This window comes from Lissotriton helveticus, chromosome 5_1 (genome assembly GCF_964261635.1).
Source record: "Lissotriton helveticus chromosome 5_1, aLisHel1.1, whole genome shotgun sequence".
Classification (NCBI taxonomy): domain Eukaryota; kingdom Metazoa; phylum Chordata; class Amphibia; order Caudata; family Salamandridae; genus Lissotriton; species Lissotriton helveticus.
In genome coordinates this window covers 141,265,725-141,392,401 of record NC_136065.1, presented here as the reverse complement: position 1 = coordinate 141,392,401, position 126,677 = coordinate 141,265,725, and the positions used below count along the sequence as shown (strand labels likewise).

General features: G+C 43.8%; 1 protein-coding gene and 1 pseudogene across 1 annotated transcript; one reads left to right on the top strand and one right to left on the bottom strand.

Moving 5' to 3' along the window:
- Positions 1-18,721: 18,721 nt before the first annotated feature.
- On the top strand, positions 18,722-97,192 carry LOC144753027 (uncharacterized). Its single transcript, XM_078640830.1, has 11 exons — positions 18,722-18,819; positions 31,688-31,778; positions 42,140-42,290; positions 51,981-52,145; positions 56,380-56,583; positions 68,762-68,888; positions 74,050-74,221; positions 76,435-76,539; positions 85,157-85,259; positions 91,004-91,146; positions 96,489-97,192. Exons 2-11 carry the CDS (start codon positions 31,725-31,727, stop codon positions 96,657-96,659), a joined length of 1,395 nt encoding a protein of 464 aa, XP_078496956.1. The 5' UTR covers positions 18,722-18,819; positions 31,688-31,724; the 3' UTR covers positions 96,660-97,192.
- On the bottom strand, positions 66,661-67,173 carry LOC144753026 (large ribosomal subunit protein P1 pseudogene; annotated as a pseudogene).
- Positions 97,193-126,677: the final 29,485 nt, after the last annotated feature.

The window sequence follows — 126,677 nt, the reverse complement described above, 5'->3', positions numbered from 1 at the left end:
TTAGAGTATTAGAACGCTGGTGGGGATGTTGATGGCGAGAGAGCCCTGGCTAGGGCCATTTCCTCTTTTCATAAAAGTGAGTTCTTAGATTTGTAATAATGTTCAGGTGGCATCTCTATTTGAGACAAGTCCGAGAGCTTTTACATGATCCTCCTGTGCTCACTCAATTGTGGCTTAATGAATCAGAAATGTGCCACCTAAAACTGGAGCGCTGGCAGGTATACCACTGGCATCCGTAGCCCAGTACAAAATAGATCATGATTTGCAAGAGTACGCTATCTATGATTTGGGTCGTCAGGGCAACTTTCACAGTGGGGACTTCTAACAAATTGTAAATATAGTCAGCATACAATCAGAAAGCACTTTCATAGTATTTTTTAAAATATATTATTTAACACCTGTAAGGTTGTTGACCAACCAATGAGATAGAAGTCAGGCTTTTAAGAGGGTGATTGGTTTATTGTGAATGTTCTGAGCCACGATCCAACGAGGGCTCATCCACCAAAGAGAACCATCTGGAGCCTTGGAGGGCCTTGGGGCATAAATCCCTGCTACAAATGTGGGCTTCCTTTGACTTGAGTATGTCTAATCTGCACCTTTTAAAGATTGCGTAGTTTCTGCTAAGGTGGACCTCCTTGATTTCTCCTTCACTCCCTTATCGTTCACTTGGTATATTTATTCAGCAGTAGGTAGTATTCTACTTTAAAAAATTGTGCATGCAGTGTCACTGATTCCAGTTCTTAACTATTTACTCTTTCAACACTATCCCTGCCTAGCACTTCTTGCCATATAGATTACTGGGCCTCACCCATCAGGGCGCCAGGCGCTGTGACCCATAACACGATAACCGCACCTCGATGATCATCAAACACGACATGAAAACACATCCCACTTAATCTCAAAAGAAAAACACACCCTTCCAACCACACACCCTACATGGTGTAGCTTCCTCTCTGGGTGGGTAAGTGCATCCTCGTCTCACATATAGAGGTTGGAATAGGGTGACCAGGCGTGCTGGAACTGTCCCGGTAGATTTCAGGAAATTTAGCTAATTTACCGGTTTTTAGAGAGGGTCGACTGAAAACGGCGGGAGGTGCTTTTTTTGTTTTAAAAAGCAGGGATAGTTAGCAGTTGTTTCAAGAGAGCAATTTAACTTACAGGCAAGCTACTGGGTTAAAAAAAATATGTATGTGCTAACTGCCTGTTCTGTAATTTTCTGTTGAGGAGCGCTGTCATTCTGTGCACTCGCTTGAAGTAAAATTGTAGTCCTTCTATTTTTGTAAAATGTACCGTTTTTTGGCTTTAAAATTCTGGTCACCCCAGGTAGGGAGGGCTATATAAATGATGAAATACAGAGGCACCAATTAGGCCAGCAAAGGCATTTTATTTGGCAGGGTAAACATCAGTGAAAAGAGGATGACACCCACCAAATGAGGACTTAGCCGCAAAGTTTGACAGGCCCGCATGCATGATGTGCTGCTCCAGTCCAGGGTTTACAAGTGTGAATTTTTAAAGCTGCTACCTAGTTGCCTTAAGCATGTACGACAACTTAAGTCAGTACTAGCTTTTTAATTAACATCTTTTTTATTGGAATTTTCAGCCAATGTTAAAAGCAAAAGTGTAATGCCCAGAATGCTCTGTACTATTTGTTAAATTCCAGGACAACGTTGTGTCTTTATGAGTTGCTATTTTTAGGTCGACCCTAAGGCATTGCTTTAGAAATGCTTGTTGGCGAGACTATAGTAAGGCTTTCAAAAGTGTACCCAAAACAGCGGATTAGGTACAGTGCATGTGAGCACAACCATGCGCATTGTGAACAGCTGCCATTTGCCACCAGACACTTCCACAGCCGGGCGCGTGCACATCGCACACCATTTGACTTCAAAGGAAGCCGCTCCCTCCACCCCCGCCTCGCAATGCCGCTACCCACCCCCACCACGCAATGCCGAGAGCTTGTTAGCTTTACTTTCTCTCTCCTTCCTTGATCCCTTTCTCCTTCTCATCTCTCCCCGTCCACACTGAGTCACACACCTTTGCAGTCCTTCTGTTTCCACCGACTGCTCGTCCCTGATTTCCCGATGCCTTACTTGCTCATTTCTTCTTTCTCCTCCATCTCCCCTCCTTCTGCCGCTGTGCCCTTGCATTTCTTGACCTGTGTTCGTCACCTCTCACGTACTGCGCCTTTGTGCCGTGCCATCTTCTTTGCTTCACATTTCTGCCTTCTCATGTCTGTCTAAAATCCCTTACTTTACCCTATTTTGCCGCCACCTTTTCTCACCCCTTGCTCTCTTTCTATATTTTCACTTTTTTCATGTATCGTACATCTCCTGCTGTCTCTGTCTCCTCCTCCGTTGTGTAATCTCCCGATCTTTCCTCTTTCCTTTCTTGGATGCATGTCACTGCTCTCTGCTTCTCTCCTATCATCCTGTCGAGAGTGTTGTGTTTGCCCTCTGTCTCTTTGTTCACTTCTCCCCTCTGGACGGTTTCCCATTTGCAGTGCATGAATATTTGTGACAATATATTAAATATGCCCACGTGTCGAAGGAATTCTCTGAGAATTGATAGAACCATTGTGGTGGGGTGCATATTTTACAAAATGTGCATTCCCACGATCCACAAAGGTAATTTTTTTGTGGGGGGAGGGGTTGTGACGGCATTGTGAATTATTCTACTGCAGCCTTCCCAAGGAACATGCAGGAGGTGTGATACGCTACAGCTGCTGCATTTTCATTATTATCTCCTTATCAGTCTCCCCACACACACAATGCCCCCCACACACAACCACAACCCCACACATACACAAGCCCACACCACACAACCCACCCACACACACAAGCACAACCCCCCCCACACACACACAACCCCCCACACACACACAACCCCCCAGACACCCCCCCACACCCACACACACGCAACCCCCCCCACACAGAACCCGACACACACACAACCATACACACACACACAACCCCACACACACAACCACACACATTCCCACATACAGACACAACCCCACATACACAACCCCACACACACAACCACACACCCACACACACACAACCACACACCAGGATAGCAAAGCATAGCATAGCAAAACAAAACATAGCATAGCATAACAAAACATAGTATAGCATAACAAAACACAACAAAACATGGCATGACAAAATATAGCATAACAAAACAAAGCATAGCATAGTATAACAAAACACAACAAAACATAGCATAGCATCACAAAACATAGCATAGCATAACAAAGCACAGCATAACAAAACAAAACATAGCACAACATAATACATAGCATAGCATAACAAAACACAATAAAACATAGCATAGCATAACAAAACATAGCATAGCATAACAAAACATAGCATAGCATACCAAAATAAAGCAAAGCATAGCATAACACAACAAAACATAGTATAGCATAACAAAACATGCCCCGATTACTTACCGGTAATCTTCATTACTCCGAGTTAGTCTTCCTCGCCACATGACTAACGAAGTGAGCTTCAGCTCCACATCAGAACCCTCCAAAGCAAAAGTTAGCCTCCCATGCCTCCCATCCCTTCCCAATATGGCCGACCCGTACACCCCATGACCACTATAAGAGGCGGGCTGGCCCAACGCCAAAGCCTGAAACTACCAAGCCCCAACAAGAAGCCGATAGCCAGACAGGGAGGGAGGGACAGGAACTCATGTGGCGAGGAAGACTAACTCGGAGTAATGAATATTACCGGTAAGTAACCGGGGCATTACCTCCTCGTTAGTCTTCCTCGCCACATGACTAAGGAAGTGAGCACATACCCAAGCCAGGAAGGCTTCCGGGTACACAAGAAACTACCACCAAGGCGGAAACAGGTAACCAAAACAACTTTTAATCCATTGTGAAAAGAAACAACAGAATCACAACGTAGTCCAAACAAGGGACAAATCAAGGGATGGCAAACCTAGCACTCAGAACGGCTCCCGCAAAATCCCCAGGAGGAGAGCCCCCCCAGGACCACCCATTAGTGTTCCATAAACATGTGGGGAGATGACCACGTTGCAGCCCGGCAGATCTCCTCAGTGGACACACCCTTAAAAGAGGCCCAAGACACAGAGACGCTCCGGGTGGAATGACCCTGGACCACGCCCGGGATATCAGAACCCTATGAATCGTATGCCAGCAGGATAGCCTGCTTCAGCCAGCGACTCAGAGTATACACAGAAGGCTTGTGACCAGAACGCACCAACCCAAAGGTCACAAACAGTCAGACCGCAGAAAGGGGACGTGCAGGCCAAGTAAATCTCCTCCGCACGACGGACATCCAACAAGGACAGGGAGACATCCCCGCCGGGGAGAAGGAAGGCAAGGACACCTCACGAGAAAGGTTAGCCAGGGAGGGAATGTTAGGCAGAAAACGGGGATCATGGCGCAGGACCAGCCGGTCCGGCAAAACACTCAAGAAGGGAGGAGTCCGTAGGAAGGACCCCAGCTCGCCCATGTGGCCAGCCGAGACAATGGCGACCAAGAAAACCACCTTGAAGGTGAGGAATTTTGGATCCACCGACTGAAGTGGCTCAAAGGGAGGACCCTGCAGAGCCCGCAGGACCAAGGGAAGATCCCAAGGAGGCGCCAGGCACACAGCACGAGGCCGCCGCAGAGAACAGCTCCGCAGTAAGCGAGCCACCAAGGGATCCAGCTGATCCAGATCCGGACTTCGGAAGACACGCAGGGCAGCCCACTGAGCCCTCAGAGTGGAGGTAGCCAACCCCAGAGAAAAACCCTCCGCCAGGAAATCTAGAACCCTCATGGGGTCCACAGACACTGGATCAGAACCCAGCAGGCCGCACCAACGGGAAAAGGAGGACCAGTGACGGGAATAGGACATCAAGGTCGAAGACCTCCGGGAACCCTGCAACAAAGCAACCACCCCCAGGGAACACTCCTGGGCCAACAAGGTCACCCGTTTAACAGCCAAGCCTGCAGAGGGAGCCGGCGCAACACCGCCCCTGGGAGAGGAGGACCCCGCAAGGGAAACAGGTGATCTGGAATCGGCCAACATTCCTGAACCGCCAGCTTGCACAGAGATGGAGGAACCGGCCGGATGGCCCCCTTCACGAGCAGGTCCTGGATGCCGGCGAGCAAGGCCTCCCGCTTGACCGGAGAGGAAGGCAGCGGGGTAGCGCGGAGGGTGCCCGGAGGAGGGGAATTGAAGGAGATGGAGAGACCCTCTCTTACGATCCGAAGAGCCCAAAGGTCTGAGACAGACGACTCCCACTCCGGAAGGAAGTGGCGAAGCCGGCCGCCCACCCGGCGGGGCCCGGAGATAGTCGGGACTTAGTGGCAGAGGTGGAAGCGGCAGGCTGAGACTGGGATTTGGAGAAGAAGGGGGCACCCCGGCCGCGACCCCTGCCTCGAAAGGGCGCCCCGCCCCTGGGAGCGGACGAGGTGGAAAACGCCCTCTTGTGACCTGGAAAGTGGGCCTTGGAAGACCTGAGGAGAGCCAGCAGCTTGCGATCCTCAGCCGATTTCTTAACCATGTCCTCAAGAGAAGACCCAAAGAGCCTCGGTCCAGAAAAGGGGATCTTCATCAGTAAGGCCTTCTGGGCAGCCTCCGCCTTCCAGTTGCACAACCAGATCTGCCTCCGGGCTTGATTAGCAGCGCCACCAGCTGCGGCCGAAGCGCCCAAGGTGTCGAAGGAGATGTCTGACATTGAACTGAGTCTGTTGCTCCATCAATGCTAGGGTAGGGACCACATCCCTACCCTAGTAGTAGTGTGGAGTAGTGTGGCTCACTGGTGTGGAGTAGTGTGGCTCACTGGTTAGAGGCGGCAGGCCTGAGAGCAGAAGTCAGCCTGGGACCAGGGTTCAATTCCCGACGCGGCAGGGTCGTGGACCTTGGTCAGCGGACTCGATAATTCTCGCTTCGGTGCTTACTCTAATCAGGGGTTCCACTCGGCAACTCTGGGCATTAGCTTGCCTAATCTCCACAACTGCCCCACCAATTCCGGGGATGCCTGGCTCCACCTTGGGGACTCCCAGCAAGGGACCATCCCACAGGGAAAGCCAGAACGGGTTCCCCAGAGTTATACAGCGCCGGGACGCCCCGTTGCTGGGGCAGCTGTGCGCTTTACAAGTATACTACATTTACATTTTTTACATTTACATCCGCCCCTCGGTCAAACAGCTCCGCCAAGGACTGGAAATCCTTCAACAAAGACTGCACCGTGTAAGACAGGTAGGCAGAGGCACGAATGGAAAAATTGGCCGCCGAGTAAGCCCGCTTGGCCGCGGCCTCCACCCGCCTGTCAACAGGGTCCGAGGGAGAGGCATCCTCGGAAATAATGGAACCCTGTGAGGAAAGCCCCGCCATCAGATAGTCCACCTTCACAGAGGGAGGGAAATCCTTGGCAAAGTCCTGGATGGAGTAGCACTTCGCCAGGTACCTCGGGAAGGCCTGCTTATCAACCTCCGTCCAATCCCCCTCCAACATATTTTTAATGGAGGAATGAAGAGGCAGAGACTCCGGCTCCTTACGCTGGTACTGTAAGAAGAAGTCCTCCGAGAGTTCCTCAGCAGCCGGAGCCAGAAAAGCCAAGTTCTGTTTAATGTGTAGAAGCACATCCCGCAATTCCTGACCCTGGATATAGCGCCCCCGGAGATCCTCCTCTTCCCCCTCAGTGTCAGAAATCGGAGCGGGGTCCAAGCGAGGACACTTCGGAGAAGAGTAACCTTGACCACCAGCGCGCTGCGCAAAGGCAGCAGCCACCGCAGCCTGAATCATGTCCTGAATGGATTGAAGGGAGACACTCAGCAGGAATCTGGGAGGTCGAGCCCTCCCCCACAGGGACATCCACCTGCTCCATGAGCCAGCAAATGCTTATGGACCACCACAAAACACAGTAGCTTCAAAAGATCCACGACCCACCACCACCCGCAACAGGTACCTCACAGAAATTGGAGCAAGATCACCGCAGACCAGCTCACCACCTCCCTCAGCCAGAGCCCACCCGCCAACACAACGGACCCCAACGAAGCAGCCCGCAACTTCACACAGTGGCTGACCGCCTGCGCCGACGACCTCGCGCCACTAAAGAACCCTCCCAGCAGACCCAGAAGCAAGAAGGCATCCTTGTTCACCGACGACCTCAAGGACTTCAAGAAGACCTGCCGCACCCTCGAGAAAGCCTGGCTCCTCGACCGGACACCCGACAACATGACCGCCCTCAAACACGCTACCCGCAAGCACCACCAGCTCATCCGCACCACCAAGAAGAAATCCCTGAAGGAACGACTGGACAACAACGCCCACGACAGCAAAGAGCTCTTCACTATCGTCAAGGAGTTCTCCAACCCCAGCACCAGCACCAACGACATCACTCCGTCACAAGACCTCTGCGACTCCCTCGCCTCGTTCTTCCACCGCAAGATCGCCAACATCCACAACAGCTTCGGCGCCCCACCCACGCACCCAACCGTCGAACCAACGCCCCCCACCACCACCCTTCGCACCTGGACCACGGTGACCACCGAAGACACAGCCCGCACGATGAACACCATCCACTCCGGATCACCGACCGACCCCAGCCCACACCACATCTTCAACAAGGCCGACTCCACCATCGCACCCCAACTCCGGAACATCATCAACGCCTCCTTCAACACCGCCACCTTCCCGGAGAGCTGGAAGCACGCCGAGATCAGCGCCCTCCTGAAGAAACCTACAGCGGACCCCACCGATCTCAAAACCTTCCGCCCCATCTCGCTCCTCCCTTTTCCTGCTAAAGTCATCGAGAAGATCGTCAACAGACAGCTGACCGCCTTCCTCGAGACTAACGGATCCCTCGACCCCTCGCAGTCCGGCTTCAGAGCCAACCACAGCACCGAGACCGCCCTCATCGCAGCCACCGACGACATCCGGACCCTGCTCGACAAGGGGGAAACAGTGGCCCTCATCCTCCTGGACCTCTCCGCTACGTTCGACACGGTCTGCCACCACACCCTAGTCCAGCGCCTCAGTACCATCGGTATCCAAGAGAAGGCACTGGAGTGGATCATCTCGTTCCTCGCCGGAAGAACACAAAGAGTCCGCCTCCCCCCGTTTCGCTCCGAGGCCACCGAAGTCATCTGCGGCGTCCCGCAAGGATCTTAACTCAGCCCCACCCTCTTCAACATCTACATGAAACCTCTCGCAGCCATCGCACACCAGCACAACCTCAACATCATCTCTTACGCCGACGACACCCAGCTGATCCTCTCCCTCACCAGAGACCCCGACACCGCCAGAACCTGCCTACACGAAGGGATGAAAGACGTCGCCGAGTGGATGAAGGACAGCCGCCTGAAACTGAACTCGGACAAGACGGAAGTCCTCATCCTGGGATCTTCGCCCTCCGCCTAGGACGACTCCTGGTGGCCCCCAGCCCTGGGCACCGCACCCAAGCCAACCGACCACGCACGCAACCTGGGCTTCATCCTGGACCCCTCCCTCTCGATGACCAGACAAGTCAACGCCGTCTCCTCATCATGCTTCAACACCCTGCGTATGCTTCGCAAGATCTTCCGCTGGATCCCGACCGAGACCAGGAAGACTGTCACCCAGGCACTCGTCACCAGCCGACTGGACTACGGAAACGCCCTCTACGCCGGAACCACAGCCAAGCTACCGAAAAGACTCCAGCGCATCCAGAACACATCCGCCCGACTCATCCTGGATGTCCCCCGACACAGCCACATCTCCAGCCACCTGAGGAACCTGCACTGGCTCCCCGTCGACAAGAGGATCACGTTCCGGCTCCTCACCCACGCACACAAGTCTCTCCACGACCTGGGCCCCAAGTACCTCAACGACCGCCTGACCTTCTACACGCCCACCCGCCAGCTACGGTCCACCAGCCTCGCCCTCGCAGCCGTACCACGCATCCGAAGAGCCACCGCCGGAGGAAGATCCTTCTCTTACCTGGCTGCCAAGACTTGGGACTCCCTCCCCATCCACCTTCGGCTGACCCAGGACCATCTCGCCTTCAGGAAACAACTCAAGACCTGGCTGTTCGAGCAGTAGCATACCCCTCCCCCCAAGCGCCTTGAGACCCTCCCGGGTGAGTAGTGCGCTATACAAATGGCATGATTGATTGATTGATTGATAGCAGCCCACCAGAGACCACAACGAAAAATGAAAACAGTGGCCCTTAAATGCAGGCAGGAAAAGGCGGGCCAACCATAAGAAACTGACCGGCAACACCTGTGCAGGTCAAGCACCGCCCGCCCCCGCCCCCGGGAGGATGAGATACACTCCCGTGAGAGTAGGGACTCCCAGAGAGAGCCCCAAACAGCGAAGGCTGCGAAGACGCATGAGACGTGCCGCCCCGCTGCAGCGCCTAAAGAGCCGGCGGGAGCAGCACCGCCGGTGGGAGACGGGAGACGGGATCCTGAGCGGGGAAGTAGAAGGTAGGACATACCCTGCCGCCACCTACCGCAGTGCTTCAATGCAGGCGGCGCTAGCGGGGACAAGACGTCAGCACAACGGCTGCCGCCCGCCAGGCACACAGGGAAGGCGGGCGGCGAGCCCGTACGACACCGAAGCCCCCAGCCCGCAGCAGACGGCCGTACTCCCCACTGAAAAGGGGGGGGAAAAAAGACCGAGCCACCGCCCGCCGCAGCGCCATGAGGGGCAGGGGGGCGGCGAAAACAAAACACAGGCATTTAAAGCCGCCTCCCGCCGCAACGCCATGAAAGGCAGGCGGGTGGCGAAAAAGTGAGCACAAGGCATAAGGGAAACCAGCAATAGCGACGCGATGTGGAAAGGCACAGTCGCAGGACCCCAACAGGAACAGCCTGAAAAACAGAGGAGGTAATCCAAAACATCACCCCGGCCACCCCCCACCCCTCCCCCCCCATGAAACCCTTGGCCCGCTAGAGCAGAGCCTAACCGGCTCAAACAGAACATACCGGGGGAAAAGGGGGGGAACAAAATAGATTCCAAGGTCCTAGGGTCCCCTATAACAGGACCGCGACCCGAAACCCATGTACCTGCTAAAGCAGGCACCACTTACCTGACACATCTGGAGAGACTTGCGCAGAACTTAAAAAACAGGCTTTGGGGTTGGGCCGGCCCGCCTCTTATAGTGGCCATGGGGTGTATGGGTCGGCCATATTGGGAAGGGATGGGAGGCTAACTTTTAGCATAACAAAACAAAGCATAGGATAGCAAAACCAAACATAGCATAGCATAACAAAACAAAACATAGCCTAGCAAAACACAACAAAACATAGCATAGCATAGCATAACAACGCAAAGTATAGCATAACCAAGCATAGGATAACAAAACAGCATATTGTAAAATTAACTACACAGAAGTTAGGTTCAGAATATATTTATTCCAGAAGAAAGGCAGCTTAACAACCACAAGTGGAAAGAGACGTTTCCCTCAGTAGGTCTTCTCCACAACTGATACAGAGAACAAACATAAACATTCTAAGTGACATCTAGTCATTCTAAATGACATGGAATACCACACACCTCCCCCCTTTTAATAAAAATTAAAAAAACAAAACATTTTTTTATTTTTGTAAAAAAAACAAAAAGAAAATAAGTAACAAAGGAAATTGAACATAGCAAGGTCTTCAAACTTTAACATAGTCTTTAAACTTTAAAGGAACACTTTTTACACGTTCACTACGTCTTAAAGAAATTTCATGACAATCCCCATGCAATGAATGATTGTCCACTTCAACATCTGCATCTGATCTCACATTGGAATTGATTATTCCGTCAGAATTATTTACATCTTTATTTCCTAAATTGTCATAAACTTCATGTGTGCCAGAAAAGCCATCAGAATTGTGATCACATACATTCTTCTCTGGCAAAGAAATCCTTTGAGGGAAAGGGACAACAGTGGTCCTACATAAAGAAATTCTTCTCAAATTCCATATTTTACCTCCTTCCACTCTACCAGCTTTGCTGAAAACTTCAATTACTTTAACAGGATCAGACCATTTTGATACCCTTCTGTGCAATAATCCACTCAATTTCACACGTACAAAATCACAAACTTTCAACCTGCAAACATTATACTTCCTTTTAGAAAAGTGTTGGACCATCCTACCAATTCTACCTTTCAACTCTTTAAAGTCCACTTCATAAGAAGAATTACTTTTCAACCACCAAGGCAAAAGTCGAGAACCTGGTTTCCTGCCACGTAGTAACTCGAAAGGAGACAAACCAGTCACAGAGTTGGGAGATAAACGGTAAGTCAATAAAGTCGACTGGAGAGCTTTTTTCCACTTCAAACCACTCTTCACAGCTAGTTGACAAGATTCCTTGATAACTCTGTTAAACCTCTCGACTTGGCCATTAGCTTGTGGAAAATAATTTGAGGTCCTCTTATGTACTATTCCACAATTACTAAGAAAGTCTTCAAATTCCTTACTGATGAACTGTGGACCATTGTCCGAAATAAGTTCCTCTGGCAATCCTTCCCTCGAAAATATTTCATCAAGAAATTCAATCACATTCTCAGAGGAAATTCTCTCTACAATTTTCAATTCCGGCCATTTCGAAAAGTAGTCAACTAAAACCAAACCAAACAACTCTCTACTGGATTGGTAATTGAAAGGTCTGATAATGTCAATTGCTACTCTCCGCCAAGGACCTTTGGCATATTCAATAGGGGTCATCTCAACAGTGACATTCTTTACAGACTTGTCACTTGACAAACAAGGAGAACAATTCCTTACCCAATTATCCACCATGGAATCAACCCCAGGCCACCAGTAATGTCCCCTGATCCTCCTTTTGGTTGTGGACATACCCATGTGTCCTTCATGTGCTAACTTACAAATAGTTTCTCTGAGCTTTAGTGGAGGAACGATTTTATCGGATCTCACAACAATATCCTGAGTCAACATTAATTCATCTCTGACTTTATAAAATGATGCTAACTCGCCAGAGAGTTTCCTCTCCTCAGGCCAGCCATTAGTTAAAAATTTCTTAACCAAGTTCAAAACGTCATCATTATTCGTGGCTTCTAACCAATCCTTCTCTGACAAAACCAAAGAACCTTCTCTACTCAAAATCACATTCACATCTGCTATGGAGTATGCAACGTCCCATTCAACACATCCACCAACAGCTACGCTCGCAGGAAAACGTGACATGCAATCTGCATGGACATTTAAGCGTCCTGGCACATACACGACTTCACAACGGTATTCCTGTAATTTTGCGGCCAGCCTTGCTAAACGAGCGGTAAGTACCCTTCCACCGCCTGCAGACAACATAGTAATTAAGGGTTTGTGGTCAGTTCTTAAGGAAAACTTAGTCCCCCACAAAAATTGTCTGAAATGTTGAGATGCCCATGTACAAGCAAGCAACTCTCTTTCAATAGTTGAGTAATTCTTTTCTGCGTCACGTCGAGCTCTAGAGGCATATGACACCACAAACTCACCAGAACTATCTTTCTGCATCAATACGGCGCCTAAACCAACGTTACTCGCGTCAACATAAACAATGCATTCTTTACCCACAGAGTATGGCCTCAAAAATGGAGCTTCAACAATTTTGCTTTTCAAAATTTCGAAAGATTCTTGTTGTTCTTTACCCCACTCAAATTTTACATTTTTTTTGTAGCAAAATCCTGAGTGGATGTACAATGTCTGAATAACTACGTACAAACTTTCCATAAAATTCAGTCAGACCTAAAAAGGAAAGTAATTGTTCTTTAGATTTAGGTGTAGGTGCATTAACAATACATTGTACATGGTTAACCTTAGGCTTGATACCATCTTTTGAAATTTCATGGCCTAAATACTCCACTTTCTCCTGCCTGAATTTGCATTTATTAAGTTTCAAGGTAAGACCTTTGGACCTTACTTTTTCTAAAACAGAAATTAAATTCTCATCATGTTCACAGTTATCTTTCCCAAATATCAATATATCATCCTGGAAGGCTATAGCCCCTTTACATTCCATCAATAATTCTTTCATTAAATGTTGGAACACGGAAGCTGCACTTGCTAAACCAAAAGGCATACGCAGATATTGAAACATGCCTTCTGGAGTAACGAATGCAGTTAATTTCCTGGAGTCATCGTGCAACTCCACTTGGTGGTAGGCGCTAGCTAGGTCGATAGTTGAAAATACAGTAGCTCCAGATAATGCGGCAATTAACTCATGAATATTAGGCAAGGGATGTTTATCTATCCAGATCTCCTTGTTAAGGCTGCGAAGATCCGCACACAAACGAAGATCACCTGAACTTTTAAGTGATAGCACAATAGGCGAAACCCAAGGGGATGATTCAATTGGCTCAATTATGTTCCTTTTGATCAAGTCATCCAACATTTCCTTTAATTTTGGTCTATAAGCTAGGGGAACATTTCTCACTCTGTGCCTAACAGGGACAGCATGATCATTCACTATGATTTTGTGTTTGAAATTAACATATTTCCCCAATTTTTCATTAAAGATTTCAGGAAACTTTTCTAAAACTTTCTCAGTGAACTTAGTATTACTAGGTGAATTCAGGGTTAAATTCACCATAGAATCAACATTTGATTCTGCACAAGAGGACTCATCAACGTAGACCGGAGGATTAGCATTAGGGTCTAATTTTATTCCTAAATCACGTTGATGAGGCCAACTAAGAATAGATACCCCTTTGGTAGCGACATAAACTTTAGCTTTAGTGTTCCTATTCTTAAAAGATATTTTCGCCCAGAAAAATCCTTCTAGAGCAATCTTTTGTCCGGTGTACCCACCAGGATATATGTCTGGGCTTAATAATTCTCTTTGACACCACAATTGTTCAAAGATGTTCTTGCCAATTATGGTGTACCACGCACATGAATCGACAAAGATTTCAACGGGTTTGTCATCCATTAAAATTGTACAAGAAGGAAATTTCTTTTGGACACATTCATCCACAGAAAGTATACAATTCAAACTGTTTAGAACTTCTTCTTCTTCAGGTGATATATAATTAATTCTCTGCCCTGACTTGCATACGTTACCAAAATGCCCTTTTCTTTTACATTTTACACAAATTTTGTCCCAAGCAGGACAACCTCTGTAATTGCCTACGTGGTTGGAACTTCTGCATCTATAACAAAGTATTGTACTTCTTTTCACAAAACTTCTGTTTTCATTAGCATTCCTTACATATTCTTTCTTGAAGTTATTTTTACTACTAGGAACACTCGAGGTGGGTTGACTTTTAACAATAGCTACTTCAGTTTCAGGTACATGTGTCTTCTGATTTTTCCCTCTAATTTCAGACACGACTAACTCAGAATGTTCTATGCCTTTTGCTATATTCACAACTGCAGCTAAGGTAGTTTCTGTTCCTAACCAGAGTCTTTCCTGGATCTTTTTACTCTTGGTCTTCATCATAATTTGATCCCTAAGAACTTGTTCGTAAGATATAGTCTCAAAAGAACATGAACAGGCAAGAGAACGTAATGCTGCGACATAATCCTCAATTGTTTCGTCGGCTTTCTGTTCACGAGAATAGAATTTGAACCTTTCCATTACTGTATTTATTCTCCTACCAAAACGAATTTTCATTTGTTTTGTGGCTTTGTCAAACACATTTAAATCACCAGCTTCCTCTAAAGGTGGTAAATTGTCAAATTCTTTGATCCCAGCACCCCCAAGACAATGTCTCAAAAGAGCTAATTTCCTTTTGGCAGAACAACCATCCTTTTCCAAAACATCTACGTATGCAATGAACATGGGATACCAAAGATCCCATTCTATATTGGGTTCGCCGGCAACTTGAAGGAAATGTGGAGGTGCAGCTATATTTGACATTTTGTAATAAAGTTGACAAAAGTGAATTTAATCTAAAATAACTGTACCACAAAAATGTAAATTTTGAAAGAAAATGACAGTATTGGAACAGTACTACAAAAATGTAAATTTTGAAAGAAATTAACAGTAGTGGTGTGCAAATCACCGTAGTTATTGACTTGCCAACGTGAGATTTTCTAAAATTTTATTTAAGATCTTGAATGGGTGTGCAAATCACCGTAGGTACTGATTTGCTGCAGTATAAATCCAAAGAAAGTCTAAACGAAATGTGTAAGATGAATATGCCTGTTCTTTCGTTATGTTTTCCTTATTCTTCAAGTAACACGAAGATTCCTCAGTTCGCGCTAGTAAAGCTTCAAGCTTAACCAAGATGGCGGCATTAGACGTGCGTAATGACGTCTAATTTCCCAGCATGCACTTCGCGAAACTCGGACAATGAGAAGATTCTAAGCACGGAGCGTGAAGGCTCGAGGTAATCCTCCACTTTTAAATGTAAACAGTTCCTTTTAAACATACGGATTGTTTCTTTAAATTCGTTCACTTTGGCCAAATAATCCCCAATTTTGTCAGATTCGAGTGAAGCACGACAAGCACCGCTCGATATATGCGGTCGAAACAATCACGTTATGATATTAGTGCTATTCAAAGAAAAGAAAAGTCTTTAACTCACGTTTTTGGAGTTGCGGATTCTTGAAAATGTACCGTTGGCAATCTTTCCTGTAGTTCTTTATGAATAGCAATCTAAAAAAATTACGATTTACTTGAATTGTTCAAGAATTGTAGGTTTTTCTTCGTATAGGGGCGTGTGAGCGCTGTCTTCTTTGAATCTTGAATTAGATACTCCCAATCGTCGCCAGTATTTGTGTAGTATTAATTAACTACACAGAAGTTAGGTTCAGAATAGATTTATTAAAGAAGAAAGGCAGCTTAACAACCACAAGTGGAAAGAGCCGTTTCTCTCAGTAGGTCTTCTCCACAACTGATACAGAGAACAAACATAAACATTCTAAGTGACATCTAGTCATTCTAAATGACATGGAATACCACACATATCATAACATAACAGCATAGCATAACAAAACAAAGCATAGCATAACAAAGCATAGCATAACAAAACATAGCATAGCATAACAAAACATAGCATAGCATAACAAAACATCGCATAGCATAGCGTAGCATACCATAACATAAGAAAACATAGCTTTAAGTTTGATAAACTCATAGTAGCGGGCCTGCTAGCTTTACTGGGCAGTGACTGTAAGCAACTCCATCTACCCAGAGGCAGTAACTCGGTCACCTTTGCTCGTGTATTGCAGTGGCTTCATTTATTAAACAGTGCCCATATTTATAATGTTTTTCAAAAAAGGGGAGAGTATGGCCCATGCGGACAGAAGTGGGGTGAGGGCCCAATAACTTTACACGAAAAACAAGAACCCACACTTCGATGAATTTCACACCATATGTTTTTTAGGGATGAAAAAAGATAAGCACTATTTAATGTGTTTACCTTGGCGATTAGTTGCGCCAGTTTTATTCATCAATATTCACAAAAAGAGAACATGTCACTATAGTCAAGAGAAATATCAAAGCCTTAAACGTAATGGCCATTTAGTGTCCAATATTTACAATGAAAGATTCAATATTTACAATGCAACGATGTGATTTAAACAAAAAATTAACAAAACATACATAAATTGTGAAAATGTGCAAAAGTAGTACACAACCGTCCTTATGTGATATCATTTCACAAATAAAACGAGGGGAAGAATTATCTACATGTTTTTTCTCAACATAACATTTTTTATGAACCAACAGTTTTTTTAAAGACTGAAATGTAATATTTGGCAAAAATGGAGATTTTTAGTGGTTCTCCAAAAACCAACACGACAACCTCTCGGTAGAAATGTTGATAGGCGTTTAAATCATAAACAAATTTAAATGTTTACAGGACTTGATCCTATCCGCCTACGCGTTTCGAGTTTGTGAGGATTCTTCTCAAACTCTCTTCAGGGCCAAATGAATTCCATTCCCCATTTGTTAAACCTCTAGGGACTCGAGGTAGGTTAACTCATCCAAATAACTTGCGGAATTTTGAAGGATTTCGAAGGATTCATGTCCGTTGACTGAAAGAGCCGCGGTGCCAGAGGAAGATTAATGGCGATGACACCGTGAGAGTGTTAAGCATACTGAGAGAACGTTGATAACTAATACACTGCACGAGGCAACATAATTGAACGCTGCATTTTGCAAATGATGGAAACTCTAAATTAGCAGTATGAGCAGATGGCCTTTTCAACCACAGCCAGAAATACGCACAAATCCTTCGAAATCCTTCAAAATTCCGCAAGTTATTTGGATGAGTTAACCTACCTCGAGTCCCTAGAGGTTTAACAAATGGGGAATGGAATTCATTTGGCCCTGAAGAGAGTTTGAGAAGAATCCTCACAAACTCGAAACGCGTAGGCGGATAGGATCAAGTCCTGTAAACATTTAAATTTGTTTATGATTTAAACGCCTATCAACATTTCTACCGAGAGGTTGTCGTGTTGGTTTTTGGAGAACCACTAAAAATCTCAATTTTTGCCAAATATTACATTTCAGTCTTTAAAAAAACTGTTGGTTCATAAAAAATGTTATGTTGAGAAAAAACATGTAGATAATTCTTCCCCTCGTTTTATTTGTGAAATGATATCACATAAGGACGGTTGTGTACTACTTTTGCACATTTTCACAATTTATGTATGTTTTGTTAATTTTTTGTTTAAATCACATCGTTGCATTGTAAATATTGAATCTTTCATTGTAAATATTGGACACTAAATGGCCATTACGTTTAAGGCTTTGATATTTCTCTTGACTATAGTGACATGTTCTCTTTTTGTGAATATTGATGAATAAAACTGGCGCAACTAATCGCCAAGGTAAACACATTAAATAGTGCTTATCTTTTTTCATCCCTAAAAAACATATGGTGTGAAATTCATCGAAGTGTGGGTTCTTGTTTTTCGTGTAAACATATTTATAATGTTAGCACTTTATTTGTGCACTTTGATGAATCGAAGTTCACAACTGAGGCTGTTAAGTTCGCGCTATATAAAACCCCAAGGATAAATAAAAAACATTGCCATTTACAATGTGAATAGCTCCAACAAATACAAGACCTATTGAAAAGTACAAAACATTGCCCTTTACAATGCCAATAGTTCCAGCTTCAACAAATGCGAGACCTATTTTAATGAACATTTTTTTTATTGGAATTTTCTGCCAATGTTAAAAGCAAAAGTATAATGCCCAGAATGCTATGTACTATTTGTTAAATTCCAGGACAACGTTGTGTCTTTTAGAGTTGCTATTTTCCCTGAGAGCCAAAGTTGTTCTGCAATGTTCACGGAGTCTGCAGGTCCCATCTGTGTACAGTCCCTGAGCCCCGACCCCTACTTAATGACAGTGCAGGGGCCAGGGGGCGGCGCAGCGTCTTAATACTCCCTAAAGTTCGTAGCGTAGAACAGTCTATACTCAACTGTGTGTACGCTACCCGGCCATCTTGGAAACAGCCTACTCAGTGCTTTGCAATCCATATCCAAAACTGATACGCAAGGTCATATATGTATATGAAAGGAACAGTACAAATATTTGTTTTAACATCAAAATAAATAAATCCACAAATAAATAATAAGATTATAACACACACTTGTTGGTAAAAGAAAAGGATAAAAAAAATGAACGCCTCTACTGAAAAATCCCAGCGTTTCTATTTTCTTATGAAACTTTTAAAGATTTTGAAGAAGGGGTTTATTTTCCAAGAGGATTTATGTGAAGTTTGTGGCTCCGGCGACCTTGAAGTCATGGCCGCCGTAATGACGCCCCCTCTTGAAGTTGAAGCCTGCGCCTCCTACCGGCCTCTCCAAGGGAGCAGCGTTGTAAGAGGAGAAGATGCGGCAGAGTTTTGTTGTCAGCTCCCTCTCTCCGCTTGTTTCGGAAGTATTGTGTCTCTTCCTTAAACAGATATTTTCTCCGTCACCCGCAGGCAAGTCTCCAGCTGTTGAACTCGTATTTTGTGTCACTTAAAGCGCATTATAACATTGTTTACAATCCTCTTTTTTGATCGAAATCCATTTTCTCCTGCACATAACTAGTAAGGTATTGTCCGCAGGGCTCTGGGAACTGGAAGTGATTGGCTAGGGTTTAATTGCGTAGCCAGAAGAAATTTAGGCGGGTGCACCCGTGGCTAAAATGGCTGGAAATGGAATAAACATAAAATAACATAAAACCTGTGGGAGGGGGTGGTAGCGCAGCAGCGAAGCGGAAAGAGGCCGTAGTCCTGGGTGCAAGTTATTTGAGGATAGGCGTAGACACATTGGGGCAGATTTACAAGCCCCTTACGACACTTTTACGCTGCTGTTGCGTCACTATTGTGATGCAGTGGCGGCGTAAACCATGCGCCACATTGCGCCTTATTTACAACGTGATGCATCTAGGGAGATGCGTCACGTAAAGCCCTGCGCCACCTGAAACCTGCGTCAGGTTTCATGTGGGTGTTCGGCGCAGGATGGGCGTTCCGGCGCTGGAACACCACATAAAAGTGAAGCAGTGCAATACAAGATTTCACTGAGTCAGTTTTACGGCCATGTTGCGTCAAAACCCTGCGCCTGCTTGAAGCAGGCGTAAGGCTTGACTCACCAGGTTGGACATTGGCAGGGTTGGAACAGTGCTGGAGTTGCGTCGCCCCACGACGCAACACCAGCACTGTGCCAATCTTACGCCGGCAGATGCGACATGCATCTGTGGATGTATGTTGGAACAACGAGTTCCACAACCACGACTTCCCGAACAACGAGGTCGCAACCACGACCTCGTCTAAACCACGACTTTTTTTCCACGCATTCTTTTACCACATTTTTTCGTGGTAAAGGAATGTGTGTTTTAAATAATTGCTTTACATCTACTACCCAGATCCCCAACCCCTTATAAAACTAATTGCACCCACCCTAAAAACCTATAAACACGATTACCCACACACACCTGAGGCAAATCTTGTGCTTTATTTTTTTTTCACCTCCTCGAATATCCCTCACCGCCCTTCCTTTCCTTCTGCGAGAGAGCTCTTGTTAAAGGGCTTAGTTCCGAAGCCTCACTCTCTTTTTTCTTAAACAAAGTAGATTTTGATTAACTTTGGCAATGGGAGAACAAAATATTGATTAATCCAAGGAGCCCTGCTATAGTGCGCCTTTTTAACTTACATCTCCGGATAACTGTGCTGTGCATTTCTTCTTGTTAATGGCACTCACAAATTTAAATATGTTAAACGCTTCGCCCGGTTGCTCTGCCCTCCTGCCAGGCACACTGCAATGCTGCTGAATTTCGAACAGAAACTAGCAGCACAAAAAACAGTTTAATGAAATTCTGCCATAGACGCATCCCATTTCCGTACACCATTATAATATTCCGCCTTCGCCTGCTCATTTGCACATGCCCTGGCATAGTTTACAGCTGATGAAATCCACAATCTGTGAGGAGTGTTAGGCGTGTTGCTGACGTCACGTTCCTAAGGAGAAACATGAAACATGATTGGAGAGTGTCTGCATGCACTCTGCAAACCTGCGCTCGTAGAGGATGTGACACGTTCCTTGCTTGGCTGATTAAATCATGTGACCCTGCCAGATCCGCAGGCATGGAGAGGGAGCGGGGGCGGGGGCGGGGGGTTTCCAAGTTAGAAGAGTGCATTGCAGTCCGGGAATCGTTGTTAAGAAGATTTGTGGTTTAATACTACGTTGTTCATGTCTTGTCGTTGTTCGGACTTCATTGTTCAGGTAAGTCGTCATTACAACTTCGTTGTTTAGAATGTTTCCCGCATCTGTTCATCCTTGCGCCATATTGTAAATGCGGCGCATCTGTGGTGGCGTAAGGGTAAACTTGTGTGACACATCTTTCCTGGCGCATCCCTGCTGATTAGCAGGGATGCGCCAGGAAACGTAAATCTGCCCCATTGTTTATCCCCCCAATTTAAGGAATAATACTTGTGAAATAGTTCAGGTGGTTAGTGAAGTTGCTAGAAGCAAACAGCTGTTTGTAATCTCTGGTCACAGGCTGACTCAAACAACAGTCTGGTTAGTGTGCCTGTTGCAGAGCAGTCTATGCAACGTGTAAGCAGGGTCATTGGAATTATGCGGCAGGGAAGTCCAAATTATACGGCAAGATTAATTTATGCAGCAAGAAAATGTAAATTATGAGGCGTAATGCTGCGAATTTTGTGATAGTCAACACCTCGTCAGGGGTAGTAAGTGCTATATAAATGCAATTACAATACAATAGTATTATTTCATGATTTTGTAATTTTTACACTTGTTAACATGGTTTGGGCATAGGATGAACCCTTATTGGTACCAGTTTAACACCTAAATATATGTATAAGCAACAGAAAGGTTAACAGTCAAATTTTGCATAGTTTTTTTTATCTTTATATCAACAAGAGAGATAGGGCTCGAGTAAACACTCCTGTACCCCATAAAGTATATCAGAAAGAACTGAGGAGTGATTATGTGAAACGTAACCTACGTGAAAAGCAAAAACAAAAACAGAGTGACAAGTTGTTCCAGGACCCCTACCTGGTTCAGGCAGAACTAGGATTTGGCATGTCCAATCCTAACAATCAGGAGGCAACAACCCTGTTGGCAAGAATGACTGCATCCAACAGGGAAAGGCAAGTAACCTCTTGTTTAGAAGGACCCTCACTCACCACTAGTTGGTGACATGCTTCATCATTGGGTCCCCGCTGGGGTGGCCGAATGCCGCCCCAGCGTGCTACAACGCCTGAGTTACAGCGGAGCGGGTTGATGGTGAGTGTAATAGTGATTAAACTCAAAAGAATATGCAAAATATGTGAGTGCAAGATTAAAAAATACAAGGTTGGAACCCAAACAAAATATTTAATGCGGGCCAACCCGTATTAGGGTTAAAAGCGTGAAAACCGGACAACCAAAGGTTCTTTATTAGGAGACCTGTGTCCTTAATTACAATATCTGGTCAACATGTTTCTGCTTTCAAAAAGCGGGATCGCACAGCATTCGTCAGGACCACACCTAAAAGGCACTCCGGTGGTATGTACGCGCTAAGGTACACCCTCCCGTGAGGCACTGAATGTGAAAAATGTAAAAATTAAAGAGTGAAAAAGTAGTTACTCACGGATATTACCCGTGCCGGCACACTGTGGAGTACAGTAGCCAAAGATACCTGTAGAGGAAAGAAAGAGAACAAACTGACACTTAAAACACACACAACAATAAACATGTAATCCATATGAGTCACATGTAGTGAGACAGCAATCAAGGCATGACAATGCCTCTGTGTCCTTAACCCCCTCGTGTAGTAGTCAGGTTATTGTACCTTTTGAGGGATTAGTTTCGTTTCATCAACTTTTATTCGATTATCAATTTGAATAATCATGAAAAGTACATACTAAAAATTTGAACACATGAGTAAGTTAGAAAGAGTCAGAAATAAAAGAGACATTTTAAGTAAAAAAAAATAGGTTTTACAGTTCTATATAGTACTAGTGTGACTAGAGACCTTACGACGTATTGTTAAGACTGCTTTAAGGAAAGTCACTATGAGTTTAGCTTCATGTAATGATTTTAGAGATTGCAAGTAAAGAAACACTGGAAAGGATTGTCTATATCCACTGGTTCGGTGAATCGGGATAATCCACGTTTTCCTTGGTAGTTTATAATATTTGCAAAAAAGGACTACGTGGATCGTAGATTGTGGGGAGATTCCGTCACAGGGACAGTTCATCAAGTTGCGCGACCAGTTATGCGTTTCCGGAAATGAAACTAAACGAAAGAAAATATTAAAGCGTAGTCTTGTTAATAAAAACCTTTCATGATTAGATAAGAAGTACGTCAGATAGGGCTGTATGCATTTTCCAGACTGTTGGGCACAGATTTTTTCGTTTAGTGGTTTAGTGATCTCTGCCTGATTCCGTAGATCCCTCAAATGGCCCATACACATTAACTTTAACTGTTTCCTAGAGATGTCTTCCACTGAGGGAGGTTCTTCGAAGTAGGACTCACAGTCCAGATCTTTAAAAAAGTTACATATATAGGTTAGCCACGGGATTTTTCGCCAGTTTGTAAGCGCTAAACAGTCAGTGATGAGGGAGCGAGTTAGGTGACATTCAGGGTTGCACCATATTCGATGCCACAGTAAGATAGGCTGGCATCGGACGGTGTCAATAATATATTCCATGCCGAGCTCTCGGTGTGAGGCTAGTATCGGGGAACTTTGAGGGAGGGCTAAAATGTATTTTATAAAAGCATTTTCAGTGACCTGTAGCTGGTCGATACGTCCGTGACCCCAGATTCCCGCTCCATAAGTGGCCACACTATGGTATTTTGCATAGTATATGGTCAGGAGTTCGGGTGGAGCTGGTTTCCCCAATTTCCTCGAGAAAGAGGTTAGTGCCGATGTTGCACGTCGGAAGTGAAGGTTCCTGGCTTCAATTGCCTTTCGCCAATTCATTGCATCGTCCACTAGGATTCCCAGGTATGGATAAACTGCGGTTTTTTCCAGTTTGTTGTTATCAACCATTATTGGTTTGGGGTTTTTAATCCTGGGACCGATATGCATTGTGAAAGTTTTCTTGATGTTTATTTTGAGACCAAGTGAGTCCATGAATGCTGCGTATTTATTGATTTGTGTCTGAAGTTGGTTTAAAGTCCGTGCTAAAATGACTGAGTCGTCAGCATACAACAGTGTGGGTATCGGGCGATGATTTATCTGGGGGAGGTCCTGGCTCCCTTCCAACATAGCCTGTTCAAGCCCATTTGTATATAGGTTGAACAGGAAGGGAGCCAGTACACATCCCTGTCTTACTCCTTTCATTATTTGGAATGGACGGGACAATTCGCCGCTGGTACCGAATCTTACTCGGCCTTCAGCATTTGAGTAGAGTTCTCGTAGAAAAGTTATTATCGGGGGATCCACGCCGAGGTCGCTTAGTATTTGCCAGAGTTTCGCATGCTGGACGCAGTCAAATGCCGCACTTAAGTCGACATAGACGAGGAAGATGTTTCCTCCTTTGGCGTGAACGTATTTACCAGCCAGGAGAACAAGATTGAGGGCCTGCTCCACGGTCCCGAGCCCCCTCTGGAAACCATATTGCAGGTCGGTTATGATGTTATTCTCCCGGGCCCAAGATTGTAATCGGTCCAGGAGTACTCGACCTGCAATCTTACCCATGGAGTCCAGAAGGGAGATTGGTCTGTAGCAAGCGGGATCGTTGCGATCGCCTTTTTTGAAAATGGGTAAGAGGATTGAAGTTGACCATGAGTGAAAGAGGCGGATCGAAGCTACTGCTGACATAACCCGGGTGATTATCTGCGACCAAAAGTCTACATCGTGGAGAAACAAGTCCATTGGAACACCGTCAGGGCCGGGGGCCTTGCCTGTTTTGGAAGCCCTGATTGCTTTTGTAATTTCATTAAGATGAAAGTGTATTTTAATCGGATAGATGTCATTACTCGTTGGCTGGACCACGTGTGTTGGGTTATCTGCTGCGGAATCTGAGGGTGTCCCAAAAATTTTTGCAAAGTGAGAAACCCAGTCTTCCTCGGTTATTGCCACATCAAGATGTTCGGTGTCTGCACTATTGGCCAAGAAGGGAGATCTTATGATTTGCCAGAATGCGGTGCTGTCTTTTCTTCGGGCACTATCGTGTAATCGTAGCCAAAGATCTTGCTTGATTTGTTTTTTGCGGTCTTGCCTTGCAGAGTTGTATATTTTTCTCAGGTAAGAGATTTCATGGGGATCTCTCATAGGTTTACGCAGGGCTTCTTTAAGAGATGAAAGTGCCTTCCGACAAGCGGTGTCGAACCATCTCGTGGTAGGGGACTTAATCTTATTTTTTAAATTGACAAATAGCTCATCCCTTATTGCTTCCTGAATTCTCTGGAAACATCTGACGATTATTTGCGGTGGTGCCTCCAGGGACGTACATTTGGATAGCCATTGTTCAGTTTTTCCAAGGACCCTCTGTGTCACCTCTTCCGGGTCGATCTTTGCCCATTTAACTGTATACCCATTCAGTTTATTGATGGACAGTGTTTGCTGGTTAAGGGAGGTCAGCTTTTCAGGGTGAGCTCTTGCCCGTTCGATGTTAATTTTTATACTGAGCGGGTAGTGGTCACTTATTGGGTTTGACCCGATTTCAAAGTTCGCTAGTTGCCCTTTGAGTGAATTAGAAGCTATTATATAGTCTATGGTTGTGGAGTAACCTCGCCCATGAAAGGTAGGTAAGAAATCCTGCTGCGGGTCAACCAGTTCGTTCACGTGATCCATATCTAAGGAGAATAGGATATCGTTAAGTTTGTTTCCACATATCGAGTGGGCAAAGTGAGGTATAGGGTTGCCAAGTTCGTTTTGGAGACCACAGTTTCCATTTTTGTGGTTTGGGCACAAAGGGAAGTTGAAATCGCCACCCCAGATGATATGAGTTGCAGATGTATTGTTGTCGTTTTGAAGCGAAGATAAAAATGTGGCGATCTCTTCTAGGTTTGACCAGCAGTCCGAGGTACCAGAGTTATTATAGTAATTTATGAATATATAGTTATTGTCTTTGGGTGCTGTTATCTGCATGATTTGCATGATTTGAAATGTTGGGGACTTCTTTAGTAATTTCACTCTGAGGGGGAGGGTATTAGCAACATAGGTCGTGAGCCCCCCCTTTGGTCTACCCATGTTTCCCTGCACTGCTGAGGTGAACAAGGTTTTATATCCCGCAAGGTGTAATGGGGTTGTGCACCAAGTTTCTTGTAGGCACAGTATCTGATGTTCCCTGGCTGTATCAAGCCATAACCCCAGTGTTATTTTTGAGGGCAAGCCTGCAATGTTCCAGTATGCAGTGGAAAAACTCAGGTTTGTGGAGTCAGCAGAGACGTGGGGTGTAACCAACAAAGTATTCGCAGTCTGGATTACTGGCGATTGAAGTATTTGGGCCTGTGGAGGGTTAGAAGAAGCTTTAGGAATTGTGATTTGCTGATGGTACAAGCCAGTGGTGGTTCTGTCTGGATCTATGGAGGTTGTGCGGGTAACATTGTTAAGAGTGTTAGGGGAGACAATTGACGTTTCTGGGTATAGGTTTTTATAGTTACAGGGAATGGGCTCCGAGGGTGCTCGGAGCTGAATTGGGTTTGTTAGTTGTGGGGTGATAATGGTGTTTATGTTCCTGGGTTCAACCCTGAGTGGTCAATCGACCATCTCAAGGCAGTCAAAGCGGTTTTGCGTTGGAAAGCTCTGCCAGCCTTCGTTGGATTGAAGGGGCCTATCTTGCCAGTATTGCCTTGGCCAATCTCTCGGGGCATTTCTGCTTCCGTGGTCGTAGGTATACTCCAACTGGTTCCATGGTTCTTTAGGAGTCTGGTGCCAGTTCCAGGGTGGGGTATAGCGAGGTTGTCTTGCTGGAGGATAAAAGAAAGAAAGATGCCGAGCATCAATTCCCCCCTTTTTTTCCAGCGAGGGCCACGCGCAGATGTGATCCACTACGGAGGGGTCTCTGCAAGTTACTATAATGCAGTCCCCGCGGGTCGTTTTTGTTGTTTTACCTACCCATACTACCCTGCGGGTTGTGGAGATCCCTCCCGAGTGATGGGGTTCTAAAGGCCTGTTAATGCTTAGCCATTGCATGACCTTGTTTTTGAGTGACCATGCAGTTTCAGGTGTATCATGGGTTAGTTCTGGTACACCGGTAAGCACTATTGTATACGGAGTGGCTTCTGGGGGCAAGTGAGCTGGACGTCTGATTGCTGGTGTTTTTTTTTTGGGGGAAATTTTTGGGAGAAGAGTGGGGGGACACTGATTTTGGTGGAAGAGGTACTGGCTTTTTTATAGAGTGAAAATTGCTGGGATTATTTGTCACAGGTCCTGGAGTGTCTAGGGTAGCCGGGCCTGTATTAGATGTTTGTTGGTTCGGCACCACGGTGGTTTTACTCTGCTGCAATCGGGGAGTTTTGATTTGTGGATTTTGGTTCGTAGTATTTTGTTTGTGATTTTTTGAGGGTAAGGCAGTCGGATTTGATCGTTTTGTTGCTTTAGGTGGTTGTAGTTGAGGATGGGTTTTTAAGGACTGCGGGGCATTTCGCTGGCCCTTTATTTCTATGCGTGTATTGGTATCAAGAATTGTTGCAGAAAGTATGGTCAGCTGGGCTTCCAGGTTTCTGATGCTGAGTTGGATGGGTTTCAGGTACTGAAACAAGAGATCTTTTGTTGTGGTCAAAACTTGTGAGGTAACTTTGCATGTTCTGCAGAGGTTGTCAGTGGCCTCATTAAGGGTGGTGAAATGAGGGAAATTAGCTGCAGGAGGGAGAAGTGTGTTTTGTTGCAGGGATTGTGTTGTGAGGTTTAGATGGTCTATAACGTGACCTGAACAAGGAGCCGTGGCTGCTGCATTGTCAATACATTTTGTGCTGCCTTGTTTTGGGATGGCTCCTTCCCTTTCTCCTTGAAGGTGCAAATTTGAGTTGGTCTGGAATTCTTCCTGAGTTTGACAGGCCGCCAAGTCAGGGGTTGCCTCTAAGTTGTCTAAAGTTAATGATAGGTCAGACTCAGACTGAGTTACGGAAAGATCTACTATAGATGGAACTGTATTAATGTCGGGTACAGACACAGACACGGGAAGGGAACAATTATGGGGGTTAAGATGAATGGGAGAAGGGGCAGTTGCTATGGTACCTAGAGACGATCGTTTCGCATTCATGAGGTCCAGTGACACTCTCTTTTCAAGAAGGGAGATACTCTGATTGATTACCTCGTGGGTTCGTGAGATGAATAAGTCAATGGGCCCGGTTATCTGTGCTACCTCCTGGGCGTTCTTGGATTTTGTCTTTGCGGTACTCCTGGTTTTCGGCGGCATAATTGTGGTCTACTGGCTGAGGTTTCTTGAATTATGGGGGGTGGCCCGGTCCGGTCTCTATCGGGCACTAACGGGCAACAACGGGCCCGCCCTTGGCCCGGGCTTCGCCCGGGCTGCGACCCGCGCGCGTCCCGCGTTGCGTGGTGTACTCTCTCTTTAGTAGCTATTGGGTCAGAGGGGGCGTGGCACTGGGAGGGGGCGCGGCTCCCTCGGGAAGAGGACTAGCTGTTGGTGTTGCTTGCTGGTCCTCGCAGTCCCGGGGCCGCACCTCTCACCTCCTCTGCGGCCTCGCTCACACGCTGCTCCTCGCGCTGGTGACTGTAGAGCCTGGAAAAGGGCTGGAAGGCAAGTAAGCTGCTCCTGCAGCGACGGACAAAGTTCAAAGATACAAAGACCTCTGTGCGAGCGGCTCCCGCGAAGCGGGGGCGGCGAGAGGTAATGAGCGCTGACTGGGGGCGTGGCACTGGGAGGGGGCGCGGCTCCCTCGGGAAGAGGACCAGCTGTTGGTGTTACTTGCTGGTCCTCGCAGTCCCGGGGCCGCACCTCTCACCTCCTCTGCGGCCTCGCTCACACGCTGCTCCTCGCGCTGGTGACTGTAGAGCCTGGAAAAGGGCTGGAAGGCAAGTAAGCTGCTCCTGCAGCGACGGACAGAGTTCAAAGATACAAAGACCTCTGTGCGAGTGGCACCCGCGAAGCGGGGGCCGCGAGAGGTAATGAGCGCTGACTGGGGGCGTGGCACTGGGAGGGGGCGCGGCTCCCTCGGGAAGAGGACCAGCTGTTGGTGTTGCTTGCTGGTCCTCGCAGTCCCGGGGCCGCACCTCTCACCTCCTCTGCTGCCTCGCTCACACGCTGCTCCTCGCGCTGGTGACTGTAGAGCCTGGAAAAGGGCTGGATGGCAAGTAAGCTGCTCCTGCAGCGACGGACAAAGTTCAAAGATACAAAGACCTCTGTGCGATTAGTACATAGTGCCCTGTTTAGATTAGTTACAAAGCAAGGACTATTGTGACATGAGTTCCCAAGGATGCAACTAACGTTATTATACCAGCGTATCCAAGCTTATACTAATTAAGTGGTTTGGGAACTCATTGCTGGTACCCAACCTGTATTAAAGCTGGGTAGGGCAAGGAAATCGTTTTACAAATTTAAGAGACTTACGAAAAATTACTAAAGACCTCAGTAAGGGAAAACACCTGTGGCAAACTGTATAAATACAGCAGAATTAACTGTGCCGAGCAGGGGGAGGGGCGCACTTACAGATTCGAGGAAGACTTCCTGGGTCAGAGCGGTATGGGAAATGTTCACACGGCGTCCTCTCTAAATGAGTCAGGAGGAAGGTGAAACTTTAGAAACTCCTCCGTGAAACTGTTGACTCACCAACAGAAACGAGTCGACAGGTCGAAACGCTGGATCCGTACTTACTTCTACGCTCGCGACTCCCCGCTCAGCACCTATATTCAAGGACTGCCGTCTGCCCGAAAATGGATAGGAAACAGAGCCGGGCTGTTTACATATTCTGTGTCAAGCCGGTCACGTGACCAACGTGACCGGACGTCGGTGACGTGGACCTGCCTTGGGCGCTATGAAAAGATTTAAATGGACCAAGTTAAAAATACGAGGATTCAGGGTTCGAGACCCCGTGGCTTCTCGGAGATAGTTCAGAGGTTTGGAATTGAATATCATGGGAGCGAAAAATTCAAAAACAATGAACTTATCAGCCAACAATGAGTAAGTCTTACTGCCTGTGCCAAAATAGTGTAAATCATTGTTGTCGAGATTAACTTGTCAGAATAACAGGATTAGCATCGTTTGAACCCATGTTGATCACAAGCAAGAACAATAGTCAATAAGTCTTGTTATATGTGCCAACAAAGTATAAATACTTGTTATGGAGAGACCTCCCGCAGCATAACAGGGTCAACAACGTTTGGATTCAATGGATCATAAAACAGTGTGGGCAATACACGGCTATTTGATTCACCAGGATTAGGTTTGAGCGATTAATGTGTGCACAAAAACTGTAATGCGGCCCAGCTTAATGGAAGCCACTGTTGTTGTCTAAGGTACACAGAGAGAACTCAACCACAGCAGTGTAAACTCCTATAATAGATTACATAAACCCATGATTGGGGTTTAATAAGTGGTAACGATGACCCACTCTCACGCACAGTAGGTGTAAAAATAGCAGCATGCAGGAATTAGTCTACCAGACTGGGAATATCAACTTGTGGTTACCATGACGAGGAAGAGACAGGGAAAATTGATGATAAATGAGTCAGTTCCGTCGCAACACTGATCCCCACGGGATCTCGTCATTGAGTCCAGACTTATTGGTGGACAGACGGTAAATCCATCGTTGTTCTTTTTCAAACAACTTCGCTTCAGAAAAGTAGCTCAGTTGTTAATGAGTTTGTGGTGGAAATCCTTGTGTAACATACTAATGACTCATAGGCTGAACATACCTAAAGACAACGCAGTGCTGAGATTGTTTACTGTGATATATGAGAGCTGCTCATAGCTGCACATAACTTGAACGGCATAAATTGGAATCCTCACGGTCATTAACTCAAATTTATGTTGTATGTTGGCTTATCCTAAAAGCGATAAAAATGGATCCATTGGGAAACAATTAACTCTTAGTGTTTTGTATACTATAAGTACATCTCGTTCTCTTGCTGCTGTGATGGAGCAAGAGTGGGAAACAACAGTTGTTGCCATGAAATAGTTCCAGGCTGCTCCGACTGGGCTCTCGGAGAGTCTGTCGCTGAATTTATAGCTTTTTGCTCCTCAGTCAAGCAGAGAGCACGACTTCGGGAGGGAAAGGATGGGGCGTTACAGCCAGAGCTGCTGACTTCGGTACTGCGCAACCAGGTTTGAATCTCAGCGTCTGCTCAACATCCTGTGATTTTTGCCTAAAAACATGATGCAATGTGACTGGTGCTCATGTAAAGCACTCGCAACAACTTCAGGTCGAGTTTTGGTTACATAAACTGCCAAAAAAAAGCACAGAAGGTGGTTGATGGGAAAAGGCCAGGTATTATTTTTTAATACATTTGAGACTGAAAGGAAAGTCCATCTTTTGTATGGTTCCCCCATTAGTCCTCTGCCAATGAGCAGTTGAAATCAGGGAAAGATAGTTTTGGAGGTCATGCATAGCATAAAATAATATATGGGATAAAGTACCCTCTACCATACTTTATAAGGATATTGTACGTCACTGGAGTTCCAAGACCTTATTGAGGCATGAGTCCGAAGGTCGAGTACCTTTATAATGTCGTGGAACTCTGAGGTTACTTGTAGAGCAGAGTGTATTTTATTCCTTAGAATAATGGATGGCCACACCATCACCTTCCTCATAAAGTACTTACATCCTTAGTGTCTTGCTCTTTCATGTTCATTGGAGACCAGAATAAAAGCAAAAATTGTAATGGGAAATTAAGTACAATAAAAACCAGCTAACTACTGAAGATGGTTGACTCGGTTGATAATCACGAGTTGGTGGAAATCGAGGGGGTGTACAGGGGAATCCTCCTTTACTCACGAAGTGAGGAGTAGTGATTAAGGAAAGAGAAGTGTGGGGGTGATGGGCGATCAGGAGTGAGAGTTGAGCAGGGAGGGTTGAGGAACAATAAGTCAGAAGTGCCAGGGTGATTGGCAGATGATGTCCATGGAATGAGGGTGGAAGGGCTACAGGAATTTGATAGGGTGGCCTAACCCTCTATGTCATGCAGAACACTGTTTTCATTCTTTTGGTTTGTTAGGCTAATTAGTTCAGTGGAAACAAAACAAGAATGCAACACCCAGAATGCACTAGTTTGTCATACGATAGCTGAGGACTGGCAGGGATGATATGGAGTTAGATGGCCCCCATAGGTGAGGGATAACGAGTTGGACGAACAACTGAAAAGGTTGGAGCATGTTTTAATAATATGTACATAAATGCGGGCAAGGATTGAGAAGAGACAGTAATGATGTTTTATTTTTCTCTATACAGTTAAAAGTGTCTGAACATAAACGTTCTTCGAATACACATGGACTCTCAAGAAGTACAAATCACTGGCCAGGGCTCTAACACCTTTGCCAGAGTAAGTTACATATACCTACTTTTTTCTCCTATTAAAATAATGGAACCCAAGAAATATCTTGTGTATATAGCCCGGTCCCATAGACATTGATAATAGGTCATGGAGCATTTTGTAGGTCACTTTGTTGAAAACATTGCAGATATCTATAGCCCACAAACCTTGAATATGCCGATTTATCAGAACCGCACAAAGTTTTAAATTTTGTTTTATTTAGGTACGTGATTTTTGTATGTTTGAATTGACAATTTCGAAAACCGTGCCTCTTCCAGGCCACCCTACGGATTTTGTTAGCAGTGGAAAGCATGATGTATGCGTAATGCAACTATGAATAACTTGCCTTATAAAAAAAATCCGTTTTTTTAAAAAGAGGGCATATTAAGATAGTTCCATAGGTTTAGACAGAGGGTTGCCCTCATATAAAAATAGTCACACGTCTTCCCAAGAATTAATGGTGAGAATGAAAGTTTGTGGAGAGCTACTTCAGGATGCCCCACACCTGTTGCCTGCTTGCAGTTTCCAGACATTACTATGTCACTGCTAACGCTGCCATTTGACACCATCATATACTCTATTCTTAGCAGCTGCTCCCACTCTTTCCTAATTACCATTCACACCATTATATCTCTCCAAACTATGACCTCCCCAAAAGCTCTTCCCTGTAGCAACGCCAAGAAGCACAAGTTTGGACTCAGTCACTCTGCCCAAGTACACTGATTTCTTTAGTAAGTTTCTGCAGTCTGTACCAGAAGCCCCAAATAACACCCACACTCAATACCTGCCTCCCATGCACCTATCTCATCCACACCATTATATGCCCTGTAACAGTCTGGAATTCATGCTTTAGCTAAATAAGTTATTGAGCCTACTTACAGAGATATCAAAGCTTCTACCACATGCAACCCTTCTTCAAGTACTAATTCCACACAATCCATCTTCAGCTGCTCCTCCCACACACTCTCCACAATCTTGCCTTAACTAGGCTTCTTCAAAGCTTTTGCTTCATCAGCAGGCACTCTAGTGAAATGTGATAATCCCTGGGACTAGTAAATAATTATTTGCCTAGTTGAAATGTGGTTTCAAAAGATATACGGGCCTCTCATTGACACTATGGTAACACAAACAAAAAAACACTAATATTAAAAACAAAAGCTGTTCATAGTCTATTCCTGTGAAAACCTAAGTTGCAAAACTTTTCTGAATTTCATCGTATGGAATTTTTTCTTGAGGTTCAGTGTGGCCATTTCCTGTAGATTGAGGCCTTACTTTATATGACTTGAGGGTGCCAAATGTAAGGTTACTACATGAATTTAGGGGGTCATTGGAAGTGTAGCATAAGAATGTCCTTGCTAGAATAGATGGTGCAGTGCCACTGAAAATTCTTTACAATAGACTCGTGCATTTAAAAAGTATCGTTTTTTGCATATAAACCCAGTTTAAGGACTGGTGTGGAGGACCACAGGGTTATATTTGAGAGGTCAGAGAGAGCATAGGTGCAGTATACTGTTCTGGATTGAAGCGAAGTCCGACGATAGCAGTAATTAAGGACCCCAGTATATGTTGTCACCATAATGAAGTCAATCTAGACAGGATGAAAGCGTTAGCAACAGTGACGATATGAGCAGGTGACCCAAAGACAAAGCTGGGTTGCAGAAGTTAGGAGAAATAGTTTTGTGAGACAATCCGAATTTGGGAGTCTAAGGACAGACTGTCAGTTTTGTATGACTGAACTATAATAAGTGTCTCAACATCCATCAAAGCTTTTTGTGTCTTTACTCTACCTGCTCACATCCGCATACATTAAAAAGTGAGTATTGTAAACACATCAACAGCTTCAGCAACGTTGTAGTTGAATTTAATGACCAAAAGAATTTTGGTTTCCACCTAATATAAAATGGGGCATTTATGAAAGCCTTCTGATTGTCGATCAAACCGTCATCCCTTTCTGCTACATGCAAAACAATAGCACACTTTATGGCAGTAGTGGTCTTATCCGCATACAGGTCTTATTCCCAAAAAAGTATCTATTAGCCCCCTCAGCCCCCTGAGGTTCCACTGGCAGATAACTGCTTGTTAACCACAAAGGTGTACTTAATAAAACCAAAAGAGAGACGCACGCCTAACAATTACACAGCATCTTCAGCATCCTTGAGCATCTTCAGCCTCCTGAATCCCTTGCATCAGGACCACTCCATAGAAGTCAATGGCAAGGAAACACTGACCCTGAAAATGGACTGAAGACCTCTTTTCTTAACCCCTTAACTGCTTCGAACGTTCCGCGCCAGTGCAGAACGTTCGCGGAACGTTCTATTGAGCGGGCGGGACCGCAACAGCCAACGGATGTGCAGAGCACTACAAAGGTAGTGCACATGACGGCTGTTAGCCGTCAGAAACAGCGATGAGGTTAGCAATGTAACTGTTCTGTTAGACCTTGCTGGTCCCATTGACTGACTCCCTGCCGGAGTTCAACGCCCAAAGTAATTCTAAGTAACCGCTTTCCACTAAGGTAAAGTTTTTCATGAAAAAGTTTCTCATTGTCAGATTCACTGGATTTGCAAATGCTTGTTTGCGATTAAGTGAAAAGCCTTAACTTATTCTTTCTTGTAAAATCTGTATCTCCGGAACCATCTATTGAGTCTCCTTCATTTTGGTGTGCTTAAATGTATAAAAATATACTCTATTTTTATAAATTGGTGTCTAGTTTCTTGTGTGTCGCGTTTCTTCTTATAGTTTTTCAATTGTTCTGGTGCTGTTAAAATGCTGTATTCTTGTTCCTTAGTGTAAGCGTGATTGCTCTACGCCACAGCTACCCAGGTTTGAGCGAAGCTTTAACCAGCGAAACCTTATTTGTCCTTAAGATGTTGGTAGTGTATTACATGGTGAGGTCACACAACACACCATATAAAACACCCAAATTGCTCAAAATCATCTATCCACAGGCATCATAAAGTTGATGTCCAGCAGAGTGCTTATTTTCACCAGAATAAAAGTACTTTAATCACACAGTTGTACCAAATACTACACACTATTCTACATGCATGATCCAGGGTGCTATGTTAAATGACACTCCTTAGCACATGTAACACTTTTAATTTAACATAAGTATGTAATGCGTTTCCACAAATTCACAATTAAATAATGCGCAAAAGATTAGTCTTCCTTCTTCTTTGTTGGTCACTTTATTTTGTGCAAGACTTCCCAGAAATTCTCTACAGCCAACACGTGTTTCGTCGCAAACGGGAGGGCGTACTGCGACTTTCTCAAGGCTATCTCCTGTATGCGAATTGATTTTATTATGCGGTGATAATTCCAAACCGCAATAGGTTTCAGGTGTGGTAGCGTCTGTGTCAGAGCACAGTGAAGAAATATATAAATAAACACACTGATTAAGTTGTGAGGTATGGCATTCTTCTCTTATGTGTATGAAAAATTGACATTTGCTCCTGAACTTTTGTCCTGTCCAGAATTTGCCCCATTGCCAGGTGGTCAGCCTGATTTAATCCAAACAACATTTATCATTAGACTCCTTACATTCCACCAGAGCAAGTTAAATCAATCAATACATTCTTTATTCGGCCTAAGTTGGCCAAAAAAGCACAAAAAGAAACAAAACATCTACAAATCATCTTGTATCTTATTTACACTCGCAGACATATGTAAATTAAAATAAATCAAACTTTTAAAGGGCAACCTTTGAGAAGATAAAAATGCATTGCTAAAAATACATACAGCAAACAAATCATAAAAAATACTGTATAAAAGGGCGCCAGGACCTATCCTCATAAAACCTAACTAACAACAAGCATTTACAATGCAACGGTTTCGCCTTTGGAAAAGTTAGAGCTATTGGCAATGTAAATGACAATGCCATTTATTTATCTGTTTTCAAAACCAACACATAAATACAAATTTTGTCATTTACAATGCCAATAGCTCAAACTTTTCCAAAGGCGAAACCGTTGCATTGTAAACATCTCGAGATCTGAGTGTCACCGACCTCCCTCTCTAGAGATGTGAGTGTCACCGGATCAGCATGCTCTAAAATATTTTCTTTTAAAAACTATTTTTAAACATGTTTTAGAGTGGATTACCATTCAGTTTTTCGCTTTGGGCATACTGAATATGGATTATTAGGGAAAAATAGCACACAATATGTAGATTCCAAGGGTAATAAGATCCGCATTTTCGATGTTGTTATAGTCTGAATTACGCCTGAAGCTGAGTACACTGATGTATTGTACGCACTGTATTAGAACTGCACACTTGTCCCCACTGTATGTGGCATGTTGGTCAGGATTCGTCTCTGTCTCAAACATCCCTCCGCGCTCCTGCAGTTTCCAAGGGAAGAATCGCGATTATTGTGGCGGGGGTTTGAATCTAGACTATTACTGCTATCTGCGTTTCTTGTATCTAATCCCCCGTGAGACTCCTGTCACTGTGAGCCGTGGGGATGTGTTTCCTCCTTTCTATTAATGATTGGAGGCTTTGTTTGTATTTTTTGTATTTTGTATTTTTTGTGACACTCTCTGGAGTTCCCACTCATAGTAAACAGTGGCTTGTGTTAAAGGGTCCACGCTCCAGGGCACTGTGGGGTGAGTGGGGCTTTCTTCAGATTTGAGGGAAGGGGGCGCTAAAGATTGCTTTTGAGGCAACATTTTAACAGCCGAACTGACAAAGAATGTGAGGCATTTAACGTCCAAATATCGGCTTTCTGTAACTAACACATCATGTAAATGCCCGTATCAAGGGCATGTTACATTTGTTTCATCAAAATGATATCAGGGCTTGAAACTTAAAGTCAGAGCTACGGCGAGAGGCTGGCAGGGCTGTGAGAGACTGGCAGGGCTGCGAGAGGTTGGCAGGGCTGCGAGAGGCTGGCAGGGCTGTGAGAGGCTGGCAGGGCTGGGGCAGAGTCATTATGAGTCATTATGGTCACACAGAGCAGGGTTTGTAATACACGACTCGGACAGAAGACCCGTTTAAAGGCACCGCCTAGCATGAAAGCCCCACATGTCCCCTGGCCTCTCCGGGTCTGTAGTGCTGAATTTTCAAATAAAACAATAAATAGATGAATAAGTTCCAAGGGTCAGAGTCAGGGCCCACTGCAGCTTGCGCCACACATGGCCCCTGCAGCGCTGCCAGTGACAGCACCAGTACAACACCCAACCGTGATGGCCGCTGCGAGGGGGAAAGGACGTCTTTCTAAACTGTTATCGGGATTAAACTGCGGGGTGCATCATGAACATATAGACATGCGTTTTACAAGGAAACCTCATCCTTAATCAGCCCAGTGATCGTGTTCGAATTAGGCGAAGTTGAAGCGAAAAAGCATGTGCCATCGGATAGATCGTGGTCTGTCCGTGATGGAGCAGAGTTAAATCGTCGACCGTGTAGTGCTCAAACAGAATCTCGCCGGGTATTATAGAGCGGGTTCGGGCTAGTGAAAAACCCGTTGTTGGTGTCCTGGGAATCGCAGATGTAACGGCGGACGCGACGCATGCGTGTTAAATCAAAGGGTAATAGAAACAAACGATGGGCAAATGTCCCTGGCAACCATCTTGGGCGTGTGTTGGGTGAAATGAGTTCACAAAAATGATGTGAACAAAAGGAATGGAAACCCGTGAATTAAAGCCAAATGTAACTACAAAAATCGCATGTGCATAAAATAGTAACCTAAGTGTTTTGCAGAGTAATGTGATATACATGAAATGTTGTTAAGGCAATTCAACACATTCATTAACTATGTACGATACAGTAAATGATAATATAAACCAACAAGCCTGGCCAACGACAAATCCTCCTGTTGTTGTTTTTTCCCCTCTCGGAACGCAGATAAGCTCCAGACGGCAACAAGTCAGGTCCCGGGCCGGCCAGCCAATCACAGGGCGGCCCGGGGAATGACATCACGGGGGTGTCCCGGGCCGGCAGCCAATGGCAGCGCGGCCCGGGACAAAGGGGCGGGGCTTAAAAAAAGCACCAGAAACGCCCCCGAATCGCGTTTTCGAGAGAAAACGCGATTGACAGCCTCTGCATCCCAATGGCTAGCCTCCATTTATGGAGCTAGCCAATTGGAAACAGAGGCTGTCCTAACCTCACTATTAGAAACAACAGATTTCGATCTGGGAGTGGCTTCGCCCCTCGCCAGGTTACGAAACCTAAAAACCTTTCCTAAAGGGGTCTGCTATGTAAGTAGGGAATAATAGGAACCACCTAAAACCATTAATCTAATCACATTTTAACCAAGTTACATGAACAGTACTTTTATAAAATTGCTCACTTTCATAGTTAATTTCTCAAGTTTTCAAATTACACCCCGCAAAAAACTGGGATAAAAAGCACCACATTTTTGGTGAATCCAGAAGTTGCAAGTGAAGTAAGAGCAAGTGATCTTTACTGATGTGCAAAGAGATTCACCCTTAGAGTTCAGTTTTATTGAGACTTTTTTATTATTTCAGATGCTAACTTTGTTAATTAGTTTGTGCTGATGAGTCGAATAGACTGATTTAGCCATTCAATTGAGTAAAATGTGGTGCAGACAACATGATATGAACATTTTGGTGGGGGAGATACTCAATTACTATGTTGATAGGGTAAATAATTGTATGCTATATATGATCTTTTACTCCTTTCTGCAACAAGTCATAAGAGTGCAGGGTGTACTTACATGTATTATCACACATCGCGGAGTAGTTTCTATCAGAGTTTTATTCGAGAATAGCACAATTACATTCCAGATTAGCAATCTCTGTGCACCTCCCTTCCAGTTGTCACCCACAATCCAGAGGAGAAACAGAACTAATCAGTAAATCGAGAGGTACCTTTTTAGTTATCCAGAGGAACAGGATGACTTGGTGGTTTTCCTCTGGCTGGTGGAATTTAGTTATATTAATGGTATTAAAGATTCTAGTGGCTTTTCCTGCTTTTATTTTCTATCGGGATTACATCCGCAGCTTCTTACCAGATGCCTATATCACACCCTTGTCAACTCCAGCCAATCTGGACAGCCTGAAAGAGTAGTTTTCTGTCTTATATTCAGGTACCTGCATGCTGTGTACACATATAGCCAGATACAAAGCACAGACAGAAAGCGCATGCTATTCGTCTCAGTCGTGTTCTCCTGGAGACTCACCTTGACCTGCCATGTGGTACCTGTAGCTCCGAAGAAGGTGAACGTTTCTGATCTTTCCAGCCTTTCATTTGTTCTTGGAACACCAGAAGTTCCAGGTACAGCACCAGTGTGCCAAGTACAAGGTATAGGCGTCCTTAATTCTAGGACTTTCTGCAGGTAGGTAAAATACCTTCTGGGCTGGAAGGGTTATGGACCTGAGGCTCATTTTTAGGAACTTGCTGATTTGGTGCATGGTTCTGTGCCGGTGTAACACTTCAGTCAGTAGCATCCAACACATCAGGTCCAGGTACCAGGCCTTGGTGGGTGGAGCAATGGGGTTTTAGTAGGGTTCCCAAGTGATCTTGGAGGGTAAAATTGCACTGCTACGGCTAACAAATGTTCACACAAGGCTGCACTGCTCCCAGTTTCTTGCACCATGAAGAAGATATACACAAGAACCCAAGCAACGGAACATGTGAAACTGTGTTCACTGGCTTTGTTAAATGTCATCCAAACAAGGGCAGTGGGGACGAGACATCCAGGGGACCAGGCACACCTGTGTAAGGCTGGGTATTACTCTCACAGTCAAATGAAGTATTGAAGAGAGCAGGGTTTCCATTTCTTGCTACAACTAGTGGTGGCCCATGTGGGGTTGATGGATAAATGCTGTACTTGATGGCTAGGACTCTTCCTTCCAATGAGGACTACAAATCCGAAGACAGCAGACAGAGGCTTAAGAGATCCAAGGCTGACCCCACTGTATGCCATTGGACATCACAATGAACATGTGACTTGATGGTTTCCAATACAGAAAGACATTGAATGTGAAAGTGCATGGGCTCACTTAACTTGGCACTCGTAAAGAGCGGAGTGCAGGACACAGAGGCACACTTGATCATGGCATCATAGCGCTTTGACATTGCACCAATGATTTCCTGCACATCACGGCAAGCAGAACTGGATATACCAGAGCAAAGATTCGGATTGCACCAAACTCCAACAGCTTTGGGTTTAGGGCTTGTATTGTTGCAGAGGGGAAGTGTCTAAAGCTTTTGTACAATCCTCACGAGTAACGCTGCCAAGTTTGTAAGCACAAAACCCCTTTCAGGTAATCCCAAAAGAGAATTACCTTTGTGTGGACTGCAGACTGTCCTTCCCCCTCTGATGCAATAAATCTGCATAATCCTCTACAAACAGACACAAACGCAGATAAGATAAGTTGCAAGATTAGGGTCAATTCGGGAGAAGGTGGGGGAAGGGAAATAAACTAATTTTGTCATTAGTAGCACCTGGAAAGTGAGATCCCATTGAATAACAGCCTCATGGGGATCTGAGGAGGACATGCTTGTACTGTGCTGCTTTTGTGTCTTGTTTCCCCTACCCTTTCCCCTGTGTTTATTACCTCCCTCCCTGTACTTCAGGTGAGGATCTGTGTTGAAGAGACTACAGGATTCTTGAACATCCAAGGTCAAATAATATAACTTAGACGGGACAAGGCCATTGAAAGCAAACTCCCTTGATGCAAGTCAGGGTCACCAAAGTCGGTCCTGGAGGGCCGGATCCATGCCAGATTTTAAGACAACCACATTTATCCAAATGGGGATATGCTGAGTATTGAAACTGAGCCTCATTGGAAATCAAAAAGTATTCCCCTATTCTATAGCGTAAAGATCTGGATTGCATCTTTCCTGTTGTGCGGTAGCACTTTAAAACTCTGATCTTCACAGTCGTTCGGAAAACTTGGAGTAGTAATGCATGAGTTAGATCTGTGATATGCACTTTGCCTCTGCTTCTGGAAATGATTTTCTCTGACAGCTATTTGCCACATTGGATACACTGGACCCTTGTCAGTATTTTGATCTTGTTCGCTTTCTTGTTTACACTGTAGTGGATGGGCCACCATTATGTGTATTTTTGTCCTAGTGTAGGGTAGTCCCTTTCATCATCTTTCCGAAGCCATCAGTGAGGCACACTCAACTATGTTTCTCCACAAACCTGAGGGTGAAGTGTAGGGCCTTGCACAAACTCCACTGGGTGCACCTAGACAAATCTAATACTGAGTACTATCGAAGTCAGGTCACCTACACTCAAAGGGTGTGTACTTCCAGCCAGGACTGCATGTAGACTTCTGTTTACCAGGTGACAACAACCATCTACTACGTCTCAAGCATCAGTTTTAGGCTCTCAGTAATAACCCTGGGCCCTTAGCCACTTTCGTAGTGACAAATCCTCAAACAAGAATGATACATCTTCTGTAGAGCCTAGAGACCAATGATGATAGTGCGCCTTGCAAATGCTGTATAACATATTACATATAACATAACATACCTTAACAATCTGACATGTACTTCACCCATCAGGTTGACACTCATATATATCTTCCCCATCACCCATCTTCAGCAAGAATAGCTTGATTCCAGTGGCACAGTGAGCCTAGGACCCACGTCAGGGCATACCTGCCGCACTTAGGGCGAGAAAACAAAAGACACACAATTGATGGACGGAATGCAGAACAAATCAAAACATTCACCCCCAGTCAAGAGATCTGGGTTAAATCCATCTTTCTTTTGCTCACCATGCCACCCCAGTTTAGACCTGGCCATATGCAAATCAGTCTTGACCCTGTGCCGCGGAATACACCACCTGTGTGCTTTGGATATTCTAAACCACACAGAAACCATGCAAGGTGGCTTTCAGTGACTTAGCACATCCCACTAAAGGGCTTGCATTGCCTGGCGTCACTTTGTGTGACGCAAGGGAAACGCACGGCCTTTGTAAATCTGCACTTAAGTGTCCTGATGACTGATCATTCAGATATGCTACTTCCCAGTTACATTTACTGAGCTCCTCATTTATGACCTACTTCAGAGGGCAAAATTCACATCTTCTCTGTTGCATCTTAGATTGATAGTAAAGACAATCTACAGACTGCCAACAGGTTCGCGAATAAGCAAGAAAATGCTCTGTCTGCTTCAAGAGTCTAAATACTGTCCCTTTCTCTTAGCTGCATTTACACTTGCTTCCCACTTACACTAATACCTAAGCCCTGGTAGTAAGGCCACCCTACCCATTTGATCTATCTGACTGGAACCCTCCTGCCTTCTATTGCACGACAGGGGAACCTGCAGGTACCACCATTTAAAAAAATGTTTATGCACTTTGAAACCATGATGACACCACACCACCCGTGTGCCTAATAGTGCTATACACCAGCAAATAAATGCATAAAGTAAAAAGACATTCCTTTCTTTCTGAGGTCTTTCAGGAATCTGGCATCATATCCAATACCAGAGGGAGCAGTAGAGTGAGAAAGAAGCGACGTGAGTCACCTGAAGCAATCCTTGCGCCCAGAAGGAGAGAACCAAGCACTGTAAGACGAGCAACGACAACACGCCAAGTGCCTGCAGGTGTGTTTGTGAAACTCTTTACCTGTTGTCCAGAATGGGAAGTGGCCTAACAGCCTAAGGGCCCGATTTAGAGTTTTAGAGACAGCGTACTCCATTGGCAAACCCTCAGCCCGCCTGCCTCACTTAGAGACGGGGAATCTTAAGTTTTCCGTTCATTAACCCCTTCCGTGCTGCGGACGGCCCTCGGCCATCCGACGTCACGGTGGGCGTGTGCGGAGGACGGCCCGGGGGCCGTCCGAACGCTGCCCACTCTTTATTTCGCGAAAATCTCGCAGCACGCAAGGGTGTTTAATGGAAGTTTTCTCTGACAGCCTGACGGAGTAGGGAACTATCAGGGGATGGACATTACACAGCTTACCCTTTTTAGATAGACGGTGTAATGTCTTTTTTCCCTGACTGCCACAGCCGGAAAAATCCTGGATGTGAGGAACAGGAAAAGGGATGGCCACACTCCCCATTCTCCCCCCCCCCCCACCCTGGGAGAAAACTCCTAGGGTGTAGAGGTCATTCTTTTTTTGTTATTATATAATAAACTCACACTATGAGTTTGTTTCAATGAAAGAAAAGCATTTTGTACATTGAAATAGTGGTTCCTTTTGATGTACAGAGAAGACCGCAGGGCCGGCAGTCCTCTCAAAATTTGACTGACTGTTGTCTGCCAGGTTTGTGGAGGTGCTGTCCTCCACCACCCGAACCAGACGGAGTAATGGCCATCAAATTCGAAATCAAGCCCTTTGAAGACAGATTACTTAAACACTTCTGGTTTGGTTTACAACAAGTACTCTACAGCAGTGGTTCTTCTGTGGACCTCCAATAAATTGTTGCTGGAACCCTCATCGAATCATTTTTGGAATCCGGGGAGTCCCACTGAGTGACTACTGGAATCCAGGGACCCCCATCCTATGCATTTTTTATGATTTGAACCACAAAACACACAACAAATACAGAAACGTATTCATCAAATAGATGCACAACATTTAATTCAATTTGGAAACAAATATTAAGAAAATCCAAATTTTGATAGGAAGTTTGTAACTTTTTCAAATTAAATTGAGGCCACTCATTGTCCATACTATATTTTGTTTGATGCACCTGCAATGCTCCCACAAGTCAATATGAGGATACTAATTTAATTTTTGAGCCTCCATTGTCCAATTCCAGCACATTACAGAACGTTTTAAAAATGTCAGTTGTACATTTTGCTACTTTGTTTAAAAACTTTATTGGGTTGTTAACATTATTTAATTTTCTGAGCAGTTGCGGACGCCTGCATAGGGTTCTCGGACCACCATGGATCCCCGGTCCACCGGAACCAGTGCTCTATAGAATCACTTACACTTGAATCAATTGTATGTAAAATCCTTCCTGAGTGGGCAATAAACATGCCACTTCCTCTCTCCTTCAGGAACTTCACTCGTGTGCCCTTTCTCTAAGCATACCTGCATTTTTCAGTTAAATCACACACAATATTTCTTTGAAGATCTTTTTGAAATATTCATTTGTTTACTAAATTATCTATTTTTAGATAATCGACTATATATTTTAAATCAGCCGTGGACCATGCATGGCATGAAAGAGCAAAATGTAATCCTATTAAAACATTGGTATAATCGACACTTCATTAAAGGCAAAGGAGTGATAGTGGATCAGTACTACCTGGTAAACACCTCCAGCTCCAATACTACATGTCTATCTTTATATTCCACCCCGTTTAATTTAGAACGTCTCTGACGATAGGTGGAATGTTCTTCAGGCTATACTGCTCGTTAAAGACCACCTACTTCACCTCTCGATCTGGCGTAGAACTCTGGGAGAGGACTCGTAAGGTCTTTAGTGTAGCGTCTTCCCCAGCCCGGTAGCATGCAGATGAACACTCCACACGCAGAGCTCCATAACAGACGTCTTTATTCCTCAGCATACAACCACCCATTGCACACATTGCGCCATAACTTTTATAACCACACCCTAACACCACCCAGCAGATTACGTAATTCCTGTTTAGAGTCCTCCCAGAACCACAAGGGTCCAAGAGCGCTTAATATCACAATACTACACTGGGTATCAGGCACTTATTTTATTTTATAAACTGCTGAACTTTGCAAAGAAAAAACATTAATCCAATAGCCTACGCACGCATAGCATTTTTCATCCAAAGAATCGTTCGATTCCCCGTTTTTGCCCAGAAGGGGAGGAGCTAAGGTTGCCTTGCTTCCTTAAGTCACATTTTTAGGTCGAGGACCAATGGCTGCGCTTGCGCAGTTCGGTCCGAAGATTTAATGTTTTTTAGATAGGGGGCCTGAACCCGACCCTCTTCTCCATTGGCTGGCCTCGTAAATGCCGGCCAGCCATTGGAGGAGAGGGGCGTCACTCCGTTTAAGCCCCGTCTTTTTAGGATTCGGGGGCGTGTTTTTTGCGTTCTTTCTCACCCTGACGTCATCCGTCACGCAACAAAAAATACGCCCCCCAGTCTGAAAAGGACGGGGCTTAGCTTAAAAAAATGGCAAGCACTTTTTCAGGGGTTTACTCAGTCTAGTAGTGAGACTCACGCACACTCCCTTGGCACCCCTTTCCACTTCCCTTGCCCTTCCATGTGTTGGTAACCCACATGCTAAGTTGCTGGACTGCCTGTGTCCCCGCCGCTGGAGCCGTCGCTGAATGCGCCTCGAAGACCTGCCCTTTTAAATCCGTGTGGCCCCGCTCCTCCTTGAGCCGGAGTCCGCACCGTAGCCTAATTGGGCGGTCTCGCACTGTGCTATCTCTTCCCCCATCAAGCCACATTGCCACTGCCTTCAAGCTGCCCCGGAACAGCCAGCTCCTACCCTGCAAAGTACGGCCCGCACTCTCCAGCCCCTGAAACCGCACTGTGCCGCCGTATGCCTCATACGCCTGAAGCGTATCAAACCGCACTGTGCCGCCGTACGCATCATACACCTGAAGCGTATCAAACCGCACTGTGCCGCCGTACGCCTCGTACACCGGAGCGTACCAACATCGCACCAACCTTCAAGGAGTGAGCCGAGGTCCTTGTCGTACGCCGCAGCGTACCCACATTGCACCAACCTTCAAGGAGTGAGCCGAGGTCCGTGTCGTACGCCGGAGCGTACCAACATCGCACCAACCTTCAAGGAGTGAGCCGAGGTCCGTGTCGTACGCCGGAGCGTACCAGCATCACACCAACCTTTGAGGAGTGAGCTAAGGTCCGTGCCGTACTCCTGAAGCGTACCCACTTCATTCCGCAGCTTGTCCCCGAGGCCGCCCCGCACAAGGGGGAGCAGCGCTGTACGCTGAGTACAGGCCGCCCCCGTGCCGCATTGCCAGCTAAAAGGGAGATCGAACCACTGCCCAGGACGCCAACGCCTCCTACGTTCAGCGTTGACTTCTGTGGTCCAATTGACCTCACCATTCCACTCTTTAACCACACGTCCCCAGGCCTATTGGAAGCGGCCTTAACAAATGTCCGAGATATGATGAAGACCGAGGCCTGTGTGTGTGTGGGGTGGGGGCTCTGTGTGTGTGTGGCTCTGTGTGTGTGTGTGTGTGGCTCTGTGTGTGTGTGGCTCTGTGTGTGTGTGGGGGGCTCTGTGTGTGTGTGTGGGGGGGCTCTGTGTGTGTGGGGGGGGGGCTCTGTGTGTGTGGGGGGGCTCTGCGTGTGTGTGTGGGGCTCTGTGTGTGTGTGGGGCTCTGTGTGTGTGAGGGGGCTCTGTGTGTGTGTGGCTGTATGTGTGTGGGGCTGTGTGTGTGTGTGTGGGGCTCTGTGTGTGGGGAGGCTCTGTGTGTGTGTGGGGGGGGCTCTGTGTGTGTAGGGGGGCTCTGTGTGTGTAGGGGGCTCTGTGTGTGTGGGGGGGGCTCTGTGTGTGTGTGTGTCTGTGTGTGTGTGGGGCTGTGTGTGTGTGGCTCTGTGTGTGTGGGGGGGCTCTGTGTGTGTGTGGCTCTGTGTGTGTGTGGGGCTGTGTGTATGGGGCTGTGTGTGTGTGTGTGGCTGTGTGTGTGGCTCTGTGTGTGTGTGGGGCTCTGTGTGTGAGGGGGGCTCTGTGTGTGTGTGTGGCTCTGTGTGTGTGTGGGGGGCTCTGTGTGTGTGTGTGTGGGGGGCTCTGTGTGTGTGTGGGGGGGCTCTGTGTGTGTGTGGGGGGGCTCTGCGTGTGTGTGTGGGGCTCTGTGTGTGTGTGTGTGTGTGGGGCTCTGTGTGTGTGAGGGGGCTCTGTGTGTGTGTGGCTGTATGTGTGTGGGGCTCTGTGTGTGTGTGGGGGGCTCTGTGTGTGGGGAGGCTCTGTGTGTGTGTGGGGGGGCTGTGTGTGTGTAGGGGGGCTGTGTGTGTGTAGGGGGGCTCTGTGTGTGTGGGGGGGCTCTGTGTGTGTGTGTGTGTGGGGCTGTGTGTGTGTGGCTCTGTGTGTGTGGGGGGGCTCTGTGTGTGTGTGGGGGGGGCTCTGTGTGTGTGTGTGGGGGGGGGCTGTGTGTGTGGGGCTGTGTGTGTGTGTGTGGCTGTGTGTGTGTGTGGCTCTGTGTGTGTGTGGGGCTCTGTGTGTGAGGGGGGCTCTGTGTGTGTGTGGCTCTGTGTGTGTGTGTGGGGCTCTGTGTGTGTGTGGGGGGGCTGTGTGTGTGTGGGGAGCTCTCTCTGTGTGTGTGTGGGGCTCTCTGTGTGTGTGTGTGGGGCTCTGTGTGTGTGTGTGTGTGTGTGTGGGTGCAAATGCAATAGGTCTCGCATATGCAAGCGATTAAGCTATTGGCAATATAAATGACAATGCAATTTATTTATGATTTAAAAAAAAAGAAATGTCATGAGCAATGCCAATAGCTCTACCTTTAATAATGCCGAGACCATTGCATTGTAAATGCTTGTTTGTATTTCTGTAGCCTTTTATTGTATTCCTAATGCCTGCCAGCACACTGTTTTTTCAGTGAATATCAAGGGATTTACTACCTATTTTTTTAATTTTAATTTTCTGTTCTTTTTTCATTGAATTCCAAGTTCTTTTTTTCAGTCATCTTCTTTAAGTTGTTTTTCTGTGAATTTCAAGGAACGTGCCATAACTTTGCTTTCGTAGAGCGGTTGTGCCATCTGCTGCTTACAGTTATTATTGCAAGTTGATAATTATTGATTTAATTAGCAGTTAAGGGCATAATTCCTGAGCTTAAAATATCCATACCAAATTTGGCCATATATTTTCGAATGGAACAAGATTAAGATGTACACGATCTTCCTTCCAAGTTCAGTTTTGAGATAGTTTTGCAGGTGTTGCTGTAGCCAGTGTCAAAAGGCACTGTTGGAAGTTTGGTTTGGAGAGGACACTTTTGGCCTTTACTTCCTCTCCCATCTCAATAACTTGCCCGTCCTTAGGTGAATGTTCACACAACTTGTCAAACCCCAAAGGGGCTAATTATGCGTTTTGCAAAGTTGTGTGTCGTTTTTTACAGAGCCCCAAATTACATCCATATATTTTCACTGAAAAAAATCACATTTAAAAATTGAGTTATGGTTTTAGCTCAAATGTGGCAAAGCACAGAAATGCACCAGTTATAGTTGGCTTTGTATGTGACTATCTAATAATCCCCGAAAATCCAATCTGACAGCAGAAACGTGATGCTTGGTGCTTATATGTTCAATTTTAAATTTAGTGCTTGGTGTCAATAGGGCAGATACAGCATGAGGCAGGCTCCAGGGATGCCCTGGCTGCTGACAATTGCGGAATAGAAAGAGGCGGCAGTGGTGGTGGGAGGGTGGGGGCAGAGCGAACTAAACAGCGAGGAATTGGGATAATTCCAGTTCATATCCACCATTGGAATGTTAGAAAAAAATAGGGTAAAATTCCTTTTTTATTTGGGGTTTGACTACACACACCTTAGGGGGCATCACAGCTAATATCAATCAGCATTATGTGTAGAGCAGTCACCCAAACTATCAAAGTGGCAAACAATACGTGCATGCATCAGGATGTTGAGGTTAGGGTGTTCACAAACTCCTGAAGGCCTTGCTTCCACAATCATTAAGACATTGCTGTGTAGGTAACTGAACTTCAAAGGTATCTGTTGAGATGGACAATCGGGAACCCCTGTTTTAAACCACAGACCACTATTTATTTTGTATTTATGGTTTAAATCTCTTTATTGAAATTTTCCAACATACATGACATTAACTATGTAGGTTTATGAGCACCATGGCTTAAATAGTATGTTGCTGCAGGCCAGCACTGCCCTCTGCCAACAATAATACTAACCTATTTTATGACCCTTTCTCAGAAATAGCTTCTATCTCAATTAATTGCAACGTACAGTGCTCCTCACATGAGCTATTGATGAAGCAATGTGTAAATATCAGTGTGTGTGTTACAATATGCCATATATTTCAGTGATAAATTTAACCTGCGTTGTACCATGTTTGCTTTAAATAGCTTGCTCTATGCCAATTTTTCCAATGTATTCCTGTATTTGGAGTCTAACATTTATAATAAAATAAAAATGTACCAGAATTGAATGTAACTACACCTGGACAGTTCTAATTATTTTTGAAAAGGTTTCTAAATGTGGTCACCTCAATTCTAAACCAACCAGCATGTCACCTACCTGGCACTGACTGATTGTGCAGGAGGTTGCAGAGGAGTGCTGGCATTGGTCTCTCTGGATCAAATCAGCCAATGGGAGGTAAAATCTAAGGCAAGCCAGAAGCTCTCTTTGCGTGTAGGTGAGGTGGAGGCTGGGAGATACTGTTTGTGATTTGCGGAGGTTTTTTGAGAGGTTTGTCTGTTGTGTTTGCTGAAGTATTCCTGCCCTTGTTGGCATTAGGTGCGTATGCCACTCACATTTAGCAATGTTGGGAACTGAGCCATTTATGCTAAAATATTAAATGAGTGCTCGAAAGTGAGCATAATGTGAAAGCCTGATTGCTTCACCTTAATTATCAGCTTTATGAAATATAAATGAAATGCCGAAAATGTGTAAAAGTAGTTACAAGACTTACATGTTTTATAAACTTTTTGTAAAACATATAGTTGAGATGAAAGCACTGCCACTCTGGACATAGCCACCATGGGCAGGAAACACTTGAGAGCCCTGCCCAATGCAGGAGAGAACCAGTTTTTGGGATAAGTCAATGGGTGCTTCTATGAGTTAACTGACTGATTGCTTCCGTGGAAGTTGTTTAGCTGTAACAGGATGCAATGTGTTTGTACAAGTAAGTTTAATATTCATGGGGTGTGTGGTATCATACGAGATACATACCTCCTCGGCCTACTTGCTAGTTTTGCTTTCCATGATCAGAAATGTGCAAATTTAAAGCCACTGACTTTTCATAATGGTGACAAATTAAATTACATTGCACACACTTTTGTCTGATGAGGATATAACAGTAACACTGAGTGAACCCTCCCCCTTCACCAGTTACCTCTTTCATTTCTCCAAGCCAAAATGCATTTACCCTGCCACCTCCAAAATGCATATGTGCTGGTGTTAAATCAAATAGAAAATCATATTGTTTTCTCTCGTCCTCTTTTAAAGCTTGAATCAGTGTCCTAGATTTTGGGGGTGAAAATCTTTTTCAACCGTCTCAGTGAGACTGAAGTCACAGAAGTGTATTTTAGGAGCACTTAAGAAATCTGCTGCAGTACCTTAAAATAACATCTGAGATATGTTGTGATATAGATGCATCTTTTGGGCATTTTTAAACAAAATTCCCTGTAGTAGAACCCTCTGTATCCCATTGGGACAGTTGTGCTTGCTGGCTACACTCACACCTGTAAATTCATGATTTAGTCTTACGCCTCACCACTTTGAAAGTTCACCAGCCGCCACTGTTGGTAGGTCAGCCTGGAATCTATCATTTACAGTGTGAAACCCTGTTTCAAAAAAGCGTTGATGAGTGCTTACTTTCTCCTTTTTGGCCCACTCGGATATCAGTGGGCCATCTGCCAAATTAAAACACATGTCCAGGAAATCGTTAGATGGGGGTTCTTTGCTGTATGGAGGGAAGAGATTTTTTTGGTAAGGTATTAGTTACTGCTCCCATTCCTGAAGCACTGGATAAATCATTGAGATCACTTAGGCTTGTAGTGATTTTATTTGGGTCATGAAGTTGTGGACGTGACTGAATGATGTTTGGGGTAGGGGGCACACATTAAATCCGGTAGCTCATCTAGTATTGCCAAACAGTCCAGGGAGCTGGCAAGACAAGTCTGTGCCAGTAGTAGAAAGTGATTCACATCCTTCCCTTCCTCGTCGGGTGATAGATCCAGTCCGTATAGCGGGTCTGATTTGGAAATTATGATTAAAGATTGTCAGAAATAAGATTGATTGAAGCCATCTAGTTATGAACCCCTTGCATGCGGCGCGAATTTTCGTGCTGTGCGGCCGTTTTGAAGAGTGGGCGGGATCATGACGGCCCCCAGCCGTCATTAGCACACGCCCTCCGTGATGCATGACGGCCGGGGGCCATCATCAACATGCAAGGGGTTAAGCCTGTCGTGGCCTGGAATATTGAAGGGTTAGAAACGGGAAAGGACCTCACTGTCGCGAGAGCGGAGGCATCACATTCAGTCAAAGTTGGTGAGTGATCCTGGGGAGTGGTTCCGATTGCTGATCTTTGAAGTTACAGTCAGGATGGAAACAGTCCTGAATTCCAATGTGGTTTGTTGACTTGAGCAATAGCATGCTGCTGTCCTAAATAGGGCTTTCGAGGGGCTGGGTAACCACTGTGTTGGTTGATGTTCCTTGTTGCTACTGGCATCTGGATTTACTCTCAAAGGATTTAGTATTTCATCTGATAAAGTGATTGGTTGGTTTGGAGTTTTTCCAGGGAATTTAAGGAATCAAACTGAATTCCTTCATAAGGAACCAAATAGAGGTTCCCAGCTGTGTACACTGAATGAAGTATCTGAGATCACTCAGCTGTAATGTACTTTCAAGAACCAAATTGAGGTTCCCAAACTGTTGTATACTCCGAATGAAGAATGTGAGCTCATTCAGCTGTTGTGAACACTGAAGAATCAAACTGATGTCTTTCAGCTGTTGTGCTCTGGAATGAAGAATCATCATGAGGGCTCCCAACTATAGCGTGTGCAGAATGAAGACATGAATTGAGGTGTTCCACGTGTTGTGTGTTGTGAAGGAAAAATCATAGTGAGTTTCCCAGCTGTTGTGTACTGTTAATGAAGAAACAAATTGAGGTCTTGCAGCTGTTGTATGTACAAAATGAAGAAACAATGTGAGGTCTCCAGCTGTTGAGTGTTATGGTTATGTATTTAAAATGATATTGAGATCTCCCAGCTGTTGTGTTGTCAGTGAAGAATGAACTTGAAGTTCCCTGCTGTTGTCTACTCTGCTTGAAGTATTCAATTGAGGTCTTGCAGCTGTTGTGTGTACAGAATGAAGAAACAATGTGAGGTCTCCAGCTGTTGAGTGTTATGGTTATGTATTTAAAATGATATTGATATCTCCCAGCTGTGTGTTGTCAGTGAAGAATGGACTTGAGGTTCCCTGCTGTTGTCTACTCTGCATGAAGTAATCAATTGAGGTCTTGCAAGCGTTGTGTGTGCAGAATAAAGAATCAAGATGAGGTCTCCACCTATTGTGTGTTATGAAAATCATATTGAGGTCTACCAGCTATTGTGTGTTGTGAGTGAAGAATCGAATTGAGGTCTTCCAGATGTTGTTTTTTAATTAGAAAGTAGATCAGTGGAAGAGTAATCAAGAATTTTGTTTCAGATATGCTGAAAGGAGCTACATTTTGCTGCCACCTCTGCAAGTCACCATATATTGTTAATCCAGGGCGTAGAGGGAATTGCGTCAAAACATCCAATTCCCAACCCTCTCCACGTCGCAGAAGGGACCCGACCACCGGCCAAGTGCTCCTCTTGTGCAATGCTTGTGGTAAGAGTTGACATTGTTGTGCCTTTCCTTTACTATAGCTATGCATTTCTAAATAATTATCTTTCGTGGTGTATACATTTAAATTGGTGATTTTCTGTCCATCCCTTTATCCCACTCTCCATCCCTCATATTTAGTGCTTCTTTCCTTGCTTCCCTCCTTTCTCTCTTCTTCCTTTTTCCCTTACCTCTTCATCTTCCATGCAGCCTACCTTTCCTTCCATCTTGATTCCACTTCCTCTTTATAACTTCCATCCTTGTGTAAATAAAAAGCAGACACATGGGATAGCTCATAGAAATCTAACATGTTTTATGTAAAATTGGCAACAAGCATGACAATGAGCTAAATGCATAGTGCTATATCAACGGACTAGAGCTTCGCCTCCTGGTCAGTTGTTGCATGTTATGCTAAAATCCATACATTTAGGTGCTACATTTATCAATGCAGACTAATGGGGGAAAGAACATCTGTGAGATAAAACCTACAGATTGCCACTAATGAGTGGGTCCTGGGCCCTTCTTGTGGCACGAATGTGAGACGGCCTTTAAAACTAGATTCAGCATTCTCAAGTAAAATTGCTGACTCCCCTAATTTGTGCTTCTTGCCAGGTTCAGAACGAGGCCATGATTACAATTTGGCTAAAATATGCCATGTACCCCATGGAAGAACAAAATGGAAGTGCATTTAAAATACATGCAAATGTGAAATAATGCTATGTCTCCAGTGTGCTTTAATGTCAATTGTTAATTCAAACAGAATGGCAAATGAAATTCTACCTTCTCACCTCCTTACTCTTTTTCACTTGAATTATTCCCTACTTCATCCCTTATGTACTCTTGTGTACTTTACCTTACCCTTCTTTGCATCCTCCTTTCTTTACTTTTCTTTGTAAAATCCTTTCTCGAGCCATCCTTCTCTACTCTTACTTCCTTTCATCCTTCATTGCCTTCCTCTTTCCGGACTCTTCCTTTCTTAAATCCTTTCAGTCTTCCATCATTCCTTAATGTTACGTACTTAAATCCTCGTGTACTTTCATAATTTTTTATATTTTCTTACTAAATTCTTCCTTACATCATATTTCCTTACTGTTCCTTCCAGTCTTCCTTGTCTTTCCTTTCATTCTTTTTACTTCCATCATTCCTTACACTTCCTCATTGAAATCTTCAGTGCTTCCATTATTCCATACTTTTAAAATCTTCAGTGCTTCCATTATTCCTTCTTTTTGTTGATGAGAACCTTTCTTCCTTTCATCCGTCTAATTTTTTCTTCCCTAAATCTTCCTTATTTCCATCTTTTGTACTTAAATCGTTCCTTATACCATACTTCCATACTCTTCCTTTCTTCTATTCTTCATTACTTCCATCTTTCCTAATTATTTCTTTTTTCCACCCTTCATTGCTTCCATTTTCACGTACTAGTTGGTACTTTAATACTCCCTTATTTTCATCTTCCCGTACTCCATTTTTACTAAAATCCTTCCATACAGAATTACTGTAGCAAAACTATTGCTACTTGGTGTGGATAATTATTCCAGCTGTAATCCTACCAGTAGCAGATTTACTACCTCTGGTAGAAATGGCATATGTTACGCTACCCCCGCCTCAAAATCATACAGCATATTTTACAGCACACCGTCTCTAAATTAGACATTTACTTAACAGTGCTGACTCTGGTATAAAAGTTGATTGGTGTTTGTTTTACGTCAACCAGTTATCGATAAAAATTTCTACTTTGGTACTCCATAGTCAAATCTCAGGTCTCAGGAACCTTTTACGAACACATTTTATTCTCCTTAGCTCTGTATTGGCATCCCTATTGGAATCCCTCAGGAATCAATTGCCATTTCACAACAGTGGAGACTGGTTCGGCCACTGAACAGGGGTCAAAGTCTTGAAGTGAATGAGTCAGGTGCTCCAACCACGAACAGAAAGTAAGCAGAGGTGTAAGAGCCTACATTCTGTTGTTTTCAGATCTTGCTCTTCTCCTAGACCATAAACCACTAATAGAATGTTAATGTGGGACCAAAGGGTGAGACAAGGCGTCTCATGGTGATAGAGGCCATATCATTCCTAGCACCACATGGTGTTTTGGTGTCTCAACATCCTGGGCTTCGATCATCCTGCGATCATGTGCTATATCAGTCCAAACTCACCTCTTTAGCTCTGATAAGTGAACTGAAAGTACAATACAAAGTGGTCACAGTGGTAACCAACTTAACGAAACACACAGTTTGATAGTTCAAAACGTTATATGTTCATTTCACCTGAATGTGAGTTTATTTGCACAGTCTCCATTTGGTAATCAAAGACCGCAAAGTTGTCAAAACATTTTAAAATGGTGCTCGGAAGGGGAGGATAGAGTGCTCGGAAGGAATTATGTGCTAGTGAGGGTAATGGGAAAGGAAAGGCAATGTGCAACAAACAGTAGCTGCATCAGACAACGCTGACACCTATCCAGCCTAGTAATGGCAATTTAATCACAGCAAACATAACAAAAAAATAGAAGAAAAAATGAAGAAGCTGTCGACGTTTCGACCCCTGATTGTTGTAAAGGTAATTAAATCCTTATTCTGGGGTCTTCATCAGGACTCAAGATAGTGAGGTGGTTGAGGGAGAAAAATCACCTAAGGATAGCAGCGTGAACAATCAGGCTGCAAAATGAAAGAAGGTGGGCTCTAGGGCTCTTGGAAATGAATCTATGGAAATGATGGGCTCCTATATCACATCATAAACCGATATGTGGGTAAAGACTCCACACCAGATAAAGCTTGAATAAATACTTCCACTTGGAAATCCAAGTTGGTGTCAATAAGGTATAAACCAAGTAGGTCACAATTTGCTTCTATTTGTGTTGGATCGAATTAATCTGACCCATCTGCTTGACTCTCAGCAAGTTAACTGGAAGAGCAGATAGTTTGAACGTTTGGCTCAGTGATAACGAATATATGACCTCAGTGGTGCCTGTGGAAATTTGATTCACAAATGTCATTTTTAAAAGCCTATGTGACACCTTGGTTGAAGTTTGTTTCCTGGGGGATTGTGGGTGATTAAGTTAGCATAATATAGTCTATGCCACGCATCAAAGGAAGAAATACAGAAGCCTCAGGGTCAACAAAATCAAGTAGGCAGACTCTGTCTAGGCCTTAAGCGCAATATCACGTAACTCAAGCCCTACACTACTCTACTGGCTCCTGCTGGATCAGAGGATCACATTCAAGTGCTTGTGCACATCTATAGGTTTACAGTAGCATTAGTCCTGAATACCTACTAAAGATCTTACACCCTTGGCCATAATTGAGGATAGGAGAAGATTAACCTGATATATCAATACACTTTCAATTTAAATAAACATTGGAGGTAAAATGTGTAGCTCAGAATTCACAGCACTGAAACAGCTTCAGCCCACAACTAAAAATCAAATCCAGACTTCAAAAGATAAGAGCAGTGGCATACCACAAAAGGATGGAGTCCTCTTGGAAGCGTTTCTGAGATAGACCCTAATATTTCACTGTTCACCTCACATATATATATATGGGAATGTGTCTGGAGCGGGTCTCCCTGAGAGGTAGAGGCATCGTGTTGGAGTGCAGAGTCTTTATCGGTGGCAGCTGGCACATATCAAGGGTAGCAGGGCGGAGGGCAAAAACGTATCTACTCGCTGGTTCCTCGCCACGTCTCTCCTCCGTAGTCCCTCACTCCGTTCTGGAACAGGAAGCACACCCAGGCTCCCCATAGCCAATCACAACGTTGCAATGCAAAGTGCATATGAATGTTTGGCTGGCCCGAGATGGCCGTCCAAACATTCATGCGCACTTACAAAGTGTGCTCACCACACCCTCTGCTCCTGTCGTCAGAGCAGCCCTGCCTTGCAAAGCTGCAGCAGCAGGAACAAATAAAATGATAATGACCCTTACAGCAACAGCAGTTTGGTTCTTTTAGGGCTTTATTCTCCCTCTATCTGTGCGTCTCTCAAAGCTTCCTCTCCAGACCACACAACAGCACTCTGCTACATCGTTCACTCGCAGCATTCCAGACATCAGTTCGGATATACAGGGAATGCAAACTCACAAGATATTACTCACCTCTTCATTACAGAGAGTATATGGGCCTTCTTTGAATGTCACATTTTAAGCTGTTCCTATTGGTTGACCACAGTTGACACATTACATCAGTCTCCCTTTAAAGAACCTTGGTCGATGTACATCTGTCTTTGGGACGTGTGTTTTTTCTCCTGTAGGTCTCTCATTTGGCAAGACCGTCAAAGCAAAGGGCACCGTCCACGATGCATTGCCTGATGAGCGGAAGGAGCACGATGCGCAGCTGCAGAGCTTTGCATTGGCCATGGTTCAGCTGCTTGGGGATCAGGATGCTGCCAACCTTTGCTGCCCTTCATATCACAAGAAGCCCTGCCTGTGCCTTCAGACCTATCTCAAATCTCCAGGTGGGCAACAAGCTATATACTTGTAAATAAAATTGCTTATATTGTTTAACCGCTTCCGTGCGTCAGATGGCCCCCGGCCATCTGACGTCACGGTGGGCATGTGCGGGGGATAGCCGTGGGCCGTCCGGACTGCGCACGCCTGGAATTCTCCAGCACCGCGGGGGAATGCCGGTCGCAGCGAAGCAGCTAAAAGAAACAAGCATTTACAATGCAATGGTCTCGGCATTGTTAAAGTTCGAGCCATTGGCTTTGCTCATGACATTATTTTTATTTATGTTTTAGTTTTGAAAACATAAGTAAATGACATTGTCATTTACAATGCCAATAGCTTAATAGCTCGCAAATGCGACACCTATTGCATTTGCACCCACACAGACCCACCCACACAAAGCCACCCACACACAGCCACCCACACACACCTACAGAGCCGCCCACAGAGCCATTCACATACAGCCACCCACACACACAGAGCCACCCACACAGAGCCACCTACACAGACAGAGCCACCCATGCACACAGACAGAGCCACCCACGCGCACACAGACAGACAGAGCCGCCCACGCGCACACAGACAGAGCCACCCACGCGCACACAGACAGACAGAGCCACCCACATGCACACAGACAGACAGAGCCACCCACACGCACACAGACAGACAGAGCCACCCACGCGCACACAGACAGAGCCACCCACGCGCACACAGACAGAGCCACCCACGCGCACACAGACAGAGCCACCCACGCGCACACAGACAGACAGAGCCACCCACACGCACACAGAGCCACCCACGCGCACACAGACAGAGCCACACACGCGCACACAGACAGACAGAGCCACGCACAGACAGAGCCACACACACACGCACACAGACAGACAGAGCCACACACACGCCTGCCCAAGTTATGTGATCAGTTGTTACTATTACTGCATCCAGATATCAGAGTACTTGTTTGTGATTGAATATCAGTATCATCATGAGATACTAAACACAGTTTTGAGTCGGAAATGGAAAGTAGCACCAAAAGATTCTAGAATAACACACACACAAAGTGGAGACCACATCGACCTCAAGTCCTAACTTTCACCACAATAACATATGCATTCAAAATCTTCATCCATTTAAAATGTCGTGCCAATCCACTTAGAAAAGATAGCTTCACAGTGAGGATGAGACTCAACGCTGCCCCGCCATACAACGCCCTAGGTCCGCCTGTTTGATTAGTTCGTACTTGTCTCATTTCTTTACCAAAATCACTCTTATACATTTTAGGGGCAATGAGCCTCCGATGCTGTGCTGATATTACTAACAGGTGTTTGAGAGGCAGACAGAAATGGGACGCTAACCTCTCCTCTCAACAGCTGGGTTTCCGTTTCTGAAAACCTTAAAGAGAGAGGTATATTGCTAACACATTTCTACTTGCCTTGAGCCTGGCACTAAAATCTGTGTGGAGTTCCCAAATAAACACAAATTCAGATAAACCACATTTAAGTGTTTCCCAAAAATTCAGTAAAATCGATTCTTGGAGCATGACCTTGCCTGTTTTCAGGCACTCACACTTTGGAACACTCTACCAGCAGCATTTCTGCAGCACATGCTTGCAGTAATAAAACAGTTAACCATCACACCAGCTTCCCAAATTCCAGAGTATTGGCTTCGCCAGTGTTGCTTGTTTTTTGCTGTTGTTGTTTTAAAGGGCACCGACTTTGGTGTTATTTTCTACCGCCCGAGGAAACAGGGCAGGTTAACTCTAAAGAGGAGAGAAAGGCTGAAGGTGTCAATCATCGGATCGCCGAGCACACCATTTTAAGATACAATATTCAGGCTACAAAGGGTAGCCCCTGGCTGCAGCCTAGAAAACTGCACACAAGGGCCCCTCAGATGTGTGCACGAGATAGGAATTCAATCACAGAGACAAAGAAGAGGCACTACAATCTTCAGGCTACAAAGTGCAGCCCCAGAAAACTGCACATAAGGTATCCCTTCAGATGTGTGCACGAGATAGGAATTCAATCAATTGACAAAGACGAGGCGCTTTTCAATGAGCTCAGAAATCGGGGTCTTAAGTAAATACATAACAAAGCCAGAGCTCAGCTCCCAGGGAGGGCGGAGTCTGTGACGAACCCCATTAATACACACGGGTCTGGATCTTTAACTGTCCGCTTCTGGAAAAGGCCAGCATCTCCCCTCTGAAGCAGAGGCTGCCAGAGCTGTGTAATACCCCAGTAAATACTACACCTGCACGCGCTCAGATGCTGCAGTAACAAAGGTAACCTCGCGAAAGCCAGTGCACTATTCTAGCGGGTGGCCAAAGGACCATAGCACCAGTCTGCCTAATGTCCACTACTGCAAGTCTGGCAATGGCCAAACTGGTAATGGCATGTTTGACTGTCCCTTCACTGCCAAACAAGATTGCTGAAAAAGACGATATGTGTCTGGCTGACGTGTACTTTGTGATACTAGTACAGACACTGAAGGGGCGCGTGCACGTATGCATGAGACAAGCATCGGACGTAAACAAACGTGACATATGTAATGACAGGCACATTGCTGCATCACCTGCACTGACGGGGATGGGTGTGGGGGGGGGTGCAAGAGCTTTACAATGGTGCGTCCGCGAAGGCTTTGCTGACAAAGACCCCATTCACCTAACTCAAGCGGCATCTGCTGTGACACCCTGCATGCAGTGACATGCATAGCTGCACGTGACCGCTGTCAGTGTCGTAAGTGATGCAACCTATGAAAACGTCGGAAGCAAGGCTGCACCGTAAGTTACTGGAACCCGTTTAGGCGCTACACCTTACGCTATGTGCAGCCTCCGACCCTTCCTGTCCGTGTCTCGCTCCCGGCACAGCCATAATCTTGGGCTTGAGACTGGTTGCTTTCATGCCTTCTCCTGTGAACACCTCTAGTCCCAAGGAGGCTGAAGGTGGGAGGGCGGGTGAGAGAAGAGGCAGCCAGCTTGTTCGTGAACAGCGCCGCGCGCCCCTCTGCAGACTCCCCCTGCATTCCAGAGAGGCGCGCGACGCGATCCTGTCTGCCCTGCGATGCTGTGGAGACAAGACCTGGCCGCGCGCACAACGTTATCCTATGGGGAAACGCTGCGCGCGGCCAGCTCTTGTCTCACTTCGGCGTCTTAGACTGCTGAGACGCCGACAATAGTTCTCTGGCGAGAACGCGCTTTCAGCGCGTTATAACCGAGACCTAAAAACTAGTCTGCTATGTGGACTCCCAAAAGAAGTTGCAAGTACAAGAAGCCTTGACAAAGACAATTTGTTTGCAAATATATTCAAAGCTCATTAAAACTTTTAAAGTAACAAAAAGTAAGAAGCATTGTCGAAACCAACAAGTCTCACTATTGAGACCTGTTGGCTTTTCTAAAGATTTATTGGGATGCTTCCAGCTGTAATATGGCTGCCGGCCTTATTTTTGTAGTCCTGGGCGACACACTTGCATGCGCCTTCAAAATGATGAAGGCACTTTTTTCCATTTTATTTAGCAATCTAAGTTGGATCGGTAAATTAAAAAGTAGAAGTAGATAAACTTTTTTTCAGTTTTTGTTTTAGGATCAGGTGTGGGGGAATGGCACGGAGCGCTCAGGTGAGGGGAAGCAAAATGGAGGGCACTGATGGGTAAGAAAGCAATATGGTGGCGGGAAAAAGCACTGTGGAGGTCAGGACCGGAAGCAACACAGAGGGCCTGGATGGGCAAGGAAACAATAATGGTGGGTGAAACAACACAGGGGGACATTAGAGAAGAAGCAACACAGAGGGTGTGGGTTGGGTAAGCAGTTCGGGGGCAAAGCAGTACAGGTGCGAGAGGAACATGGAGCATGGTGGGGTAGAAAAGCACACGGGCTACATAGAGGGAAGTGGAACCTCAGAGGCGAGAAAGCTACATGGGCGAGAAGGAAACTAGTGTGAGCTCAAGAAAGAGCGGGAGGAGAAGAAGTGCACAGTGCAATACGGAGCTTGGCAGAGGGAGGAAGAGCAGTACTTGGAGACAGCCGGAAAAGACATGCACTCTTGTCCAGTGCTAAATCAGTAAGGAAAAAGAAGTGCTTCAAAAGTAATGCGTCCATGCTCCAGTGGCGGGAGAACCACAAGAAGAGGAATTAATGCCCACACAAGCTGATGAATAAAATGCGAGCAAATGAGTGACAATAAAGCCAACCAATGGTAAGCAGTCCACTGGCTCTACAACCACTATAAGCAGACAATAGATCTTTTCTCCAACAGAAGGCATGTGCTGTCTGGTAGGCGAGACCTAAAAATAGCACCATCTAAAGGTGGTGAGGATATATTTGCAAAAGAAACAAGCTTAAATGACTCATCACAAAAATAAATGTTAAAAATACATGAAATGAAAGTAGAAATTAAAGCAGAGAACAGCCCATCAGTCCTGGAACTGAAGTGAACTATTTTTTTGATGGATGTGCATGAGCAAATGCTGTCACTCACAGTGAAGAGAGCCAAAGGCTGAAGTGTGGTGAGTCATTACCCTATACTCTGTGCAGTGGTGGGCAGATGCAAAATCTGTATGAAACTTGAACAGGCCAATGTATGAAGAGGGCTGATTGAAAGTGTCCTTATGTAAGTAGACATGTATACACACTTAAACCTGTCTCTGCACATGAGCTAAAAATGAACACAACTATGGCCAACTACATACTCTGGTTCTAACATAATCCTATTTGCATAACAAAATGTATTTCAATTGGTTTACAATCTAAATTAGAAAATGTTACTTCCATTGTGTATGGTGCAAGGTAAGATCGATCGATCACCTACACACCAGATTAGATTTCTTTTTCTTTTTATTCAATGATAAGCCGGGGCGAAAAACTTAAACACTTAGGCCCTGATTACGAGATTGCAGTAAAAGGGTGGGGGTTTTAAAAGGAAAATGTAGCATAACTCTCCAGAATCTGCATGGTTTGCCTTTTTTCTAGGCCTTCCCCCCCATAACCTTTGGCAGGTTTGACCTGCCGGAATTAATCAGGGGAAAACTGTGAGAGTGTGATAAATATCACATAACTCCTATGTTTACACGGTGTTCGGCATTTAGCCCTCAACTCATAACGAGAGCAAAAATATTTAGGTTGCACAATAGCTGACCAAATCCAACTTAAGATCATAAAGTTGTGGGGCAGATTGCCTGCTCAGATCCCCACCTGGAAGCTGTATTCTGAATTACTTAATGATGCCTCACTTGTAACCACCATTAGTGAAACTGTCACACATTAATTAAATGAGAATGTGGGGTCTGCAACAGACAGGACATTAGAATGGGATGCATTTAAAGTGGTAACGCGGGGACTCTGAGTCAAGACCACATAAGTTCACGCTGACAAACTGAATCTGAGCAATGTATTTCGGAGGCAGAAACTCTATCTGGAAATGATCCAGAAGCACTACAGCATCTCCATAGAATTGAGAAAGAAACATACTGATCTAGTAGACAGACTGGAGAAAATGTTGTTTCAGGTCTGAAACTGGACTTAGGTTTGCCTATTCCCTGTTAGACACATGACATAGGCAGAACATTGGGCAGTTCCAACTTCCAGATTGGAAAGGAAGTTTGATAGTTTCACGTACCTGGGAGTGAACATTTATTACCAAGATACAGATCTTATAAAAGGTAATCTGGGTAAATTATTTGCCGTGACGTGGCAGTCCATCATGTTTTGGATCACATCACCTCTTTCACCAATTGGAAGGATTGCCATAGCCAAAATGCGGCCACTTGTCAACGGACCTGAGAAGCCCTGTGTGGCTCGAGCACTTACTTCCTACTTTAGCAGGACCCTGCCAGCCGTCTCCCCCCGCCGCTGCAGCCCCTGACATCGCGCTGCGGCAGCCGGGCGGGGGAGACTACAATCCCCAGCCTGCTTTGCGGCAGGAAGCCGCGGGATACCACTTCCGCGCCAGGAGGCGCTACAAAGTCCCCCAGCAGTCCCAGGGGAGCGGGCGGCCACTTGTCAACGGACCTGAGAAGCCCTGTGTGGCTCGAGCACTTACTTTCTACTTTAGCGGGACCCTGCCAGCCGTCTCCCCCCGCCGCTGCAGCCCCTGACATCGCGCTGCGGCAGCCGGGCGGGGGAGACTACAATCCCCAGCCTGCTTTGCGGCAGGAAGCCGCGGGATACCACTTCCGCGCCAGGAGGCGCTACAAAGTCCCCCAGCAGTCCCGCGTCGCGGGAGCGCCGGGCTAGCCCGGGCAAAGGGCGGGCCCTCTGTGGCCCTCAGAGGCACGAGGAGGACGGGACGGGCCACGTTTCCTGGCCCTATAGCAATAGAAGGTACAGTTATATATACCATGTACATGACTATTCGCGGACATTCCTGGCTTTTTTTTTAATATAGTCACTATTCTGATTAATCTGCATTATCAGTGACACATAAGGGGGCATACTAAACTCCCATATCACAGCCAGAGAATGGAACATCTTTTCCAGAGTTATGCATCACCCACCAATATCTGTGAAATTGATATTGATGACCGTTCCCAATTGCTATCCCCGTCACACACCCCGGCTAGTTTGCCAATCTTGTCCTACTGGGAGGAATTAAATGCTCTGTGTGGGACTAAGTTCATCCCAATAACATCCCCCCCCGTAAAAGGCCTTACTACTAACGCTCCCTCTGACAGAACTTGTGAACCTCCCCTACCACCCAATGAGGATAACATTCAGGCCACTGTGCTGTTGCCGGCCCAAAGTATGAAAAGGAAACATGACGGGACAAATGATTGCGAACTCCAACCTAAAAATCAAAAACTTTGTATCGATCCCCCAACGCCTGCCAAAAACTCCATCATATCCAGGGGGGTCGCCGAACGCTTGGATGATTCTCTATTGCAATTACTGCCTCAGCTTGAACAATTGTTAAATTCTGTAATGGCACCCCTGCTAGAACGAATTACTTCTTTAGGGGATAGGCTGACAAGTATAGAGATGGCTATTAAGACTAACTCTTCATCTGTTATAAATATGGCAATACCCAATTGTACCACTTCACCTACTGTACCTGAAGGCCCTATGCTGACGGACATTACAAAAACTGTTTCCGTTGAAAGACAACTTCCCAGCATGCTACCCCTAATTGATACTAGAACTGCCCATAAACCTTTGTACAACTCAAAAATAAATGTCCGGACTACTAAACAGCCTCCTAAGTGCCAACCACCACTGGTCACTAAAATTGTCCCCAAACCCTTATTAACAAACTACTCCGCTGCTAGAGCAGAGCCAAACAGAGCAGCACGTATAGACCTGCCTCCGGAAGCCGCCCCCTTTGTGCTAGTTCTCTCTGGAGTACCAGCTCCTTCACGCAGGAAACCCGAGAGATACCAGGACCTATTACACAAGGTCACCTTCTGGCTAGATAAAAATAGACCCCTGCTACCCAATAAGGATGGAGGTATCCTGAGTGCCAGAAGGGTGGGCTGGTTAGGGTCTCTACCTAAGGACATTCCCGGGGACCTAATCCTTGTTAAATTTAGGAATAGGAACATTGTCCCCTATTTACGATCCTGCCAGCCCCACGAAGGTGATGGCCCCATCTCCATTTGGGATTTGTATGATTTTTATCCGTGTACCTCATACTGCTCCCCTCCAAGACCCACAGTATAAACACTGTAATGCTTGAGTAATGAAGTTTACTCTTCAAACTAGTAAGCAATGCGGACTTTATGTGGTATATTCCTTAATGAGGAATAGGCTCCTATAGGTTGGGCACATGATTCTGATAACTTGCACGAAGAGCCAGTAGCTGAGTGACAATCTTACTAACATATATTTTCTGGGTAGCATTCTTGAATTGACACTTATTAATTGTATTAACATGTACATAAACGTCTTTCACTGTCATTTATTTGTTTTTAAACAAGACTCTTGAAAATTTTAACTGGTTGTATAAATTTGTATATATTAGAAAAGGGTTTTGTGTATGTATTTTATATGCTTGTCTTTTATGAAGGAAAACTTCGAAATAAAGACGTTAAAAACTGAAACTGCTATCTTGCCCAGATTGCTGAACTTCTTTGTAGCACTACCTATAAAGTTAACTAAGGGGTTCTTGGAGAGGTTTCACAGTGCACCGCCCAATCTAGTAAGGGGAACAGGCAGGAAAAGGGTCCCACTCCATAAAACACAAAAACCACCTACACGAGGGTGGCCGTGGTGCATAGAGAAATGAATTATACTGTGCAGTAGCTCAGTTGCAATGGCCCAATATAGAGAGGAACATTGTCTTACAGGGTCTACAGGGACTCAACCCATAGACTGTTCGATGAGCGCATCAGTTGCTTCAACCAAACTGAATAAACTAGCAGAGGTGACCAAATAGTGTTGGCATAAATATTTGCAGTTAAGGAGGCAGCTTCCCACATATTCCTCAGATATGCCAGTACGGGAGCATCATAACATAAAGCACATGTGCCACACATGATAGGAGACTATGGGCAAAGGCTGACTTAACAACGATGGAGGATATGTTTGAAAATTGCACTCTATGAATGTGCAAGAGCCATGTATGGTATACAACAGTGTCAGTTCTGGACATACTGTGTATTTGCCAGGCTAGTAAGGGATGTATGTAGCCTAGATAAAAATTAACCACGGAAATCCGAGGTACTGCATCTTCTACTAAAACATGGGTGTGGTGGAAATCAGTTACTTTACTATGCAATGTACTGTTATTGCAATTTTCTACGTAATTGTCTGCACCCAGAACTAGGTGGGAAGATGTACTGGCCAGGCAATGTTGGATATACAATGGGTGCAGTCATTGGAATATGCAGAGAGAATGTCCATAAAACCTAGACTGAAATATATGCAGTTTTATTATCTTTACTAATCTTATCTTGTCCCAGAAAGCATAGGCTTAATATTTAGGTGTGCCTCATGGAAATGCCATAGATGTACGCAATCAGAGGTGGACGTTTACCATATGGTATGGTTATGTCCAATAATACAGTTTTGGGCACAGGCTGTGGCTGAAGCATAAGACTTGCTTATGAAGGTAATATGCCATGAACCCATGAAATGCCTTTTGGATATAATGCATAGAACACACAAAAATAAGTATGCATCCAAAGTCATAGACTTAATTTTTATTCTGACCAAAAGACGTACTGATATGGACGGAAATCTTCTAGAGCTCTGGTTATGCATACCCGGCTTGGAAATGGGAAAATGTGGAAGTGTAAATTCAAAAATTGGGTTACTGTTCCTATAGGGACACAATTAATGTCCACACAGAAAAGGAAGGGAGGAGAACAGAGGTCTAGGTTCTGATCTCACAGAAAGAGACAATCACAGATTTTGTCTCTTGTTGCCCTCACATACATCACAAAGGATGTCATGCTTCATACTTAGGCGTTGCTCCTCATCGGGTCAGCGATGCCATGCCCTACGGGTACCCCGAAGGTTCACTTTGGCGGAGATCTTTTAATTACACCGTATGATGAGTGAGGGTGTGAGATTTATCAGTGAGAAAAGGGTACGTGAAAAAGGGTGAGTGAGTGAATGACTAAAACTTGCTAGCGGATATCGTAAAGATTTTTTAATATGTTGGTTCCCCAGACAGGCTAAAAAAAAACGTAGGTTATGTGTTACTGACTGTGTAATGATGTATCCCAGTAACTATCAGGTCAACATGTTTTGCGCCCTCTTGTGGTCAAAAAAGATCCTCGGCGCTTCATCAGGATCAAAACGGGTAATTTTAAGATGTGAAAATCAAATAAATAAAGAACCCCTATATTAAAAGAAGAGTGGTCCCCCATGTGAAATCTACAGGGTGGCCTCACCTTATTATAACCGCTCTTGTTGCAACCTAGAAAAATCAGGGGAAGATAAAAAGCACATTGACAATACATAGACAGACATGAAAACATAGTTATTGTATAGTTCTCAATGGTGAGATGGTGGATGGCTTCTCATCCCAATCATTTACTCTCTTGCTAGGCAGGAGAGAGGTGCTGTGAGTGCCCAAATAGGGTGTCAAATAAGAGCGCTAAATACATTCACTCTGTGCACACACTCACTGTTGTGGGTCAGCGCTGGGTCTCCAAACGGCCTTTGTTTTTTTAACTTTATTAAAAGTCTGATTAATGTCCATTTAGTCAAAAAGACCAAAGCCCATGTCATCATCAGATTCTTCAGATTCTTCCTTCTTTTCCTCCTCTTTCTTCTTGTCCTCAGCAGGAGCAGCAGCAGTTGTTGCAGCAACTGCAGCACCAGCAGCAGGGGCACCACCACCGCCGGCTCCTACATTGCAGACCAGGCTTCCGATGTCAATGTTAGCAAGAGCCTTTGCAAAGAGACCAGGCCAGAAAGGTTCCACCGACACTCCTGCCGCCTTAATCAGGGCATTGATTTTGTCCTCCGTGACAGGCACATCGTCGTCGTGGAGGATAAGAGCAGCGTAGATACAAGACAGCTCGGATACTGAGGCCATGGCGTTAAAAGTCTGGGTCGCTCTGGGGGGCGGATGGGTGGATTAGAGGGTGCTAGTCGCCGGATTGAAGTAGGCTCCAAAACGGCCTTAGCTTCCGAAGAAGAACCGAGCACCTTGTAATCCTACAGGAAAGAGCAAACGGAGTTCACACTCATTAGATAAGTTGGTGATAAGTATAATCATAATGACAGGTTGCCATTACGGGGTAATGCACATAACCTAAACCACTACATTCCATGCATTCATACCTATTTGTAAAGTTCCGATCGCTTCATAGGCTATCGTATGTCCGCCCGCACCGAAACGGACTATAGATGGCAGAAGGGAACAGAAAAAAGAACAAATGGAATTGAAGGGGCTGTGCAGGGGGCCCTACTTTAGTGGCTGTTCGGACAGACTTGCAGGTATTTGGAAGGGACTGATGCGTGTTCCTTTGTAGTTTATTGTGTTTCGCATGGTGCGTGGACAGGAAGACCTTATATGGTGTAAGTCGCTTAGCATGAGCGACCTGAGGCGGAAGACACTCAATCAACTATTATAGTGTCTAGAATGCTGGTTTGTAAGGGGCCATAGTCCCAGTGTCCATAGTTTAGTGGATCAGAGTTCTATCCACGGGATGTCGTCATTTAGTCCCTTTTTATGAGTTTGAAGGCAATGGACCCATCGCAGTTCACGTCTTGTTAAGACTCTGGTGCTCCAAGTTGGATTGGCTTCTATTATAGTCCACTTGATGTCATCAATGCCCAATGATGAAGCATGACATCCTATGGGATGTGCGAGAGCAACAAGATACACAATCTGTGATTGTCTCTTTCTGTGAGATCAGAACCTAGTTCTCTTCTCTTCCTTTTCTGTGTGGACATTAATGTGTCCCTATAGGAACAGTAACCCACTTTTTGGATTTAGACTACTACTTGAAGCCCGGGTACTGAACCTTATCTAGCTCCTAGTCCCCCCCCCCCCCTCCTTTGATTAACAGACTAATGTGGAAGCGGACATGTTAACTAAGCTGTACAAATTGAGTACGATATAGGACCCATAGATATAGCGTTGGAGTCCAAGCCTGATACGAGACCTCATTGAACAGGGCATGTGGCTCTTGCTGGATTTCTGTTGGCCGTGCAAGCTCCCAGGAAGGATATCCCCTTGTGCACCATGTAACCCCAAGGGGCCTGATAGTTGGTGAGGAATATGTAACTGAGATCAGTTATCTGGATGCCCACTTACATTAAAGTGATATGCATTACTTAAAAATTGAACACTGTAAGCTTGTGGCTTGGGCAATCCAAATGGACATTGTTTAGAATGGTGTCACAGAGTAAACAAACAGATTGTTCTATAATAATGCTTTTAACATGACCTTGATGTCCAGATGTTTAATTTTTGTGCCTTTGGTACATTTTCTTTATTCTGGACTATTTACTATTATTACTTTCATCCACCCAGGACCCTTGGCCAATTAAAACAGCTCTATGTGGTTTGTGAGGACTCTTGGATATTCTCAGTGGTGCAATAATGACACAGTCAAAATCCCCTTGTCCAATGAGGACATCACATTGGGGGTTTTGGTTCTCAACAAATGTGAACATAGGAATAATGTGACCTTGAGTTGGCAGAAGGGTCACTAGTTTACACATCATGTGTTTTGTTTGCTGAGAATAAGTCTAATGAGGTTGATGCTTTGATTGATAATGCCACTGAATCTCTACCTGTGTTTTAGGGTTCACTGATGAGGAGTGTTCAGGCCGAGCGGTAGCACTCCTGCACCTTTTCAAGGAGGCCAGACGACTGAAAGCGCAGAAGTTCAGCTGTGAAGCTGCAGATCAGCCACCTGAGTGTGCCAAAAGGCAAGGGTTTTGGCTTACTTTATCTTCTGATGTAAGTCCTAATCTATACATTTTAGGAGCTAAAGCTCTCCTTTAACCCCATCTCCCAGGGCTCACATACTAACTCTAGGTGTAGTCTTTTTAGGTCTGGAATTAGACAATACCTTTTGATTCTTCTAAAATATACTTGCTTATCCTGCCATCTGCCGGCATTTTACATTCATTGATCTGCTGTTTTGCCATTCATAGTTTGCTTTTGCCCACCACAATTTATACAGTGCATAGGTCCATTTGAGCCATAGGCTCTTTGTACTCTGGGTGACCTCATTCTGCTTGTGCACAGAATGCATATTCGCCAAACATTAACCCCTTAAGTGCCTAGGACTGCTTTATTTATATAATATATAATACTATATTATATATTATAGTACATAATATAACATTTAATATATTATACATTATACCCTGTGAGGGCATGGCAGCTCTCCAGGTACCAGTCCCTTGCTGCCACTTGCAGAGTGGCTGCTTTCGCATTCGCATGCATTCTATTTGTTTGTAACAAAGATTTACAAAAACATTTTTAAAAAAGTTTAAAAACACAAACATGTCCAAAGATGTTTGCACACCATACAGTCATGAGTGCAGGGTTACTTCAAGATAATCAGGCTCAAAACTGGGTTTGGAAGGACAGCGAGCACAGTCAGCCTACCCCTAAGCTGCTGTTACACAATTAGGCCGCTTTACTCTGTGCGTTTAAGTTACACAACTCTCGCCGTGCACAAAACGGTTGAAAAGGACAACATCACCAAACTTAGGTACCAGGGGAGAAACGGGGAAGGCAATGAGACAGAGTCAACTTCAGGGTTGGATTGGGATCAAACATAGGCCCGGGCACCCTAAAAAACGTGGCCCACATTTGCGGTCTGTGCCTTTTCACAAAAAACTGCTTCAGTGTTTTCAGTATTATGAAAAGAAGGAGGGGGTATATTATTAAAAAAAGGATGGGGCTGTCTCTAAAAAAGGCACGTTTTCTTATCTTCATGGAAATTTAAAAAAAATTCAGGACTCTGTGTGCTTGGATTAGTTCACGATGGTGAACCATACCTGAATATAAGTGAGGCCACTTCTGCTCAGCCCCCCTGCCCAATTTGCATACATTAATGTGCCGGCCCAGCGAGAGACTGGGAATGAGATCTACACCCTGTTGGTAAAAGGGAGGTAATAGAGGCCCATCTGCCTCCGGAAAGGCCTCTCAAGCCCCTACTGGGCCACAAGTGGGATCTGAACAGCACAGACACAGCCCAAATCGGCCACCAAGCTGGGCAAAAAAGCGTCCCACAGCTGCAACTCAGATACCGGCCCATTGCCCGCGTGTCTGCCTTACCAATCCTACCCTGGTATACTCTAACATGTTTCATCTGTTTCATGGGACGGCACCACTCTGGATGTCATGATAAGATGAGATGCGCTGGAAGACAGAACGTATTAAGAACCAGCCAAACAGCAAGAACAAATGAGAAGTAAAACAAAGCTTACCGGTTTCCGCAGTGGATTTTGCTATGACAAGTCGGGAGCCACGCTGAATTACGGGCCCTTTTCCTGTACACTTCTGAACACACACACACAGAACTCTACAAGATATAGGAAAAGAGACCGCACAACTAACAATACTAGGTGGGTAAGAGATATGCATCCATTCTTATATAAACATATCAGGAGAATAAATATATCCATCTATAGAAATGTGAAATTAAAAGTGTGTTAGATATCAGGAATAACACATACATGTCTAACCTACAAATGTACTTATCCTAGACTCGCATTAATTTAAGTGCTGAAAGAGAAATGGCAGTCCGTGCATAGCTAAAGTGCAGTGGACTAAAAAGGCAGACGTTGCCATACTAAGCCCAACTAACGGACTGCTATCATAGTGGCCTGCATCCACTAGGATCAAATTTAATTTTCCCGTAAATCCATAGGTGCTCTTTCACTTACGCTTTAAATAATAGCGCTCATGGAATAACTCCTAAGACAGCATGTTATTGCACCAGCCCAACTATGTAGGGAAGCCTGTTCTTCAATTTTTAAGCGATTAGTCTTCTAGCCACCAAAGTTCTGACAAATATTAAATTGATCCTAGATTAATTGCACACTTTCTTGTGACTGTTCCTGAAATCTAATCTCAGCAAAGTCAATTCTAAGTGAGGGTGGGATACTGGAGCCTATATCAAGGAACACCTGCAACCAGAACTGTTCTAAACTGGGATAAAAGAACAACATATACTCCCAGTCCCTGTTCTTAATTCGATATCTAGGACACCTATCATCAGACTGCGGGAACACTTTGAATTCTTAACATAGTTCATTAAATATAGCATATGCAGATACGCATAGAAAAGCGGACTCTATTTTAGGATTTAATAGATTACTGCTTTATGGATTAATTGACAAATAAACTTCTACTCTTCCAAAGAGATTTTTAAAGCAGCTTTTCCCTCCATGTGTCCTGGATATCTTCCAGCCTACTAAATGTATAGTGATCACCCATTTATACATGTTACATATAACTCCACCAGTGCTAGCATTTGAGCAAACTATCAAGAAATACTGCTTCGGCCTAGTCATTAGTCATCATCTCTCTTAAGATATCAAATTGTAAATACTTTTAAAAAAAGTGTCTCTCTGAGGCTAGTCGATCTCTGGAGAGAAAGGCTTACGTTTATTTCCCTTCATAAGATGTCTTCAGCACACGTTATCCTTCACCACCCAAAGGTGTCTAAAATCCATTGAGATAAGACCAGGAAGTGGGGATTATTCCAAGCGGTATATATACATGTCAGCATTGAATCTTCCCACATTTCTGGAATGTGGGCCAGATTTGCTATAAAGATTATATAGCCTTAATTTTTTTTAATTAGGGTGCTGAAGGGTGAATAAATTAAAAATAATATCCTGGCTCTTTATCTCCCACCTTTAATATTAACCAACAATTATTAAAAGAAGCTGCTAGGCTAGTATCCAAAAGGCCACTGCAAATACATAGCAGCTGTTGCATCATAATAATTTTCAAAATCTGAGTGTGCTCACCACTTTATTCCAAAGGACGAAAAAAGTCTACATACTAACCTGAGATGTTTGCCCACTTAAATTTCATAATCGTAGGGTTTAGATGGGTCTAGTTACATTTTTTGATTGAGAGACAGGAACAGTGAATTGATAGGTATTACAACAGAATTATCAGTATTGAATGCAATATTAACATTTCATAGCATAACAATAAAAAGCTAAACATGTTTTAAAATTCTAGTTTATAGTTCGGGCCGTGTTCTTGGGTGATTTATAAAAATGCTCTCCAAAGAAATAATGAATGAAAAATTATAACATTTTAATGTCTTTTGAAAAGTATACAGCATTTTTGGCCTGTTTATGGTCTTGTGGTATTAATAATACATTCAATAGGGTTACAGTCTTTAGAGATTTGAAACAATTAACTGCAATAATACCATTTTAATATAAAGACTACAAACTGATAAGAAAAAGGGGGCTAAATAGAAAAATTTTTTTTTCATAATGTTTGATTATTTATTAAGCTTGCAGAATTCAAATGTCTTTTAACAGTAAGCTTTAGAAAATGAAAGTGTAACAATGTTTCAGACCCAGCACCAGAGTAGTTAATACAGACACAGAGAACAGTTGCTCCTTTTTCCAATAGATGTGTTTTATTTTAGAATAATATTAGAAATATAAATTTTATTTCACATATATAAGGTATATATATGAGATATATGTGTAGTATGGTCCTATCTTGCCATCAAATCTGTCTGCCATAATAAACCATGCGAGCAAATACATGAGTGTTTCTAAATGTCAACATAACCCAGAAATGGAGAAACACCTTGCACACAGTCCCTGTTTTTACATATGTATACTTGCTCCCCAGAACACAGATTCTAGCCATATAAATAACAGATCACCAATGCCACTTCTAGCCATGCAGAGCTAGTATGGACCCTGATTTTCAGTAATAATGTTCAGCTGTCATGAACAGAAATGTTCATCACACAATATGGAGCAGTTATGTTTATAGATTTTCCAAGCTGATCCTACATAGTTTAGGTATCAACTGACAACTTATGGGCTTTCCGTTGTAATTTTTTTATGTCTTCAGTCTCATGGGGTTCTGCTTGGAATTCTTTTTTGTTTTGGGGGGATTCCTTTTGTGTATGGATCTCATCAGTCCTGCTTTCACCATTCCTACTTCTGTTGATTTTTTAAATTGACTTTACCTTGGTGTTAACCCTGAGTAGGTACGTTAACGCTTCTACATAAATATAACAGAAGAGTAGTAGCATTCTGAGTACTTTTCAAAGAGGCGGTCACCGTAGCCAGAGGTACTTGTATAATAGATCATTCACACTTTTCTTTGCCAATTGTTCACTCATGTTATCCTTCAGCCCTTCCGAGGATGGTACGATTAAGATGGAGATTCTGGTTTCTGACTATCCTGCTGAGATTCTGAGCAAGTTGGCCAAGTAATGTCAACCTGCCTCTTGTTAAGTGGATTTGGATTGCATATCCAGATGTTGCTCAACATTGATTACTACCAACTTGGGACACATGGGAACTAGTGTCCTCGAGGGGGAACGGCTTTGAATACCTCTGTTAAAACTTTGCTCTCTCGACAATGACACAAGCTACAGTGTAATTTGCTCTCTGTTGGTGCGAAGCTTGGAAAGCTATATACACTTTTACAAATACATTGGGCTTCATTCGAATGGGAGTCCAGGCCCCTGGTCTCAGCTAGTTTACAATGACGATTGTTAACACAAATCAGATTTCACATTAAGGCATTGAGACATTGTAATTTGTTTTTCTGATGGAACAGGGTTTGCTATTTTTTCCTTTGCAACATTTTAAAGGTTTGGCGAGTGTGGTGCATGGCATCTTAAATTGCTCATCTTATTGAAAAATACATTGACATACATTTTCTGTTCATATGGCTCCATTTACCAAAGATCCTTTGGCCTTTGAATCTGTTAACAGCTTTATAAAAAAATCCCTCCTCTTGATTTTGACAACTCTCAAGCACCTTCTTATTGATCTACTTGTTGTCTTGAACCAAAAAGACTCCTTTACTTGCACAGCTTTAAAATTGATCATACTCTGTTGTTTATCTCCACAGAAAGGGTTGTGGGTTAGGAAGTGGGCCCAGGCGATCCAAGGCTTATGAGGAATTTGTGCTGAAGAACCGTAAAGAGTTGCGCCAAGGACCAAAATTATGTGAGAAAGCTGTGCAGAGGATCCTGGGATATTCCAATAACTTCCTCCACAAAAAGCCAAAGACCAATCCTCAGGTACATAGAATGCTGGACGATGGAAGTGCTGTCTGACCTTGGTGTGTAAGGGTGCAAGATGACAACACTAGTCTTATTACTGTCATCACTGTACTAGGGCTTCATAAATGTAAACATGAAGTGTGTATTGAACCAATGCCTATGGCCGACCTACGGTTGCATTACACAGGCTGTGCTTACCTTGATTGGCATTTGATCTGTCTGCATTCTCATCAGAGGATTTCATGGCTGTCAGACTCTCAGGATCCTGGCTGCAGTTTCACTTTCTCCTTATATCTGACAAACCAAGCGTTGCCATTGCTAAAAAAAAAAACATATGGATGCCTTTAGTTCCTTGAGTTACCCCACTTCAAAGGTTTACTCAATCGACAATCCATTTGCAAATGCACTGTGTCACAATGCCATTGTGTATATTTTTGGGTTCTCATCCCAAGTCCCTTCCGTCACAAACCTGGGGCAGGGTAACACCTCAGTGAGCTTGGACTTAAAGAATTCTGTTAGTTCACCATACCCTGTGTCAGGTCTTTGATCAGTGCAGATGTTGATCTACATTCAGATTATACCAGATATATTGTTATAAAAGCTGTGGAAAAACCCTGCAGTATAATTGAAACAGCCATATGCCCAAACACTTGCCTTTCCCATAGTTTCTCAGCCTGCTCTGTGTGCTCAATACTCTGATGAAGGTTACTGGCAATGCAAATACAACAAAAGCACTGAAACTCACAAGTTATAGCTATTTCAAGTAACTTGTGCCCTAATGTAACTATAACTCCCACCCTTGCCATGCACTGCTCATACCCTCACATATTGCATCATTCATGACCTGTTAAATGACTGCATTGATAACATCCCTAATCACATCTGAAATACCTTATAATTGATAACAGTGTGAATGGTGAGGGCATGAGTTATAGTTAGTTTATGGCAGGAGTTATAGTTACTTGAGATAACTATGGGCCAGATGTAGGTAAAACTTATTTACCGATTCTTAATTACCGAATTTTACCGATTCGGTAATTAAGAATCGGTAAATAAGAAGGGGGGGTATGTAGGAACATCCAGATGTTCCATTTACCGAATCGGTAAATATCTGTATTTACCGATTCGGTAAATACCGACCGGTAATGCTCCATTCATTCCTATGGGCTTTGAAGCCCATAGGAATGAATGGGGCATTACCGGTCGGTATTTACCGAATCGGTAAATACCGATTTTGACAAGGGTGCAGGGGGTGTCACTTTGACACCCTCTAGCACCCCCAAAAAAGGTTCGGGGGCCATGTGGCAGGCATACCTGCCCTAAGGGCAGGTCTGCCTGTCATATGGCACAGGTGTGCATGCACACATGTGCATGCACACCTGAATCGGTATTTTACCATCAAATTGAATTTGATGGTAAAATACCGAATTTGTAGGGCTTGTGGGACTCAGAAGAGTCCCACCTACATCTCAATTTTACCGAATCTGTAAAAATACCGGTCGGTAAATTTACCGACCGGTATATTTACAGAATCGGTAAAATTACCGATTTGCCCTGTTTCCTTGCCCCTACATCTCAAATGCCAAATACCGGTCGGTAACGGCCGAATTCGGCCGTTACCGACCGGTATTTGGCTACCTACATCTGGCCCTATAACTGTTGGATTTGATTGGTTTTGTTAGTTTGAAACATATGTTTTAACTGACATTTTTACCTAACTATTATGTTCCTTTAGCCTTTGTTTTTTCAGTGTCTGTGTATGTCTATACATGTGTATATACATACACACACCCACACATATTTATATAGATTAACTGAAAAAGGTCAAAGTCATGTTAAAGTTCAGTGCTGAAATTAGATAAAAGCTATTGTTGAAAACTAAAACAAAAATTAAATTCACAAGTTATAGTTTATGGAGTAAACTATACCTTGTACCTCCACCATGCACTGTTTATGACTTAACATATTACATCACTCATGACATGTTAAAGTTTATCATTGATGACATCACTGGTGTGATCCCAGATCAGGATAGAGATATAGGGAAGGTGATTTAAAAGCATAATAATGTAAAACCATGCTTGTGAAAGTATCACCAGTCCGATATACCATCCAACATTAACCCCATTATTCTTACAATCTCCAAAATCCACCATCAGCAAAACATAATATGCCAAGGTGAAAGCATGTACCCTTTACCAACAATAATGAATAAATTTTTTCTTCTGCAGAAACGTGAGAGAGTTGAGCGGACCAAGGGTAGAGGTGCCATGGGTCTCCTGAAGCCCATTGCAGAATTGAGTACATTGAAGTGCTGCATGGATCACTGCTCAGTGGTAAGAGCTCAGCTCCCTTTGTCAACTCTATATAGTAAGTGTAGCTATTACTGTAAAACTGATATTCCCTTTTGCCACGGTATATGTTATAGTATTGTAAAAAATAAATTTAACAGTGATACCTCACTTGCAGACTTCATGCCTGTGATATTCCTCCCTAAATTTTGAGTCCACTGTTTTATGTTACCAGACTTGGGACCTTCCAACTTTTTGGATTCCCTTATTTTGAATGATAAAAAGTCAGACATTTAAGTATGTAGGTAGGGTATTAGGATGGCAGTCGCCACTGTGTGGTTAAACGTTAGGTCACAGTTTCGATAGGAAGAACGTTTTTTGTTTTGCTAATAACGTTGGCTTCATTTGTTGAATGGTTAGGAAATGGAATTTAAAAAAACAGAATTTTACAGAAAAACAAAGGTTACCGGGCCGTTATAGGTTAGCTCACATTTTCCTCGTCCAAAACCAGTGAAATTCAGCAGTTATAGTTAGCTAAGCTAACTATAACTTACTCAGATATTACATCACTCATGACATGGTCAGTAACATGTGTTTAAAGTGAGTATGCAGTTGCTATGTGATGGGGGGTTTGGGGTGAAGGGGAAAGACAGGTCTTTCAACGTGCTGGGCTCTTTATCGGGGATCTTTTGAGTATGACGCCGTTTGGTTCATGTGGGTATGGGGCTGGGTAGTGTACAGTGGGATAAGATAAAATGGGTCTAGGGCAGTCCTTTGCAGTACATTTTAATGAAAGAGATAGCTCTAGCCTAGGTAAAAACAAGTGTGTGCCCCTGTTGGGATTTATGATGTTCCTAAGTGGCAATCTAAGTATGTGAGGTCGACATGTTTCGTGCCTGTGTTAGCCCCTAACTGGTCGATTTGCACTTCTTCAGGACCGTGAATAAGTGAAGTAAATGGGTGCACTACCACCTGGTATTTGAAAATTGGAAATGAATTACCAGGGGTGGTTGGAACCCTAGTTAACGTTCACTGGGGTAAAAAGTAGACCCCTAGAAGAACCGTAATGAGCCGACGGGGGTGGCCGGAGCAAACGTTACTCCGGAAGTAAGCTCTCATAAGCAACTTGCCGATATCCTACCCAAGCTCCAGGGCCCCGTCAATGGCCAGTAACATCCCTGATTACATCATCCAGTAAGTGGCTGTATGAGTGGGTGAGTGAGTGAGTGGCTGTTTGAATGGATGTTTGGTTCTGTGAGTTTGTGTGCGAGTGTCTGTGTATATATACTCACACACAAACTCACGGAACCAAACATCCATTCATACAGCCACTCACTCTATATATATATATATATATATATATATATATATATTTATATATATATATATATATATATATATATATATATATATATATATATATATATACATTTTAAAAACATTAAATGGCTCAAAATTAATGCGTTTAGCAGGCAAGTATAATTTTAATCCATAATAAATTATTGCAATTAGGGAGTTTGAAATAGTAGCCTTGCCCATGATCTTTATATCCGGATAGGGTTGTAATCAGTTACACGTCACCTTTTCATATCCACCTCATGCCCCTCCCTGTTAAAAGCTGCTATTAAAAGTAAAGATGAACTTGAGGAAAGTTGGCTATCACAGCTTGTTTTACAGGCAGTGGCTGTCCACTTTACTGAGGCCATCTTAACTATCGAGGGAATTCGTTTAAGCAAAATTTAACACTTTCAATGTAACTTGCAAGGATGAATTAATAATCCCCATAAGAATTCAATTCAACTACATAAGTTTAAATCAAACATACATGACTACATAAATGACAAACATAAACACAAGCCAGGTGTATAGAGAAAGGATTTTATCAAAAATTTAAAACAATTCATTTGATATACAGAACATGAAATAGGGCTGCAGGTTGACACTCAATGTATTCATAAGCAACTCAACAGAACCTATTGACACCTATCCAAAAGCATAATGAAAAAACAAAAGGGATGAGGCGGAGGTCGACGTTTCGGTCTCCTACAGGATGCTTAGCGAGACCATATTCAGGACTGATGACAATTGGAATCTGTCTATTAAAAAGAGTGTATTATAAAGTATGTCAATTTCAAATTCAATTTGAGCATCGACGTCACACGTCATAAAGTTGTGAACATGGGTCTTCCGGAGAGTTAAGTATCGCCCAATCTTTAGATATAGTTAGGGTCGTGAACGCAGTGCACCAATCTTACTGCCACGTCCGTCAAGCGGCGATTTAAAGGATTTAATCGAATAGGGTTCTTAGTCAAAAGTTAACGTTGTTCGACTTCAGATAGCTTCTGCAGATTCAATAGCGTTCTCTCGGAGATCTACAAGGCGGGGGTCCTGTCCATATCGCAAGTACGGATATGCGTTAACTTTTGACTAAGAACCCTAAAGGGTGACGTGTAACTGATTGTGACGTCGATGCTCAAATTGAATTTGAAATTGACATACTTTATAATACACTCTTTTTAATATACAGATTCCAATTGTCATCAGTCCTGAAGATGGTCTCGCTAAGCATCCTGTAGGAGACCGAAACGTCGACCTCCGCCTCATCCCTTTTGTTTTTTCATTATGCTTTTGGATAGGTGTCAATAGGTTCTGTTGAGTTGCTTATGAATACATTGAGTGTCAACCTACAGCCCTATTTCATGTTCTGTATATCAAATGAATTGTTTTAAATTTTTGATAAAATCCTTTCTCTATACACCTGGCTTGTGTTTATGTTTGTCATTTATGTAGTCATGTATGTTTGATTTAAACTTATGTAGTTGAATTGAATTCTTATGGGGATTATTAATTCATCCTTGCAAGTTACATTGAAAGTGTTAAATTTTGCTTAAACGAATTCCCTTGAAGGCACCTTTACCCCTCTACTTAATTACCCAAGCCCTCAAGGGTAGTCTGGGTCGCTCACTTTTTGAAAATCCATCTTAACTATCGGACATTAGTCTTGGCTGCACTTGAATTCGAAATGTTGGTCTTGGACACACATTTATGTTGTACTCGGCTACGCTTTCCACTTGGCTCTGTATGAACAATGAAAATTTTTAACATGAATTAGTACCAAATCGACCTTGTGCAAATAAAGATTATTTTCATGCTTGGCCATATACTGAGGCCTTCCAGGAAACAACCTCGCCATATTCCAAACGGTGGTGAACCATGCTGTCTGGTTCATTGTTAACATTTGAAGCTGGAACCATATCACACTTACCTTGAAGACCCCAAACTGGCTTCCCATCAAGATTATAATGCAATTTTAAGTATCCATGCCAAATTCACGTCCCTTCTCTAGACTACAACTCCTGCTCTGCCTGTTATTGCAGAAAAAAGGTCGTCGGCCACTGTGGTATCCTGGTTTGGATGCCACGTGCCTTTCTTATTATCCTGTCTTGCTGCTCAGCCCTATCTGGGTGAATGGTAGAATGTTGAGTGTGTGAGGTAATATGGAATGTGTGGTGTGCCTGGTGGATGTATGACAGTTGGAAGAGGGGGCTGAGTAGCAAGAGAGCTGCTCCTGTTACTGAGTAAAAACAGGAGAAGGAAATTGAAAGCGATAAAAGGATTGTTTTCCAGTTCATTCATTTCTATTTTAGTGAAACCGGAGATCAAACCTTCACGGAAACTAGTGGTTATGTACTGCCACCTGGTGGGTGATTATTTGACTTTTGTTGTCTACATCTTCGTGAAGAAAGATTTAAAAGGAAACATGATTTTGTACTCGTTTTCGGCTGACACTTTTTGTACATTGTATTGGGACAATTCAGGAATTTTTCATTACATTGGCAGTTTATTTAGTTAAAAGTGGTGACAGTTGGTCATTACCTGCCTCTTCTTTTCCGCCTTTGTCACAAGCTGATTTCATCACACGCACCCTTACGTGCGTATCCTTTTGCTCCCTCTTGCATTTCAGCTTGGTGACGCCGAGAGCCATCCGGCGCGGCGTCACCCTACGTGCCTCCATTTTGGGAATGTCATGCTGTCATTGAGCCATACAGCGTGAGGTATTGTCATCTGACACTGGCAGAAGGAGGATTTATACGCCATGGTTCTGAAGTAACTCCCAAGCATGAAGAAGATTAAGAACAATTTTTTTAACATGTACAGAGGAACTAACACGGAAGGGTGAGACATGCAGGTTCTATCTTGTTTCAAGAACTAACCTTCACTTTCCGACGTGGGAAAAACTTGTTAATTTCTCACAATCTACTTTCTGATGTGGTACATCACAATACAACAACGCACACGCTGATTATTGATTATTTAAATACAGCGCGTTTTACTTCAGCGACGCGCACGCTATTCTATAATCAATTAATTATAACTCTCTTCATTTCAGTGCGTCAAGATTCCAACTAGTTGTATACATTAATTTTTAGGCTGCTCGAGGTTGTAGTTACCCGATTTCCTCCATCTGGTATACGGTGAGCAACATCTTCTAGTTAGTGATTCCACAGTTATGGATAAGTTCCACCTCAATTTAATAACCTACATTATTTACATGGAATTGAATTGTCTCCTGTTTTCTCAGTCCTTCATCACGACAATGGTATCTACTTTATTTTTAGCTTAATTTTTATAAAGGGACTGTATTTGGACTCTTCTATATATCTACAGCATTAAGTAGCTAAATGTTTTTATACCAAATTAGTCATGTGATTAACAATTTATAAGGAGTAAGAGAGTAGCAGTTGATAGGTAATTGATTTGCTAATATATATTCAAGTACTAGCCTGTGTTCCACTGTAGGTTATTTTCATGAGTTTAAAGAATAGCATACTAAAGTTAATTTACTATTCCAGAAGTTATAAATATAGCATACTAAAGTTAATTTGCTATCCTAGAAAGTTATAAATATAGCATACTAAAGTTAATTTGCTATTCTAGAATATTATTACATGAATTAAAAAAAAAAATAGCATTCTGAAGTTAATTTGCTGTTTTGTATAGTAAGTTAAATACTATACACATGTATAATATTTATAGTTAAATGCTACACGTTAGCATATATGGTCATGACTGTCACAAATTTGTTCATACAAATTTATATTTATTTCTATTCTATGCACGTGACTGTCATCTAAATATTTATACAAATTGCATACATTACATATGACTATAATGTTTAATATCTACATATTCCTATTTAGTGTACGTTGTGCACACGTCACTTTATAGAAATATAATTTAATTAAGCACTTTTTGGTGATTTACTCGTTCGCATATTTTAATTGTTGATTTTCCGTTTCTTTCACTTTGCTAGTCTGGCCAACTAGCATGTTGTGTAGGTTACGGTGAATTCTATTTGTTACTTCTGGTGAAATTCAATGCGAAAATATGTTTTATCAATTTATTCCTGTTTTATATGTAAAGGGGAAGGGGTGGTCGTTATAAATACTTTTATGTATTTATTCATAATCTCTATTCTACAATGTAAGATCCAATTTTAGAATGACCATTCTCATGTTCTACACTATTCCTTTTGTTTGTTCATTTGTAAGGGGGAAGGTGGTGTGGTATCCTGGTTTGGATGCCACGTGCCTTTCTTATTATCCTGTCTTGCTGCTCAGCCCTATCTGGGTGAATGGTAGAATGTTGAGTGTGTGAGGTAATATGGAATGTGTGGTGTGCCTGGTGGATGTATGACAGTTGGAAGAGGGGGCTGAGTAGCAAGAGAGCTGCTCCTGGTGGGGCTTAGAAGAAGCTTAGAAGAGACTTGAATGATACTTAAATGATTATATGATCTAACCTTGAAATACAACAATAAACTATCATCTATCAATACCACTCGGCTACAGATCATCTTATTACAGCCACGTGAAACCAACGCAGCGCCTGCCCATTCAGGTACAAAACATTGTGAGATCAGATGTATTTGCATAGAGTATTCCTCACTCTGGAACTCCCTCCCTTCACTCAAAAGACTACAGGGGGAAATTAGAACTTTTTGTAAGGTTATGAAGAACTATTTTTTATTTGATTATAACAAATGGCAACTACTAGCCACTGTAGCCTCCTGCTTCATGAACTTTACTCATTCCCTTTTAATACTGTTTGTCGGCCGGGTACGCACCTACCGCCGACCCACCTTTCAGTCTATGCAAACACAAAAAAAGAGGAAAAAATACTATATCACAGAATGACAATATCATGATGATTTAGCCTCTTAACTTGTATCATCATATGCAATTGCTAACTGTCAGATGTCCCCGCCTCCTTTGGATGGCAATGGGCCTTTTATGTCTGAATTTCCGCCCATGACTCTTGTCAATTCTTTAGATCTTCTGTCCAGTCTGAAATCGGGTTCGCCGCTGGACCCTTGTCCGGCGAAGTGTCTGGGGAGAGTGGCGTCAGTTGTTAACACCTTACTGAATCCACTTCTTAATTCCTCTCTGTCCACCGGCGTGGTCCCTCAGCCATGGAAATGTGCCTTGATCCTACCGTTGATCAAGAAGCCAAACCTTGACGCTCTCATTCATGACAACTACAGGCCGATCTCTCTCCTCCCCGCGTTGGCAAAAGTAACCGAGAAGCATGTACATCGGTCGATCTCCAATTTCATCGAGGAGAATGACCTTCTTCACATGTCGCAATCTGGTTTCCGTGCGAGTTTCAGCACGGAGACTGCCCTTCTCGAGGTTACCGACGCCATTAGGGAGGTTTTAGACTCTGGTGGTAAAGCCGTGTTGGTCATGCTTGATTTGTCGGCGGCTTTCGACACCGTCCCCCATGATGGCCTCCTGACAAGACTCTGGGAAATTGGCCTTCGGGGGACGGTGCTGAGTTGGTTTAAATCTTTTCTGTCCGGCCGCCGGCAAATGATCTGGGCGCCCCCTTTTTCCGCTGATATGCCGCCGCTAGAAGTGGGGGTACCTCAGGGCTCCATTCTCAGCCCCATGCTGTTTAACATCTTCTTGACCCCTCTGGCGGCGGTTGCGGAATCCTTTGGCGCCCAGATCATATCCTATGCTGACGATACCCAGCTTCTGTTCACTTGCGACAGAGGCGGGACTTTCGATGGCATACGGATCAGGGACTGTCTTGAGGCTGTTTTCGAGTGGTTCCGATGTCAGGGTCTTAAATGCAACTCCGACAAATCGGAGCTGCTTTTCTTTGGCTGCACTCCTGATTCCAACTGGAAGGCCTGGTGGCCACAGGACATGTTTCCACCGGACACTGCCTCCGTGAAGGCAAAGAACCTTGGAATTCTGATCGATTGTGACCTATCCTTCCGGCCCCATGTCATCGGGCTCTCAGGGAAATGCTTTGGCATTCTCAGGATGCTTAGGAAATTTCTTCCTTTGCTGTCACTTCACCACAAAAGAACCATTGCGCAGGCGTTAATAGGGGCGCGTTTAGACTATGCGAACGCCCTCTATTTGGGTCTACCTAAATATCTTTTGACCCGCCTGCAAGTGGTGCAGAACTCTGCGGCTCAAGCCATTTTTGGACTCCCAAGGCGGGCTAATGCTGCTGAATTACTAAAAGCTTTGCATTGGCTGCCCATCTCGAAGAGGAGTCTTTTTAAAAGCCTTACTTTGGTTTTTAAAGCCCTTCACGGCATCGGACCCAAGTACATCGGGAAACGTTTTTCTTTTTACCAGCCTAGCAGGGCTTTACGATCTGCCTCATTGGCCAAAGTGGCTGTGCCCATCATTAAGCGCTCTAGAACTGGAGGTCGGGCTTTTCGTTACCTGGCTTCGCGGGGCTGGAATGAGCTCCCTTTGGATTTAAGAAGGGCAAGTAATCTTCTTGTTTTCCGGAAGGAATTAAAGACTTGGCTCTTTTCTGTATAGGGTTTTCCTTTTCGGTTTCTTTTTTTCTTTCCAGCTTTTAGTTGTTATGTTTGTTACTCTGCATAAGTTCTCTTCGCTAAAGCGCCGGGATGCTCCTTTGGAGTAGCCGTGCGCTATAGAAGAAAATAAATAACATAACATAACAATTATGCCTTACTTATTGTAAAATGTGAAAATGTATTGTGACTGCATAAATACAAAAAGGAATGAATATATATTTTTAGCTGTGAACAAAAAGATAAAGTATAAAAAATAAAATAAAAATATATTTTTGTATAAAATCTAAGCATTATGTTGATTGTTTCAATATAAGATGTCCGATATAGTTTGTTAACACATGTACTTGTTATTAGCTTGTGCTTTCTCCCACTACACACCTATGACTGAGCCTTCTCTCTAACAAACCTCATGGATAGTGTTATTATTCTGTGGCTTTCATCTTAGTATTTAAAAATAAATATAAAAAAGACTAAATAGAAAGGTAGAAAAATAAGGTTTCTATCAGACAAGAGAAGGAGGAAGACAAATATCCAGTAGGCAGCACTGAGGCGGAGGGAGCTGGTTGTGTTCAAGACCCTTTTGTTGGGAATTATTTCTAAGTACCAGTCAAACACAAGCCTACTCCCCCTTGTTTTCTGAGGATATCATTATTTGCTAAACATTGCAAGGCTTTGGAATGTTATTCACTGCTGTTGGCAGGTGTATCACCCTGATATTACCAACTGCTCTGTGTGATGTGTGTCAGACCCTACCAGGGATCTAAAGAAGCGGCTATCCTCAGTCCGTGTCTTCTTTCATTGATCTCGTCCTCTTAGATGGCTCATTCGTACAGTCGGCTGATCCAGCAGTGGAGGGAGAGGGCGTCCACAGGGCAGGCAGAGACGCGCAGAGTCCTGGCGGAAATGCTGACCCCTTCAGGTGATTATAATTTTTTTTTAATTAATATTTGAATTCCAAAGTCACACACTTGGATCACATGGTAATAATTCCTTTCAGCCATGGTGCCTGGCTTGGCGCAGAGTGGCCATAACTTGGATGGTACAAAGGAGCCCAGATATAGCAATGTGGCTTAGGGACATAGGGGAGTCGGCCCTAGCGGAGAAAATCCATATGAAACTGCATCGAAAAGATACGCGCCAGACAGACCTAACTGAATGGCGGGAACTTTGTAACAAAGTCCTCAATCTTGGTGTCTCTGGGAGTGATCAGCATGAAACTGAGCAGTGAGTGAGTGGAACGGATGGAGATAAGAGCAGACTGGGGCTGTAGTGGGTGGTGCGGAAGGGTTGTGTGCCCCCCTCTTGCATACATGTGAGGATTGTAAGGTTTTTTAGCACGCCGCATTGTTGTTTGAAATATTATATCTGGCAGAATGTTGGTCTTCGGACGTCAAGTGTTGTGCAGGTGTTGTTTATGTATTAATGAATGCTGCATTGTTTGTTAAAAACATTTCTTGTTTAGAATAAACCCTTTTCTGGCCTCTCAGGACATGTGCCAACAGGTATCTGCCATATTATTTCAGTTTCGCACTGATACTAAACAATTATTCGGTTCTTTCTCTAGTATGCCCATTGGTTCATCATATCTGCATATTATCATATACACACACACATATTTTATATATATAATCATAAATATATATATATATATATATACACACACACATCATGTGTGTATATATAATCATGTACACATACACACACATATATATATATGAGGTGAGCAGATTCAGAGTGTTGCTGGTGTTGTAGGGTGCTCTAAACAGGAGCTACCTTGCACCTAAACTTGGGAATTACCCAGAGTTCTCTGCTTCTCTTTTATATAACTTATGCACCACTCTAAGCCTCAAAGAGTTTTGTTTTAACGTATACTGGGTGCTCCTTTGTGTCTGGCCAAAGCTAAACCGCTCTGAAGAGCTATACTGATAACAAAACTTCTGTCAGGCTTTGCTTGTATTAATTTCAGGTTGGCTTGGATGGTATTTTATCAATCCTAGGTTATAACACTGTGTCTGGAGCGGTAAATGGCTTTTGCCATTTTACCACTCGCCGTGGATGGCACTGTGCTAATCCTATCCACACAAAGGGAGCTGAGGGGCCATCACCGGACTGATGGGCCTTCCTGAGCTAGAGTGGTGGAAGGAGTTTTCACTGACACCTGAATAAGGCTGTGCCTGTCCTCACCCAAAGCTGTCTCCAACCCCCTGTAGTGTGTCTGGAGCCAGGTCAGGGAAAGGCAGGGCCTTGTGCTCTACAAAGAATTTCCTTTGACGTTTGCATTCTTCAACAGCAGAAAGGGGTATACGTATTGGACCCCTAACACTCTCGAATCAGAACAGTTCTGCACTAAAGAACATTCTGCCAGGAAGAAGAGCTGGATGCTCTAGGAGAAACTGACACTGCCTGTTGCTTTGTTGTGCTGGCCTGCTGCTTGCTGCTTCTGTCCTGGGAGTGAAAGGACTGGACTTTTCTTTCTATATCCTGCTTCCAAGGTTCTCCAAGGGCTTGTCTGTTTTCCTCCAGTTAAGAAGTCTCAGGGCTATCAATACTTCACTTACCAGTGCCTGGGCTCTTCTGCTTGGAATTAGAATCTGGTGAACGGAAGGAGAAAATCCACGCATCGACTTCCAGCGTCTGTTTTTATCGACGCATTGTTACAAACTTCGAGGTATCACACTGCCAGCACCGGAGCTCGGTTCCCGATCGGCGCATCAACTACGGCTTTCACTGCAGGTCCCAGCTATCCATCTCAGTGCGTTAGACAAACCGCTGCAGCATTAGTTTCAAGCAGAACATCACGGAAGTCCGTGATACGCCACTCCAACTTTTAAGCAGCGCCGGCTTCATCTCTGTGGAATTGACGCAGCGCATCTGGATTTTCGACGCATCGTACCTGCGCGCCGATTTCTTCATCGACGTTGCCTAGCAATAAGGAACCGAGGCCACATGCTTGAAGATCGACTCTTCACCTCCCATTCCAGTAAGGAACCTATGTGTCGCCTTCCCTGACAGTAAGGAACCGACGCATCACCTCCCCTGCCTAGCAGAAAGAAACCGAAGCCTCACCTCCCCTGGCAGTAAGGAACAGATGCATCACCTCCCCTGAGAGTAAGGAACTGATGCATCGCTTTGCTTTTCCGGCACCTCACCTCCCCTGCACCTTGCACAGCCTTTGATTTTGACGCATCTAAGGTATATTGTGCTAAAAGTAACTTATTTATTGATTTTTATAGACTAAACTTGCTTATTCTTTAAAAAGTGATATCTTTACATGTGTTTGTTGGATTTTGTCATTTTGGGCTTGTTTTATTCAGATATTTTTCTAAACTGGTGTGGACTCTTTTGTAGTGTTTTCACTGTGTTATTATATGTACAAATGCTTTCCACATTGCCTCTGAGATGAGCCTGACTGCTCGTGCCAAGCTACCAAGGGGGTGAGCAGGGGTTATCTTAGCTGTGTGACTCCCTTATCTTGACTAGAGTGAGGGTCCCTACTTGGACAGGGTGTAAACCACTGCCAGCTAGAGACCCCATTTCAATCTATCTATCTATCTATCTATCTATCTATCTATCTATCTATCTATCTATCTATCTATCTATCTATCTATCTATCTATCTATCTATCTATCTATCTATCTCCAGGGGTAATCAAGGCTGAACGCACCATAAAGATGTTATTTTGCCACCAATAAACCTCTGATTTTGCACTTCTACTGCCTTGTGTGAACGGTGTTCCCTTTCTGGATTTGTCTACTGCGTTTGCTCCCTTTGGCTTTACCCGTGCACCTCAATGGGACGGAGGTTCTCTTTTTAGGAGAAGCTGGTTTGTTTGTCACTTTAACCGTTGTTCTTTTTCAGTGGAAATATATATATTTCTTTACCATAGCAATAAAAAGGGTGCAATTAAAAAAGGTGTGTATGTATTTATACAACAAAATGAAGTTATAAGTTGCAATTGCAGGTATAAATTAAAATTAGTAGGGTTTTAAAATATTGAATGGAATATAAAATAACATGAGTTAACAAAGATTAATAGACTTCAGACTAAAACAAATGAAATTTCAAAGTTTAAATTAAAAATGAATTTCAATAATATACACAATTTATATAAAAAAAGTGTATTTATATATGTGTAGATAGATAGATTTTCCGAAATGTTCATTCACTGTAAAATTTAAAAACAGTTAGAAATTTAAAAACTGAGCTATTGTTCTGTCTGAAACATCAAAACCCACTGAAATTCGCCAGTTATGATTAGCAACTATTTCTCCGCACACCATAAGTCACACCAACAGCTATGCTCAGATAGAAACAAGCAAAAAGCTACTAAGAGAACAACATTGCGGACGGCGTGAGTTAAAGTGTGCTGCCAGCACCTTTGACCATGCACAGTGGGGGTAGGCTAGGCCTTGTGTCTAACTGGCCAATCTCCAGAGCAGGGTTGGCGGCAAGCAGACAACTCCTACTGTCGAAGTTGACTGGAGGGCATGTTACTGGGCCCTGCACCCAATACACTGAGGGTGGGAAACCCCCGCTGTGCACCCAACCCACAACAGTGGTGTACAGTGCTGTACACAAGTAAAGGCAATGTGCAGTAAGGATTGGCCAAGTCCTGCGCCGAACTCACCGCAGACAGCCAACCCTGCAGCAGAGATTGCTTTACTTTGTTTTGACATTTGGGATTTTTTTTCCGTTTTTTTTTTTAATGTTTTTTACTGAAAAATTGCCTTTTGTCACCAACTATTCACAAAATTGCAGCAAAATTGTGATTTTCAATAACATTCCGATTTTAGCTCCAAGAACCCTTTTTGGGTGACCTTTTCCAAGCCTCTCAGAGGCACAACCCTCTCCTTGGGTCTGAGACCTTTCAAGGTGCACCACTCCCAATGGCTGGGGAAATGTTTTTTTCCCACTTAGGAAAATCGTGATTTTCTTTAAAGTCGCGATTTTCAAGATGGCTAAGAAATGATAAATCCCTTTAATCAGTCAATCACGTTTGAGAAAAAAAATAAATGTGATTGGAAAGATTCTTTTCTTGTTAGTGAACGACAAGGATATACATGAGTCTTAACCCTTTCTAGCCTACCTGATCACTTTCTGAAAGGTTTATATCACAAAACCCTACTGAATGGATTTACAGCAAGTCACTGAACGTGCACTTTGAGCAATATTCTACTTTCATGCCTATTTAGGTGTAAATCTGTTCTGCATTTTATTTTCTACAAGTAAAATTTCCTGTGGGAGCTAACATGGGAAAACACAAACTCCTATTAACTTTATTTCCCCCGCATGGATCTTCCCCAAAATTGGCATGTCTGATATTACCTATGTCAATCGATTTTGATTTTCAGTGCTGATCTGTGCACAAGTCAAAAGGTATCGGCAAATCAAAAAAATAAATTTTTCATGGAAAGTGACTGAAACATAACTACACAGTGGCAACCGCCACCGCGTAATATATTAAGACGCACATACCATCAAAGGTGTGAATTAAAGGTACTCTGGATATAATAACTGCTGATGTAAAGGTACTCCAGATGCACTTACCACAACTTAATGACTCCTGATGTAAAGACATACAAAGTAAACACTGACATTAGCTGGCAGCTACTACACTTCCCAGGTATACATAAAATATCAGTTTTCAGAGCTGCAGTCGTGCATGTGTGCTGTTTCCATATTGCATCAATGAGGCACACATTTGCGCAATATCCTCCATGCTAGACCAAAACAAAGGTTTTATCTCATTTCTAAAATGCCACAATAATACACAGAATTGTTCAGATCCTGCACTACTGTATCAATTTGCTAATTTCCATTAATGTCCAACACACTCAGATCTGTGTTGCTGACTGTGTGTTTGAGTGGACTCCTGCGTGCTTCTACTGTATTGAATCACTTTGCCCAGTCCAGACAATGAAAAGGGGCACCTTGTCCGCTCTTGTGCTCACCTCGGTATGTGGCGGTTCAGTATTTATGTGGTATTGGCATAGGGTGAACCTAACCAAAAAGCAGTGGAGTGCTGCTCTGGGCCAAAGGCAGAGACAGGGTCAACCTGAGATTGGAAAGGTGGGTGGATTGTTGTTGCATTATGATGTAAGGCTCTTTAAAGAGGCTGCCTTGGAGAGGTGGTGGTGGTAGCTGCTGCAACTGCTCTCAGCAACTCTCTTAGTACCAAAACTGATGGATCTGACAATCATGTTTCCAGAACTGTTGACTTGGTTGGGTGTTGAGTCGTCTCCCGAATGGTCCAAAACTGCTCAGGCAAACTCAGCTGTAGGCTTATCTGGGCCTTCCTACTGCAGCAGCGATAGCCGATGGAGGTATGAATGGTGCAGAACAATCCAAATGGTTAAAATAACCCAAGAACCTGTTCCAGCAAGGAAGCAACCCATCAGTGCAGATGACCGGCTCTGGAAGCCCCAAGTTTCAAAGACATATACACAGATTATGGTAACCCTCTAGTAAAACAGCACTGAGTCTTTGCAAGTTCTTGGGCCAATGGTTTGCACCAGGTGTTTCTCTCGAACTAGGTGTGTGCTGTACATGTTCCAGAAGATGCAATAGATACAATGCAGTCATTGCCACTGAAAAGTATGTGTGACACAAAGATGGTAACACCTCCCAGTATGATAACCAAGCACTGTACTCTCCACTGCACAGGGGGCTCCCGGTGCAACTGCTACCGCTTCATCTCTTGGGTGACGGGCTGCAGCCACACAACCATCAGCAGAGTGAGCCAACAGATGAAGAGGACCGGTGGACTCAGGGAGCCGCCACCACACAAACTGAAGCAGCGCACAAAGGTAAGTCCAGGACTGCCTGGAAATATAGCAAAGATAACTGATGTCACTGTGTGTGGTTCTTAAGTAGCAGTTGGCACTAAAAGAGATCTCATCCCTGCAGGGATAGTGTTAGGTGCACCGAACTCCCAGTAGGAAAGGGGGAAGCGGACCTTGTCTGGGGGGGTTTGGTATCACTTAAATATGAAATACATAAAAAGGGGATTAAGGATTGGTGGGAGAGCTCTGATCAGGGACTGGACTTCTGATACCAATAGTACTGGACAGGCGAAAAGGAAGATGAGGACTTTGCAAACACGGGGAAAGACCAACACACTTTTAAGACCAGCCTCTACGCCCTTGATGCTCCTCAGACATCTACAGTCGAAAAGGAATAGGAACGCAGCAATGAAAACACCTATTATAACCAATACCAATAAACCGGTGCTAAGCAAATATCCTGTATTGGAGAATGCAGTGGGTCTGGAAGAACATGTGCATCTACAAAGACTGGATTCAAACCTAAATGAATGAAAATCACAAACTCACACATGAAAAGTGCTAGGTCTGCCCCCCCTTAGACAGGTGCAGGTCATGGCTGTAGAGTGCCAGTTCAAACTATGCTATTGTCTTTCACATCAGTTGGATCTAGCCATGCCCCTAAAGGCAGGCGTGTGGGCAAACAACCGTACGGCCTGAACCACCGCTCTGTCCATAACTGCTGCGCTCTTTCCAGCTTTTTGGAAGTTTGCAAATTGTTTGCGTAACCTAGTGCATGGTTCTGGTATGCACCAGGCACACCCAGTGAGTATTGCACAATGTGACTGTACATCAGGCTCTTGATGTCCGCTGGAGTCATACCTTGCATGACTGGTACTCATCTGGTTGGTTACTAGGAAAGGAAGTATCTGTTTTTTAACTTGTATCTCACCTGCGTGGCTGTGAAGTCAGGAGTATACAGACCACACTCCAATCAAACTAAACTAGTTGGGGGCAGTAAAATCCTGTTAGAGGCAATGAAAGCAGTTACCTACAGCTCCCTTGGAAAGGGTAATGTGCTCTTTAGTCCTACAGAGAAAGTCAACTCACCAAAATGAAGTTTTGGGGGCAATACGTGCCGCTCTTCACATAACTCGCAGGTAGAAATGCTAGACCTGGGATCTCAAACCTCAACTCTGAATTTGCAACTTATATTCAATGGAAAGCATCCCATGCCATTAATAGCGTTAGTGTTGTGATAATAACCACAGAGGTCAAGATTGCATTAGTGGCTAACATATGCATGATCAATAGCAGTGATCATCTTGGTGCATCAGGCAAGGTCACCAGCAGTCATGTAAACTGTTAACTTGGAATGAGTCTACAAGGGCAATGCATGGCAGCCATAGCTGCAATCCCTTGGCACCAAGGTAATAATATTACTAATATGTCCCCAAGGCCACATGATGTATCACTCAAATATTAGCTTTACATACAATTTGGAAATTATTACAGCCATTTTTCTCCAAATATTAGCACGTTCTGAAAATAGTACACACATTGTTGTCTCAAATATACACAATATAGCACAAAGAGGGTGTTAAGCCTATAAAATTCAACAACCTTGTTAGAATTATTCCTGTTGTTCACATTACTTAGATAATTATTTTTGCTGCATTTCGGGTTGTTTTCTGGGTGGGTATTATTAATATCATATGCACTTGGTGAGGATTTTAAACTTAACATTTTAAATACATATTCTGTCTCCTAGTGCTTTTAAAGTTTATTATTCTGTCACAAAAAAAGGATTGGTTGTCCACTACTTATCCCACACACATCTTATGGGACTGATCGTTACCAGGAACACTTCACATGTAGTCATCTCTCAGTGGGTTGTGTTTGTGTATTTGGTTGTTATCCACTTGGAGTTCTGATTCAGTTTGGCACATTGACTAATTCCTTAGTGCTGATGGGTAAAAAAATTCAAACCCTGTGACTCTAGAAGGTCTTAATGCCCCAGGTGTAATGTATGCAGGGTGGGCGTTCTGACGCAAGTAAGCCCCGTAGAAGTGACACAGTGTGATCTATGAGATTGCACTGCGTCACATCTGTGGAGTGAGCTCTGTTAGCCGTCCACCCGAGGCTTCCTGCCTGCCTCCAGACAGTTAAAAACCTGGGCGTATGGGTCGACTCTGCATTGACATTCCAGGCTCAAACAAAGGCAGTAGCTGGAGTTTGCTTCGGGCTCCTATGCGGTCTTAAACATCTGCTGTTTTTTTTCGATGCTAACACCGACAGGTTATTATCCAGGCCACTGTACTATCTAGGCTGGACTACGCAAGCTCTTTGTACCTAGGGGCCAATAGAGCACAGATGCATCACCTTCAAAGGGCACAAAACGCTGCCGTCCAGATGTTCTTCGGCCTGCCGAGAACCTGCTCTATTTCAAACTTAATTAGCAGACTACACTGGCTTCTGGTGGAGAAACAAATCAACTTCAAAGCTCTCTGTATTTTACATAGAATCCTGAACGCCCAATCACCCAATATTTTAGCCGATCTTCTCATGCCCTACGCACCCACCCGCCAGCTGTGCTCTACTGGTCTGCACCTGGCGTGTGTTCCTCGGGTTAAGAGAGCCAGGGCAGGATGGCGCTCGTATCGTGTTCTTGCTCCTAAACTCTGGAATTCCCTCCCTGTTAGCATCAGAAGCATCCAAAATCATGTGTCATTCCGAAAGGCTATAAAGACATATCTCTTTCCTAAGTAATCTGCTTCCCTTTTCTGCAACTCTCCCTGATCCTCTGTCTGTTTGAGATCAGTGCTTGGAAGCCCCTTTGCTAGGGCAGTCATGCGCTATACAAAAACAATAACATAACACTTTCACTGTGCAGATCTTCCTGCAGTTGTAGGTGTCAAGCAGAGGAGGGGAATGTCTGTGGACTGTGGAATGCGAATACTGTAAACACCAATACTAGACTCTTGTGGGCATTTACAAACACTAGTAATACCTTTCCCACAGCTCCGTGTACTTCAAGAGTAGCACTGTGTGGCCTGCACTGAATTGGTGATGAAAATGTGGGAAAGACTTGGCAATGGTATGTGCCACAAAGGAAATTAATTTCAATGTGAATTACATTTGAAGTTTGACATTTATCTGAGCTCTGGGCCTCAGAATGTCTGCACTGTGGAGGTTCTGCATGTGTAGAGTTAGAATAAACTGGTGCTCTTTAGGAAATGTAGGTAGATTTAACTTACACCTGGAGAAAAACAGAGTAGATCTAAATGGGTATTGATAGACACATTAGACATTTAGGCAGTGAACACCCTCTCCTCATGGGAAGTAACCTCCAGTCATGAGCCAAGGCAGGATACCCAGCCTGGACGGATGTGAGGCATCTCCTGGCTGGCAAGAAGTATCAAAACACTTGACTGAGAGCAAGTCTCCTTCCTCTATGAGGTAGACTAGACACAACAGTGGTCTCGACAGCTCTTTGGATCAGGGCCGGACCATCATGTGGTCCATCATTTGGGGACAGCCACCCAAACATTCCTGCCCCAGCATGTAACTCCACTCTTTTTGTATTAATATCCTTTCAAACCAATGCAAACTTGTTCTATCTTGCAGAAGGGCATACGTCATGCCTCATTCAGTTGACATCACAGAATTAGGAGAGCTTCTCAAAGTTGGCTTCATCTTTCTTTCACAGCTAAGCCCTCCTTCTTCTCCCCATGCTGGAGGTTCAACGCCACTGTGATGCTTTGGACTTTTACAGTTTGAACAAGTACTTGTCCTGTTGTTAGGATCTGCCCTAGATTAGCTGGTGGCAACTGCCACATTAGGTGGACAAACGGTCCAGTTTGTGAGGACGGTCTGGCTGGCACTTCCTGTTGCCTGTCAAATGGCAGACAGGGCGCTTTCACACTGCTTCTTTGCCTTGGTCGCGCAGCAGTAGTTCTTAACCTTTTGACTCCGGTGGACCCCCACTTATTTATAACTGAAATTTGGGGATCCCATTGAATCAGTATTGGAACCCGGGGAACCCCACTGAGTCATTACTGGAAGCCGGCGGCCCTGGCTTAAGCAATTTCGATTAATTGAAACTTAAACACAATACACAAAAATACAAAAACAAGCATTCATCAAACAAATCAACAAATAATGAAATATTTTAATTTGCAAACAAATATTTTTAAAAAAATCACAATTTTAATTTTAATGGGCACTTTGAGGCATTCTAAGCTCAAGTGAGGTCACCCATCTCTGTACTATAGCCTGATGCATTTACACCACTCTCAAAAATCAATCTGAAGACACCAACTTTGGGGCAGATTTACAATAACTGGCGCATCCCTGCATAGAAGCAGAGATGCGCCAGTTATTGTGTGCCACGCCTCCACCACCATAGATGCGCCGCATTTACAATGCGGTGCACCATGGGGCAATAACGGCACAGATGCGTGATGCATCTGTGCTGGAAAGGCGGCGCATTGCTGGAGTTGCGTTGCAAGCGCGATGCAGCTCCAGGCATGCTCTGGTGGGCCCTGTTTTTACAATCCTTACGACTGCTTCAAGCAGGCGCAGGGTTTTGACGCAGCATGGGCTCAAAAGGGACTGAGTGAAATCTTGTAGATTTCACTTAGCCACTTTTAGGAGGCGTTCCTGCTCTGGAACGCCCCCCACCGCACAGGAACGCCTCATTCTGGCACAGGGCTTTATAATGTGATGCATCTCCCAGATGCGTCACGTTGTAAATACCCCGCAGCATGGCGCATCTTTTGCACCACCGCATCACAAAAGTGACACAACAGCGGTATAAAAGAGGCGCAAGGGGCTTGTAAATCTGCCCCTTAATTTTTTGCCTCAATATTCAAATTCCTTAAAATTGACAGAACGTTTTAACATTTTCACCTTACATTTTGTTTCCATTTTTGTATTCACTTTATTAGTCTTTTAATATTTAATTTTTGTAGTAGTCGCGGACCTCCTGTGGTCCCCGGACCTCAGTTTAAGTGCCGCACCAGGTCTTCAGAAGGTTTACAACATGCAACTGCTTTTACAGCACTGCCGACTTTTCATTATTCAGAACATGGATTGAGGTTCTCGCTTCTCATGTTAGTTAGACCGCTCATGTCTCATCCTCTCGCTTACATCAACCTATAGACTCCAGACATGCCACATAGATGCCACTCTTGCTTTCTATTCGCAGTCGTGGCATGGCTTACCTTCTAGCACGCCTGCAAAGTTAGGAATCACATTGAAAGCAGATTGTTCTACGGTCTTACATTATGTTGTTGTCCCATGTCTGACCAGCAGAAATTTCAGATGTTTTCAGTAGATGTTGTGGGCACAATGTGGATTACAACTTATCTTTCCCTTTCGAATAGACCATCCAGGAAGACTCAGCAGATCTGCAGCTGCACCCAGGTGAACCTCCCAGCCCACCAGATCAGGCTGTTCCTCAGAGTGTTTCAGTGTCTCTGCCTCATCATATCTGTTCAGACTCCTCCCCACTCACCAGCCAACCGGCACGAGGGGCTGAGCTGTTGGAGACATGAGGCTGTTCATGCGTTGGTTCTGCACAAGGGTCCACTACAACTCACCGCGATGAAAGGTTTCCCTGAAGCAGCTGCCAATGAGTGGAGACTGTTGCGACCAAAGGCAATTTAACGAAGGAATATTGGTTTTAACTTATCTTAGGGTCTACTGCAACAAATAACAAGGTGATGGATGGAATGCTTAATTAATCTCCACCTCTGATAATAACTTGAGGTCACTTCCTAGTTTGGCGTTTTTCGTCCTTTATGCTGCTCAAGATGGAAACCAGCCGTATGCAAATCAGTCTAGGTCCCGATCCAGTAGGAACAACCCAGCCCGAACCGCCAGCTCAGGGACCCACCGAACGAGAACACGCGGAGCAACGGACTGATTCCAGACTACATAGGACTCATCACTGAGGTGTAGCTTGAGCCCTGTTGCACGGTGAGCCGGGGACCCACATCTGGTCATAGTGTTGCACTTACGGTGTCTACTGCAAAAAAAAAAAATACGGTGATGGATGGAATTGTTGTATATATCGTGTTTTTTTCTAGTACAGAGATCTTTCATTTCAAAATTAAATGTGTGTTTTCACATAATTGCACAAGTGAATAATTGTGATTCTCTTCAATATAACTTCATAGTATGTTCTTCCATGTTACAAATGTGTCATACAATGGTAATGATCAAGCGTATGCAAATACATTTGCTGAGGTTAAACATCTTTGCTTGAGCATATAAAAATATAAGCATTACAAAGGCACATACTTTCTAGACGATTAGTGGCCCTTGTTATCTTTCAGAAAAGAATATTGCAAAACAATTCAGCAGTGTCTGCAAGTGCATTTTAGTATAATATTTATTCTAAGAATTTTCAACAAACTCTCTGCCTAAACCATGTTTATTGTTAATCTAATAATGTTCAATAAGTTCTCTGGTCAAGCCATGTTTATCTTCAACACCCTCTCCAGCTAAACTTGGTTTAATGCTCATTTAAATGGTTTTCAAAAAGTTCTTTGACAAAACCTTATAGAAACCTCACATACAGCATACGAGTTTGTGAAGGAGCTTCGCTCCAGGGATATCGGACAAGCGAGACACGATTTCTGCACTGACTCCACTTGAAGGTGACTGTGTGATGGGTAGCATTAACAGTCGACTCATGGGCTTTGTGTTTATTCACAACTTTTGACCACAATAGCGGACTTGCTCTGCAGACAGAACAATAAAGATTTATTTTTCTGAAACCAGGTATGCCAAGGTGCACCCCCTCTGAAACTCAAAAATGAAAAGCTTATTTACTAATATGCTAGAACTAGCATATCGCCCAGAAATAGCACAAAGAGGGTGTTAAGCCTATAAAATTCAACAACCTTGTTAGAATTTTTGTCGTTGTTCACATTACTTATACAATTATTTTGCTGCATTTCTGTGGTGGTTACAATTAATATCATATGCACTTGGTGAGGATTTTAAAATTAACATTTTAAATACATATTCTACCTCCTAGTGCTTTTTAAGTGTGTTACTCTGTCACAAAAAAGGGTTTGGTTGTCCACTACTTATCCCACACACATCTTATGGGATTGATCGTTACCAGGAACACTTCACATGTAGTCATCTCTCAGTGGGTTGTGTTTGTGTATTTGGTTGCTATCCACCTGGAGTTCTGATTCAGTTTGGCACATTGACTAATTCCTTAGTGCTGATGGGTAAGAAATCCAAACCCTGTGACTCTAGAAGGTCCTAATGCACCAGGTATAATATATGCAGGGTGGGCGTTCTGACGCAAGTAAGCCTTGTAGAAGTGACGCAGTGTAATCTATGAGATTGCACTGCATCACTTCTAGGACGCAAATGCGTCAATATCTTACGCCTGCCTCATGGCAGATGTAAGACTGACGCAAGCACATTTCACATGAGACTTGCCCATGTGTAATGTCAGATCAGTTCACAAACATAAATTAGACATTACCGAGCTAATTGATGCTCAGTGCCTGGAACTGAAACTTGGGCTAATCAGGCATCAGGGCCAGACTTTTGCTCAGCGGTGCCTCCAGGCTATTCCGTCTTCAGACATGACAGAAAGCATAAAAAGGGTGGCATTTGAGGCTATTCCCTCGACAAACTGTGAGCTATTGTCTTCTAGTTTTAAAATTGCCAATTGTATCTCTTTTAAAGGAATACTAATCTATCGTCCTCCAGGGGAAAAGAAAAATCTGTTCCTTGCCTCTTTTAATACACTGCTGGAAACCTGTGCACTGGAAAATAACTTCACTATACTTGGTGATTTTAATTATCATCTTGAAGCAGATACAGATGTCAATACCACTGCACTGATTGATACTGTGACACTTGCTGTACTAAATCAAAGGGTCAAAGGCCCTACTCACCAGGCCGGCCATATGCTGGATGGGATTTTCTCTAACCATAATGCATTTGGGATTAAGCAAATTCAACCACAGTGCTGGACCGATCATAGTGCTATCATATGTGAGCTTGGGAACCCAGTCAAGGTCCAACCCAGCCAACCTAACAAATCAACAGGATTATATCAAAACTGGAAGCAGGTCGACAGCAACCAGCTTAACGATCAGTTTACCAAACATCTACGAAGGGACCACAAGAACCTGAACTAGCATCTGTTCATTTTAATGAATGTCTCACAAATACGGCCAATCTGTTAGCTCCACTCAAAAAAGTCCGCAGGTTATAAGAATACTCCATCCGCTCCCTGGTTCACCGACACTCTTAGGCAAAAAAAACAAGAGTGTCGAAGACATGAGCGTTGTTGAATTAACTATAGTGAACAAGAACTGTGGAAATACAAACTACTAATAGCAGGCTATAAAAAGTTGATACTATCGGAAAAAGCTACTTACTTCTCAAAGGAAATTAAGGAGGCAGAAAACTCCTCCAAAGAACTCTTTTGAGTGGTAACCAAACTGTCTATGCCCCCAATTAGAGAAAGGAGCAACCACTCGCAGGCTTTTTGCAACCATCTAATCCAGCATTTTCAAAATAAAGTTGAGCTAATTTTCACCACCTTTGATAATGGCGCGCACTCAAATTTGGATAAACATAATAAGTCAAAGGTATCATGTCCTAATGACCCCATTTTTGCGGAATTTAGAGAAGTAACAGTAGCTGAAATAACAACTCTTATCTCTAAAATAAGATCAGGTTCCCCTTATGATCCGCTTCCACCCTTGTTATTAAAAAAAAGCCCTGGAGGTACTTGGGTTGAGGTTAACTTCCATTTTTAACTCGTATGTTTACAGAAGGCACTTTCCCTTCGATTTGGAAGAGAGCCTGAATTCTGCCTCTTTTAAAAAAAGCTAATCTTGATGCTCTGGATCCACGGAATTACAGACCTATCTCGCGTTTCCCAGTGCCAGCTAAACTGGTAGAAAAGGTTATGACTAACCAACTGACCACGTATCTACGAGAGCATGACTTACTGGATGAGGTGCAGTTTGGGTTCAGATCAGAGCACAGCACCGAAACTGCACTGATTAAGGCCACCGACAAAATTAGAACAGTCATGGACACAGGGGGTGCTGCCGCCCTGGTGCTGCTTGACTTGTCGGTGGCCTTCGATACGGTTGATCATTAAACCCTGCTAAAAAATTTGAATGCACTGGGCATCTCCGGAAAGGCCTTGACATGTTATCTTCCTTTCTTGAGGGTAGGATACAATCGGTGGCCCTGGAGAAATTGACCTCTTCATCGTTCACACTTCCCTGTGGAGTTCCTCCGGGCTCTTCCTTAAGTCCCATTCTTTTCAATGTTTATGTTTTGGACCTGGCATCCCTTATTTGATCCTTTGGGATGGCACTAACATCATACGCAGATGATACCCAAATTGTGGTTACCATTGCTAAAAACACTTCACCAACAGTAAACAGGTTTAGGGACTGCATGACAGCAGTTAGCTCCTGGATGAGCTCCCACTGTCTTAAGTTAAACTCTGGGAAAACTGAGGTGCTTTTATTTGGTAAAGTCTCTCCATCATGTTCACAAATCTGGTGGCCAAATGATCTAGGGTCAGCACCTACCCCGGTTCCCAAAGTGAAAAACCTGGGTGTGTTTACAGATCAGAAACTTGACTTTGAAGCTCAAGTCAAAGCCGTGTCATCTTCCAGTTTTTTCATCCTTAAAGCTATAAAAAAATAGTTCCACTGATTCCCTCAGAAACCAGGACTACAGTGGTCACATCTCTAATCCTTTCTAGATTAGATTACTGTAACGGGCTCTATCTTGGCACACCTACTAAACAACTTCAAAGGCTCCAAATAATCGAAAATTCGGCCGCCAGACTACTTTTGGGGCTTCCCAAATTCTAGTCTGTGGGTATTCTTCTCCATAGATTTCATTGACTGCCAAAAATAAAATGGATCACGTTTAAAACCCTCTGCATTCGTACTAGGCACTGCTAGGGGCCGGCCCTCAGTTCCTCAGACGTTCGCTGCACTGGTACTCCCCAAACAGATGCTTGAGATCACAAGGAGCAAAAGTGATACTTTCCCAGAGAGTTTTTAAGTCCCACTGGGGCGGCAGAAGATTCATGATGGGAGCTACCATGCTTTGGAACTCCCTCCCGCTTAGCATCAGAAGTCTACCCTCTCTGACACTATTCAGGAAAGCTATTAAAACCTGGCTATTCACTGTTTAATCCCTCACGCCTGCTTCCCTGTTTGCTAGCGCCAAGACACCTTTGGGTAATCGTGCGCTGTATAAATTTATAACGTAACACATTTATAACATAATGACCCATTGCTGGAGTTGTGTCACTTATGTGACACACTCCAGCAATGCGTCATTTTTGCGCCTACAGTTACGTCAGAAATATTGACGTATCTGTAACTCCTTGCGACATGATGCGTCATACTGTAAATATGACGCATCATTGGTGTCGCAAGGAAGGTGCAATGAAAAGTGACGCATCGCTGTTTTCTCGCAGCGATGCTATGTAGGCTACTGGCTGAAACCCAACATGCTCTTGTAGTGTAGTTCCTATTATCCCAATAGGCTCTGCGCATTGGAATAATACCTTCAATAGTATAGGCCTAGACCAGACGTTAACTAGGTCTACTACTGTCGATATTAGACTTAAAGTTTTGGGTTTGCCAGCTAGCTCAGAGTTCACTAGAAACTTTCTCGAATAGGCAAGGAGGAGTTGAACCTCCCTGGATAGACAAGAAGGGATTTAGTTTCTGACAACCATAGAACATGACAACTTTGCTCTCCCCTAATCAAGAGTGTATCTCTAGAGTCGTGTGAAAACAAAAGACGACTTATTTTACTCAGCCAGTACGTGCATTCTTAGTCTCACCAGATTGTAGAGAAAAGGAAGAGACGGGCGTGTTCAATAAAAAGATGGTATTTATTGATCAGTCTCTTTTCTCATACAAGAGAAATGGATCGATATTATTGCAATACTTATGGTTAAGTAAAGTGCATACAATAAAAGCAGAAGTATAAAATAATACTGTAAAAACATTGATATGGTTTCTAAGCCATATGAAGGTCTAAAATGAATAAAATAGATACATACACATATACATTTGACTAATCGTACTCAACTGGTGTTTCTAACTGCGTCTACCCCAATGTACCTGACCTAAGCCTAATACGTGGGCGGGAATAGAAAGTAGCAGTTTAAGTTAAGTTTGTGTTGCCAAGTGACTGACTAAAGAATTCTCTGCGAGGGGTTATTCAGTTCTGTACCTGGAATCTAGGATGAATGAGGGATGGTATCTCTCGTCTCTGGTCTCGATATTCCAGGCTGCCTGCGAGGGCTACCCGGAAGCGCCGGAGCTGGATTTCTCGGCAGGAGAAAGCAGCGTCTCGTTCTCAGCGCGTCAGGAAGGTGGGGCTGCGCCAGCGGGGTCTGCTCTGCTCTGGGCTTCGGCAAGTCTGGCTGCTCCGATCTCGTCACCACCGCGTGTTTTTGCATAGGGCAATATCGGTAATATTTATACCTTTAAGGTGCCGAGATTGACGTAAGGATGGACATAGGTACGTCAATAAGGATGTCATACGACTTGGTCGTTAGCACATTCTTTTGCTGAAGTTCTCGATGAAATCAAAACAATGGCCGCAGGGTTTTTCCCAGGTTGTCATAGGTTTGATTTGTTTTGAGAACTCCGTATGCCTTATCAGGGGCTGGAGGAATATCGCTTGTCTAATTAAATGGCAAGCGTTATGACCTAATCAGATAACACGTTCCTGTGCCGTAGTGTGGCTTAATCAGATAACGGTTTCTGCATCATGGGGGTTTTCTGCCTCATGGGATGGCTGCTAGTTAACTTTTTAACCAGAATAGGGTCAGGAATAGGGGGATCGATACAGAACCTATAGGAATACATCACACCCACTCCACGCTAACTATGGACATATTTACTAATCTAGGCATAGTAAAACATACTGTAGAGTATAGTGTATACCTTACCACCCCAAAATACATAAATGCATTTTGAAATAATCTAATATACGGAAAAAGTCACATGTATTATATGCACTCAAGCTGTAGAATAATGCTAAAGTAATCACGCATATGTATACATTATTGCTAATTGGTATATGAGAATTTACACATGAAATGGCTCTTAATACAGAAAAAAAAAGGTTCGAGACCATTTCATCACAGAATAAAATAATTATGAACATACCAGCGGGCAGCTAATGTCTATAAAGTATCTAAAAATAGAAATTTTAGTTCTCTAAGAATAGTTCTTACTTTAAGCAGAAGATAAGTGTCCCGAAAAAATGTAAAAATACTTTTGGGGCTGCTGAAAAAATTGCTGTCCGTGAACTGGAGGGAAAATTGTTCATGGTATTTTGCTATTCTAGTTGAAGGCCAAATTCAGGGAACGCCGTGTGCGAGCTTGCTCAAAAGTCTCTATTTCTGCTCTGGTGAGAACATCATATCATTTAGACTGTCGAAAAAGCTGTCAACAGCTTCCTGGGAGAGTTCCACTAACTCGGAAAAAGGTGTAACCATGCATTCGTGCGCATGATTGTCTCCATTGACGTTATGATTTGGATTGCTGACAGAAGGTCGTACCTGATCGATGCTGCTTTCATCTTGAACTTCACTACCCCTTAATCGTAGTGGTGAAGCTTCCACGAATGCCGTCATCAGGATTGGTAGCCGTTGAGGGCAGCACAAAGCATGAGCTTTTATTGGGCTCAACAATGTTTCTGCATCCATTGGCGCATCCGATTGTAGCATCAGACAGGTGTCTAACACGCATTCTTCTCCGCATAGCAGGCACCTTAATACAGGTAAAACACATCGATGCCACATTGGTCGAAATGAAAGAAACCAAGTCATGTTCAGGTCTCTAAGCCGGGATAGTCCCAGGATTTTTGATATCCGGTCCCGGTATCCAATGGCTCGGATTGTTTCTTCCCTGGTCGCAGGTGTTTTGTCTGTGACACGGTTTGCCATAACGAAATATTAGGACCAAGAATAGGATTCCTGCAATTAGTCCTAAAATGAGGGGAAGTCCGCCAAAAATCGAATGGACGAAATCTGGAAAAATACCCAGTATGGCTTTGAATGGTGTTAATGCCATCGAAAATACTGTCTTAAATACCTTTGAGACTGACACTGGTATCAGAAATATTTAAGATTTCATTCAGGATTTCTGCGAAATGTATGGGGGAATTAGTTGATAACAAAGAGTGAATCTCTGCAGTCGTCCTTGCGACTAGGAGATCATACGTTTCTTTTGATGACGTGAGCCTGGTCGGCGTCTGAAGAAGCACTGTTTTCATTCTGCTTAAAGTATCTATTCGAATAGAAGTAATTTTCAAGTTGGGCCATGCCCTTGCCTCCCTGTCTGGAAAGGAGCTGGGGAACAATGAGTGTCCACAGCACTTGACCTTCGCAGTCGTAGTTACAAGATAAGGAGTCCCGGGCATAAGACTACAACATCTGCGATCTACAATTAGAATGTAACTCCCATTGTAGAGTCTTTGAAAGAATGGTTCTATCTCTGTTGCAGGTGCGCCTTGCTGGTGACATGAAAGGTTATTTGAGTTCCCTTCACAGGCTCCATGCAAACTAATTCCATTACACAGAAGTGTACCGCTTAGTAACATTGCACAATTATTGCCACTAAGAAACACTTTCTGTCCTTTATTACTGACACATGCATGTGAATAGGGCAAGTTCCATGTTGTCTTAATGTACCCTTTTCCTAATTTTTCGTACATGCCAGGCTGTATATATTTTTGGCAGTATTGAAACCTGAAGGTTGATATTGGAATATTAATTATCCCATGTATTATCCATTCACTGACAGGTCGTTCTGACATTGTCACTGGTAATCTCTCGAGTTTCTCAATGCTCAGGATTGTATAATCAGCTCCCTTTTGTGCCATACTGATTTGTTTATCAGTAAGGTTAAAGATATTGAATAGTGGCGTTGTGTTGATTAAACGCCAAGGCACATAGCCTGAACGCAGATTTTGTAACGTCCAGCCAAGCTGTACAATAGAACGCAATTGAGACTGACCGTGTTGTAACAACAGTAAGTCTTGCGATATTATGTCGATTGCTGAAGACACAATGCTGTCCAAAGAAAAAATTCTGGAGGACAGAGTCATTAACCCATTATCCACTACAGAAAGTGATTTTTCCAAATTAATACGGTCAATTTCCCGTATTCTTTCTGCTGTTTCAATTTGAGTCACCTTCCAGGCCTCGTTGTATGCTGCATATACAGAGGCTGCTATGAAACGTTTTTGACGCTGTTTGCGTGGTCCCATAATGAAATCACGCAAGTCAGCACCATCAGTAAGTAAAGTTAGGTGTTGCTTAATTTCTGCCAGTGTGGAAGTTTGTAGCCATTGAAGGCATAATTTGCCCACACTGTAGGTGGTTATTATCCCTGGGTGTTGTCTTTGGGAATATCTAGGGTCTGGCCTGGTCAATTTGAACCCCTGTGTTTTGTTCAGGAATCTGTCTTGACAGTTATTAGTATCTGTGGGCCAGATCAACCACTGTTTCCAATCAGGATGTGTTCTGTTTTGGTTTAATACATAGTTTACGTCTATCTCCTCATCTGTAGAGTTATTGCTGTACATTGTTGGTTTTGGAATAGACGGTTTATTTAAGTCTTTGATTTTGGCTAGGCCAAGACAGGTAGTTTGTTGAACAGTGTCATTAAAAAATATATTTTGTTCTGGGATCATGCAGGCTCTAAACAAAGATTCTATACCTTGTACTTGCCATTCTTTTGTACCCCAAACACTTTTTACTTCAACATTTTTGTCCCAATAATCAAAACCAAAAGTATTCATTTGTTCAAAAAATGAGTCTGAATATATCAATTTCGTGTTTGTTATCATGGTCTTTGTCCCTGTCTTATTTGACAATTTGAAATAAAATGTTTCAGCATTACTTGTGTTAAAACCTGAAAAGTATGAATATTTGTCATAAAAGGTTCTTGAGCTTCCTTTTGGAGGGGTTGCACAATGTTCCCATTGATTATAATTTAAAACATTTCTAGGTTGTGCAGTTTTATGTAGAAAATGGTTACCATAGTGGTTGTAACAGTACATACTATCATAATTTGTAGAACCCTGCAAATAATCATGTTTGGTAAATTTAGCAGACATCACTAGGTCAGACATCATATTATTTATACTTTCGAAGTCCCAATCATCAGCAAATGAGCTTGATTTTACAAAGTCACTCAATGAGATCTTAATTTGGTGTGGATATTTCAGGATTTCAACCGGACCATAAATTTCGTAGTCAGTGTTGTCCCATGCTACCCCACCCGGTATAGGATTGGCTGTGAAGTTGATTGAAGAAAGTTCTCTTTTCTCGACGTGTGAAGATGTGTGTGGTTTGAGGATCAAGTTGATTTTCTGACTTGCTGTGTCCATTTTAGCATAATTTCCCTCAATGAAGCGTCCCAAAGTTAGTACCATGATGAGCCAAAGTATGAGGATAAATGCACCAAAACCCACCCAAAATTCGATCCATGGAGAAATTAGATATGTTTCTTTCAGTTGTTTCAAAAGTTCTTTAGCTTTATCTTTAAAGGTTTTTGTTGATGGCTGTGTTTTTGATTCACTGAAGCCTTCAGAGGAATCATCGAAGTTTATGAAGTAACCGGATGCAGTTCTGTCAATTGTCCCAATTGCTTCAGGATTACTGTTTCTTGCATATTCTTTTGTTACTTCATTGTAGATTGGTGTGTCTCTGCTAAATGTTTTTATTTGGGTTTTCAGAGGTTTAAGTTCCATTGCATTGTTGCATAGTCCTTGTTGTTCTTGTGTAGGCGTTTCGAATGTGATTAGCCTCTTAGTTAGGACCTCTGTATTGGTAGCAAACCTTGGTGTTCTGCTACTTATTGGGAGTCCACTTGGCCTACTATTTGTTATCGGCCACATGATTGTGGTTTTACCAGGTCGATTGATACAACTCGGTTCTCCTTTTTACCAGCAAGCGGCGGTAGTACAACTGATCTTGTCCCGTTGATAGACAAGACAGGAACTGCTTTTCTGTAAGAAGGCCCAAATTCCTTCTTTACCGCGATCTTTTCTCTGACTAGATCCCCGACTTTTGGAATCCAGACAGGTCTTGCTGGGACAGGTGGTGGTTCTTCAGTGGTTGTTGGCTGTTGTTTCAACTTTATGTTGCTCAGGTCTTTTCTTGTTTCGTTTAAGTCCTGTAAAATAGCCAAACGATCTTTGATATCAAAGCTTTTTTCCTTCACCACTGAAGTCTGACTGTCGAGATCTAAGACTAACATCCTAGTTCCAAATAATAATTCGTACGGACTGAATCCCTTCAGAGAATTTCTTGGCAGGTTATTTAGACTACGTTGGACACTTATTAGATGTTTGACCCACCCAGCTCCCGAACCTAATACCCTTTCCGTTATAGATTGCTTTCTGCCTTGGTTTTTTCTTTACACCATCCCGTATCCCTCAGGAAGGAAGTGAGAAGAATCCCGCTGTGCTATGCACATTTGGCCATGTTTCCCCACAGGCTTGAGGGCTAATGTGAAAACATTGGTCAACCGTAGCATGTTCCTAGCGTATATGCCATTTAGACTCGCTAATCTTTGTATAACAGTCCAGACGTCAGCCGAGTGCTGAGGATCTACATTATAAGTGGAAACTAGCCTGTATATGTTAATCGGACGCTTTGCTTTTTACTGTTGATTTTTTCTGGAGTGAAACGCCACGGTAGTATACCGTTTCTCTCGCCACTGCGATCTCTGTTGCAGTTTGGGCATTTTTTTACAAAAATGTCATGCTGCAGGCTCCTGCCTGGCCACCAGTACACTGATTGTAGTTCTTCCAGAGAATCTTTTAGTTTGAGGTGTCTGAGACCCTCGCCCATATGTGCGTCTGCAATTAACAAGGTTCTCCTGTCCATGTTTGGAATCACTCTATCCCCCACTCTAGGGATTCGAGCAAAAGGGACGGAGTTTGCATCGATTATGTATGTATAATTGAGTGGATAGTTGATCGGTAGCGCTGAGCAGTCGCCTTTTGATGACGTTTTCACCGCCAGCACTGTTTCACCGTCAATGTATTTTACTGTACGCTTTTTTCTAGCTACGGAAGCCGATTTAGTTGCTACCGCTGTGGCTGTCTCAGCCAATGAATTCCCTGCAACGTGAACGCCATCACGCTGATGGCTCAGTGAGTGTGTCACGTGAGTCTTTGGTAGTTCTTTTTGTAACAGAACTATTTGTTCCCAAAGCAGTTTTTGCTTTATTGTTGCACCTGTGTCATCTTTGTAACCGTTTTGAATCCATGTCTGCAAATCCTTGTTATATGATTTGACGCAGTAATATGAATCGGACACTATAAGTGTCGGGAATTCGCGATCCGCATTATCTAGCGCCATTTTCAATGCTAATATTTCAGTTTGTTGTTCTGAATTAGTTTCTACTGAGTGTGTTTTTGTTAATAGAGGTCTTAGTTTACCTCCGCGCCACACTTCTTTTGTAATCTCACATGTGGGGTTGTATGCTTGTTCTCCCCAAACGGAGGGTTGAGCATGTCCGTCTGTATAGATTACACAGGCGTACTGTCGTAAGGGCAGAATGTCGATTGGCAGAGGGAATGTTCTTTCATATTCTAGATTTTTTAATTCTTTTAATTCTGGATCAAAATAGTAGTATACTTTGTCCGTTGTAATTGAATTCACCCATTGTATCCATTCCGGATTCAATGTTGTTGTTGGTAAATTACACGGTGTTGTTAGTGTCTCAAAAGCTGATTCCGCTGTTCTGACTGTGATACGTCTACCGTCAGCTTTATCTTTTTCTCTAGCTATTGCGGTTTGAACTGCATGAACAATGTTTTCTTTAATACTGAACTTCTTTTCAGCTTCTGTGTACAAGTGTGACTTGAATGCAATTGGTACCTTTTCTCCCTCATTAGAGGTCAGGTATGTGAATCCGCATCTTCCTGGGATGACTCGAATCACAAGATTGCGTGTGTTATCACGTGTTTCTAATTTTGTTTTAATTAACATGTCTGTTTGTAAAGATCTCAGAATTTCTGTGTGTATTTGAGTCCAATTGGTTCTTTTAAAATCTGGTTTTATTAGATCATAAAGGGGTTTGACCCTTTCTGCGTAATTTGTAATGTATGTTCTTCCGAAATTTAGGAAGCCTAGGATTGACTGTAGGTTTTTTAGTGTTCTAGGTGCTTGGAGTACGGCACATTTCTCTAGGAAATTGTCAGCCAGGCTTTTGCCTTCACTTGATAATTCATATCCTAAGAACAGGACTGTCAGATGGGCAATTCTGGATTTTTTAAAGTTGAATTTGTAACCCTCTGCTGCGAACCCAAGTATTATGGTGTTCACTCTCTTCAAGTGAGTATCCAAGTCATCATCTGTTAGGTATATGTCGTCGACATAAGATAATGCTTCGTCATCATATGTTTGTAGTAATTCTGTTACTCTCGCTGAGAATACTCCCGGGCTGTTCTTGTACCCCTGGGCTAATCGACAGAATTGTTTTTGAGTGCCATTTATTGAGAACGCAGACAAATATCTGCTCTCTGGTGCTATGTTTTGACAAAAGAATCCATAAGAGATGTCTAATGTTGTTTTGTATTTTTTGCGCACTATGTTATTCATTAGTGCAGCACTATGCGAGTTTTGCACTGCAAAAGTTTTGCAACATGAGTTAAGGTGTCGGTAATCCAAAACTAGACGGTATGAATTGTCTGGTTTGGAGACCGGAAACAAAGGGTTGTTCATTTGTGAGGTGCAAGTTTCAATCACCCCCTGGTATTCTAGCTGATCTAGGATTTCTTTTACCTGTTTTTTTGCTTCTTGCTTAATTGGGTACTGTCTTTGTGCAGTAGGTTGTGATTTTAACTGGATTTTGTGAGGAGGAGAGTCCTCGTCCCATCCTACATGATTTTTATATAAAGCAGGAGCTTGAGCTACTGCCCACTTTCTGGCAAGTGTGTATTTTTTATGAATTGGGATATGATTTGAGAAGGCAGGCATAATTATTTCTTCGCCATGAGGGCAATCCCTGACAAACTCTGGTGGCCAGTCTTTTTCAGCTAGAAGGATGTCATAGCCCTTGGAGAGATTATCCCAAAATAGTCCCCTTATTTTTCTAGTCTTATCCCCTTCTATACGTAAAGTTATTTCATATATTTTGTGAGGTTTGCTAACTCTGGTGTCTGCAGTTTCCACTTGAAGATATTCATTCGTGTCCACTGTCTCCAGATGATTCATAAGGACTTTGCGAGCTATGCTCACTTCTGCTGCGCTGTCTAGCATTGTCTGAGCCCATTCTCCGTTTTTCAGTTGTGTCCTCAGTATTCTCGGCATTGTTAACTATTTTAATGCTGGCTACCTTCTTTTTTGGAAATTGTAATTTCTTTTTTAGATGAGCAGGTTCCTTGTCTTTGGACTTGGCGTGCTCTTCTCTTTGTTCTGATCGTCCTCTTCTTTCCGATTTCTGCGAGGAAGTCTGAAAAGATTGAGAGGGACGTGTATCAATGTCTTGATATCTTTCAGGTTTTTAGGTCTTGCCTGTCGATGCGCATGCGCATCGAGCTTGCGAGACTATTGGGGCTTAAACAGTCTTTAACCAACTTGCAAGGAATCGTGGCGATTCCTTGCAGTGCCCGTGACTTTTAAGCTCAATGCGCATGCGCATTGAGCTTAAAAGCGCGTGCACATCAGTTCCCTCAGCCGCACTCCAGGCCCCTGCTGCTTTCACACCCTCTCCCCTGCCCGCCGTGTCGCATTTCTCCTCCCCCCTCCCCTTATTTTTTTTACCCGCTCCGCCCCCTCCCCTGCCCGCCGTGTCGCATTTCTTTTCTCCTCTTTGCTCCTCCAGCAGTTCTCTGTCACCTTTCCTTCTCTCCTCCCTTGTCCACCTTTTCATTGTTTTTGCCCTGTTTTTTGCATTTGCAATTCAGGCTCCGCCAGCTCGTCGATTTATTTTAGTACCAAACAATTGACATGTTCCTGTAACTTATTTAAAACTACCATATTTTTAAAAACACAATTACGCCCAAATTATTTACTCATCACTTTTGCGGTGGCAAGTTTGCAATTCATGAAAGGGGGAATGGGAAGTCACCAAACATATGCTTTACTTGAAGTTTGACTTATTTTACTTAGCTTGGGGCTGTCGATTATTTGACAGTGAGCGCGACACGCATGAAAGGGTCTCCTTGAAGGAAATTCAGTTTCTTCAACAGGCACTCTGCTCAGCACACCACCCTTCCCCCACACGTGACTGCTGCCTTCTTTTAAGCTACAAATGAAGCTTACTTACTCCCCTCACGACGCTCCTCCCGCTCCGCCCCCTCCCCACTCTCTCTCCCAGCACACCTCCCCCTCCAGCATACAACACGAAATTCAGGCTCCGCCAGCTCGTCGATTTATTTTACTACCAACCAATTGAAAAGTCGCCAAACATATGCTTTACTTGAAGTTTGAATTATTTTACTTAGCTTGGGGCTGACGATTATTTGACAGTGAGCGCGACACGCATGAAAGGGTCTCCTTGAAGGAAATTCAGTTCCTTCAACAGGCACTCTGCTCCGCCCGCCCTCCCCTGCCTGCCGTGTCGCATTTCTTCAGGGCACCTCCCCTCATCACTTCCCCAGCAGCATCTGTTCCCCAGCCTGCCTAGAGCAGCTCTTCCTGCTCCGCCCTCTCCCCACTCTCTCTCCCCTCACGATGCTCCTCCCGCTCCGCCCCCTCCCCACTCTCTCTCCCAGCACACCTCCCCCTCCAGCATACAACACGGAATTCAGGCTCCGCCAGCTCGTCGATTTATTTTAGTACCAACCAATTGACATGTTCCTGTAACTTATTTAAAACTACCATATTTTATAAAACACAATTACGCCCAAATTATTTACTCATCACTTTCGCGGTGGCAAGTTTGCAATTCATGAAAGGGGGAATGGGAAGTCACCAAACATATGCTTTACTTGAAGTTTGACTTATTTTACTTAGCTTGGGGCTGTCGATTATTTGACAGTGAGCGCGACACGCATGAAAGGGTCTCCTTGAAGGAAATTCAGTTTCTTCAACAGGCACTCTGCTCAGCACCCCACCCTTCCCCCACACGTGACTGCTGCCTTCTTTTAAGCTACAAATGAAGCGTACTTACTCCCCTCACGACGCTCCTCCCGCTCCGCCCCCTCCCCACTCTCTCTCCCAGCACACCTCCCCCTCCAGCATACAACACGAAATTCAGGCTCCGCCAGCTCGTCGATTTATTTTAGTACCAACCAATTGACATGTTCCTGTAACTTATTTAAAACTACCATATTTTATAAAACACAATTACGCCCAAATTATTTACTCATCACTTTCGCGGTGGCAAGTTTGCAATTCATGAAAGGGGGAATGGGAAGTCACCAAACATATGCTTTACTTGAAGTTTGACTTATTTTACTTAGCTTGGGGCTGTCGATTATTTGACAGTGAGCGCGACACGCATGAAAGGGTCTCCTTGAAGGAAATTCAGTTTCTTCAACAGGCACTCTGCTCAGCACCCCACCCTTCCCCCACACGTGACTGCTGCCTTCTTTTAAGCTACAAATGAAGCGTACTTACTCCCCTCACGACGCTCCTCCCGCTCCGCCCCCTCCCCACTCTCTCTCCCAGCACACCTCCCCCTCCAGCATACAACACGAAATTCAGGCTCCGCCAGCTCGTCGATTTATTTTAGTACCAACCAATTGACATGTTCCTGTAACTTATTTAAAACTACCATATTTTATAAAACACAATTACGCCCAAATTATTTACTCATCACTTTCGCGGTGGCAAGTTTGCAATTCATGAAAGGGGGAATGGGAAGTCACCAAACATATGCTTTACTTGAAGTTTGACTTATTTTACTTAGCTTGGGGCTGTCGATTATTTGACAGTGAGCGCGACACGCATGAGAGGGTCTCCTTGAAGGAAATTCAGTTTCTTCAACAGGCACTCTGCTCAGCACCCCACCCTTCCCACACACGTGACTGCTGCCTTCTTTTAAGCTACAAATGAAGCGTACTTACTAACACTCAAACCTTCCTGCCTGAACAATTACCTTAACCGGCATATTACACCAGGCTCCAGCACGTGTGACGTGTGGAGTTCAATCTCTTACCTAAATGTCATTTCAAAGTCACATCTGAAAAGAGCTTGCTTATAATGTATAATGGCGCTGACGCATGGCTGATATAGTTCACGTGATAAATAATGATAAACTTGTAAGTTTCATTGTTTTACGCACAATTTCCGCAGGAGCATGATAAAAATTAAAACGTAGGAATTTTTTTTAGGCTAACTGATCTATTTCACCCTCCCACCTCCAATTGATGGGCCAATAAATGACTATTAAAACACGGACTGAATTATCTCATTTTGTATAATTATAGTCACAATCCAAATGCTGGATTTAATGCGAGCAGCTTAACAAATCTACAAGAACCGCATTTTCGAATTGGAGTAGTGGGTCTCAATTTCGCATATGCACTAAAGGCACAGTGCTCACAAACTCTCAAAGGTTATCACGAACAGTAATAATCAATTTTTTTTAGGCTAACTGATCTATTTCACCCTCCCACCTCCAATTGATGGGCCAACAAATGACTATTAAAACACGGACTGAATTATCTCATTTTGTATAATTATAGTCACAATCCAAATGCTGGATTTAATGCGAGCAGCTTAACAAATCTACAAGAACCGCATTTTCGAATTGGAGTAGTGGGTCTCAATTTCGCATATGCACTAAAGGCACAGTGCTCACAAACTCTCAAAGGTTATCACGAACAGTAATAATCCTAATAAATATGAGGTCACAAGGGGAAATAGGAAATGGGGTCCTTTTCGTTCAGTCATTTCTTTCTGGCTGGCTGGCCTGCACTACAACAGTACCCAGTTCTTTTTAAGTCCTGCTAATAATCGTTTCCACGTGCTAACTTTAACTGATGTGCAACTTCACATGAGTAAATGGAACACAGCTGTGCAATTGCTCATTAAACATCCACCACCACCACATCCACCATCAACTCCAAATCCACCTCCACATGCACCACCACATCCACCATCACATTCACCGCCACATCCACCGCCACATCCACCGCCACATCCACCACACCCACCACCACCACATCCACCACACCCACCACCACTTTATCCACCACCCCATCCACCACCACCACATCCACCACACATCCACAAACACATCCACCAACACTTCCAACACCACCGCATCCACCACCACTGCATTCACCAACACCACATCCATGACCACCACCGCATCCACCACCACATCCACCAACACATCCACCAACACCATATGCCCCAGATCCACCACATCTATATGTGTGTGTGTGTGTGTGTGTGTGTGGCTCTGTGTGTGTGTAGGTGCAAATGCAATGTGCTTGGATTTTCGTCACGATAAAATACACTGAACATAATCTTCACAAAACTTATTTACAAACGTTTAAGGTATTGCCATTATAAATTAAAATAACTTTTAATTAAGTATTAATCATTTACAAAAATAAAAGCCATTGTGATTTGTAATATCAATACATCTAAGTCACGTAAATACAACACACATTGCATTACAAATGCTATAGGTGTCACATTTGCGAAAGTTAAAACTATTGACATTGTAACTGACAAAGCTATTAATTTTGCTATTTTAAAAACCAACACATAAATAAAAAAGTGTCATTTACAATAACAATCGCTCAAACTTTCCTAATGCGAGACCTATTGCATTTCCAATGCTTGTTTAATATTATCCCTATTTCTAAGGTTATATCTTTTCCCAGAGGGATCACTTTGGGGTGACCTATGTCTTTGGTTCGGAGATTTTTCTCTCCGCCGAGGTGACCTTCCTCTGGACTGGAATCTCTTTTCTTTAGGATTGGATTGTTTGTTTCCATCCCAGCTCTTTTTTTGTGATGTTGAATTATTATTAAAAAATATTTTTTCAGGACTTTCAATCAGTTGCGGTTTTACTGGTATTCCACCTAAACTATCTCTTCCTAGTTCCTCATAGGATTTTTCTATGATTCTGGCAATTTCAGCTGGTTGGTCTGCTATATCTGTTTCTTTTAACCTCTGGCGGATCGCCACGTTTGCTGCTTCTCCCTTTATGTTGGCTAATAATATAGCCGAGACCTGCTTGAAGTCTTTTAGTAATTTCATACCAAGAGTTAAAGCGGGTTCTGGACCGTATTCATCTTGAATTTGTTTCAGCACATCTGGTATTACCGAGATGGATGGAACACCATGTGTTTTTGTGTAAATGGAAGCAAAGACTGTACCCCAAGTGTCACAGTCCTCCACGTGTGGTGCGATTCCCATTGGAAGACAGATAGTCAGAATCCTGTGTTTTTCTAACGGGGTGGTGTCTGGAAACACCGCCTCTATTTGGGTGATTTTTTGTGCTAGCCAGAATGGTATTTGTTCCCGTTTAGCTGGTACTTTACCTAGGCAGGACTGTATGTTCTGTGGTGTAATTTTATTTGTGTTCCCCTGGTGAGGGGTCAGCTGTGGAATTTTAATTGCTGGTTGTATTGTTGAAGTCCGCATCACATATTGGACTAATTGTCTATGTACTTTTATTAATTGTTTTAGCTGTGTTAAAAGCTCTGGTGCAGGCATTCTTTCGATGTCTGGATGTGGTGTGTATCCGGCTAGGACCGGCCACGTTGCTCCTGGTCTACCTAAGGGACCGAGCCTGGTGATGTGATTATTGTGTTTTAGGGCGCCATTAAATAAGAGCAGGTGCTCTTGAAATTTAAGTGGTACTTCCACCTCCTCGAAAGGAGTGTACGTATCAGGAGGTTCCTCTGTTTTGTAATAGTGGAAGTACTTTGTTACAGCATTTGCTGCTGGAAAGTTTATCCATGTGTAGAATACCTCTGTCTGCCGATATTCGTGTGCCTCAATTACGAATATGACTGTGCCACCTCTAGGTGTCAGTCCATTTTCTATAAGTTTTACGGTTATAGATTTCCTTGTGTTGACCGGGATGATTATTATACCCGGGTCTGCTTCCTGCATAGCAGTATCAGCTTCTGCGAGTTCAGTTGCTATTCTAACTGTCTCTCTTTCATCATCACTGTCTACCATTCTACCGACAGGAAGGTTATTACTTTTGTTTGCAGATCAGGTTTCTTATGGAAACAAAGATTAGATGCACAATATTTTGGAACAGTGTATCCTTCAACGTTGATTAAACCAAAAACCATACATAGGAGTTCCCTCCTGCGAGGTCTGGCGGATATGACCTTTCGCCCACTCCAGACGTCTTTGGAGTATTATGGGGAAAAGGGGTCTGAGTGAAAAAGCACGACTGAGTTACTCTAAATGTCTTACGTTAGTTTTATCGCCTTATCCAAATGCATGGGCGCCATGTAGTGTAGTTCCTATTATCCCAATAGGCTCTGCGCATTGGAATAATACCTTCAATAGTATAGGCCTAGACCAGACGTTAACTAGGTCTACTACTGTCGATATTAGACTTAAAGTTTTGGGTTTGCCAGCTAGCTCAGAGTTCACTAGAAACTTTCTCGAATAGGCAAGGAGGAGTTGAACCTCCCTGGATAGACAAGAAGGGATTTAGTTTCTGACAACCATAGAACATGACAACTTTGCTCTCCCCTAATCAAGAGTGTATCTCTAGAGTCGTGTGAAAACAAAAGACGACTTATTTTACTCAGTCAGTACGTGCATTCTTAGTCTCACCAGATTGTAGAGAAAAGGAAGAGACGGGCGTGTTCAACAAAAAGATGGTATTTATTGATCAGTCTCTTTTCTCATACAAGAGAAATGGATCGATATTATTGCAATACTTATGGTTAAGTAAAGTGCATACAATAAAAGCAGAAGTATAAAATAATACTGTAAAAACATTGATATGGTTTCCAAGCCATATGAAGGTCTAAAATGAATAAAATAGATACATACACATATACATTTGACTAAACGTACTCAACTGGTGTTTCTAACTGCGTCTACCCCAATGTACCTGACCTAAGCCTAATACGTGGGCGGGAATAGAAAGTAGCAGTTTAAGTTAAGTTTGTGTTGCCAAGTGACTGACTAAAGAATTCTCTGCGAGGGGTTATTCAGTTCTGTACCTGGAATCTAGGATGAATGAGGGATGGTATCTCTCGTCTCTGGTCTCGATATTCCAGGCTGCCTGCGAGGGCTACCCGGAAGCGCCGGAGCTGGATTTCTCGGCAGGAGAAAGCAGCGTCTCGTTCTCAGCGCGTCAGGAAGGCGGGGCTGCGCCAGCGGGGTCTGCTCTGCTCTGGGCTTCGGCAAGTCTGGCTGCTCCGATCTCGTCACCACCGCGTGTGTTTGCATAGGGCAATATCGGTAATATTTATACCTTTAAGGTGCCGAGATTGACGTAAGGATGGACATAGATACGTCAATAAGGATGTCATACGACTTGGTCGTTAGCACATTCTTTTGCTGAAGTTCTCGATGAAATCAAAACAATGGCCGCAGGGTTTTTCCCAGGTTGTCATAGGTTTGATTTGTTTTGAGAACTCCATATGCCTTATCAGGGGCTGGAGGAATATCGCTTGTCTAATTAAATGGCAAGCGTTATGACCTAATCAGATAACACGTTCCTGTGCCGTAGTGTGGCTTAATCAGATAACGGTTTCTGCATCATGGGGGTTTTCTGCCTCATGGGATGGCTGCTAGTTAACTTTTTAACCAGAATAGGGTCAGGAATAGGGGGATCGATACAGAACCTATAGGAATACATCACACTCTAACCTCCTGTTGCCCCTCGCACCACAGGTGAAAGAAATGGGTAGGAAAAGAGTGCTTGTTTATTTCCATTAAATGTGAGAAGAAAATGTAAAATTGTGTGCAGTATTCCCAAGTCCATGTGTCTTTCCCCACTGTGGAAAAATACCTTGTAATCCTTGGATTTAGGTCCTGGGGATATTGTCTGGCATCTGAGATTCCCTCACCCCTGAAATCTTTGGAACTATATCAAGGCAACTCGTAAAGAGGTCCACAGTTTCAAAAGATTCATTGGTTAGGGCGCTGTGTGAGACCAAGATCACCAAAAAATTAAAAAGTTCAATATGTGCGTATCTGATGAATCTGAAATAATGCCACTGTACTTAAATATTATTCTGAAAAAAGGCAAAAAAATGTAATTGATCGAATGACTTGCAATCTTTTACATACAACTACACATACCGCTCCGCTCATTTTAAATGTATAATGAATAGCATATTATTCCACATAAAGGCTGTATTGTACCCACAAAACTTATATGGAGCCTGAGATCTAAATACTTGATAAGAAGTTGGCTCCATATGGTTTGAGCGTGCCCATTATTATATATCAGATCATTTTCAAGAAATATTTCCCACTTCTTAATAGTTGAACTACTGCAAAAATTGATAATTCTGTTTTCATCTTTGTGATCGCCATCAGGCGTGCTGAAGGCAGTGTCTTGCGAGGCCTGAGGGCATGCGACCTGGTCCCCTGAAGTCCTTGCTTGGTGGGCTTTAGCGAAGGTGGACCAGATACGTGAGTGGCAAAGGACACTCCTTTCACCCCAAAGCTCACATAGCATGGAAGCAGGCCATGTTCTATGAATACTGGGGACTAGTGGCTTGCGCAAAGGGTGTGGGGGAAATGCAGATGTCCACATGTGGATGTCCATTGAGGTGGCATTCTGAGTCGAACGATTCAGACCCGCCCCTTCCGTCGAGTTCCATGAAAGGATACAGGGTGGGTGCAATAATCATGGTAAATTCTCTTTTTCTTGTGGAAAACCAGGTTGAAGCATGGTGGACCATGTATAAACCTTGCATTAACAAGTTGCCTGTGCATGCAGAGCTTCACCTCCTGTTGCCCTTGGCCTAGTTACCCTCCTTGGCCTAGTTTCCCTCCTTAGTCTAGGCTCCCTTCTATTTTAGTAGAGGTGACAATCTGTCTTCTCCAGAATAGAGGGCAGAGGTATTTGTCACATTAATTAATTGTCTCAGCCTTACCTCCACAGCTGACTGGTACAGTAAGAACAAATTCAGTGGAGGGAATAAAATAAATGTGGCACGCCTGGCTGATGCATGAGAACTAGTATTGCCGCTGTAGGAAGGAAAGGTTGGCTTGACCTCTCCTGTAGTTCGAAACTGTTTGCTGTGAATTTCCAGGCGCTATCAGCTGCTTCAGGCATACTGCAAAGTCAGCTTTCAAACTGAGGGTTCTCTCCCTGATAGGGGCCAAATGGTATTTTGGTTTTCGGTTTTAGTTATTTCTCAAATTCTACTGATCAGGGTGGAGGCATGTAATTTGTCTTTACCTTACAGAAAATTAACTAAGGCCACTAATTCGTTACCCGCACTGTTAAGGGTTTCCACTTCACAGAGGTAGCATCAAACACCTCGCTGAAAATAAACGTTACCGTTCTGTGGGGTCTCCAGTAAATATGAACAATGCCAGAGTGAAAAATGTTTTTGAGTGCAAAGCAGAGAACCCACATGTAGTATAAAGTTGTGTTTCTGTCTTCATAGATGGCAACATTGCAAAAGGCAATGAGAGTCATTTCTCCAGGGAAACAATACAACAGAGGAATGAAGGACCTTAAATAAAACACCCACACTAACTTCCACAAAATCATCCAAATGCCTAAACTAACTTGGTCTGTAGGATGGACGAGCCCAACTCTGAGCACCAGACAATCCGAAAATGTCCAAACTCCCCCCACCCCAAAAAAAGAATATATATATATATATATATGTTTGAGCAAGTGCGCACCAGCGCTTTCAGCAGGCACTCGCAGCGCTTCTGGCCATCCAGCTTCAATGCCTCTCATGCCCTGGAACTCTCGTTACTCCTTTTCATTCCTCATGTGCCCGACGGGTTTCGAGCGTTGCCGCCTCTTCTTGGATTTCGATAAGTTCTCCCCCTACTCAAGGGAATACAGAATATGGCAAAAATGATTCAACATACCAGGCGACCTACTCAAGGTTAATACTGACACTCTCACTGTGGACTACGATAACCATCATCCTTGATGGTAACAGACGGTTAAGCCACGCCCACTTAGGGCAGTTCCCTCCCAATAAAATGAAGTTGGTAAGAGGAAGTTGAGAGCATTGCCTGTTATTTGAATGAAGCCCCATGAAGAAGAGGCGGCAAGCCTCGAAACGCGTCGGGCACATGATGAATGAAAAGGAGTAACGAGAATTCCAGGGCATGAGAGGCATTGAAGCTGGATGGCCAGAAGCGCTGCGAGTGCCTGCTGAAAGCGCAGGTGCGCACTTGCTCAAACATATATATGTATATATATATATATATATATATATATATATATATATATATATATATATATATATATACACATATATATGCATAACGCTGCACAATTTGTGAATCAATGGCTCCCGAAAGAATCCCCGCTGTGTCCTTCGGTCATTCCGTAATAAGTGGTCTTCTTTGTGGTATTTTCCACGTAAGCCAGAAATGCAGTACAAGGACCCGTCCTGCCAAGAGTCCCGGATGTTACTGGCATTGAACTTTGAGACTACCAAGGGATTGGTGATTACCGGGACCGCCACAAGAACGGACCAAGCCTGAGGCTGCTGTCAGATGGCAGACCGTGACTGAACGGGAGAGAGGGTTCACTGTAGCGCTCTCTACGGCCCGATTTGTTCTGAACTTGTGGCTGGGGCGTTGGGGACCCGAGGGAGCCCTGACACTTTAATTTGAGGATGGCTCCTGCTACTACATGGCCCCCCTTCCACACGGAATTGCAGCTCTCATGGAGAATTTCATCTTCCTATCAACGCACTTGCCAAGATATTGCATTTGCATCCCAGCTGCCATCACCAATGGAAGCACCGTATCAATAAATGAGGGAGGGAGACGGTACCATGCAGTTGCACTGGCATATGAGGAAGGCTGTTCAGGCCAAAATGCATAACGCTGCACAATTTGTGAATAAACAGCTCCCGAAAGAATCCACGCTGTGTCCTTGGGTCATTCCGCAACGAGTGGTCTTCTTTGTTATATATATATATCTACACACATACATATTTATTTAGGGGTTTTACTGAGCATCCAAATACAGGAAAGCTGTCCTTACGCCAGAAAGACTGATACAGCAGTAATCTGTCAGTGCAAAAGTCATGCATTGCTGGAGTTGTGTTGCAAGCATGACGTAACTCCAGCAATGCATGGGATAGGCCTGTGCCTATGGCACTGTGTCACCCTTCCGCCTGCCATGAGGCAGGCGTAAGGTGTTGACGCTGTAGTGTCCTAGAAGTGTTTCAGTGAAATCTCGTAGATTTCACTGCAACACTTCTATGACCCTTTTTTATATGTGAATGCCCACCCTGAATACATTATACCCGACGCAGGTATAATGTGGTGCAGGGCTTTACAAGGTGACGCATCTGCCTGGATGCGTCACTTTGTAAATATGGCGCAACGTTGCTCATTGTTTACGCTGTCGCTGGGTCAAGAAAAGTGATGCAACGGCGGCGCAAAAGTGTCGCAAGGCCTTCATAAGTAAGGCCATAAGTCTCTGCTAAGAAGCGACAAGGACATACATCGAAGTTGTCCCAGGGGACAGACCTCGCTATGTCCAGAGCTATAATAAGCTGTGTCACCTGCATAGTTCATTTAAGTGACATCCAATGAACTAACTAATAGGGATAAAGGGTGGATGTAGATATTAAACAGGGTTGGACTGAGGGGAGACGCTGTGGAACAGCTTGTCCTACTGGCTTATAAGCTGACACATTAGGAGGGAGGGAGGTACAGTGCTTCACATCTATCCTCAAGATAAGCTTTACACCATTGTAATGCAGATCCTCCAATCCCAACCTCTGCCAGTTTGGTTAAGAGAATGGAATGAGATAAAGACTCAGATTTTTTTTTTTACATTTCTTTTTATTAATGAATAAAAATAGCAAACAATAAAGTGGCAGACGCCTTACTTCATGGCATGAGCAAGTCGCATACGGAAAAAGGAAAAATGGCGAGTACGGTCTTGCAATACACAATAATTATCTATTTGACTCATCGACATCATTGACCAGATCACTACTAATTAAAATAGGATTGTAAGAATGTGAAAAAAGCCAGTTGTTGTCAGAGGCAATATGATAGAACAATGAACGGAACTTTGATCTTTATCAATTAGCAGCAATTAAAGACGTAACATTATGAAGAGTCTAAACTTACGCCAGCACCCCAGGACCCGTCTGCCCACCAATCAGGATATTCCCACTGAAAGGCGTCCACTATCAGGATTTGAACAGGAGTTGAAGACATAAAAACACTAACTAAGACAATACAACAAACACCCCTCCCCCCTCCCTGCACCTCTGCATAAGGCTTCCGCCCCTCCCCAACTAAAAAAAAGACCCAGATTTACCAAGGGCTGGCGGGCCTTGCATCCTGCAAGGCAACGCATCCCCTTAAATAAAATTTGCTGAGCCATGCCGACCCACCTTGTGTGGCTTGCTGTGGCTCGCTGTGGCTTAGTAATTCTAGAGTAACACAGTCTGCATTCCCAGTGCTAAGAATAGTTAGCATTCATAAGTCATCCAAATCCAAAACAAGCTTATTTAGAGTGATGTATCCTGTAAAAACACTGGAAAAGCTACTGATTGACATATTGTTTTAAGGTTTTAACCGCAAAAGCCAGTGGAGAAAGTGGGTTAAAATTCGAAAGGACGGATTGGTCAGCATTTGGTTTCTTTAACAGGGGTACAATGAGTGTCCACTCACTGGGGATCCAGCATTAATCAGCTAATACGCAGCTCTAACAAAGGTTGAAGGAGACCATGTTTGGCCAAATTCCAATATTTATGAGAGATTGGGTCAAGAGGAGAACCAGTTTCAATAGACCTAGAGATCGAATAAAACTTTTCCAAAGAAATGCACAAGAAGTGATATAGGCCAAGGGTGAACTCAGTAGCATCTTCCAGCGGAACTAGAAGATGATAAAAAAAAAAACAGAAAGCCAGAAGGTGGCGAGCAGCTTCCTTCATATGAGCCAACCTTTAATTAGATTAGCATGTGATAAGAAGAGGAGCAATATCAAGTCCAAAAAAGAAACTGTCTAAAGTTTCTGATGTGCCTGGAGGGCGGTAACAGACCACACCGCTCCGCACACTGCTGGTCCCCATAACAAGGGGAAAACAAGTAACTCAGCTGCCGGTAAAGCCGCAAGTGTAAGCTCCTTAACGGTATAATCAGAATTCCCAATAATGGCAACCCCTCTGCCCTTTTCACAGGGGCGGCTCCTCCATGTGGGTGGAGGAGCCTCGTCCCACTGCTTTCTCGCGGTGCGAGAAGCAGAAACATAAAATGGTATTATAAATACCATTTTATTTGTCTGCTACTCGCACTGCGAGAAAGCAGAAGGGGTTGGTTGGAGGCAGGCTGGCGGGTGGGCAGTCCTGCTCCAGGGTGAAAGTGAGGAGTGGCTTGCCCATTGTTTTGGGCATTGACTGTTTAGTCGACCCCAGGCCCGACCAAACCAGTCATATGTGCTCTGCCCTTTTCTCCATGTAGGCTGCATGCAGCCTACATGGAGAAAATGGCCTCCCCATAGAGGCCTGTGCGCTTGGCATCCCTGCCAATCACAACAATGCCATTGCAGTGTTGTGATTGGCTTAGGGGAGGGGAGGGAGGCTGTCTACTTGCTGTGTGGAGGAGAGGACGTGGGACAATGCGGGACCGGGCCGCGAAGGTAAGTACATTTTTTAAAATTTATTTAAAATTAACCTCTCCCCCACATGATTCCCTGCCCCCCCACCCGTACTGCCTTTTTATTAGTCAATTGAGATGAAGAGTAGTAAAACCAGTGAGACATCAGGCAGCAACATCAGCAGTGGAAGAGTCTGAGGACCATGTTTCTATAAGAAACAGGGCCTCCAACTCACTCGGGTGCAATAAATTAAAGATCTCAATGGAGTGCCTTAATCAAGGCACACCTAATAAAACTACATTTCAAAACTGGTTTAAATGCAGACCGCAATGTCTGAACCTGTTTAGAAGTAGCATTGTTGCACCAAGAAGAATACTTAATAGGAACAACAGTCGTCACACCACCATTAGTGAAGGAGGACAAATGCCGCAGACCAGACTTCGATTGACTATATGCAGCTAAATATTGTAACAATACTACGCCATCAGATGCATTAAATGTTATAGTAAAGGGGGCACACCTTTACCAAAATTGATGTGCCCAAGTAACCTCAAATTAACCTCCAGCAAAAATTCTCTGGTACAGCAAACTTGGGAAGAGGGTTGATGTTCGACATACTAACAGGCAGCATGACTGGTGCTCAGCGCAGACGGGCTTGCTTTTGGCAAACCAGCGACCCAGCCGTGCAGTAGTATTATTTTTATAGTCCCCTTCCTACTTACACATAGGGGCATATTTATAAGGGAAGTAGCGGAGTGAGGCGTTAGCCTTCCTGGCTTAATGCCTCACTCCACCACTTCAGAAACACAGAGCTGCACCATATTTACAAGAATATGGTGCAGCTCTGCATTTCCCCCTGCGCTGACGCTACACTTAGTAGCCTAGCGCCAACGCAGGCACCCCTGCACCAAAGTGCAAGGGTGTCTGCGTGCGGGGGAAAGTTGTTTATGTACAGGAAGGTCCTATTCCTGCACAAAAAAAATCTTGAAATGCTGTTTTGTAACTACTATGTGTTCTGCTTAATGCAGCACACATAGAAGTTGCAAAACGCCATTTGTTTGCAGGCCCCCGTCAACCACAACTACTCCCGTTGATGAAAGCCCAAGGACACATCTGCACATGTGACCCGATGCCTGTTAGGAAGAGGACCAAAGGTGTCCCTGAACGTCGTGAGGCCTGAGCCCCCCTATTGGTTCAGCCCGACTGGCCTCCCAGTCCAAACCTGCAGCTTCTTTGGGACCAGACCGATCCCCATTGACTAACATTGGGCACCCAATGCTGTTTTGCACCACTGCCAGGGGTGGCCGCCTCATTAGAGCGGAGGAGCTCCTCCCCCCCTCCGCCACCAGCAGAAAATAAAATGGGTTTTAACCCGGTTTTATTTTAATGCCGTGGACCCACCACCAGGACTCTGATGAGTCTTGGAGGCAAGTTCCAGTGCTCCGGCCTACCCTGAAGCTGCTCTCATGCGAGAGCAGCTTCAGAATAGGCCACCGGGCAGGCTGGGAGTCTGTACCCAGGGCCAGAAGAAGGAAGAGCCGATGCGCTCAAGACGGCGGCGGCAAAGTGTGTTTCTTTTCTTTTTTTTTTTGTCCCCAACCCTCCCCACCTCTCTTCTACCCACCTCCCTCATCTGGCCCGCCACCACCCCCACTTTGGCAGGGGACAGGCCACTACTGACCAAATCATGTGGCTGCCCTTGTGCCTCTAAAGGTGACCTGCTGATGTGTCCTTGGACCCTGCCCAGTACTCACATCAAGGCCTAAGGATTGGTATAATACGTTGCGGGAAAAAATTCATATGCCATATTTGTTTTTCCTTCCATAGGATAACATTACACCCTCTGAAAATTGCACTGTCAACTTTTTAAAACTAAGAGTATTTCTATTTCGAAATGTAGTTAGCTGATCAAAGTGATTCTGGTGCCTAAACATGTATAAAGATACAGGTTATTTTTTATAAATTGGTGTAGATCTCCTTATTGAGTCATGTGCATCATTTATTGACTATTTTTGTATTTGCGGAAGTCTAACACTCCTCTCTGATAAGCCTAAGACTGCTCCACCACACCACGTTACCCCCCTAGAAAAGCACCTTGGGATTGCTAGAGCAAGCCCCTGTCCACTTATAAGGGAATACCTGGACTCTGTGCACAGTATACATCTTTTTGGCATACTATATAAAGAACCAGTTTCCTATTCAACTTGAATCACCAAACAAGAAGTCATGGCAACCATTAGATACTTTCCTGGCCAGTTGGGATCGCCTCCGCTGATTATAGTGTCAAGCCCAATAACGAAGTCCCAAACGAATTGAATTACTCATGCACGCAATATAATTACCTGGAAATGCAGTGCGGTGATTTGGGAAATAAAGGTCATACTAGCACATGGGTATTGCAGGACCGATTGTATCTCCAGTTCATTTCAGTTCCTTGAGGTGTAACAGGATGTAGTTGCATTATACATTTTTTATTGCAGCTTATTACTTTAGATGCGATTGTGTAATCCCCACCGGCATTGAATTATAGTTTTGTTTTTTCTTATGTTGGGTATAACAAACAGCTAAATTAAAAAAAATAAAAATAAAGAAAGTATCCGATGGAAGGCAGGGATGAAGTGTGATGGACAAATCATAGTCCTCTGTTGTCTTCTATATCAGCTTCTCGAAACAGTTACCAAAGAGGGGTGGGCCCACAAATGCAAGTTTCAGAAGAGACTTTTTAGTTAAGTTCCCTTTTTGAGACATGAGCCAAAAATTCCTCTGGGCAGCAAAAGAGGAGACATCCCTCAAAGAGGTAGCCACAAGACAACCTTAAGAGTACCTAAGCCAATGTCAGAG

Coding starts and splice junctions, on each gene's coding strand:
- LOC144753027 (XM_078640830.1), top strand. CDS start 31,725: ATGGACTCTCAAGAAGTACAAATCACTGGCCAGGGCTCTAACACCTTT. Junction 76,540..85,156: donor GCATGGATCACTGCTCAGTG/GTAAGAGCTCAG, acceptor TCGTCCTCTTAG/ATGGCTCATTCGTACAGTCG. Junction 91,147..96,488: donor AACTGAAGCAGCGCACAAAG/GTAAGTCCAGGA, acceptor CCTTTCGAATAG/ACCATCCAGGAAGACTCAGC.